Below are 144,179 nucleotides of genomic sequence, written 5' to 3'. Positions count from 1 at the left end.
CGGTTGGGTTATTTTGAGACGCATAGTTGTATCGTGTAAATGTGCCAGACAGCGAGAGCTCGGGCTCTAAAAAAGCTAAAGCTAAAGCCCCTTTTCATGAAGGCATTCAAAATAAACAACATGTTCCCAGAGCAAATTGCATCTGACATCTGGGAGCAACAGACCTTTGTGCATATTCAAGTATTCCCCGTCTGCGGTGATGGAGTGCACAAAGAAGCGTTATCCGCTGCATGTTTTGTGAGGGGAGAAGCAAGCGAGGAGGGGGGATGAGAAGGACTGGACACAGATGTGTAATCCCTCAAATGACTGCAAACACCGTCGCGGTTGTTTTACAGCAGCTGGGCATCGTGTCTATCAATTGTGATAGTTTCTGAATGTTTATCGAGCTCCTTTCAGACGTGAAACGGAGTGAGAAGGGTAACGATATGTTATCAGCCGTCACACCGAACTCAGTAACCCTCATTAGGAATGTGACGTCTGATATGATGTGGCGGCCTGCGGAGGGGCTGCAAACGGAGGGCTCAGTGTTAATGCAAGGAGAGAGAAACAGTCACTTCCTGCAGTGGCGGTCAAAGAGCTGCCTGTGTCCCGGAGGCTGCAGCGTGTTTGTGTGTGCGTGTGCGTGTGCATGTGTGTGCAAAGAAAACATGCCCTCTATCCTCTCACGTCTCCGGTTGCAGTCTGAAGCACGGTCCTACGTTCTGCTCTCAGCTGAAGTCTGATGGAAAGCGGCACTGAATTTATGAAATACTTGTGGCGCACCCCTGGTTAGCTGGAATTTGGAGATTTGGAGGAAGAAAAAAAAAAACTCTCAGGGAAGATGAAGAAGGCGAAAAGTCAGTTACCTGTGGGAAATCCTACAGCACATTATTGGCATGCCTGCATATCTTTAAAATAATGTTGCTACAAAAATATGAATGACGGGGTGACTGTGAACAAAAGACACGAGGAGATATTTGGGGGGGTTTGGAGGTCATCTCATGAAAAACTGCAATTCCACATCATTTTGAACCAGGTGAATACACCTTCGTCTGAAACATTCAATTCTTCTGGAAATGTTTGTCCTGTAAAAATCACACATTTAAGAGGTTGGAACCGGGATTTTTTTTGGGCATTTTGGCAATTTATTGCTTATGAAAACAGTCAAAAGACAAACTGATACATTGTTCAGCTCTACAACGGACATTTTCATACTTTCTGTCGGCGCTAAAAATATGTCACCATTGAACTCTTTTGTGGTGTAATTGGACCAAAGCCACAGTGGTGGTCTCTGTGACAGACAGAAGGTTCAGCCACCACGTTCCAGCATTCCACTTAATATTACCGCATCCATGTGTGTGTGTGTGTGGTGCTCCTTTTTGTCTGGCTTTTTAAACAAGCAAATATGTCAAATGACAGAGTGCTTTGTGCATTAATTTCAGAGAGGTTGGGGCCGGACGAATGTACCATAGCATGCAGCCCCTCCCTGACCCTGGGAAGGAACGCACAATATGACTGTACGACTTTAAACGGGCGCTCTGACAGCAGAACAATATCACCGAAAAAAACACTCCAGCTAATTACACAGTGGGCTGTGGGGTAAGATTACCGTTCGGTCACAGGCTCAGGCGAGGTTGTGCGCGTGCGTGTGTGTGTGTGTGTGTGTGTGTGTGTGTGTGTGTGTGTGTGTGTGTGTGTGTGTGTGTGTGTGTGTGTGTGTGTGTGTGTGTGTGTGTGTGTGTGTGTGTGTGTGTGTCTGAAAAACAGAAGAAAATAAAACAGACGCGTTGCATTCAAACTCAGTCCAAGGTCACATTGTACCAAAATGAAGGGCTGGTTTGTTTGGACTTATCTCCTCTTTCAGGGGAGCTTTAAAATGATTCTGGTAAAAAACACACACACACACACACACACACACACACACACACACACACACTTCTTTTTTTGTAACTTGGGTGGAGAGAATCCTGCACATTTGCAGCCGACTATTATTATTTCAGTCCCTCAAAAGCTTCAAACTGCACCTCAGCAACGCACTCGCTGCCAGACAAAGAGATGGAAACAGAAGTGATGCCTTCAATGAGACAGTAAGAAGAACCACAAAAACAACCCGAGCAGAGAAACCCTCTAAGTAAGCCCTGCGAAGCCTCCGGAGTGACAGCGGCTTCTGTAAACAACGGGAGAGTCAGCGAGCAACCAGACTGCTGACGAGGCACAAGTTTCATATTTTTCCACAGTAGACGGGACAACATTTAGTTTAAAAACAAAATCAGTTCCTGGTTCTCATTTCCCCAAACAGAGACGGATCTTTAGGTTCACTTGAGGCGGAGGACACGGTCAAAGTTTAAAACACCGCCGGTCACGTTCTCTGTGATTCGTGAGGAGAGATTACTAATCCTCCCTCAGGGCTGGGATACATACACTCTGACAAGATAAGAGGGAGACACAACACACAGAGGCTCTTGTGTCTGCCTGGAGCTTTGCTACCCGGGAGGCAAAATAAGCAAAACTTTAAAACGGAATTATCAAACGCTTTAAAGTGATATATAGCCAATAGATTATGAGGATTTGAGTTCGATGTTGTGAGATTAGAGGCCCATGATTCATCAGCAACATCCTGCTCATCCAGTACTAACAGCAGCAGCTATAGGAGCAGGGATCTGATCCAGTTTATCAACACTGACAGTTCTTTGTTTTATTTACTGGACTGGAACCTTATTATGTCCTCTGAGGAACGAGCAGACTCTTGAGTTAATATGCACAAATCTATGGTTGATGGAGAAACATGCTTCTTGCTATCAGCACAAAGGGAATCGTTTATCATTTTTGGGAAACGCAATCATTAGCTTTTATTTCCTGGACCGTTCTCATGCCTGTGTGCTATGGAGCTAATGCCACTGTGTGATTATCTTAGCTTAGCATTCAGACTGGAAGCAGGAGGAAAGAGTTAGGCTGGCGAACTCCAAAGTCAAGAGGTATGCAGGACGGGCACCGCTACAGCTTAGCCCCTGTTTCCAGCTTTGATGCTAAGCTAAGCTAAGCTAAGCTAAGCCCCGCCTGGCTAAAGCTCTATACACACACACACACACACACACGAGAGTGTTGAGGATCATCCAACGCTCAGAAAGAAAGAAGAGCGTATTTCTCTGAACGTCAAACTATTTCTTTAAACCATTAAAATGAGCTTTAAAAGCCTGAGGCAGAGGAATGTGGTGAAACCCACTCACGCATCTAATACATCTTTTGAAAACAATTCCAATGCGCTACACTTCAACTCAACTTTTAGCTGATGTGTTCCTTTTTAACAGGGCTGTTAAAACAATATTACTAGCCTGTCTTTGTGTGTGTGTGTGTGTGTGTGTGTGTCTGTCGGAGTAAAACAGCTAAAAAATGTGGCCTATTAAAATGTGCAGGCCGAGACACGCTGAGCCGAGCTGTTCGTCATCAGAAATAAAGAGAGACACGATATCTGGTCCGTGAGAGACGACTTCTTCTTTCTTTAGGTTTCTGTTCGTGTGCCAGTGAAAGAAGAATAATGCCACCGTCAACATAAGCGGCCCTGCAGAGCTCACTAAACCTAAATGGCCGTGCGGCGGGATCAGATCGGGTGCAATTACAGGTGTCAGCAGCTCCGACTTGAGATTTCTACGTGGATAACATCACGTGCTTGACGGACAACAGTCATTACCGGCCCGTGAAAACGGTGTTTACTTGTAGATTCAGCTCCGTCTCCGAGTCAGAGGACGCCTCAGCATCCACTGACATTACTCACAGTAAGCAGGAGACAAAAGCCTATAAAAAAACAGAGGGAGACACAAACTCTGTGACCTGAGTTCTACCAGCTGTTTGTTAAATGCTGAGCAAGCATTTTATTTGCTGTCACTCCATGCAGTGGTGAGGGAAAATGACGTCTTTATGTGTTATGTCTTATAGGTAAAATGCAAACTAAGCTTGATAATTGTTTCAGAATGCGTACAGCGATTTAAAGGTCTTTGGTGTTGGATGGCACTGCAGAAATGACAAAGGAATAAAGCAAAGCCACAAGAAAAGGTACAGGTAAAGCAGGCTGCCACTGCAGTTCTCGTGTCCACAGGATCCGTCGTTTCTCTGCTTCCCATTCATTGCCTTCGTAAGCAGCCGTGCAATGCATTCTGGTAGCGCGGTGTCGCGCTTTCGAGAGACGGACCTCCACGTTGGCATCAACTCCTGAGGGACATAATCTGTCTCTAGCTGCTAAAAGTTCCACATGTTCAGCAGTTAGCAAACAGCAGACACACACAGTTAAGAGACTGTTTAACTGGTGTACAGTGAGTGTTTAGGAGCTTTTTCCTCTGTAAACAGCTGCCGGCTGCAGCCGGAAACAATGCTGGTGATAACTGTGAGATTAGAACTACAACAATGACCGAAAAGACACCGAAAAGTTCCAGAAGGGTGATTATTTAGTAATAAACAAAGTCATTTGATCCATTGTTAGCATATAAGAACATTGCGTATAAGCGCTTTAGGTAAAACAATAGCGGAGTAATAACACTTCCACTTATATCGGACATCCTAGCTCTTCCTCTAGAAACTATGTAGGTTTCACTGAAACCTCCTTTACAAGAAAGCTGAATTCGGGAGCTCTCCTTTATTTATTTCCTCACCAGCATCCCGCTTCAACACACACTGTGCACAGCATGCATCTACCGTGGAGCGAGCAGCTGTGATGTGAATCAATTACGGTCAGCTGTTGAGCTTTAAGGATCTAAATCCTGGGGACCTCGGAGGCTCTTAATGCTGCAGAGCCACCCAAGAAGCAGAGCTGGCCAAAAGACTTCAAAAATAAGCCCCCTGAAAACAGCTGTTCAGCCCACAAACTGAAAACCCAAGCGCTTCCACCACTTTACACTTGATATGGGTTGTTTTTCGTGGCTCCGGGGTCAAACTGGGGACGGCCGTGCACGTGAACTGCATGTGAATATTTGAGCCACAACTCGAGTGTAAAGAAAACCACCTGCAAGCTTCTAAAGGAACTCCAGTAGTCCACGTGCAGCGATAGGACCGGGGTGTGGCCTCGCGTCTGCACTGTTTTCACCAGAGAAACCGGAGGTCTTTGTCTGCGGCGCTCAAGTTCAGTCAAGTCTCAAAGAAGAGAGGAGAGGGAGGAGTCGCCCGGTGTTTGTTTAACCTCGGGGGTCTGAGGACTGAGCGGCAGGTGCTGCTCAGGTAGCTTTGTTCAGTCGGTCACAGTGTGTTTGAATTAAATAACATCTAAAAGGCTGATTCCCATTAAAGTTGGAACTATAATTAGCACAGCATTGTAAATGTAATCCTTGCCCACAAGGCAACAGGTGAACATATTTGTGAATAACAACACTCCTTACTTGGGCAGAGCGGATTGCAACAAAAAAACACGTAGTTATAGTTTAGGAAAACCATCACAAATGAGCCGCTTCACAACAATCTGGGACGCGCGGTCTCGAACACGTTCTCTCGATTGAAAGTCTATAGACTATAAAGTTCTACTCATGTGGAGAGAGAAAGTAAAAAGCTACAGGTGATAATTAACGACCCCGGTCGTCCCCCACAGGTGAAGTCAATTTGTTCACTAATTAGACCTCCAGCTGTGCTCGGTTGATATCGACCTCAGTCCCCCGTTGGTTTCACGCTGCCTTTAAGGGCGGGATCAATGCACCTTTCAGGTCAATCTAAAAAACACTGTGCGGGGCCTTTACACGAGTAGAATGAGTGGCACAAAAGAAATGAAGGAACTCTGCCAGTGAATGCTCCAATAAAGTAAAAGCAGTATTTTTTCCCATTGTGTGTATTATTTCTCTGGTGTTGCTGCCGGCCAAACGTTAACGAAGACCAGACTCACTAATTGCTGTGTGTTCAAGTAACGACGCGTAAAACACGAACCCAACGCTCTTTACAGACTCCACGTAGCAGGAGAGAGACCCGAGCACCTTTACAGGAAAACAGCAGCGCGCGTACAACCAAGTCACTTATTTTATGTCCAACGCATCATCGATTGAAAAACTAATGCCGTATTTCAAACAGACAAAGCTACAAAAAAAGCAGAGCCGCCAGAGGAACAAATCTCCGACACATTATCTCACTCGAGGACAAAACCCGATTCTTTTCTCCAACGTTCAGATGACAATGGGATCTCAGAGAGCTGAACAATGGTGACGGAACAAGACTCCCAAACAGGAATAATGCAACATGTTGAATGTGACTTTGGTGAAGTGAAGCGCAGAATCTTCTCTCTTCATTCGTTCTCCAGGGACAGTCCAACGTGTTAACGCTTCACAAAACCGCTTAGTTCACTAAAAAAGCTCATTTCTGCAGCTCAGCGGTGGCTATGGGCTGCACAACAACAACACTTCTAGTTGTAACGAAGAACTTATGTGTTTTCTGGAATGCTGTTTGCTCTAACTAACATCAGTATTTGTTTTATACCGACACAGATATGAGAATATCTTTTAATGACGGGACTTCTGGGCTGAAGCTGCACATATTTTCTGAATGGTGAAAGTGACTTTCAGGTGCACGAGCTGTGTTTCAACATGTCTTTGCTGCCGCTAGGATAACACACCGAGCCACCTCGTGTCACCTGCGCCGTGCCTTCTGTCAGACGGGGCCGTTTGAAATCTGAAGCGAAGGAACGTCTGTCTCTTGTTTTTGAACCGACGAGTCCTGAAGAGAACCGTTGCCCTCAGTGAACGCTCGGCACGAACACGAATAAACACACATGTTCCCATTTACCCTATAAGGAGACGCTGACGCGTATGCGTACACATGGTGTACATGCATGAACACACACACACACACACACACACACACACACACAGGACACCAGCAGTTATATTTATGGGGGTAAAAGAGGGTTTGCGCAAGTCTGGAAATAAAGCTGCTCTATTTCTGGCAACTGCAGGGCACTTAGATCATTATTTAGAACCAGCTGCAGAGTCTGCAGAGGGGATGTGGGTCAGGGGGGCAGCGGGGCGAGGAAGTCAGGAGAGAGGAGCTCGAACAACACAGGGTCTTTAAGATCCATACTTTTAGAGTTAATTCAAAACAAAACTATTTTAAACTAGATAATATACAATGTGGTCGTTACGTCGTGCAACGCTTAAGACATTATCTGCTGTCACTGGCTCTTTACAGATGCATCAGTATCAGCGTATGTCTGTAAATAAATCAGTCGGGCTCCTAAAGACAGCTAGTGACTCATCCTTCCATGAGTGAGAGAAACAAAACACAAACAAATCAATGAGTAAATCAGCCCGTCGACCCACAGACACGACGCTCACAACAATCACCGGGGGTTTGAATCAGCTCCTTCCCCGACTACGTTAATCAAACCTTGACAGAGTCCGTGCAGCGCACGTCTGTCTGCACGTCCTTCCCCCTGAAGGTACTCCTCAGAGAGCCAGGAGCAGACATAAACACAAAGACAGATGGCCGTGTGGATGCTGAGGATAAGATTACCGGGACATTCAGAGGCAGACAGTCGTCCAACACAGGTCATCTGACCCCAGATACAGCACGTCCTGCAGCCACCTCTTCTACAGCCACCTACCTCTGTTAATGGTTTATAAACGCATGTTATTACAGTGACATTGAGGATTAAAGAGCCTGGTTCAGGACGCTAACACGTCTTTCCAAAACTAATTTGATGCATTAAGCTGTTTCACTAAAAACATTTTGAATACAGAGTGAACTCTATTCATCTACAGACACAAACGGCTCGGTGACGTCTTCATTATAATGAGCCAGGAAAGTGAGTTTAACTGAGCCGAGCGTCACAAAAACAAGCTTCGGTACGATGGAGTCGCTTATGATAAGCAGATACTGTAGTGAACTTTTAATATGTCACATTTCACTGGGAAGAGAATAAAAAAACAAACAAGCAAATATAAAATGTCGCCATCATTTTCTGGCTGTTTAGTTTTTTTCCACCCGACCAGCATTTGCCGAGTCTTGCAGTAGAGCTCCCAGCGCACCAGAATAAAACTCTAAATAAAAGCACACTGGGGAGCAGCGTGTTCTGGTGGTTTTGGTTGGTTCCGGCTGCCTCGTGTCACCGCAGCGCGCACACACGCCCATTTAATGTGTGTACAGTACACACAGAATTACAGCTCGACCCAGCAGGTGTGAGCCACAGCTGGGTGTGGAGAGCAGCCGGCGTCCTCGGGCTCAACTCTGACTGGACATCCAGCAGATCTGAAGCGGGAGAAGGACTCAATGCAGAAGCACCGTTGGTTTACCACAACTTATAGAGCAGAAGAGACTCGACTCAAGGTCAGCTTGTTAGGTTCTTTTCCTCAAGCATGACTGACCAAGACTCCGGAAGAAGCTAGTGAGTGAGCTTTGAGCCGGGTCGGTATGAGATCTTGATTTCACGATTGTCGGAGGAAATATCACAGTTTCACAACTATCAATCAAAATATTTCTAATATAGCTACTGAACTGAAATATTTACTGTCATCATCAACTATAGCTAGTTTTTTACCTTGACTTGGGCACAAAGGTTTGGGTGATTATCTCAAAGATGATGGAACGTATTCAGAATGTTTGACCCTTCTGCGGTCACCTTTCGACGGCACGCATTGCATCGCTTCTACAACAACTCCCTGGTCATTTGGTAGATATTCAAAATGCTTCCACACTATCGATGTCTGGACTGTCAGTTCTCTCGGACACGTTTTCTTCTTCTTCTCAACATTTCAGGTGAGTGGTACGACTCTCTACTCTTCTACAAACCGTGACGTTATGGAAGAAATGTGGTTAATCCCGACATCCAACACGGACGAGAATCTTTACAGTTACAGATCGATGGAACTGAGAAAAGTCAATCCACTGATGAAGATCACATGACACAGATGAGTTCTTTTGATATTTATTTTTCTTCTTAGTCAAACTAGATTCTTTGATTAAGACAACCTATTACATGTGGCCATGTTTCCATCTCATCTCTCCACAAAGGATGACATTTAAACTGAAGCAAAGCCAAATGCAGTACTGCTGAGGAAGACGAGGGGGGAGGAGGAGGAGGAGGAGGAGGAGCAGGAGGAGAGATAAGAGAGGAGCTCAAAGTGCTGACAGAATGACAACATGAGAGAACACTGAAAAACATAAACAAGGTTGATATGAACTGAAGGGAAGAAGATAAGATGACGAGATAACGATTATTTAGGTGAACATTTTACACACACACACACACACACACACACACACGAAAAAGGATGCCATGCCAGCTGATTTCCTCTTTATTGAAACCTGCTGCTCCTTTAGGCAGTGCATCAGTGTGAACACTCCAGACACAAGACTACATCTCAGCAGAGTGTGACCGATCCAGGTGGAGCACAACACCCTTTACAAGATATGTTTGCTCGCTCAGGGGGCCTCGAAATAGACCGTACTAGTATTTCCTGTGGGGGTTTTTTTTAGAAACGTGCTGGCACAGAGTAGTTTTTGTACAAGCATGTCTTACAGAGGGGGCACCACACGATAATTAACCGAGATATTCGGAGGAAAAGTGTGGAGGAGGCGTCCCGCTCGGTATCCATTAGGAGCTCATTACGGCTCCACGCCGGGAAAACCAAGCCCGAGAGCGGCAGGGGGTAGTGGACTGTTAAGATTTAATGACTGCTTATGGGTGATCGGCACAAACAAACAGCCATTCTGTGTCCGGCGTTGCCGCTGACTAAACGAAAAGACTTCAGTTTCTACTGGGTTCAGACAAATATAGAGGCCGGCATTGTGTTACGGGATCGCGCCAAAGCCGGCCCCGACTGTCACAAAGCGCTCTCTGTGGTTTCACAGAAACAGCCGTTGGCTTGGGGATGAGCCAACGGCCCGGCCCCCCCCCCCCCCTCTTGCGTTCAGGAGGTCTCGCACCAGAGTCTTGGACCCGATGTTCTGGGAACACAACAGCCTCGGCCTGTTCGGTGTAGCTGGGTACAGATACTCTGAGCCAAACCTGGTTTTTCATGCCGGGGGCCTCTTTGGGGCATCAGAGTGAAGCGGGGACGGCTCAGTTGAGAGGAAGAGCACTTTAAGTTGGCATCGGCACACGAACCGCTGATTAACAGAGTATATTCATGTCTCAGGGATGGAGATAATTAAAAGGCTCAAAGCTTATACATCTTTTACTTTTCTCCATTCACGCAAACACGAACAAACTAAAAAGGTACTTCCACCTCTCTCAGGTCCTCGGATCATTCCAGCATCACACCGAAACAAGCCCTCTGAGGCAACACGCCAAACAACAAACGAGCTGAACATCTGAACAACTACTATCACAGCTGCTCCTCCCAGCTTCCTATGGGAGCGAAGCCAGCAGCCCTGCAGGTGATCGTTTCAGCTCATTCTGAAAATAAAAGCAGAGTTTTGGTTTGCAGTGGAGCCGGGAGCGGGGCCAAACCACGGGGGACACACCCAGAGCAGGTACGGGAAGGTGACTCAGCACCATGAACGTGCATTATTGTTGATTATAACCCACGACGAGCTGCGGAGCTAAAGAGTTCACCGCGTTGTTTGATGTCAGCTTGTATTCTCATTAAGTTCAATACCCAGGGAGGTGCGGTTCCCTCAACAGCTGTAGTTCAAACCACCACCGCACTACGAGCGCAGCAGCAGGATTCAAAAACACACAACTCAGGACAACTGGGCTTCAGTGGAAAATGCAGACAGTAAATATGCGATATTTAGAGACGTTCCGACACCAGTTCTTCTCTTTACGATACAGATTCACACACTTCCAACTTGCGTATCGGCCGTTACAGAGTACTGATGCAATACCTGAGAGTTAAAAACTAAAAAAACTACATTCTACAAGATGACATTTGAACACACCATGATAACGTTATAATTGACCTTCACTCAATACTAATTTTACTGAATGGAGCATGAACGCAGCATAAAGTTTGACCTCTGAGGATATAGATCAGTCGTAGACATCCATGGGCTTACTGTGATTGACAGGTCTTTACCAGAGCCGTATACGGCGTCTCTACGTCACTACTCTGCATTCCAAATATGGTAACTTCCGTTCATTGGTTGCCAAAAAAAACAAAATGGTGACGGCCGTAATCCAAGATGGCGACGGCGAAATAGCCGAACTCGAGGCGGCAGAACAGCAGTCCACAAACCAACGGGTGACGTCATGATGACTACGTCCACTCCTCATATACGGTTTACGGTTTAACCACAGGTGAGTAGTTCTAGTTCGCACATGTGCAGAAGCAAATCAGGCAGGATGTACTTGGATGGATCGGTAGCAAGTGACACGTGTCGTTGAGCCTTTTAGGTTGTATCGGAGGCATTTCTGATGCACCTCTAGTGATACTCCTACCTGAGCAGAGGATGCCTTTGTGCCGGGCGCAGGAGAAGTCGTCACACTCGCAGTAGCTGCCGTAAATCTTGCCGAACTCCGACTCGTAGCACAGACACTGGTTGCAGCTGCACTCTCCTCGCCCGCTGCAGATCTGCTTCCCGTCGGCTTCCCGGCAGGCGCTGAGGTACATGCTGCTGGCCTCGCCCTCCTGGCACTCACAGCGGGCGCCCAGGTAGCCCGGCTCACAGTGACAAATCCCGCAGTTATAAGTACCTGCAAGAGGCAAGAGTTACTTCATAGCTGCTGTGAGAGAGTAGGAGTTCCTAAATCTGAGATGTGTCCTGTTGGATTACAGTGTTTTAAACTTGACCATTTACAGTTGTTTTGACTTTCCCAGTTAGTGATTTAAAACACTCACGACATCTTAACTGTGCACGGGATAATTGAATGTGTTGATGATAACTCATATCTCAATATAAAGCCCAAGTTCAACATTACGGGTTAGAGCATAATTTTGGCTTTTATGGACATCATTATCTCATCAACAATAACCACAAGGGAGACAGCCTCTCCCATAATCACGCCACAGAAAGTAGCTAATTTATGGGGTAAAAGTAGGAGTTTTACCCAGTTCCTGAAGTCAAAATACCAGGTCTGACATCGCTGATTGAGGTGTTCAACCTACAGGAAGCTGAGCAGCAGCAGTTCTCTGTCCCGTGTGATTAACCACGCTCGTGTTTCTTGTTATAGTATTTTTTTTTAACAGAAGCATGTTTCCACATAGATCTTTATGTCCCCTTGCTTTAAAAAATGTTTGCGTTTCCTGCTGCAAGAAGACATTGACCTCCGCAGTTTAAAACGGCCACGAGAAACCAGAGAAAGGATGACGTGAAAAAACTAATCAGCTTCTAATTATATACCCGAGGGTTTAAGTTTGTCAAAAATGACCACCTCCCAGTTGTATGTCTCTGCCAACCAGTCATGTTGAAGATTATATCCATGACTGCCAAAAAATGTCACCACTTTATCATTTTATCTTATTGGACATTTGTGTGAATTTGTCATAATGAAGCCAAAAATGTGTTTTGTGAGGTCACAGTGACCTCCGTACATCCTTGAGTCCAAGTGGACATTTTGTGCCAAATGTGAAGAAACTCCCCCGAGGCGTGACTGAGATATCGCATATTCAAAATCAAACAGATGCTATTCTTGTTTTTGTCTTATTATGCATCTCCCAGTAAAACCAGTAGTAACGGGGGAACGTGTAGACGAACTACCTATGGAGCTGCAGATGCTGCTGTTGGTTTGCGCTGTCCGGCTGCAGCCGCAGTCACACTGATACTCCACAGAAACCTCCAGGCGGTCTTTGAACCCCACCGGCTTGATGGTGAAGCTCTGGTCGGCGCCGCGGGGAGGGCAGCTCCTCGCCTCCACACTCACGTTGAACGACACCTACAGAAGACGGCGCAGTTAGAAAATAGAATAAATACTGACACGCTGATGGAGAATAGATAGTGACTTCCTGTTTGTGGAGTGAGGAGGGTGCACGTCGAGTTCAGATGATTTGAGGGATAAAAGTTTCAAACGTCTTTTTCGTGTGAACAAAACATACACATTCTTGGCAGCTGGCAGCTAGCCTGTGGACGTGACCTACACACGACCCTGTGTTGTCATGTTTACACAGAGAGTTTACGGCGTGCAGCTGATGTGGCTTCACATGTGCAGAAAAGTGGGACATGACACAAGACCTACACCCATTTGATTGCTCCGAGGAAGGAAGTCTTAAGAAGAGAAACCCAACCCCGGCTGTTATTTTTTTTACTGTTCCAAAATGAGCTCGTTCGTCTGGTATTTACCTCATATTTACACAATGACGGCAACGCTGTCGGCTCCACGGAGAGCTCAGAGTTTCTCTTTGATGTTGTCCTCGACTGATGACATAATGCTGCTATACGTTTGGATAATTGACTGCTGGAATAATTTAAGTTTTCACCCAAACACCACATACAAAAATATGTCAAAGTGCTAAAAAGCAAAGCACACATGTTCTACTGGTTTGGCTCTGCACAAACAATGATTGTGAGGTTTATGTGCCGCATTTCAACGTGACAAAGCTTGCAGAGAGAGTGAGGTAAGGTTGCATATTCTCATCCATTTTGTTTTAGATGTCAAAACTGCTCCAGAAGGGAAGCGATTCTCTCTGCTTTGAAGCTCCGACTAGAAGCACTTGACCTCCAAAAAGACAAACGGAAGTCTTGCACCAAAAGCAAATATTCCACCCCTGCAGCACCTGCTGTTCTTGGCCGGAGGATGTAAGTGATCTCCTGAATAAAGGGCACGATGAGACCAAATAAGTCACAGCCCGTGCAAGGCCTCTCCCGTTCTGAATGTGTTGGGTAAATACAGCTTCCTCCGATTAGTTTCCGGGTGAGACTTTTATTTGTTTTATTCATTCAGGAAGTATCACACGGGAAATGGACCAGTGAAAAGTCAAAAGGTGTAAATAATGGAAGCCAGGAATAATCTCCATTATTACAGGCTGTTTAAAGTGACAGTAACACGGATTATCACAGAGAAACAGAAGTTAACTAAACACAACTCGTATCGTAAACTCTGGTTTCATGAACCTCGTTAAATGCACCGATAGTTTGTCAACGCAAGAACCATCAGCAACATCCCCAACGCAAGAACCTCAATGGTTCCTCTTGTTTTCTTAAAACGGCACATACTTCTGATTATGTTAACTGGATATTTCATCATGCAAGAATGCTCACCAGTACAAATGAGCAGTTCAGGCATCAGCATGTGTCTTTTTACTTCAGTCCAGCACACAACATAAGCCGATTCAGGATACAGGAAGAGCCTATACGCCACATGTTCCCCGGATTCCGCCTCCACTTCAGGGGCGGGAAAGCTTAACGAGTTAACGAAGGAGGCAATTAGATTTACTGTAAATGGGAGTCGCGAGGAGCCCAGTTCACCCAATCATGTGGCCGATGAGGCTGTGGAGGAGCACAGGGGGGCGATAACTTGGGAGGAAGTAGTAGTAGTAGTGAGGAAAGAGTGAGGAGTTGACGCATTGAGACTGAACTCATTGAGAAAAGGCCTCGACACATACAGTTGGGTGAGTAATGTCATTCAAGGAGCGACGTACAGGGAATGAGATCAGAGACCGCGTGTTAGGTTGTACTACGGCAAGAGGTAGACGGGACAAAAACATGGTTCACGGTGTTAACAGTGAAACATTGAACATTTAATCTCAAAAAGATGGTAAAAATAAATTAAAAAAAATCTTTGCCTGAAATTAAATGAACTGGGAGAAAACCCACGAAGAAGATCAAACAAAACACATTTTATTTGGACTAAAAACTTTCTTATTTCTAAAAAAAGGACCTGTGGTACATTAAGCGCAGACTTGTTCTCATTCATATGCATGAGGCCTATTCAGTGGTCATACATTCCTGCAGCGGATGCCGGCTTAACTACGTACACTCCAGCTAGCATTTCTCCTCCTGCCAGTTCCCTTCTTTCATGGCGTGCAGTTTTCACAGGCCTCCTCCTGCCCACGTTTTGTTTGGAGGCCATTGAGATGCAGCATCAGGCTCTCACACAGACACAGTGACTGACACCGGCGACGTTTGGCAGCCGGCCGCACTGAGCCGCTACCCTCCATCCCTTCCTTTCACTGCCGAAGGATAAAAGACATGAGCAAGGCCCATCACCCGAGAGCCCCCCCCCCCCCCCAACCCCCCCAACCCCCTCTCCCATTCACTGCTGTTATTCCGCCTCGATCACCCTCAGCTCCTCCGCCACCCGTTCCCATCCCGAAACCGTCCCAGGGAAATGAAGTAGCCGGAGAGAAGAGCACGGGGGGGGGGGGGGGGGGGTTTCCCACCACACTGAAGCTCGCTGTGTGACAGCATGTATGAAGCTGCCCCTCGCTAGCATTTTCAATAGATCCAGGACTCAATACAGATCTTAATTGAGGCCAGTGTAGAATATAAAGTGAACACCAGAGAGAGGCCTTGTGCAAAACTCAAAGCAATTAAGATGTACCATCATCCCGGGTCACCTGACCTCTGCCTTTTGTTCAGCGCGTCAGCAGCGTGATAAAGCATCCTGGCTCACAGCCATGGAAAACACAGCAGTCGTCAACCATTCAATGTATTATTCCCATGTCGAAGACTCTCACTGCTGCTGCTGCCGTCACATCCATCAGAGCTGGATAACTGGTTCCACAAAGAACTTCAACTACGAGCGCAATCACATAAAACAGCCAATTAAAAGCCAATTACATGCAACATCAAGAGCTTCAAGAGTGGAGTATTTATTGTGAGGTACGAGGAAATGGTTAAATAATATTCCTTTAGTCGGAAAACAAGCAGCAAACTGTTCAAAACTGCGATTGTGCCGGGTAAAACATGCACATCCGATTGGTCGGTGGAGAAGCCGTTTACATGTTGTGGTCAAATCCTCTGTCAGGGTGCTACCTTGGTTAAAAGCGAGCTCTGGTCTTTAATCTAGATTCTCGACAGCTCTCTATGGCTTTGACCTTGCTTCTCTTATTGGCCAGGATCTCAACAACAACAACACAAGCACAAGAGAGACTGAATCTGTGCTAATGCAGGCAAGTTGCTACAGGTGTCAGCGAGCAGATCCGGAAAGTCCAGTTTGAGTAAAAAGATCCGAGAGCTTGAAGGTCTTCCAGACACCACAACACTACACAGCTGTTTACCATAACATGAGACGATCACAGGAGTAACGGACTTCATCTACGGTCTTGATGATTGTGAGGCAGAAGGTCAGCCAGGGTCGGTCTGAACGCAGCCTAAGGACAGCGAGAGCGAGAGCGTTTCCCAGAGCCGTTTGCACTGGTGATTGAATCCAGCTGAGAAGGCAACGGAGCAAATGTTCTTTAAGGAATGAACCGTCTCTGCCAAAAGAGCTGTGTGATGAAAGAAGGGTCTTTCCTTCGTTTAGATATAGTAGATAAGCCTCAAAGCAGCAGATAAAATACAATTAGTTAATGATTAAGACAGTAGAGAGCCACACCTACAGGGAAACGGGAACATTGTTCAGGTGGACGGTTACAAGACGTGCGTCTCAGAAACTCAGTCAGTCAACGTGACTTTCATTACTGTGGCTCCTTTTCCTCACTGGTGCCAACAATGTCTATTTAGTTACAGTAAGGGGGAATACAAGCCCCCTCCACCTCCACCTCCATCTTTATCTCAGTTTGATTCGGTCAGACAGGAAGTCAGACAGGAAGTCCCCTTTAAGAGGATTCAAAGGTCACACAGTGTTTGCCCAAGACTGCCAAGTCACAACCTGCGTTCTTTAGTCATAGACTGTGATTATTAATAGCACTTTGAGCGGCGCAGAAAGATTAGGGCTGGACAACATCATATAATATATATATATATATATATATATATATATATATATATATATGTCACATTGTAACATTGATTATTTTTAAATGCATCAGTGGAAAAAGAAATCGCGTGTTGTTGAATTCTGGACTGGACATCAGACTAAACGCTACCAGTTGTTGTAGTTATTCTCCATGTAAGAAGGAGCTCGATCTGTCATTCAGGGCGTGATTATTCGCTCCACAAGGCTCTGAACAGGAAGACGGCTGAGCCGGCGCCCTGCAGCTAACAGCGCAAACAAACCGCAGCAGTGCTGACAGAGCGAACAGTGTTTACATCCGGGAGAACCGACGGTCGATTCCTTTTTAAAAATATGAAACTCTTAAATGTGGTCCAATAAGTTTGATGATTAATGTGGTGCGTTGTCCAGCCCTAAGAACAAGTATAGCTTTCCAAAGCACACATGAGATATACCTCTATAAATAAAATACAGCGACCTTTGGCTGCATCTTTAGACCTTTAAGCCTTCGCCAAGCAGAAAGAACCAGTGAAGCCTGGAAACAAACTCTCCTGCAACAACAGTTGGATCATTTAGTGCCCTGTCCTCTCATATGTACCGTCTTCACCCGCATAATGAAGGTCTTCTACTGGAACAAATGAAGATATTGGAGATCGTATCTATAGCGAAACATCTCAGCGTGCAAACAAAACATTAACGTGAATCGGAAAAATTTAAAGCCACAGAGAAAATTGTTTCCTCTCATTCAATTACAACTCAACAGTTACACTTCCCGGAGCCCATTACCTCAACCTCTCAGATCCTATAAAACATGCTGCAAGCTATGGAATTCACTCACACACACACACACACACACACACACACACACACACACACACACACACACACACACACACACACACACACACACACACACACACACACACACACACACACACACACACACACACACACACACACACACACCTTTTTTCATACATCTGCTGCTGTAAACACGGGGAACAATATACTGGGAATGCCTGCAATGAGGCCACCAACTAAAAAGAATGAATTATTACGGTAATAAATGAAAAAACATGTTTCTAGCATAAAGGTACGTCAATACTTGCAACTGCTTGAATCTGCAACCTCTCAAATGTTTTGAAATCTCAAACAACGATTTCCGTTCGCTCTCAGTTTTGCTACAAGTGTCGCTCTGAATGTGCTGGAAATAAATTTGAACTCTGGCAGAACCAGCCGGGGACTTTTCCGTCCTGTATCGTGGTTAATTTTCAATTCACCGACACAAACTAGTACTTTGTTAGTTGAAAAAAGCTCCATAGAAAGGCGCCTATGTATTTGTACGTGTTGATAATACTACTACAGGCAAAGTTATGAACCTACAGCAGTGACGTTATTCACATAAAATAAAGAACAGAACTGTATATTTTTCCAGGACTACGCTGTAGCCTGAACAGCCCACAGGTCAGAATTATAAACGCAGTGCGTCTGACAGGCCGCTGCTCTCAAAAGATCATTTAGTAAAATGATGTCATGGAAAATCTGGTTCATTCAAAAAACAGTCATCCTGAAGATGACAAACACAGTTAATCACCTCTTAAAGGGATAGTTCGGAAGTGCGGTTGTATGAGGTAGCCGCAGCAAAACAGATTTAAGACACCTAAAAAAACAATGTATCCGTTTGTTTACGCTATATTTAGAATATATTCACAGCTTTACCGTGCCGTCAAATAGCCCTTTCCACCTGGGAACTGAAGCCGACACCAGACTCCTTTGACAAAAACAGTAGTTTTCCCTCGTAGAACACAGGAGGGACCGGTCTACCACTTATAGGTGTCTAAAACACGTTTTGTTGCAGCACTACTTTTTCCGAGGCTACAAGATGCATAACACTTTGACGATGTGGAGGTGAGTTGGAGAGGGGAGCGTGGACGGGGGGAGGACTCACCGTGTCGCCAATCTTCAAGTCGGCGCACTTCCTGAGGCCCGGCAGCGGGTTTCCATCCTGGCAGGTGGCGGTGAAGGACAGGCTGATGTCCTCTGGGTGATCCCACACTGACAGCTCCACTTTAGAGCGGATGTTCTGAGGAGGACACACCCGGGAACACACGGAGGTTGTTGGTACAAGTTAGTGACTCAAGGTTTTAAAAAAAAAAGTTCTAGCAGTTGCCATCGTGCACCGTAACATTTTCCAACGAGGCCTTCCACGCAGACATGGATAATGAAACCACCTCAAGTTTATCTTTTCAGGCCTGTAACTCTGGTTGAGCAACAGCGCGGAAAAGAGTGAAACATGGGGAATGCGTTGCCTCGGTTAGGCACATTTTTATAGTTAATCTTACTAAAACCACAAGCGCCGTGCAGGGAGGCAGGTCGTACGTGTGTGGGTGTGAAACAACACGGATGTTTGTGATGCCAGCTGCATGTGGCTCTGCGCAACATGTGCAGACCCAATCTGGAGTCCCTCGTGTGCATTTACTGCAACGTAACTGTGCCGAGGATAAATCAGGATCGTACTCTGTGCACATGGATGAGCACGCCCCCTAATTGGCTCTGGCTCTCTTAACAATTACAGTTGTTCTGACCCTTAACACAATCACAGCGAGGAGCAGCTTTGTGCCACACAGTCAAAACCGGAGGAGAAATGAGGTGGCTACACAACGCAACATCGCAGTGTTTGACAAAGCCCATCTAGCTAACAACCGCAGAGCGGTGGATATAATGTGGCAGCTGGAATGTTAATAAGGCCGTGAGTCAAAGCGCTTGATTCAAAGCTCACTCCCACGCGCCGAGCGTGTCAAGTCTGCGTCTTCACACAAGTTTGTGTCACGGAGGACACATCGCAAACGGGTCAAAACAAGACGCAGCTCCTCTTGACTGAGGCAGGAAAACAGTCTGTACACCCACACGGGGAAACATTTGGGGAAAGGTCGACTCCGTGCAGCTCAGTTCAAGTTTCAAAAAAACATACAAAACCAAATTGTACAAGGCAATAGGGCTGCCCCCTCTAAGTGGATTAGTGGACGAATCAATTGTTTTGGTCTGAGTCGACTAAGATTTCTTAGGTCCATTATTCATCTTTAGAAATGTTTACCAGAGATGTCTGCATAAGTGTCATTCAGCATGAAAAAACACAAGATTTAAAGTGGTGCTTTTGTGTTATTTGTGGAGAAATCCAGTGCTTCACAACCTTTGTGTTGTGACCTGTTAAAGCAAAGCTATATGGACTTCCTCTCATCCACTAATCTTTTTCTTCATTCCATCTTTAGAGGCACGGGAAGGTAGAATCACAGAAAGATGGAACGGAGGAAAGTCTGAGAAGTAAACATATGTTTGTGAAGCAGAAATGTGTTTTTTCTGGCTCCTATCCTGTCTCGCCTCAGACTCATCCTGCGACCCCTCGAGAGGGCCACGAGCCCTACATTGGGAACCACTGGTATATTCTAAATATTAGTATAATACACTAATATAGTGTGATTAAATATCACAATTTCTCAGAGCCGACATCTTAAAAAGTGCGTTGTGTTTTCTGACCAACAGCCCAAAACCCAAAGATGTTCAACGTCCAACGCATTTGAGAGCCTGATACAAAAGTGCACGGCATTTTTATTTGTTAAGTGATGAATACATGTTGATTACCTTTCTGTAATCCACTAATAATGTCTGAGAAATCTCTCAATGAAAGGAAAGTGTGCACCCATGTTCTCACGAACGATGTCACAGCAGTGGGAAGACTTTTAAGAATGTCCCTCCCTTTTCCTCCCCCTCCTCTTATCTTTCTTCTGTGTCGTTACTTGACTCTCTCTCTCTCTTTCTCTCAACACACACAAACAGGAAACCAGACACACTGACAGCTTCTCTTTACTCACATTGTAAGCTGCGATGATCAGCTGAATTACATTCTTAGAGTCCTGGTCCAGGATCTCTACTGTCGTTCCCGGTATGAGTGCTGTGAAATTCTTTGTTAGGGAAGAAATAAAGAGACAACATTAGTTACCTAATTATATGATTGATAGGAAAAGTATATATGTGTATCTTCCGGCAGGTTTTCTTTAAAAATGTGATTTTAAAAGTTTTCGACGGTCCTTGAAAGGTTCATGTGTGACGAACGAAACCAAATCAAAGAGTAATCTTCTCTCTCATTTACAATTCCGTGAACAATATCCCGTTGCACTAACCAGATACTGTAAAAAATAATAGATTCTGCGACCATCAGCGCAACTCAGAAGCCATTATTGACGAAGAGCTCAATAAAAGTTGGACTGAACTGCCGGCTGTCTACACAGAGCAGAGGACAGAGCGAGTAAGGAGAGGTTGTAAACATGTTCATATACAAGTTCATATGTTTTCTTCAATATAGGCAAGGCACTTGGAAAAATGTTGGTTGTATAGAATATATTATATCTTTTTTTTATTAGACAACAAAATTCAACTTGAGTTTATTTTCCCACGACATACGGAACAAAATACATTTCTGAGTTTTCTCTACTTCGAGCCATGATGGCTCTGGTTCCATAGAGGTGTTACGTAAGGAAAACAGAGACCAGAGTGAGTAAAATGCAACAGCAGCAAAGAAAAACACCCTGAAACCACCTGGGGTCCAGAGGGTTAACGATAAAATGGTTAAAAACAAAGTACCTTGTAAATAACGTACAGCCGTTTCGTGACCGCGAAGATGAGGAAGATGTTATTTTCAGCCAGTTTCTCCCCGAGGAGAGCCAGAGAGGGATAGTCCTGTGAAAAGAGACGACAACATACAGTTGAGTTCCCGGTCAGGAAGCTGACGGATGTTGATGCTCTTTGACCCTCAGAGTTGTGTTTACGTTGCTCTGCTGGCCCTCCGCCACCACAGTAAAGCTTGATGTGGACAAGAGCTCATCTGTATCATGTTTCAGCCTGAGAGCATTCCAGATTAAACTATGAAACGTGCTTATTTTCATTGGAGGCAATTCAGTTCCGACTGACATTTTGATTTACTCCCAGTGAATTGTATCAATTGCCAATCCAACACTCGTACCCAAAAACAGCAACGTGGAACAATGTGTCCCACGACGTGAAAGAGAAATCACTGCAACTTATTTAAGGCCGAGTTGAATGCGGTAACTTCTGCTTTCAGTGGAAAATAAACCAGAAAAACAACTTAAAAAGCTGCCCTCAGAAGCGTCTCTGCAACAAACACTGTGTGGGCAGTAAAAAGGTGTTTTGATAAAGAGTGAGTCATCGCAACCACGAGAGGTCCTCGAGCACGCAGCCATGACTGGGCACCCAAAATATTTCGCAGTTTGCTGCGGCAGAATGTCGGATGAGCCGTGGACAGACACGGAGGTGCACCCTCACTCACTCACGCACGCAGGCACGAGGAGATAATAATAAAAATGTCCTATTAAATTGGAGCACAGTGCCGTCCACATGATATGGATCCCTCTTTATAGCATTAGTCCTCTGGCATCTTCATAACTTATCATGTGAGTAAAAACCTTATTTGTATAAAAAAAACCCGCTGGCTCCTGATTAGCAGGTCTTAAAGATGGTCTTAGTGAATATGTTGGACATTAAATGTTAAATCCAGTAACATCGGCTTGGATAAGAGCCAGATTATCCATAACAGGTTCATCAGACGTACATTTTAGTCATTCTTTGGGTAAACACTGGAAATTCCAACGTCCATTCACAGCTGGGTTTTGTACGAGAAAGTACCTGAGATTGAACAACGGGAACGTGTGTTACGGTAAAAGGACATTTCAAGCTGAAGCTGCTGCTGTAAGAAATCGATATAAAATAATTCAAAATCTAACAATAGTAGCTACAAATCAATAGCACTGCTCCTCTTTATTCTCTAAAGGCTACTGTGATGCTTTATTTCTAATTTGTTGATCAAATGATCGTCTGATATACTTTGTTCGTGAGGCGAACAACAGAAAGAGCAGCTCCTCTCACCATCTTGGTGGAAGCGCTGTACTCGTGCTTGTCGTCGAGGTGACACTGTCCGTCGTGGGGCTGGACGAGGCCTCCCAGCCGGCCGTCCAGAGCCAGGTGAGGCACGTCGTCTGTGGCGAACACCAGCAGGTGGTAGGCCTCCTTCCTCCAGCCGATCTCCTCCTGTTCACAGGGTACAAACACAAGATGTGGTTTTTGTATCCTTGTTAATGTTGCAGCTATGATCTGATTCGGTAGTTAGGATTACATCAGAGGATGATTTTGGTTAGTTATTAGAGCCGGTGTGTGTGTGGAGGCATTTCAATGACAGCTGACAGAAAACAACACTTTAAGTTAACACGCGAGTAAATGGCTTTACAGTCTGGGTTCTACGGGCGTCGTAATTTAACTAAAAGCTCATTATCACTTTCCACAAAGTTGAGAGCCGCTGATCCAAACACACACACAAAACAGTGAGTGTGCAACTACAACAGCCAGAGCTTTCTACCGCAGCCTGTAATCAAAAGGAAACAACAGGCAAAAGGCAGAGTGAGCATTTGACAAACTGCTGACTCATGCATGGCACAAAAGAAACGTAACATTTCAGCAGCTGAAGAGAGGCGTTTCTGTTCATTATGCAGCCCGTACAGCACACAACAGAGCTGTGGGTGCCCCGAATCAAGAGGCCTCTCTGAAGAGAACCTACACAGAAAATAATGATGTGTGAGAACGAGCTTTGCACACAAACCGAAGAACCATTTCCTGTTGTTGAGCGAGGAAATTTATGGACAAATCATGTGTATTAAACAAGTGTTTCCCAAACTTTTCCTCTTCTGGTCTTATCTATGAATTGTGAGAAGAGAGAATTTGTGTGTAAATAAAGAACTAATTTTAAAACAATCACAATATAATAAAGGAGGATAAATCATCATTGAGTTTACCATAATAAGATCCACATATGCACACATGACAGCTAATCAACAATTTAACTCAATTCATCAATATCATGTGATGACCTTCCCGTTAAAAAGCTGACCTGACTTGCCCTCTATTTAGAAAACAGAGTCCTCCGGACGGACCCGGGCCGGCCGGGCTCACCAGCGAGGGTTTGAAACAGTGCAGCACGAGTTAATTACAAGGCAGGAGTCATTCTCTTCCTGTAGAAAACAATTAAATTGGGAGGGGGGGGGGGGGGGGGAGCAGGGATAAGACTGAGCCTGCGAGTGACTCGTCCTCATGTTTAACCAGCTGCACCAGACTGCACTTCCTGTCTATCCCCCCTGGTGCTTTTCATTAACAAGCAAATAGGCCAGACGCTTGTCACGGGGGCATCTCAGTAGCTTCCCCCCTTCCATCTGACCCAAAACGTGCACCGTCACTCAATGCAGCCAAGTCATGAGCCAAGTCCACAGAGGTAGAATGAATGAGACGCTGGTCACCTTACAAACAGCAGCCTGCAGGATGGCGTCGAATCCGCCCTCCGGCGCGTCCCGGTTGCGAGACACCATCTGCTTCTGCACCTCCTCGTTAAAGCGGTCCACTTTGTCCGTCAGCGAGAGGATGTGGCGGAAACCGAAGGTGGGGACACAGTTGGGGAACAGTTTGTATCTGTGCAGAGGGGGGGGGGGCAGGTAGGAAGAGATCCAGATAATCAGGACAATATCAAGCAAAAAGGTTTGTTTCATCTGTTTATCTATGGCATTTATTTCATATCATTCATGGGACATTTGCATCAAACCTGGGAGCATTATTTCAGACTGTTCATTTGGCTTTGAGGAACAGCTTCAAATGTGAAATCAAACATTGATCCGGTTGATCTAAATGTAGGCCGCGCTCTTGTCAGGATGAGCAATGGCAGACGTAAGCTTAGGGGTCAAAAAGCTGTCATCTATCCCTTTAAATACACACACACACACACACACACACACACACACACACACACACACCCGACCAACGCCATAACCTAGATGTGAAGTGATGCGCGATGGTGGGCGCTGAGTTAGTGCAGTGCAGTCTCACCTCCGGGGCAAACGTGGCGTGCCACAGCTTTCTAACCCTCTATCTGTTCTGCTGCTTCCAGCTCGCCCTCATCAACGAGCGGCAGGAGAGCGGTCGCTCGGCTCGCTCGCTCCGCTTTATCAAATGTGGACAATCTGTCATCCTAACTGCAGATAACTGCAGAGGATGTCTGATCATACATGATTCACGAGTGTGCAGAAATAGAACGCGTGGGTTCAGAGTAAAGTATTATTTCAGGATTTGCCTTTTTCGTCTACTGTGGCCCGTCAGAGAGCAGCTCAACCTCAGTGCAAGAAGACTTTTAATATTACTCTCAATATCATGCACAATATTACTCTATTAGGTACTGGTGTTAGTACAACTTCTTGTACACGTTTTACTTTTGTTTTTTTAATCTTCGGTTGTTGGAATTTACTTTTTCTGCTTTAGTTGATTTTTATTTATTTATTATATTTACTTCACTCTTATTGCTCTTCTATTTTGCACTGGTGTCAGTATTACTTCCTGTAAACGTAACAGTTATTACTCTACTGTTCATATATGTTTATATTTTAGTTTTTTCTTATTGTTCTGCTGCAATCTTTGATAAATCTCTGGCACAAGAATTTCCTTCTGGATTAATAATATTCGATCTTATCTCACACACAGTCTTCTTGTTGGTGGAGATACATTTAAACTGGGCTGATATATATATATATATATATATATATATATATATATATATATATATATATATATATATATAATATTAATATATTTGAATCCAAACGTCATCAAAGCAGCGCGGCACTTGACCATGCTTTACATCACCCACCCGTTGCATGGATTCTCCTGGTACTTGGGCGCTGTGTAGGAGAAGGGGGACATGTTTTTGTCCACGAAGGAGCCGAAGCCCAGCCTGAAGTTGCTGGTGAGCTTGCCCATCTCCAGGGCCAGCTTGGTGCCCAAGTTGCGGATGGTGTCCAGGTCGTCTTTCATGGAAAGCGAGAGGTCCATCAGGTAGTAGAGGTCCACCGGGTAGTCCTCCACCTGCCGCACCTGCAGCCCAAACCACGTCTGGTCTCCTGGAGGGACGGGTGGAAAGAATCCGTTCGCTGGTTTACTCACAAAAACATTTGGAAGGAAGCGTTGTATTATTTATCAGGAAACTTGGTTATCTGACGGCGTATACTGACCTGGCCGCAGGCTGACGGAGATCTTCTGAGGCATGATCTGGACTACATCGTACTGGGTCGAGCCGGACCCTTTAGAGCTCAGAGGCATGTTCTGCAGGACCGAGATGCTGCTGGTGGGGTACTCGATGAACCGCGCGTCGCAGCCTTTCCTCTGCAGGTTTTGTTTGAAGTCGCACCGCAACGTCAGAGACCGCCCCTTCCCAAACTCCTGTTCAACAAGTTTGAGTTGGTGGAACAAAACCAGACATTTGAGGACATCTTCTTTGGGCTTTGAGAGACACTTATTGACACATTCTTCACCACTTTCTAACATGCAATAGACCAAAAATAACCAACAGATTCATCAACACTAAAATGAATCTCTACCTGCAGCCCTTGTTGAAATATAATGACACATTACGTCCCCTCTGTGTGGCCGGTTCACTGTACCTGCACAGTGTATAAACCCCGACAGTAAAGCAGGTGAGTTGTACCTCTTGTGCGCACCAGGCGCAACTGGGATGAATCAGGAGGCATTCTTCACAGGACGTAGCGCTGCCACTCATACACATGTTTAGACCTGAGAAGGGAGAAGATCAGAGACAGGGTGGGACGGTCCCAGGTCTGAGGCTGAACTGGGAAAACACAACTACTAATGTATCTCCATAAGGAAAAAACAGCAATAACAAGTTATCCCATCTAACACCCACTCTGTGGAAGGTATTGATGTAGTTTTTGTTGGCGGTGTGACTGAGAGGTGTTTGTTCAGCTCAATGGAAATGAAAGCTGTATTTTGTGTTGCATTCGAGTGCACTATTATGGGATGTTTCTAGTATTTCTATTTATCTGTAAATGAGTGGGCACCTCGCAACGCACACGCAGGTCACTAAGATCAACCTCAGCCAGAGACACACTGATCTGACACAGTGAAAGTAAGAATATATCGTTTCCTCTCAGAGCCATCAAACTGCCTGTAAACAAAACAACCAAATGTTGATTCTCTCGCCTCCATGTGGCTCCAGTTTACAGTAGCTCTACACTCCTCGTGTGCGTGTGTGTGTGTGTGTATTTATGCACCAAACACTGAGCCGCTGTGTGTTGCTGTTGTTGCAAAAAATAATAATAATAAACAGTCTGAGAGCAGATAATAAAGAGAATTCATTGCAAAGCACACAAGCCTTCCTCTCGTACCTCTCGCAGTCTCCAGGAGCACGCAGCACAGAGCCGCGCGCCACATCAGCGTCCCGGGGCTCCACATGGTGCCACTCGGCGTGTTTTCACCGACGCTTTGAGAAATCCCAGATTTGTACGTGTAATCGCAGTTGACACCGGGTTTACTACTTCACCGACCAGACCTCTCATTGGATTTAGTCCCGCTGACTCGGATCACCCTCTCGGCTGCAACAGGAACAGCGCTTCTTCTCGGCTTACGCTCCGCGTGAAGGCATGTTGGTGTTTTTTAAAGTATGCAGAAGGCTCCGCGCGGTGCCGTGGATCCGCTCCTTGAGTTCCTCTGCTCGGACGCCTCTACAGACTTCCACGTCCTGACTACTTCACCCATAGCTGACACCAACTCCAAAACTTCTCCATGGATTTCATGGCACCTCTCTGTGCCGATGCGCATACAAAACCGAATCTATGGCGGGGCAAAGCGGGAGAGGAATCACCAAAAATATATATAGAATAACAGATTAATGAGTGACTTCAGCAGCGATTTTCTTTATCCAGATTTGAGTGTTGCCTTCTCGGTTTGTCCGGTTTGCGTCCCAGCTGGAATCTCCGCCCATTCCCAACGAGGGATTACGCTTAACCCTTTCGCTGCTCGGTTGAACGCTTGACGGCCGCGCAGCGCTGCGTGGCCTGCGGACACCTAGTGGTGGCTCCCAGGGGCTGGTCCAGGATCTGGCAGGGGACACGGATAGGTTTGCTGGGGGTCGACGGCAACATGACTAGCAGTTTAATTCCCTCTTTGGTTGTTAAACTGGCTGGAAATAAATAAATCAAAATCAATAAAGGCGTTACAGAGCAGTAGAGCTGAATGGTGATATGGGGGCTGGAACAGAAGGCCCCACCACCTCTACATAGAGGCACACTCATTATTTACACTCTTTGGTTTTCTTTTGTGTGTCCTGGTTTTGTCTCTTTGTAGCTCTTTTGTCTCTCTGTAGGGTTTGGCTGAAGTCACACTGTGATGTCAGAGTCCACCCCTTCACACAATTCCTGAAGGAGGGAAAACAAAAAAACACGTGCATTACTGAAATATGAGAGGTTGAAATTAGAGCTGCAATGATTAATCAATAAATTGTCGGATGTTTTGATTAATCTGTTTGAGTCATTTATGAAATAAAAAGTCCAAATGTTCAGCTCTTTCCTCCTACTCTGAAAGCAAAGTGCATTAGAGTGCACTACATTATAGGATTATAGGAAGCAGATTTGTCTCTTTGTAGCAGATTTGTGATTTATTGAAATTATTTTGGTCTTTTTATAGGCTTGTTATTCTTCGTCCGTGGGAGTTTTGACCCCTTTTTGTAGTGATTTTGTGTCTCTTGGTAGTCGTTGAAAGTCTCTTTGTTTCATTGCAGCTGTTTTGCATCTCTTGTGCCGGGAGGCCCCCTCTTGGGAGGCTGGCTCGTCTTCTTCTTTGATGGTTTTAAAACGCAGTTTGCATCCAAAAAGTTGCATTACCACCTTCTACTGCATCTAAATAAGACTTAATTCTCCCAATCTAACTAAAATTAAGAAAAAATAGTTATATAAAAGTCACAATAAGTAGCCCAAGTTATTTTCCATCCCTCGTCCCATCCTCTAATGAAACTCAACAGCTCCTGCACTTCCTCTCAGTAAGATATCCAGAAACCTTCCAGCAGCATCAGCAGGTAATGCTGCCGTGTCTTCAGACACGTTAACAATTCTTTGTGTCAAGGAAAGCCACCGAACCACGTCGAGCACAACAAAGCTGAAGGCAGGAACATATTTTGATGAGTCCACTCCATTTTATTGATTGAGGACATAAAATAAAACAAAGCTGCTGCATATACAACTGTATGCAACCATTTTCTTTAGAAAAATAATTAAACTGCCGAATAACTGGCAGAGGAGGCACTCAAACGTTCAAATATCCAACAAAAACAAATATAATAATCAAAAACAATCCAAACTGCTTGGAAAGAACACATAGAACAGTAACAAGGTAATCTAGTTATAGATTCATTTGCTTCCCCCTTCTTTGGAATATCATGGTTGTGACTTCAACCCAATAACATGTAACAACAAAAAGACTGGCAGCACTGAACAAAGCTTCCTTTATGACGCCGGGTCTCTGGCGGCGGGCCGGGTCAGAAGCTCGGACGTCATCTCCCTGATGGTCCTGAGCGGCAGCCCGCTGAGGACGCCGTGGTGCTTCACCTTCAGCTCCATCAGAGCGTCCACGATCCTCTGCCTGCCGACGTCCGGGTGGCGCTGGCTCAGCTCGGCCATCAGGGTGTCGAAGCTGCCCATGGTGCCGTAGTGCTGGGGCACGCAGGTTCCCTTTGCTGTGGGGGAGATGCAGACCACCTTCCTGTTCTTCATGCTGGAGCTGAGCAGTGGCTGACTTATCAGCTACACAGAGGACGGAGCAATCAATCCCAAAGCATTCAAAACATTTACAGTAGTTTTTAGGTTCTCTATATGGTATTCAGAGCATTAATATAGCAGCAAACAACCATTCTCTGTGTAAATATATAGTGGAGTAATGGCTACCTCAGCAGAGAATGAAGTCGCTCTCCCTCTGTGTGTCGTTATCAGAGATTGTTAGCATTAGCTGCTAGCACCGCTAGCTGCTAGCACCGTTGAGAGAGCCGTGTTGGGTCAATAGATATGCTATGAATTCTGCATAAAGAACCTTTACATGTTCAGGATTATGTACAATGAATACTAATCTACAAGGCCACTGAGTCCAATGGGACGTCTTTGTTTTGTCCAAAACCCAAAAAGATTAATAAGCAGAAAATCCTCACATTTGAGAAGCTGGAATTGGTGAACATTGGACATTGAAAACTGCAGATTTATTTTCTATAGATTGACTCTTGATCTATTGTACTTAATCATCACATAGTAGTCAGGGGACCTGGCTTCACTAAAAACACATGGCTAGTAACGTCCTGCAAATTGGGACGGATTTGCTGAAACTACAGCATAAGACAATTTCAAGAGGCGTAATCAGAGATGCCAGAATATTTACTTCATTGCTTCTTCCAAACATGTTCTACTCATTGCCGCCCTCTCTACTTGGGAGACAGCATCACTACACCTTTCCTCTTTAGATTCTCACCTTTCTTTCGGTCTTGGAGGTTTGTGGTCCGGTGGAATCCTCTGAAGACTCCGGCCCCCCGATGGAGGCTGAGGCCGGTCTCTGGCTCCCACCACTGGCTCTGTTGATGTGCTCCACATGTAAAGCGTGGCCTTGCATGCGGCAGCCACTCAGCTCTCTGACCGCAGCCTCGGCAGATTGGGGTCCGCTCACCATCACGATGGCAACTCTGGAAACGGCAGTCAGCAAGACAGGCATTTGTTTCACTGACCAATGGCTGCTCTGACATCACAACTTGCAGCATGAAGAGTTCGACTATGTTGAATAAGGACTTAAGCGTACACCAGTAGTATTATTATGTTCATAAACGGACTGATGTTCGACAGGCTGTGTGAAACTTACTGAGGCCGGTAATAAATCTACTTTTAGACGAGGTGGGAGGGGGATAATGCGCACGCCACGTGTTGCGTTTGTTCACGAGAATGTTTTTTGGGGTGACGAGATGAGACATGGCAGAGATAGTCTCACAGAAAACTAAAAGTGTGCCAACATGGCAGCATAGAAAAGGAGTGAGCTGAGAGAGAGAACTCACTCTCTACTTCTTCTTCTTTAGTGTTTAATGGCGAACAAGCTCAGAGGTGAATTAGCACATTAACAACAAGTGGACTGGACTCGCTACGCTCCAATTCATCAGCAGTCTCATTATGTTCCCGTCCGGATCAGCTGCTCAGTCAAGTGAAACAGCGAGTGGTGAAACCAGTCCGATCCGGTTTTTGTATTAATAGCAAACCAGTGTGACTCCGTTCACACCGGCCCAGCCCTCGGAATGTCACCGGTGATGCGTGTTGCTCACCTCACATCATTCTTTAACGCAGAGATGCTGACTTCAGAGGCGTAGTACTTCTCAAACCACAACATCACATCACTCTGGAAAAGACAAACGTTATAGATAAAGTCTGCACTGCCCTCTGCTGGAGATCATGGTGTCATACAATGCACTCACACTACACTTATACCAATACTGTATTACATTTGATAACTGCAATAGCGCTCATTCTCATGAGCGCAACTTTAATAAGGTATTGTTTGAGCAGCAGAAACTCACCTCGGTCACGTTACCGGGCAGATTAGAAACACAGAGCACTGAGCTCTTCACCTCCTCGCTGGCTGATTCTGTGGTGAAAACAAATTCCACATGAAGGATTTGATCCAAAATAAACTCTCTACATGTAGAGCTGCAGAGCTGCAGCTTCGTTCACTGACCACTGACCATTAGTCTCATCTTTCACGGTGGGCTCCTGTCCCGTCTTGGCTGCTGCTGGCGGTCTTGCGTGCTGCAGGTTTTCCTCAGCGTCGTACCACGCCTCACACGTGTTGAGCTCTTGCCGTTCCGCTGCTGTCCACACAGAGAATGGCACAGCTTTGATTGAATCAACTACTTCCTTGGTAATAGTTTAAAATGTGAGAGTGATGCTTCTGCTTACTTGTCTGCTTTTCTTCTGGCTTGTGAGCATTATGGGTAGCATCTCCATCTTGGGGGACACCAGCGACCGCTCTTCTTGCTTTGCCGTTCTCCATCTTTCTCTGGCTGAGCTGTGAAAGAAATGAGCCGAACACCAAAGGCTGTTCAAACTTATGAGGAACAAAAGGCCACATTGGGTTCAATTAGCGGCAATAAAAGCAACACCGAGCTGCTCAAAAGGTTTGTTTTTTTACTCTTCTTGGACGTCTCCGTGTGTAAGCATACCTGGGAGCCATTTGTGCTTTGATCAGCAAGACATCCACTTTCTTCTCCTGATGTTTTATGTTTCTGGGGCTCCTGGGAGCTCCTTGGGATCAGCAAAGACAACATTACAGCATCTGGAGAGTCTACGCTGCTAAACCAGTGAAATTGCATTACTGCACGTCTGTGCTAACATACCGAGATGGAAAATTTCCCAGCACATCACTTGTGATCTAAACAGGGAACAAGGAGAAGTTAGACTGTTGGTATTACAGCTCCGGTGGAAATACAAGATAACAATGAAGAGTTTTCCCTTATTGGAGTAGGAGGCGGAGTCTTACCTTTGCAGGGATGAAAGTTGCACGTGTGGTGACCGTCTCAGAGTCAACAGACAGAGGCTGAAGCTGCTCCAGAGGAACTCCTGCCAGGATCTCATCCCTCATCCGATTATACTCAGATTCCAGCTGTTGCAGAACACTTGTGATGTTTGCAGAAGGGTTCTTTGGCCTACAGAGAGAGGTAAATACTAGTTGACCTTAATCCATCTGGATGAACCAGTAGGCAGGTGAAGTGTTCTTACGTTACTCCCTCAGAAGAGGTGTAGTAGAGTCTCCAGCAGTACTGTCTGCACATGCTGTGCTGCAGGGCCAGGAGGCTCAGCTCTGCTCGCTGAGCACGCTGGACACAGTCGCATTCCTTTCTCAATTTACCACCGCAACTGGAACACATATAAATAAATCTATTAGTCCTACTGTAGAAGAAATTCTTTGGAGCCAAGTAGCACGGTGGGATTAGAAGTCCGTCACTAAAGCAGCCGTTTTCTTAGACGGTTAAGTAGCCAAATAAAGTAGCATTTTTAGTTTTGACCGAAAAATCTGCTATTTTATTTTGAGATTATATTCTCAACATTCAAGTTTATAAAAGAAGTGTTTTGCCACACCTGGTGGTTTAGTACTGTAGTAGTACATAGTACTGAAAGGGGGATTTAATTGTGACATGTTAAATTAGCATTTAACCTTTTAGTTTTGTACAATCACATCCGATGTGTGTCGGCATGAGGAAAGGGAAAACATCACGCTACCGGAGGAATTAAATCTAAAGAAATGGATTAATGGTTAAGTTCCAGTTCGGAACTCATTGAAAGTTCACAATTATTCCATAAATGGAACTTTAACAGCTGCACAGAAAGCCTTCACGGTCTATACAGGTCAACTAGTAGATTGTGATTTATTTTCATGAATAAAAAGTCTATTTCTGTGAGCATCTGATACACGTTACCTTTTCCTTTCCTCTTTTTGCCCTCGTAGTTTCTCTTGAACCTTCTTCAGTTTGATAAACTCCTGAAATATTAAAGAGGGATTGTGTTATGTTTTGCGGGAGCCGTTCTTCAGACTGCTCTTTGGATTCAGCCTTACCTCAGTGAGATAGTCTAGATCCACCATGTGGACTTCAGTGATGACGTGCTTGTCAGCCGTTTCCGGACGCTCGGTTTGAGTGACGGCTGACGTGCACGGCGGCAGCTCAGTGCCAACCGTAATGTCACGGGTAGCAACTCTGGGCATAAGGGAGCTGCGGTGTTCTGCAGCGTTCATCTTGGCGACAGACTGATAAGACTTCGAGGTCTCACTGTTGGCTGCCAGCGCCTCACCATCAGTGTGGACTGGACCTGAGTGAACCCCACTGTTTAGTGCTTTCACATCGTCGCTGGTCAGGTAGGCCAGTATGCTCTTATCGTTCTCCATGATGCTGTGGAAGTTGTCACTCTGATCTCCAAAGCTCAAGCTAGCTTCCTCCTCACCTTCAGTGTACTCATTACCACAGGCCCTGTGATCCTGAAGCCCCTCCTCCGGGCTGTTCTCCTCCACTGGGTCCAGAGGTGCGCCGGCCGCTTCGAGCTCCACTGGCTGGAGAACGCTCCTGTCGCTGTGCTCTGTACCGTCCATTTGAACACTGTCAAAGCTGTAGTACTCCGGAGACAAGCCTTTTTCAATCGTTGGCCATTCTGACCTGTAACATGAAACGATGTGGCTTATATCCAGAACAATTCATATTGCACTCTGGACGGCTCCACCCGGTATCGGGAATTGTGTTACTGCCTTAGGAGCAGAGAAAACAACACCTACCTTCACCTGGATCTTAGACAAGTTCTCAAACTGATGAATTACAATCTTTAACTTCCAGATGTGTTTGACTAAAATGTAAATCATAGGCATGGTTGAGCTGCGAGAAACTACATACTGTGTCAGCCATAAGACGCAAGACTCACTGTAATAGACTGACTCCAGCGTATGTGGAGATGGGACTCTGGCCTTGGCTCCTGAGCTCAGGCTGCCCCCCCCACCGGTGCCGTTCCAGATCCACGTCCAGAGAGAAGCTCGTCAGAGCTGCCGGATCCTTGCTGGACGTCTGCCACGATGGCCTTTGTTCGTTCAGATGGGATGAAGCCTTCAGAAAAATACCCAAAAAAGGGAAACTTAACTTAGAGACTACACCAGTGTTATAACGGTTTCATATAACAGAACACTGTTTATACACCCACTGTGCAGACGTTCTGCTGGTGTGGTTCCAGCGTGGTGAAGCTGTCGAAGGCTGCCGGAGGTTTCTGGGATCCATCCCCGCTGTTGCTGCAGCCGAGCAGGTTTAAAGTCTCCCTCACAGTATTGGGAAGTCTCTCCAAGTCTAGACAAGGACCAGAGGAGCAAACAGACAGACATGCAAGTTAAAGCTTTTTCTAGTATGAGAGTTGAGTTTTATTGTTCAATGTAATTCTAGTAAATCTCGTGATATCAGGCTCAATCACAGCTATTATTCTAATGTGTTCAACATGTTACAGTACTACTGTGCCCTGCAATAGTGTGGCCATCTGTCCCTGGTGGACAATGTCAGCTGGAATTACCAGATCCGCACTTGGTTGCTCCGGACCATGTAGATCTGAGAATAAAAAACAGGTTTCAACAATAAAATCCCCGTAAAATGACAAAGAATCTGATGTAATGCGTTATAAATGTACTGTATTTACTGTGAGACATGCGTCGGCCTGTTGGACATCACGGCTGGCTGGGCGGGTATGACGCCTGAAACGTGACCTGCATTGTGAATAAATTATAATTTAATCTGTGCTGCTATAACCAGAGAATATCATCATTTTAACAGACTTACACTTCACATAAACATGATAGCGAGACAGCTCTAGGGCGGGATGTCTTAGCAGGAACTGCTGAAACCCTCCTTCATCTAGGAGAAAAGAAAACAAGAGAAATTTGCATGTCGAATTAAGTGACCTCCTCACAAGGTCTTGTTTAGTCCGACCAAACAGCCCAGATCCTGAACACATTTGTTTTATAATCATACATAAATCACACAAACAGACCTTGTATGATCGTTCTGTCCTCTGCAGACAAACAGAGGTACCAACCCAGCAGCTTTGGGTCGGTCAAGGAGAGGAATTTGTGATAATCCACCAAATCAAATACAGACCTGGACAGAAGAACAACACAGCTCCTGGTTATTATCGGACATTTTAATAAGTGTATATAAATATATGATACAGAGACAGAGACAGACAGACTCGATATAGTTAGCTGCATACCTCTCCAGCAAGAATGTCCTGATCTCCTCTGTTGATGAAGAAACCACATTTAGATTAATTCTTTGAAAACGTGTCATTGATAACAAGACATGTATTTCTAAGATTGTTATGTAACGTTAACTTATTAAATATACAGTATTTTACATTTAAAGTCCCCTAAAGTAGCAAAACAGGGTGTGTTATAAGTCTCTTTGTAGGTACATCTTTGACGTTAATATGTATATTTACTTTACCACAGACAACATCTTCTTCTTACAACAGTATAACTTACTTGGACCTGGCTTTTCAACCACTATATTGTAAAGACAGGGCATCACGTGATGCCACGGCACCGCCGCGTGCGCATACTCACTAGCCACGTAACTGTATGGTGGCCAACCAGGCCACGCGGTCTGAAACACAGCCATGGGTTCAGTGTCCGACACAACGTCCGAAAAATGAGTCGAATGAGCGGCCGTTTGGGTCGACAAAGCGTTAGTGTGACTCCGTTACGAGTGGGGGAAAAAAAAATCAACGAAAACGGCTAATGTTAGCTAGCTAGCTAGCTAAGATTTAACTGACACAAATATCAAAGCGCAAAGTGAAACTGAAAATAACTCTTTTAACCTAAACGTTAAACTACTTACTGTCTTGTCACTTTCGCCGGCTTTGCAAACATGAATAATAAGCAATGAACGGGTTTCATTTGCAATGATAGTTGCCTGTTTTGGAGATGGTGGCAATTGCTTCTGGTTTGCAAGGCTAGGTTAGCCAATTAAGCTAATTTGTAGTTAACTACAGTGTGATGCGGCGTAGGGTCAGTCCGCCCATGAGTCAGTCAGTCATGAAGTCCAAGTTTGGGGACAGGCAAACAAAGGACCCATTATACAAACAACTAGTATATGTAGAATTAACTCACAAAAATATAAAATGACATTTGAAAAACCAACTCTTTTAAGAAACAGTGGCTTGTTGTTCATAGGGACTATTTCTTCAATGAAAGTAGTTCCAACATTATTCTGTATTCATTTAATATATATATATTTGTTTCAGTTCCAGGAGAGAAATGTAAAACTATCTTCATGATTAGCTTTTAGGTACACAATAAATAAGAGTAATTTGGGTGGAAATACCTTTAAATAGTAACGTCGTTTCCTGCCAGGCGGTGGCGCTACAACTAGCAGTTAGCAGTGGAGCTCCTGTCCTTCTGCTTGTTAATGGCGGTTGGAAACGCGACTGCTCACTTCCCTTTAATTTTCATCTCTTCCTCACATCTTATCAGCTCAATTTAATTAAGTAAATATGCTGAAATTCACCTCAGTACTCTTTATTTTGTATAGCTTACTGTTCGAAATGAAGGCACAGCAATCACACTCTAATGTTGTCAAGGCTACTGATTAAAAAACTTTAAATAGAACATTTAACATATTAAAAATATTTTATTTCCTGATATTTGGTAAAGGGCTTTTTGAAAAACATGTTTATATTTACCAAAGTAGTAGTAGGCCTATCTATAGTACGTTTCTTTAGTAAATATACTTGCTGTTGTTTTAGTATCATGTTTTGGTATCATACTGAAACTCAGGTATTGTATTGAATTTATAAACCATGCAACCATAACTAAACACAACTATTATATTATCATAGTAGTCTACAATATTACTGTAACCTCCACTGTTGTATATAATAAGCATTTGAACTCAAAGCTCTAAAGTGAGCTTTATTCTGAGACTGAACATTTGATTTTGCTGAATGTAGCGACGCCATTTTGTGTCTAGAAGAAAGAATAAAGTAAAGCTGTTTGACTCTTTGAATAAATAATTTTTCACATGAAAAGCAAAAGCCAAATGGTTTTGATAAACACCCTGCTGAATTAATAACAGACGTGCAGAGCAGTTCATAAACACACCTGCTGCTATTCAGTGGAGGATGCACAACATATCAAAATCAATAACTATAGGTTGACTTAAACTCCTTGTCCTGAATATTTTCATCCTCTCTTCTGTTGTTTACTCTGGCTCACACAGAGAAGAACCGTGTACTGAAGAGGAAATTATTCAATATGTTAAGCGCTCTCTCTTTACAGGAACGCACAGGCCTACTGTTTTTGTTTGCTCTTGTGTAGCATAAAGAAAAATGCAATGGCAATAAACGTGAAGAAAGTGATTTTTGAATAAACAGTTTGAGTCTGCATTCGCTGTTTGTTAGTGGTCAACACCCCGGCGCTCCATTCAATCACGCTGCTGCTGAGGTTCTCTCCAAACAGCCACAAGGAAGACAATTATATAAGTTTGACGTCAGCATGTTTAAAATCCAGAGGATTAAATGTAGCGACTGTGTTGTTGCGCCTCCAGGACATACTCATGTCCCGATCTGATAAGTGCTACATTTCGGTTCAGCACCTTTATTGTCAACGGTGGAGCTGAGAGTGAAAAAAACACATATTACAAAAGCTTCAAATCTCAACTCCCACACTACACCCACGAGTTACAGGGAATACAAAAAATAAAAGGCAGAAAGCTGCAGCCTGTGAAGAATTTGGCTGCAGTAGGGAACCGTTTGTCCTTCTATTGCGATGTGTCATTTCAAATTGTGAAAGTCTTACAGGGCAGATGTAGTGGTGTCGCCATAGTCTGATGGTTTGCTTCTGGTGAGCATCAACATCATGTCACAAAGTCCCAAACTTGTACCTCAAAATATTTTGTCTGGCTTGTGTATCATAAATATCATCAGTACGGAGAAGTTAAAGTGTTGTTTTCTATGCAGCATCCATCACAACACGTGCTGCGTTGCTGCAAAGTTGAATTAAGTGTCAGAACTCATTTTAAGTTGTGACAACGAACTTTGACAATGATGCACTTATGAAATGATTCAGCGTTTATAGACCGTTGCAGTATGTCCACTCATGCATCAGTTACATTTTGTGGGAAATAATCTATTTCATGATATTCATCCAATCCCAAAAACCCAGGCGCTGGTTAAAGGTATAGCATGCAGGAAACAGTGTATAGACTCATATAAAAGTAATTCCTCTCAATCATCACATATGACCCAATAGAAGCGTGTGGTGGGGTTAGTATCTGCAGAGAACCTGCCCGCTGTCCTTTTTTCTCCTTATTTTGTCGTCTTCGGTACATTTCCGGGCGTCAGCCTTTGGACGGTGGGCGTGTAGCATCCAAGAGGAAGACAAAGCACCAGAAACAAAAAAAACGCAAATAAAGCGAGATAGGTGGACAAAGCTTGTGTTTACAAGCGTACTATGCCTTTAACTGTACTGAAACACTTCACATGTTTGTCCACTATTCTGTCACCTCCTACAATAGGAAGACAGTGTGATTAGGGAGTCATTTTAAGCACTTGCATGCATTAGAAGTCCTTTTATGTGCTCAGGAAAAATATGATGCTTGAACTTCTACAATCCCATGATAGCTGGACAAACTGGGATTGTGGACAATCGAAAGCTCCAACACGTCTACCAAATGGACTTTGTGGCGAGATTGTTTTGTCAACTATTGTCTCCAACATTAGCATCACTATTACAATGCCCCTTGCTTCCATATCTCAGCCTTTCACAAGCTGTTCTTCTAGCCCTGCTGCTTGATCAGCATGTTAAACAGCAAACACTTCCCTGGCTCTGGTATCACCGCTCACTTGAAAAGCAGACACGTAATGCTCAACAGCAGACCGGCTCAGTAACAAACTGTTTCCATGAGTAACGCTCAGCAGTGCTCATGAAACATTTCGGCATAGCTGTCACCTCAGATGTAAATGAGCTTAAAAAAAAAAAGAGAAGAAGAGAGCTGAGCTCAGTATTAGATAGTTATGCTGACAATGCAGTGTTTGTGTCCTACTCATGACAATTCAACAGGAGGACATGAAGAGCCAATGAGATGAATGGCCCATCCATTCAACATATACAAACAATAGTCTAATATTGTATACTTAACACTAATGCTGCACGTTGTTCATTAAGATATTGTTTCCTGACATACAGTACAGTCTTCTACAAAGGATTCACTGTTGATATGTGAATGTGTGAATGCAGGACATTTCACACTTCACCTCAAGGTCTCAGGCTTCTTAAAAGACACGTCTTAGTGGATACAAATACTTTTTGGACTGGATTTTCCCATTGGACCACCCAGAACACGTCCTTCTTGTCAATGTGTGTCTTTCATGTTGTAGGCTCAATTGGGCTGTGTAAGTCAATTTACATGTTTCTTTGAAGTTGCTTTGTGCCTCTTTATATTCTCTTTGCAGCTGCTTTGCATCTCTTTGTAGTTGTTATGTGCCTCTTTGTAGTAATTTTATGTTTCTTTGTGGTCATTTTGAGTCTCTTTGTGATTGATATGTGTCTCTTTAAATAACATTTAGCAGGTGAAGCCACTTTGGGCCCCTGGGCCTTTGCCCACTAGGCCTGATCAGTAATCCATGCAGGACTCTAGAGCTCATGTTCCAACAGGACAGGTACCCATCCACCAGAGGGCAGCCATGGTCAATGAAAAAACAACTATGAGCTCTCATGAAAATCTGAAATAAGTACTGACTTGTGGGTGGTGTGTGTATGTGTGTATGTGTGTGTGTGTGTGTGTGTGTGTGTGTGTGTGTTTGTGAGAAATCCGTTATGTAACATAGTTTTAGGAGAAGGGTCTCACCATGGTAATTAGCATTGTGCGAACACAGCGTGTTGGCCAAATAATGTGAAAGATTTGTGCTGTTCCCTTCCCGGCAGCATGACCCATATTTCTCAGTATTCGTAGCCAGAACAGAGTGGTTCGCTTTCTCAAACTGCAGTAGATGCAGGCTGTGTGTTTGTGTGTGTGTCTGTGTGTGTGTGTGTGTGTGTGTGTGTATTGACACACTGAGTGCCTGCCATGGTCTGAAGACTCAAAGCTCAAACCACATTATGCTTGAGCTGCCTTGTCTTGTGTCAGGATCAATAATTTACTTGGAAGCAGCTAGTGGTCATAATGTATGTTGAAGGACTACCCATTTGATACGTCCACTCTCCTCCCTGCCCAAGCCCAGGGCCATGTATCAGGCACTCTGTAATAGTGTATGTATTGATTTAGTATGTTTATGATGCAGCCTCAGTTGTTTCATGTGTGGAGCCTTAGGTCATCCCTCCAACATGCATATATATTGTACCTTACCGCCGGCCTTTGGCAGGTCGATTAGTGGCAAGGAAGTGGCCTTCTGTATTGGTGATGGAGCGTCTACGTACAAGGTGATGGGACCTTTCCAAAGCGTCACTTGCTCCCGTTAAATGGATCAGGATCATTATGTTCGGCTCACGGCTTAATCTAGATTGTGGATAAAAGAACGAGGGCCAGTCGGTTCACCAAAAAGAAATACCTCTGAAACAATTGGATGGATTACCGGGTAAAATGTGTTCAAACTTCTGTGTAACCCCCAGAGGATGAAGCCTGTTGACTCATCATCTTCAGCATGATGTGTGGGTTTGAGTGAAATATTGTGATGGATTGCCAGGAAATTCAGTTCCCCACAGGATGAATTTGTTATAACAACTTTGGTGACCCCCTGAATGTTGATCTATAGTGCCCCCATAATCATTCCCATTAACTTAGTACTAATGTAGAGATTAGATTAATATACCAATATTGACGATACAACAAAAGGTCCATAGTTGGGATGCTAACACGCTTAAAAAAGATGAACATGGTTAACTGTATGAGTGCTAAACATCTCCACGTTAGCACCGTCATTGTTAGCATGTGACATTAGCATGTAGCTCAAAGTACAGCCTCACAGAACCGCCAGCCTGGCTGTTGACAGAGTCCTTTTCAGACAAGAATGAAAAATCAAAACATATGAATTCTGTGTTAAAAAAGTTGGAATAGCTTGCAAGTGGATTTTTGCGTCAAACTTCTTGTTCCCAAGGTCTCAAATGAACTTTCACGCTCAGAATACTGGACCGTCTCACGGTGTGTTCGTGACAGTGATGCTCTGCTCCATCTGAATCTGACAAGAGGAACGTGGGCGTCTGTTTGAGAATTCACAGCTAAGGTGTGAATGTTCATATTTCAATTTTTGCAATAATATGCATTTTTTTTATTGTTGTTTTAGTACTCAGGCACTACTACACTGAGGGATGAACGATTTGTTCCATCGATGTGTTATAAAACAGTGGATTATGGACATAAAATGCTTGCATTTCTCCCACACTGTTGCAGTGCTATAAACTAACATTGCACATTATCCCCACTATTCATAGACGTCAATCTGAAGAGGACTTTTCTAAATTCTTACACCTCCATCAACTGAAACAAAGAGCAGAGAGGAGTAAAGTATATTAAATATATATATGTTATGAGCGCTGGCAGCTACTATGCTCACACATACACACATTATCAGGGCAGAGCAGCTCCCATGAGCGCACTAAAAGGTCTTTCATGGCATTCAAAGGCTCTCTGCTCCCTCAATCAATGGAAAGTTGCCTGCCAGGCAGACTGTGTTGTTAGAGACCAGAGCTCAGCTTCTGTGCTCTCAGAACTGCTGTACTGCGAGTCTAAAGCTTCACAGATTTACCACATATCAGATATACCGTCATTTCAGTTCAAGACACATTTAACAGCACGGCGATATTACGAAGCAGAGCCTGTAAACATGAGTACAGGAGCCTCGAGGGGGGACGCTGTTCAGACCATCAACGAGATGTTAATATGAAACAAACATCACAAGATGGCTGTGAAAGCATCAGACGGCTCACAAGTCAATTCGAACAATGCACACTCAGATCCATGCTAAGTACAAGGTACAATGCACTTGTACTTACTTTATACTTCTACACCACATTTCAGAGGGATATGTTGTACTTTTATTTGAAAGCTTTACTTTTCAGGATTAAGGTTTTACGCACAAAATATCTCATCAGTTTGTAAAATATAATGCACTGATTACAGAAATACCCAAAGTAGCTCCTCCTCGACAAACTACAGGATTTAAGAACCACTTACATGTTGATGCATTAACAATAATAGTGATCCAATAATATAATATGACTGATGGGCAGTTTAGTATTATGACTTTAAGTACATTTTGTTGCTAATTCTTCTGTATTTAAGTTTGTGTTTGTTTGTTTGAATGCAGGACTTTTACTTGGATGCAATGGAGTATTTTTCTAGTGTATATTACTTACCAGATGATCTGAATATCTTTTGTCTACACACACACCTGCAGATTAGATTAGACCAACAAAAGAGACGCTGAGTCCCAATTTAACCCCTATCATCCCTATGTAGTAGTACTTTCATTTAAAAATGTAATATCTTTAATGTACGCTCTACAATAAGACTTATTTCATAATTTTATTTTGAAATGATGTCTTATACTATTACAGTGTTTACTGTCATGCACCAGTCGAAGCCAAATGTCTGTCAGGGGTAACATTCATTTAGCTTACATCCAACATATAACTACATGTATTGTAAAACTATATCATCAATGTACCAGGACTAACCTGGTGCTCTTGGCACCACAGGTATTGCATCAGATATCATTATATATTCGGTTAGACGTTAGTCCATTAAAGGAAGGAAACGTGAGATTGTTGAACAGATCTTTTGATTCTTCAAAGTCTTTTCCCTCCCTGGTGTTATCTCGGCTGACAGACTGCACTTTAACCTCACAGTCATTGTACAGGGACGCATGTATGTGAGATATTTTAATATTTATGGCTTACTCTGTGCTCTCAGTCAAGTCTTATACTTGCACTCATGAATAATTCCTCTCAAATAAGCACATGACGGCCGTACTTTTGGGGCTCGCTGAAGGTTTCACAGCATCAAACTGAATTATTCACTGATGAATCACTCGTGAGCACAAGAACATTCTTCTTTTTTTCATATAATGGATAAAGTGTAACTAATCCATAAATATTAAAATACTCTCTGGTGCCATATGCGTCAACATTGTTGTTTCAAAAACCTCGGAAACCAAACAGACATGATAGTGAAAACTCAAAGAGTTAAGAGAACGTCTAAACGTTAAGAAAACGTTTGGTTTTTCCTTCGTGTACACAGCTTACAGTCACCGCGGGTTAAAAAAGAGAGTAATCATTTACCCAGAAAGGAATCAGGGGGAAGCATGTGACTCAGCCAGGTCAAGCGCAGTGACTGCCAGACCACAACAGCCAGTCAGCTGACCGACTGAGTGCGAGCAGGAGGAGGGGGCGCAAATTATGAAACACACCAGGACTTCAGGCAGTGAAGCATAAAGGAGCGTTTATTGTACCCAGTACAGATTATCATAAACTCAGCAGTGTAAGAAACACATTGTGAGGGGAGGGAAACTGAAGCCTATACAAGTGCAGACGATCCCTGTTGCTCGGAGTGGATCCCATGATTTAATGTGTGTGTCGTCACTGTGGCCTTTGGTGGAACTTCGGCCTTTAAAAACACACAAACACACTCACTCTCTCTCAGACACACACACGCACGCACGCACACACACTTTACAGGCAAGGTAATATCTTCTCATCCATTCTCCAACCTTAAAGAAACAGTCTGCAGTAGTAGCATCATAAGGATTGTTAAAAAAAAAAAAAAGGTACATGTCTATTAGAGCCTAAACTAAACAGCTTATACATTAAAATCAAAACAAATGCAGCCTTATAGCAAAAATATATACTTTATATACGTTTGTCTTCGCCCCCACCCCCTCCCCATTCAGAAACATAGATAATAAACACAACAAAAAATGTTTAAAAAAATGCAGAGAATATCACAAATATCTTCTTTGTCCAAAGACGGTTAAAGCGATATGTTAGTGGACACACAGTCTTGACTGATTACACCATGCAAAGAGAAGCAGAAGTCTCCCGTTGACGACGCGTGACTGGCAGAGAGGCGTCCAGAAGAAGGTCACCCTTCTTTATTTAGTTTATTTTTTTACTTGCATGCAACATCCTGATGCTCCGGCCATACTGGTGCATCAGAGGAACTAGTACACGGCCAAGAAAACATCAAGCACCCAGACTGAAACACTAAATAAAATAAAGAGCAACGGGACCATTTATCATAGAGAACTTCTTTTCTTAATGAATTCACGCCTCTGGGAGAATATGTACTTGGTGTATGCGTCCCTTTTGGAGTGGAGGAGATGGAGTGCTAATCATCTCTGAACTTGAGGACCCAGCAGTGATGAGCAGTCATGAGAGGAGTCGCACTGTATCGACTGTGGGCGTCTGAAGGGAAGCGGATACAATCTCGTGCACGGGCAGAACGATTAAAGTTTTACACATTTACAACGAGAGCAGCCCAACCGACGGGACCGACGAGCCTGAAATACAGCAACGCCCCAGAAACCTGAGAGCTCTGGGTCTCACACTAAATTGTAAAACAGCTGGCATTTAAAAAAACAAACTAACTAAAAGGTAGTCTATCTACAGAAAACAAATCTGTGGTTTTAGAATATGTTGTGTGTTTGTTTGTCAATCCGTTTTTGCAAATTAAAGCCCTTTCACGGATCTTATAGTTCTGATGTGGCGACATAAAAATGGTGGGGAACCAAAAAGGCAACGATAGAATAGTGCTGCATTTAGAGTATCTCAGTTTTTTTTAATGTTTTTACTCGGTTTGGTTACTTGATTGTTTTTAAGAAAAGCAGATTGTCACAAAATCAGAAATGCAACAACTGTTGCAGTCTCACACAAAAGAGGGGGCTCTGTCTTTTAAAGATGGCGGCGTGTGGCCTCGCAGCCCCTTTTTTGCAGTCCAGTTCACCCTCACGGGTTTCACAACCCGCTCTCTCGCTCTCATACGATGGCCCTGGAGTAGATCAGTCGCAGGCTTTTCCCCTCATTCATTCTTAGCTTGGGAGCTTAACAGAGTTTGATGAAGGTTTTCCATTGGAGCCGGAGAGCAAACCATGAAGGAGCGAGAGCGCGATGGCGTTCCTTCTAGGCGGCTCAGCAAGTTCCAGCTCTGGATTTTTGAGAGTGGGCATAGAGAGACCTTTGGGGAGTGTTTGCGTGTGCATGTGTGTCGTGCGTCAGGTACCACCCCCCCCCACCCCTCCCCCTTTCCCGCTGCTTGTTAGTAGCCGTAGCCGTCTGGGAAGGACAGGCCTGCCACACACTGCTCCCCGCCGTCCAGCAGGTAGGGGGCCGTTTCCTCGTAGTGGGTGAGGGGCACGGTGTCTTCGTCCAGCCCCGGCAGGCTGTCCGGGTCCACCTTCAGGTTGGGCCTCTGGTTGTCGGGGAAAGCCATGGAGAAGAGAGCCTCGGGGTCGCACACAAACTTGTACACGTACCTCTCACCGGCCACCTGAGAAAGGAGACGAAAAGACATTTATTAACTCACATCGTAAAAACATCCTGATTGCAAGCATTACGTCACACTTGTAAATGTGTCATTTCCTGTACAGACTGTTGACTTAAGAGCATAGCGGTCTGAATTCGAGACATCTCGTCATTTTAATCTGGTTGAAATCTGAGGCAACAAACACTACACGTAAAAACCTTTACATTTAATAGACGAGGAAAAGCGGCCTGCAGGCTAGTACTCACTAATGAGTCCTATGGTTGTAATCTAATATCACTATCTCCACTAGTTTAGCCCGGCTTGCGGCAGAAAAGTTGCCGAGGCGAGCGGGCGGACAGAGGGAGAGAAAGGAAAAGGGGTGGACGTGCCTTTACCTTCTGCATGATGCCCTTCTCGTAGTAGTAGCGGAGCGAGCGGCTCAGCTTGTCGTAGTTCATGGCCGGTCTGTTCTTCTGGATGCCCCAGCGACGAGCCACCTGAGGCGAGACACACAGGCACAAAGAATTGCAATAATCTATATCGATATTTTTGTAAAGGAGTAGAGGTGGAATGTGAGAAGAGTCCAGCATGTGGACAGTATAGGGGACTGACCTCCTCGGGCTCAATGAGTTTGAACTCCATGCCGCGGCCGGTCCACGCTATGAAGTGGCCGTTGGCCGGGTCGTCCAGTAGCGTGACCAGGAACTGCCAGAGCTGCAGGGAGCCCCGGCGCTGGTAGGGAGGGCCGTCCCGATAGACAGAGGGTTCCTGTTTCACTTTGCCTGTGAGCGGGATGAGAAGAAGAGGGAAGATAAAAGTCAACACTGGACTCCACCGCCACCACAGTGTGGTGAGACATTCCTGCCAGATGGGGACTGTGAAGTGGACTTGCTGTTCATTATGCACCATGAGAAGTCTGGACTTCATGTGAATACAAGATCTCGTACTTTTGTGCTAATCTTTTAAGAGTTTTATTTTCTTACCTTCTAATCTTTCAGGGACCACACAGGTATCGTCAAAGTACAGCTGATGATCTCTGTCGAAGGAGAAGCCTGCAATAAGACAAAGAAAAGCATGCAGCATAAACGGGATGAAAGTGGAGCAGCAGAATGGAGCGTGGGAAACGTGGCTTTTTGTTTCCGACACGATAGGCCAGCGGCCGTCGTTCAACCCGGAGATTCAAAACCGTACGGGGAAAGCAGCACAGCCGGGCAGCTTCCCAAGAGCGGAAGCTCATATTGTGCAGAGCTTCTGCCAGCTGCTGACGTGAGAAATGCGATGTATGTGTGGAGCAGCTACTCCGATTCATTGACCCGCCCCCCCCCTGAGCGAACGTTTCAATGCTGCTGACCCGTTTTGATTTCGCCAATGCGAGAGCGTTCGGCAGCTCGATAAGTCGCCGGGGTTCTGGGTTTACAAACGATGAACTTCACGAGTGAAACAGTTTAAACAGATGAGACAAAAAAAAAAAAAAAAAAAAAGACAATAACTTACTTTCATGGTTATTTTGGTAGAAGCTCCCCGCTCTCCCAAACGATGACTGACAGTTAGGCACTTCTGTAAACAAAAGAGGACGGGTGTGTAAATTTAGACCAGAGACATCCTCACTGTTCATATCAAATGTGGAACGCATCAAAATCCACCTCGCAGCTGACAGATTATATTTGGACCGCTGCCACTGTGCACAGAGACGCAGCTTTGCTCGATGTTTACAGAGGAGACGCTCGGTCCGAGCTCTATCAGCGCGTTAAGTCACAAGTATACAGTACAAGTATAAAGACACAGTTGTCATGTTCATCTGCAGCTCCAACAGCTGGGCTTAAAAAATGCCCAAAATCAAGCACACACACACACACAGTGGACTAAAGCCCGGCTCAGAGAACACTGCACAGCACACAACATCCCCCGCATGTCCACCAAGCCTTTAAACGAGATTAGCACCATGGTTGCTGTATTAAATCTCAATGACAATCGAGTTAGGCCAGTCCTCCCCCCTGAGGGGTCAAGGCCTGTCTTCCGTTCGCAGCAGTGTCTCTACAGCGCGTACCGACCCGTCTCCCCCCCCCCCCCCCCCCCGCCCTACATCCATTATTCTGTTTCCTGTCTACTGATAAGGCAACCAGAGATCAATCTTGAGCAAGTGTTTCCTCAAGTCTCTGTCTCCTCTTGTCCTCACTTAAGGAAAAGAGTCTGCAGGAAGTCATAGTTATTGCCGAGTCTTAGAGAAAAGAAACAGGGAACCAAAGAATCATTCTAGCAGCACCCTCTGTCAAATGCTAATAATGATAATGCATGGACTTAAATCACGGCGTTGTATCTACACAAATTGCTTTGTCACCATCTGCAGACCGCCAACGCAGAGGCAACAGTATGTCCCACATTGGTAACATGCACTTCTTGCATCCAGCCAGAGATACTAGCCTCTGTGACGTAGGTATTTAAAAGGCCATAAGAAGCTAAGAGGATTTGTCATTACATCACTGCCCGAGCCAGCCGGTCACCCACCAGGCAGAAAAGGAATGACAGTACACGAGTGAGCGCGAAAAGATTAAAGAAATAAAAATAAATAGAAAAGTTGCAGAGTTTCAGGAAAAAGAGTTAATGCATCAGAGCCGGGGACAACAGCTGGGCGTGTGGGCGTTGGGATCAAACAATGCACCGCCAAGTCGCTCTGGCTTGTTTGATTTGAACCGGCGCGAGTAAACAGCATCTCCACCATGACTGTTTGACGAGGACCGGCACCACTGTACTGTGTGTACTCGCTAAAACCCCCCCGAAATGAGAATTTCCAGGCTCTTACGACCGACTTGCTGTGCCGCACGTCACTAAGTCCTATGAGGGCTTCTGGCCCGAGATCTATTCCAGGTAGGCTCAGTGAAGAGGTTCGCTGCACCTGGCTGGGTGACCCATTTACTTTCTGCCCTTGGAGGCTTAGGCTGAGCTAAAAGACACACTTTCACTTTATTGCCATGACTCTGGAGGAACGATGCAGATTAGGCTTTGAGGGTGTGTGTGTGAAATGAGCACCTGTGCGCTCAGGCCTCTGCTGCATGCTAAAACTCGCGGGCGTGTGTTAGTGCCCAGAACAAACACGGCCACATTCCTCACCCTCTGGCCGCTCTACTTTCACACAGCCCCGGACAATTACTTTCACGCAGCAGAAGCTACGGACTTCCTCGCTCTGCAAGCGCAGGGAAACAGATATGCAGAGAGCCCCCCACGGGGACGCCTTGAGAGGTAATGGACTCTCCTCGGCTTATTTCACGAACAGCTAGTCGTCTCTCTCTCTCTCTGCTCACCAGAGTCGAAGCAGAAGTCACGCGGCTCCGGCTTGATGGCCATGAGGTGGAAAGCAGCCTGTCGCGGAGGGCCCGGGGGGCCCATGGTGGGGACGCCCTGCTCCGTGTATCGTGGGTCGATGAGCTCTTGCTTGAAGCCCTGGGGCGGCACAGCTACCAGCGGCTCTGACATCTGGCGGTGGTACGGCGGCCGGCCGTCACGTGGCAGACTGGTGTTGCTGCTGCTGCTGCTGCTGGGAGGCTGGGGCAAGAACTGGGGGCGCCCTTGCCTCTCTGACGGGGGGAAAGGTAGACATGGCTCTGACATCTGCCGCTGGAACCTAAAGATGGAGGAGAAAGTGTGAGGTTGTGATCAGAAACACTGCGAGGAAAAACCCCCACGTACACCCAGATTGTGAAGTCGATCTCACCTGTGCTCAGGTGTGAAGTTGTTGGCATCCTGGGGCGCGCAGGGCACGGCGAAGGGGGGGCTGTGGCTGTGGACCGGGAGTGCTTGCTGGTTGGGAGAGCCCGTGGTCTGGTTGGAGACGTGGGGGTGAGGAGGAGGGGGGGTGTGCGTTCCTGCCGTGCTGGTGGGGGCCGCATGGAGAGACTGGCGTCGAGGGGGGAGTTAATGGCTTGAACCCGGGAGAGGGCTTCCTGTCACAGGCACTGTGGATGAGGAGACGGGGCAACACACAGTCAGACCTTCAGCCGTGGGAGAGTTAATCAACATCCAGCGTCGTGCTTGTGACTAGCCGGCCACATACCTGTAGCTGTAAAGGCACTTCTCTCCGTAGGGCATGGGACTCCGGTCCTGGCGACAGGGAGAGAACTCTTTGGAGGGAGTCAGCTCTCGTTTGATCTTGGCTGGCGGCGGGCCATGAAACATCACTGGACACGAGGAGACATACAGAGAAGCAACACAAGTTGAGTGCATTAGATCAACTCCAGATATCGCCCTAATTGAAGCCATAAACAGAAGTGCAGCAGTTATCTTAACCACATTTTGGGACTGATGGATAAATGGACGTATGGACAACATCTGTGTATTCCCTCGACTGACAGAGCCACTTAGCAGCAATTTATCATCCGGCCTAATGACGGGCCGACTCCGTGCTCTGGAAGAACAACAATCCGTCCACCACCGCTAGGCAGCAACTGCACTGCACACACTCCAAAAGGCTATCAAACTTCACGTGTGACTCCCATTAGGGCAGGCCAATAACAATACCCATGAATCAGCGTGGCTGTAATCTAATGGCGGTGAATGATTTTCTTCTCCCGCGCTGTAACCATTAGACACTGGCTGCAGCTTTCTGCGCATCGGCTGCAGTTTCCGGGGCGCCACATAATAGCCAGGCAGAAACTAGATCCCTTGGCACAGAGGAGCGGGGGGGCTGATGGACCTAAGCAGATTTACAATGGGAAAACCTGATGGCTCGTGACTCGAGAGAAAAGTAAATAAATTAAGAGATTAGGCATTTTTTTCTGGATTAACCGACGAGAACTCTACACACGCAAACTCCGCCTCCTGCACCATCTGAGCAACAACGTGAGCTCCACACATCGCCTATGAACTGACAGAGAGGACGGTCTGCAGCCTGGCAACCGGCAAACTCACTTCTCAGTATCACACACACACACACACACACACACACACACACTCTCTGACAGCACAAGGTCAAGGACTACGCCACAGCAGCACCTCACAGTGAGCTGACCGTATACAGTAGAAACCGACCTTGGACGGGGCCCCTCTTATAAAAATACATACATGTCAATGCATCGACCTCAATTATGTGTTAGAGCACCAGAGGCTAGTGGTCAGTTTACAGCTCGCCTGTGCCACAAAGATTTAACAGGCAGCCCAGGCAAACGACACGCAGCCACCACACCCTGTCTCCACCTCCTACGCATCAGACGAAAACATAAACTCAGAGAGGCCGGGAGGGGGGATACAATGCTCCACTGGTCGTAATTCAAACATATCCTCTCAGCTGCAGAAACAAAACAGGAGGCCGTATGGAGAAGTGTGAGGGACGGGGGCGCAGACAGTTTATTTGGAGGAGGAGGGGGGGGGGGGGGGGGGGGGGGGGGGTTATGCTAGTTCAGCACTGAAACAGTGAAGCTGCCCCCGTCCACTGGAATCTAGCCCACTTCAGCAGCAGGGCCCGAGTGCGGGAAAGTGTGAAATCAGATTAGGGGCTTGGCTCATGTGGTGCCCCATGCCAATCGGCTGATTAAACTCAAAATGGAGGAGAGAGAGGGAGGGAGGATGGGGGAGAGAGCTGCCTTTTAGCAGAGCTGTGTTTTGAAGAACGGTGCTCTTCCTCCGCAGGATGGAGAAAAAAAAATAATGTAAAAGAAGATATAAAAAGAGAGGTGACCTGGACATCTGGTCAGGGACAAGCAACTCAAAGCACTTTCCTCAAAGCCAAAAGAAGAAGTCTGAGTGTCGATGCGGTGCTGCTGAAGAATGAGACTGAATGTCTGCCCAAAGCAGACAAGAACCAGGCCGGGCTAACACATCCAAACCGTGACCAGGTTTGACTGATAGAATGCTAATAACACACACAGACACACACACACACACACACATCAGAGAGGAACTATGATAATCAGGTACTCACAGCTATCCGACTGGAAATCCGGGACAAACTGTTCGTCATCGGGCACCTGGGCTGTGAAGATAGATGTGGAGAACGGAGCACGTGAGAAAAATAAGAGCACAAAACCATTTTAATCTCTCATGGAAAAGGTGAAACGAGGGGAGAGGAAACTAATCCGCTGTAAACTGGTTTATTGGAAGGCTTAAATAAAAAAAAAGAGTAACAAAGTAATTTAACAGAAAAAAAAAGGAGAGAAAGCGACTGTAGGGCAAATATGAGTCTCTGTCAGCAGTTTCTCATGCACAGGACTTTGCTCTGCGAACACAAAAACAACAATATTTCACATTCTCTCCAAGTTAATCTTTAATCTTATAACTTGAAAACACTTTAGAAAACAAAGGACTTAAAAGGAGAAGAGATGTGTCCTAAGCGGAACATTATTTTGCATAAAAGCAAATAATAATCCCACTGAAGTGATTTTGCGGTGTTTAATAGATGAAGGGCTTTCTATGCCAAGAGGCAGAAAACAGTGGCAAAAATGTACAAACAATAAGATTTACCTTCTGCAATCCAGATCTCTTGCAGCTGACTGAGGTCTTGGAAGAGATCTGAAAGTGACGAAATAGAAAGACATTGAGTATTGGTTTCCACCACTTATCACTGAAACATCACCGTTGACCTCCAGCAGCGTTACCTTCCGTGTCCTGGGCCAGTTCTGTGTCCACAAACTTCCTTTTCCTGTCGATCAGAGGCCTGCTGTGTGACAGTTCCTCCACGTGAGACTTGTGCTGTAGGGAGGGAGAAGAAGAAGAAGAAGAAGAAGAGTCAACAGGAGACGTCACAAGTGTTTTAGAAATGTACAGTGATCTATGGCGACCGCAAGGAGGTCCATCCACGGCACAGAGGCGTGGGGTGGACAGTGTGAGGATGGGATGTGTCCACTTACACTGGGTGGGACCATAAATGGGACCTGCTGGTCATAGAATCCGTCCATGTTATCTCTGTGATTTGGGGGGTGGGGGTGGGGGGGGGGGGTGGGGGGGGGAGGCTCCGATATTGGGGGGGGGAGGGGGAGGTATTCGCTTTAAAGCGACAGCGCACGGGGTCACGTTGTGGGTCACTGGAAAAAAAAAACACAAGATTGGAAACAAGTCAATAAAACTGAAGACATGTGGGCACATTTCTATTGTTTTTCTCCACTTGACTCGATTGGGATTCACTTCATTTTTTTGGAGGCCATACTGGGTGGTGTTATTATTTTGTCACATCCTCCTGCGTCCGATACAAGGCCACCATCTTGTTATTTAACCAACAAACATCCCTCTGAACCGAGCCATGCAGCGTGCGAGGAAACTGCAGCACAATGTAAACACAAGTCATTATATAAGCCACCACGCTCACTGGCCATCTGTAGGGCACTACTCTCCACTATGACCAGTAGAAAAAAGCAGCCTAAAAACAGCGTCCCACTCTTTAGAGTATACGTCTAATGGTCTGTGCAGAACGTCTTAGAGCTGACCAGCGTCTTACAGAGGCTCGGACCTGCTGCTATGAAGTCAGACACACTCCTGTAACAAATAAAAGTTCCCTTTAATGCGACGACAACAAAAGGGCTAAGCCGCTGCCCTCTATTCTCACATCTCCCTCAGCAGAGTGATGTGAGTCACTCCTCCATCTCCAGTTAATGGATGACGAATGCAGAGCGCTGCAGGGCAATCATTACGTTCGTGCCAAGCACATATTACACATATTACATTAGAACTGACTGTACACGCGTATGGTTACAAAGCACATCAATCAAGAGTCACAAGGAAGTTGGTAATATATTATTTTCTGTGTGGTTAAAATAAGGAAAACAGTAAAACATGTAGCTGCATAATTGGAGACTTTACATGCATTTAAAAGAGAAAAAAGTTGTTTGATTAACTTTTTACAAAAGGGGAAAACAACTATAGAGACATACAAACAGAATGGGTGGTACAGTCCCTAAACGCACCACAAACTAGGCAAAGTTTACCACCACAGTGGTTGTTGTGAAAAAAAGAAAGAAAAGTAAACAGACAAACTTGTTTACTGCGTAATTCACACCAACTCTCATCAGTGAGCAAACGTGATAAAATCGGCTGATTTTCGGCCGAAGTTCTGCGTTTCAGCGGCGGGTTGGATGGGGGGGGGGGGGGGGGGGGGGGGGGGACACGGACACCCCCACCCTCTACTCCTCCTCCCCGCCCGCCCTTCCCCCACCCATCCCTCCCTTGTTTTTCTCAATGAAGTGTAACTCGACCCGTGTGGAAACAGAGGAGAAAAAAAAAGAAAAGGAAAATCTCGTCCATTCACAAAAAAAAAAAAAAATTCACAGACTCCTGACCGCATTAAAGCTAAAGCCAAAATACACGCAGATAAACACAAATATCTTTACTATCTTTAAATAAAATAAGCTCGTTTGCGTGGTCTAAAAGAGCGTCAGAACATCTAGCCATAACAGCGCTGCATAAAGGCAAGTTTTTTTTTACAGAAATAAATATTGCACCTTACCTTGTATGTGTGTGTATACGTCCTCGATATCGAGAGAATACGGTATTAATATCCACAAATAGCCAAAAAACAACGTGTCGACAGTGGTGTAGTCGTGTGCGCACTGATACACTGTATCCGTGCAACTGCCCTCCTCGACTCACAGAACTTGACTGAGCTCTCTGTTAATGGCCCGGTCGGTTTTTTCCCCCTGGGCTCGAGCGGCAACGGCAGAGACGCGCGCTGATTGGCGGAGCGACGCTGTCAGTTAACGCGAGCAGCCAATGGCGTCTCAGGAGCTGATTAACTATGCATGAGGATCCGCTTTGGCCAATCACAGCGCGGCAGAAGACTATTTTTATGAATGGCTGGATTTCATTCACATTTTTTTCACCCCCTCAGTGCCGTGACAGAGTTTGTTAAAGGGCCAGCTGCGGGGAAAACATACTAAAGATCGACACAGAGCTGCACAGTGGGCTGCTGGGGCAAACGTCAGTGTCACGTTGACTTTCCCTGGACTCTAAAATTAGATTATTACACTGTGAGAACAAATTGGATTTAAACTGTGCCACTGGCATTGAAACAGTGCATAATTAATACAAAGATAAAGTTCATTTTAGCAGCATAGTAATGGAACCGATTTGTGTTTCAGGAGAGTGATGATGAAGAAGAAAAGTATCTTAAGGAAATTAATATGATCATAGAAATTACAGAAGTTAAATACCTAAAATCTTATATAGCACCAGCATCTAAAATACCAATTATCAAGCATTACTGGTAATCTTTAAATGCTTACATTTTAGTTGTTTGTTCACTCTCTTTTAATATTTAAGTATTACATAAATAACAATAATTAACTTCCATAAGCAATTATATTTGCACACAACCTGATCAGGTTTAGGAGACTTATTCACTGAAGAGGAAAAGAGGTGACGATGAGGTTAGTTAATCAGTTTATCCCCTTTGTTCAGAGCCAGAAGTCTTCAGACAAGCACTGGTTCAATCAGCACATGATATGTACATTTATTGACCCAGAGGATAATGATTCACTTTGATGAAAAGTCTCTATTTCCTTTTTATGATTTGGATTTTTCACACTGTATTAATTCATTAAAATGTGTATTCACTGCATGTATTTTATTTTACAACATCAAAGTCTAAATCTTTGTAGGAAAATCGCAAATATTCCTTTGTGGAGGGCTAGAAGTACACATAATTATTTATATTGTGTCTAAAAATAGTGGAATTAGCATATAAAATTACATTTAAAATGTGTGTAATTTAAGTTAATACTCAGAGCACGACCTCTTCAATAGCTACCTATCACCACCTCTTTGGTCCATTATAAAGTATGTGGTTTTTTTTACCACTCTAACATCTAAAAATTAAATTGAGATATTTTTCATGGCAGTTTGCTGAGAGGTAGCTCCACCGAAGATGAACCATTTTAACCATAAACTTCCCTTTCCGCTTCAAACGGTCAATGTAAGACCTGAGGAGGCTCAAAGTAAAGCAACATGGTCACTATGTTGTTCATCTTATCAAACAATGTTGGCGATCTGTGAAACTAAAACGACGGTTCTTCAATTGTAATAATTTTCCTTTACCTCCCAAAGTTAAAGTTTTAAAATAGCAAACCCAAAAAGTTTCCAAGTTGACCATAAAAAAAAAGACAAAGACATGTATGAGTGTGTGTGTGTGTGTGTGTGTGTGTGTGTGTGTGTGAAGGAACGGCTGTTGGAGCCCCAAAGGTTAGAGGTCATGAATAAATAACCTTTGTAATTATCACCTCGAGTCCCCAAATTAGGAATCCCTTCATATAAACTCGGTGTCACTGCGCACACAGATTCCAGCAGCTGGTACGAAAAACTATAATCCCCGGCAAATCCCTGCAGCCGTGACGTGGATATTATGAGCCCGCTGCGGAGAAAAGACAAACACACATGTAGCTGTGACATCGGTCGTACAGAGCTATCTTTGTTGGTCGTCCCACAGGTCAAGGGGCCAAAGGCAAACGGCTTGTCTTTCAGGATATAAACTCCGCTTGGAGATGTAAAGGCGCTGAAAAATGCGGAGGTGAAAGAGGGCTTAAAAATATCCCCTGTCAAATTCAATCGCACATGTGCGTGAAGCATTAAATAGCAGAGGACATATCTCAAAAAGCAGCAGCCTGCAGGTCCACCGTACGGCTTGCACCTCTGCGTTGGTGCGGATGTGGTGGGTGGTCACTTGGAGGCGTGTGGAGAGTGAGCACATTGTGTTGCTGTTCTTACTCTTTCCTTAAATAAATGTGCCATATGCAAAAGGGGTGACATGCTGCTTGTGTACATACCTCTCTCTCTCTCTCTCTCTCTGGATGAGTGTGGGCGTTTGTGAAGGCAGGGCGAGATTTACAGCGCTAATCTTACTTGTTCCCTAGAAGACTATACACTACTTGTAGGTTAGTGTGACACTGCCATTAAAAGCCGGGTCAGCGGTGCTGCTGCCAGTGGGCGCAATGTGAGCTAATCCTGATCCTGAGAAACCTTCAGTCAACCAGGATCCTTCGTGTGCGCGGCGCACTTTACTGGGCCGACAATCGGACACAGATTTGAGGTTCAAAGTTAAGTTTTGACCTCGGAAACGTCCAGGGTGTAGTTCCCCTGATTTCCTTTTTTTTAAAGTATTTTGTTGATACGAGTGACAGCAGAACAACTACAAGGCCCATGTAGGGAATCTCAATCATGCAATACGGTCATAAAACTCCTACTAAACAAACCTTGTGGTTAGACTGTTTTCTAAACACTGTTTTTGTTAAACTACAATACACAAACTAAAACATGTAAATATGAACACGGAGCCTTTTTTTCTATAAAGAATTCAAACTCATTTGTATTCGTAGTCCTCAGTCCCATCAGTGAGCCCGACCTTTAGTCCCATCACAGCCGAAAATACCCGCGGCTGCGATGAAGCTCAAGTGGGTGAGAGCATTGTAATCAAGAGTCTTGGCAGTCTGTCCTAGCTTGTCTGTCAAAATGCACATTTCCAAAAGAGTTAAAATGGGGGAAGTAGTGCCTCTGGGCGCAGGATGCTCTCTCACTGAGGGACAAGATGTGACTTGCCTGCTATTAATAGCACTTTGGGAGATAATTCCTGCCTTGTTATCTTTGCAGCCGTACTCAAGAAGCCTAGCCAAAGGCAGGCTCTTCTGAGGCTCCGAGTTGTATAACCACGCTTTCTTTTATTATCTCTCCCTCTTGTCTCTCTCTCCCATTCTCAATTCAATGCCTCCATCTTCTTTTGACATTTTTCTCTTTTCATCTTTCGTTCCCTCGCTCTGCTTTTACTGCCATCTGTGAGAAGCTACCGGGCCCGCAGATCAAAGGGCAAAAAGATAACGAGGAGCTACAAAACCTTCAATTTGTTCTTTTGGAATTAAGGGATTTCTCCGACTATTTCCTTTTGAGGTTCAAGATTTGAACTCGACGAGACAAAAACACACCTGAAACCACGCTAGCAGCTCTGTGTGGCTAAATGCTAACCATGACAATGCTTGTATTTTGGTGTTTAGCTGCTCCGATGTTTGCCGTCACCATTTAGTGTAGTGTGCTAGCATGCTAACATTCTTTACGTAGTGTTAGTACATCTGAACATTATCATTAGTTTTGCAGGTTTTTGGTCACAAACCAAAGTATTGGACACATTTTAAGCTGATAACGCCGCTAGAGGAAAAGTTCATTCATCCTGCGGCAAAAACTACTGAGCTATCTTAAATAGTAGTAAAAAGCACACAAACAACAGTACAGCTACACATTATTCTAGAGCTTATTCTATTTTTAATAGAGGACTTGCGTTGTTGTTATTTTTAACAATAACTTCAGCATTTTTCAATCTGGACCCTATTTTCCCACGTTTTTGTGTCTCAGTGACTAATGGAAACAATGTGATTAACAACGTGATCGCTCGGGCAACTCCTCACCGTCAATGCCCCGACAGGCTCAGATTGTTATTATAAGTGTCTGACTACATCCTGGAAAGAACCCTACAGAGCTTTTCTTTACCCTTTGCTTTCTGTTTGCTGTTCTGTCTGTTTGTTTGTTGTGTTAGAGCACAGAAAGCGTAGCTTAGCGTTATATCTAAAAAGATTTCCAACGTCATGCTGAATATTTAGCAGACCGGATCAAGTGAAAGGTAAAAAACAAAGGTGATATTTCTCCCACAATGTTGTCACACACATATAATAACAATCTGCGCCCGTCAGTGGCAGAAACGAGCACTTTTAGTGGACGTACATTGACGGTGAGTGATAACATTGCAGCCTCGTTAGCGTCTGTAGCGCTCTCAATCAACACTGGAACAATTCTATTCATTGCTGTGACACAATGAGGAAATAGGGCCTCCTCCACCACTGACCTTTCTAAAGTTTGAAATGTTGTGTTTTTCTTAACACTGCATTAGAAAAGAGTTGCTCCTGTGTTTGTGTCACAGGATTGCATTACCTGATATAGTTGGATGTTGTTTTGGTTTACCTAAACTCTGGAGAGTTCCTTCTTCAATCCATTATCTCATAGTTTGTTCAATCTCCATCAGACTGTTTAATGTCATCAGTGGCTCACAGTTGTTGTTGTTGTTGGATGTATTTGTCTTTAAATGATTCATGAAGATAAATAAATCAGGTTCCTGTGTTTATCAGGCACCATGTAACACATTCTAATTAACTCACCAGTGAGTTTGTATATGTTTGTAAAAGCAGAAGCACTGTATGGAGTTCAAAAGGCCAACTCCAATCACCTGAAGTAGAAATCCACGAGTGGCATTTGTTTAAAGTGAATTTGGAAAAGAAAAAGTGACAACATTCATTTTTCTATCACCTTGTTTATTTGGTAAAATGTTTCGTCCACGAAAATGCCAACAAACCGTGAGGGAGACGTACTGTACAGACAGACACGGGGCAGACTGCAGAGGCTGGATATATTGATTTTTCAACCCCTTTCATCTAATCAGGTCCTGGACTACGCAGGGGGGGGGGGGGGGCGGTCTGTCCTTGACCCCCTGTGGGCTGAAAGTCCCCCACCACCACACTGACCCCCGAGGGGGAACAGAAGGCTCACATCACAGACGTAGAATTCATAAATTTGATAACTTGATTAAATGTCATCTTGGTTATATACAGGAGGTTAGGGTTTTTCTTTTTTTCTACTCTGTAATAATCCCCTAATGCTGTATGGGATCTGTGCGCCGCTCTGTAAACTCTATTTCTATGATCTGATGACTTGAACGTACATGTAGAGCAGCAACACGCTGCAGGGGCTCTGCTGTTTCTGTGCTTCTGATGTCACTCAGTGCTGCTAATCTGTCCCAGGACGAGATCTGGATCACACTAGTTAGGACTGTAGAGCCATTTCTGCCTCGGAGGACTGAGGGGGGGGGGGGGGGGGGGGGGGCTGTGATAGTTCCACACTGGGGAAGCAGATGAAAACACATGACTGTGACTCGGTTGACGAATGACAGTGCTGCTAATTAATAACACGGCGTTGTGTGGTGGTTGTAATAATCACCCCCAGATATTAAATATCATACAGTAACGTGTCACGACTTAAAAGACTGGTTTAACATTAGATAGGAGAGAATCCCATGTTAAGCATTCAAGTCATTAAATAACTTAAGTATGTGAAGTCAGAGCGTCTTTAGCTTCTGTACTGCGACATATTCCCCAGTGAAACAGAATATTCAGTGTACAGTTACAAGTAGGCAGTAACCTGCGGGTCTAAGTCTGGTTGTATAGAAGTCTATGAGAAAATGACTCTACTTCTCTCTTGATTTATTACCTCAGTAAACATTGTAAACATGAGTTTATGGTCTCAATCTCTAGTTTCAAGTCTTCTTCTATACAGCATGATGTTCATTTAGAGTCAAACAGACCATAAAGCAGGGAACGCTACTGTGATTGACAGGTGGCTACCGCTACCAGAGCCGTATACGACGTCTGTACGTTACTTCTCTTCAGTCTAAATATGTTCCCTCTGTTGTCCCTAAAGGTTGCAGATTGATTGGTTGATTGATGGATGTCATGATATTATTGGTTGAAATATGTTGGTAATGGCTTCAGTAAGCACACTCCATATTTTATTTTACAGACAGAAAAGATTATTTGATTTTAATAAATGCCAAGGTATTGATTTCTTGTCATTTCTCGTTGGGTGCACAATATGACCGGGGATGTGATCTAAAAGGGTTTTATGTTTCATCTCGACTTGAAGATAATTGTCTGACATTATATCCATTGAACTTGTGTTTAATTGCGTTGCACGACAACTTAAGCTTCCCGCTGCTTCCAGTCTTTATGCTAAGCTAAGCTAATTGCCTCCTAGCTTCAGGTCTGTGTACGCACTGACGTGACAAATGAATTCATTAATTTGTTAAAATATTTCCCAGAATGTCAAACTATTCCTTTTCGGGAGAAATCTAACAGAAGTTCATTAGATCTGGTGTATGTATGGCATTTCTGGTTATTTTTTCTTGAGTTTTTTTTTTTCTTCTAATGAATAACATGACTGCTGAGATATTTCCAGTGTGACTACAATACTTGTCATTTGACAGAGACTAAAACCTCACGGTGAGGCAGGTTTTAGTCGGACTGCTCTCCTGAGTCATTCAATTTGAGCTTTAAGAGTCACACGAGGAGGAATCACAGATGCAGAGAAACCAACAGTAGCTTGAGTAGACGGGAGAGTCGTGTGTTTAATAAAAGGTTTGCTTTTTTTTCTTCAACAGGAAACCTGCCTGGTAACTAAGCATAGAGCCGGTGGCTGAATGTGACACGCTTGTTGTCCCTTTACTGAGAGTTGCTAAACATCTTTCTCAAAACCAAACCAACAACAAAAGTTTGACCATGGCTGGACTTTTCTTTAAAATGTATTGAACCTGGTGAACTACATGGGCCTTTTGACAACTGATCGGTTATCAAATATCTAAAATGTAGTCAAATAGAACAAAGGATAAGGCTGGTAATATTCTATATTTTTATTATTGCGAACAAATCCCATGAAACCACCAAAACCAACAAGTATTGCATGTGTAGCAGAGCCTTATACGGATTAATCTTTACTACTTTTTGTCCAATGAGCTATAAAAACCACGAGTGAGCCACAGCGTTGCACGGGGTGACATGTTGCTGCATTTCAATGGACAGGCGCGCTGCAGTCAACCCCGCTTACACCTTTCTGCGGACACGTGTACTCGATAGAAGACCAAATGTGTATCAAATTCACCCTTTACTCCAATTTTAACACTTTTTGAGAAAAAATCTGCAGTGCCCTTCTGTTTAAGGACATCACAGAGCCTTAAGAAAATAAATAAACATGTGACCTATTTTATCTTTAGATGTAAGTATTCAGAACAAACAGACCGGGTAACGCATTGTTGGCTTTCATGGGATTTGTCGCTTTCTCTTTAAAGAGAACTTGCTCCAGGAAACTGAGCCTGCAGATAAAGATGGACACAGATATCATCCCTCCCCTGTTTGATAATATAGGTCAGTAGCAGCAAATCACACCATTACTACGATGGTAACCAACCTCTGCTGCTAACTGAAGGTTAGGATGACACAGAAAGCACCACGCTGGGTTGCCAAATATTGACAGAATAGTCTACGTTTTGCTCGTGGGCCAGCTGTCATTTCTAGGGCAATGTGTTGCAACAAATAATCCTCCTTTCTTTTGCGATTGAATGATTTACTTTTCATCCCGTGTGAGCACTGTGCAGAGCTGTGAGCACAGAGCGGATCCATTTATTTGTTAAGGCAATTGATTACTTCAAAAGGACAGGAATAGACATGAATGGTGACACATATTGGAAATTCACTCAGACGGGCTCCGCGTGGGCATTCGTGTCGCTGCCCTTTCCTTCCACAATAAATCCCGAGTGGATGTTGTAATGGTGGAAACTTCTTCTGGGAATTCTACTTTCGGTTCTTTTCAATGTAACGAGACGGCTTCTTCCGTGCCGTTTCTTGCACATGATTTCTAAACATGCTGCTGTCAAAAAAACAAAAAAATAAAATAAAACCACAACATATAAATAGAATCGGATAAATGGAATTTTTAAGCAAAGAAATAAAGTTTGAATAGTCTGATCCACACTCTCCTCTTTGTTCACTCTCCTTTTGTTTCAGCAGGCATGCGGTGATGTAAGTTAACCTCAACTAAAATATTAAAAACAAATATATACACTTGGTAATATAGCTGTCTAAAACAATTCTCTCAATAAATGTAAAGTTACTGTAAACATGCACTCTTTTCCCACTGAGTTCTCTCGGCACCCAGGCTCCATTATGCACAACTACAAATTAAAGGAGAACATGATGTGCTGTGTTTCTTGTCTTGTGGCGTTCCCACAGTGCTGCAATGCCAGTTGTGTCCAATGGCTTTTAATTGGTGTATATTCAAACATAAACCATTGAGAGGGATGACAGGGACACATGGCTAACCTGATCTAGTTGATGATTGGAGGAACCCAAACTCACACCTGAGTGGGGGTAAATATCTACAGTGTACGAGGACACATCCTGTCTGTTTTCATGGGGCCTGGGTGCAAGAGTAACGACTCAGTGCATTTTAAAGGGAGATAGGGTATAAAGGCTTGAAAAGCCTGACCCTACAGCGGAGCTCAGGTTGTACCATCAGGACGTCCCAGCAGTCTCCCTCCGCCCTGCACTCTTTAACACTTACATTTCAGCAGGGAGCAAGGCAGCTTTCCACTCACGTCTAACTCGCATCACATGCGGATCGCTCGAGTGTTAACATTCACATTCTCTTTGAGAATCTTCTCAGTAATCCTCTTGAGCATTAAAAGTTCATCCTTGACTTCGCAGTAAACCGCGTGTGACGAAATATTCTCATTACCTTTACCTACAACCTTTTTCTGAGGCCGATATTGATGTTTGAGAGTTTAAAAAAAGGTTACGATGTATCACATTCTGAGCACAAACGTGTTAACCTCGTCACCGCGAACACATTAGCAATCTGACATTAGCATCTAGCTCGACGCATAGCTATACTTTAGCACAGCCCAATAGTTAGCATGACTGTAGATTATTTTTGTTAAATTCCCTCAAACACAAAGTATCAGTACATTCTTTACTGCAACTTGTTGTTGGCTGACATGTATATATATATATATATATATATATATATATATATATATATATATATATATATATATAATAAGCTTCATCAGTGGTCTAGTTTGACTTTCAAGCGTTTGCTAACCAAGACTATGTAGCTCCATGTGAACCATGAGATTATTTTGTCACACACGTTGTAATTTTGATGCTTTGATGATTTGTTGCTCCCGTTTCTTCTACAAGCGAGCAAGAAGCCAAGCCGGGGAGAGAAGATGATGCAACACTCAACCGAAACCTCAAACAATGTGAATGAGACAAAAGTGGAAAAACTGCCTTCAGAGAGCGACTGCAGCAACTCTGCACGGCGAAGAATACTGATCTGAACTCCTCTAAGCTAAGATTTCCACATTAATAACAATGATATATTCAAACACATTTGTGTGTACAGTATTTGTGAGCTACTCTGCTACTTTCCAGAAATATACATATACTCTTTCAGCACACACTACGATACGTAATTTGCCATATTGTGGGGACAGTAATATGGATACATTCTTTATAAACACTGAACTATAAGCTCTCTGGCCAACAGTTTCTGACTGTCATATCTGTCTTCCATCAAACACAATCGCATCTTTATTTGGTGTCGATAAACAAACCATGAATGCATTAAAGCAGTCGGGGCAGGCTCTGGGATTTGCACTCTTGACAGCACAGTTGACATTGTGAGTTGATGTTTGACGCAGTAATTAGGCGTAGGGTTTCACTGGAGGATAGACCCTCCCTGAAATAGAGGGATAAATTTAGTTTCCCTGTCAATGCTCTGGTAAATAAAAACCCTGAGGGCCCTGCTGTTATACCCTTGAGCGGACTTATTTCAATCCTTGACCCACTAAAAGTGTCCAATGGCACACGGTACACAGGAGCTGCTGGATGGTAGTGTCGATCCTTCGGTTGTGCTGCCAAACGGACGCGTGCACGGTGCGGACATCTTGGACACGGCAGTAGTTCTGTTCGCTTGGGAGACGCACTCCACACATGCTCAGTAGCCTGCTTGGACAAGTCCGGACAGGTTCCGCGCAGTCGCAACAAATTGCCGATACGAGGTCGTCCACACAACACGTACACCCCTCTGATGACGGAATTAGTTTCTTAAACTTACTACAAGGAACTTTCATTCTGTGTTCATTCTGGCGGCCCCTGTGGACAAAAGCAGAAGCGCTTCCATGAGCACCCGCCGCTTTGTGTCGAAAAGATGCAGCTGCCGGACCTCATTTTACTGCAGCAGGGGTCTGACAGTATGCCCCCCCCCGCGCAGTCCTGGTTCTTGTTCTCCCGTGCCTCCCTTCCCTCCAGCGGACTCAGCAGTACGGCCTTGGCCTCGGCCTCCAGCAGCGAGGTCGTCAACGTTGGCTCCCAGGAAGCTAGCGGTGAACTCCAGGTGCCTCCCGCTGTCCCCAGTGTTGAGCGAAGCCGGATTTGGGTCTGGTCGCTGGAGTCTGAGCTGAAGATATTTCTGGCGAACCTGCATGCTGTAAAACATTTTGTCTCATGTCGTGAGGATTTGGACCTGACGACAGGCGTCAAGAATAACGATGTAGAAAGGGCCAGTCCTCTGGCTGATGGTCTCGTTTGCTTATGTAGGTCATATAGGGGCATCAGTATTACACCGAGTCTGTTAAAAGTTCCTTGTAGTAACTTAAAGAAAGCTCCACTCTCTACTTTCTACCTAGACTCAATTCACACAGTGATGACTGTGCACAGCTGGACAGGAACTTCCTCTGCCTGAAGTCTACCGCCAGATCATCTACACGGTTTGTAAATATGGTTTAAAGGATGTGTTTTTGTAGGCCAGTGATGCTAAGGGACCCAAATAAATCCCTGCATGTTTCAAACCATTCCAGGCCACTGTTACGCCCCACTGCCGTCAACCCACAAAGAAAATAAGTCAATAATGGATGAGGCTTCTCCTCTACCGTGCTGTCAGTCTGTGGGGAGGCCCCCGGAGCTTGTGCTCTTACAAGCAACCGCTGTTTAATTATTCATACAGGTGTTTTAACGAAGAGGCAGATCTTACTCTCTATTTACTCACCGGCCTTGTAAACAACCACGATTACTGCCACACGCTCTCTCTTTTTTAAATTTTTTTTACCTCCTTCTCTTTCTCACTGTAGTGCGTTTGGAGCTCTTTCGTTCTCATAAGGACAACACTTTAACTTTCCTTCCCCTCACGATCGCTTGCTGTACTTTGTTCAAGGGCTGCGAGGGAATCCCGGCAGCCATAGTTGAGTTTCGCGGGCAGTGCGGTACTTGCACATGGACGATGGTTACACAGGAATAGGTCGGTACTGTTTACTGAGAGTCTTTTCATTTTGGGTGCCATCACTGCTGGTTCCTTTGGGGAAAAATTGTAGGCATCCACGATGTGATCCTGTTGATGATCTTCCCACTTTCACTGGTACTACCTAAACAGTGGGTGGCATGTGTGTGTGTGTGTGCATATATATATATATATATATATATATATATGTGTGTGTACTGTGTCTGTGTGTGTCTTTGCGTGCATGCATGTGTCCTAGTCGCGGCTCCGGTTACGTCTCTTGAAGAAAAAGAACGGTGTCTTCTGAGGCGGACCCAGTAAAATGGGGACCTGGTTCATGTGTGTGATCCTGATCTGTAAGAATCAGACAGAGAAGGACAAAGTGAGGATTCAAGGTTTGTGCAGCAAAGTGTTCTCAATATCTCTTTTTTGACGAATTCACCAAGTTGATAAGTCATCACGCCTTGGCTCTTCACAACAGACTGTTATAAAATCACTCACTCAACCTTGAAAATGGCCTACATTACAGAACAAAAAGTGTTCTATCTTCCGCCTCCGTGAAGGCCGACTGTGACTCAATGAAAAGTGGTTGAAAATGGCGTGAGGATGAATAGATAATGGTTGATTTCCTCCTTTTCTATGAAGAGTAAAGTCGGACTGAGATATTTGATGGCATGATTGTGTTGGAGGTTGAGGCTGGGGGTGTGTGCAGAGGAGGAAGATGAACAAAAGATCAAGGACGAGAGCCAAGACAAAAGCTGAATGACACTCAATCTAGGTCCGGCCTACAGCTGTCATGGATAAGAAGCTGGGATGCTTGTGCCGCATTTCCACCGCATGGTGCGTCGCTAGACAACACAACTCGCTCGTCTCTCTTCAGTTTTCCAGGCTACAAGCAAAGCTGAGTAGATTCTACAACGCGGAGTTAAAATACTGCAGACCTCTGATTGGTCAGAGAGACGTCAGCTCACAAAACTACACTGCACAATTGACAAAGTTCCTCTGGTTTGGTTGCCGATGAAAGGATTCAAGAATCTCGTCTACACCGAAGGGGTGCTATCAACAGTGGAACACAAAACTGAAAACCGTGCAATCATGCAGTGGAAATGAAACATTGCAAAATAGTAGAAATGGGTGTCTCTGGAAGAAAATACCTATACATATGGGACCTCTTGGGACTAAAGGGGTCTTTGAATTTGATGACATGCTGTCAGCCCCATGAGAATCCCTATCTTAGCCCAATTTCCAATGATTCTCATTTAACTCTCACCGTGCAGGGGGGCTGCATCCAGGGCTCCCCATCGATCTGCATCGGCAGCCGCCGGGACGTCCTATGAAGAGAGAGAGCAGAAGGATGAGCAAGAGAGGCGGGAGGAGGGCAAGAAAGAGAGGGAGAGAGAGAGAGAGAGAGAGAGAGAGAGAGAGAGAAGGGGAGGACAGGGTGGGGTTGGAGGTTGTGAAGGTCAGATCACACACACCTCTGAGGCACGAGATGCCTGTTCACATTGCCCCAGGACAGGGTCAAACACTGCACCCTTTGTTCCCATGAGAGCCATTCCCAGACTGGCCCCCACTCTTTAAACTCACAGACCCACTGTATATGTACACACACACACACACACACACAAGCACACACACACATTCAAAGTTGGTTTAAGACTTCCATGCATGCCTCTCCGGCTACAGAAACACAGCATGGGAGAATGACTGTGATGAATGCTCTTTTTAATCTGGTCTAGGAAAGTATTCGGGGCAGAACAACTTGTAAATGTCACTTCTTTGGTACAGTAACTGGCTCACTGGATGATGGGCTCAAATGGGCTGAAACAACAAACACTTTGTATGGAAAAAGAGTGCATTTGAATGTTTGAATTCACATTTTTTTCTCCATATATGTGTCAGCTTTCAACATTTATACGTAGATCTGTTAACGTATAAGAGAGTCTTTAGTGTCCTGGAACCAAATCCAAACGCACGATAAAACTATAGTGTACATATAGTGTATACAGACATTTCTTATCCTGTGATTGTGTGACTCACTTAGTAAAGTATGCATTTATAAAATATATAATTGATGTTATTGGTTGGGATGCTGCAGGGATTGTAGACTTCAAAAACACTCAAGAGGAATACATTTTTGATCATACATGCTTTGAATGGAGATGGATGCGTTCTGTGAAAGAAAGTACAGCTTCCAGTTGGTTGACCAGAAGGAAGATGAAGGAAGGGGAGGGTGTCGTGACACAAGGCAGACAAAGGGAAAGATGGAGAACAGAGATCAGAAGACGAGGAGGATGGAGTCACATGGAGGAAGACGGGAGGTTCTGACCTGATGGTGACGTTGGCACACTGAGCCAGTCTGCGTCCGGCACTCTTCAGTCCAGTGTAGATCTGTCCCATCTCTATCGCCCCTTCTAGGCCAACCACCTCCACCAGCTGGTCACTGAAGTCTGGATGGAGAGAGACAGTGAAACAGAGATATGTTACGTTATGTTAAGTTATAGGCTCTTTGCTTAACCCAACTCAAAAATAGAGACACAAGAGAAGTTCATTATTTACACTGAAAACACATTTTTTCACAGAAGTCTGCCGTTTTACAGCCTTTTCTTCTGAAACTCAGGAAGTGTACTAGTGGTGCCGAGGCGAACGCAGAGGCGAACGCCTTCCCAAGCCGTCAAACGTGGCAGACCGGTCATTGGCCTTTATGCGTCAAACTATGAAGCTCTGCGTGGCCGTCGTACACACAGGACCGTCACCCAGTATACCGATGTTCATGTGAAACCACGAGTCACCTTTGACTCATTTCAAGTCACGTGCGTAAGTTAACTTAATGTAACATTAGCGGTGACAGTGAACTGAAACGGTAAACGATAAATAATGAGCTGAAACTCAAAATATAGCTCCGTGAAGCTGAGCGGAGCCGCTTGATCAGCTGATAATTCTCTTTCGCCTCATCACTACGAGCAACCTTGTTTCACAGTGTCACATATTCACATTACCATGAAAAATATAGATTACAGCCACTGCACAGGGCAGTAGAGTGGGATGTTGACCGTGTTAAACGGAGAACAATACAAGTTCACTGTGACGATGAGATCACCAAACCTATTAATAGCCTCCCTGTAATCTTTTAATCTATGAATTCCCCTTTGTGTTCTCTCTCTGTTTGAACAGCGCGATGCCCACTAGTCCGTATTTACAGACGTGATCTTAAAGGTCAGCGATGATGTTATTTGACATTTCTCCTTCAACACACGTTAGCTCATAAGAAACCTAATGTGATTGAGGAGTTTATGTGTGCTGCATTGGCTCCGGCAGCTTCACAGGTTTTTTACAAATGAAATCTTGAGAAATGTTTCGTCTTCGCAGCCGGTGTGATAATTTGTGAGGTGCTGCAGCAGAATCAAATCTCATGCAGGCTCAGCTACAGTAATTAACTGTGGTCGTGTCCGAACATCGTAACAGGAACCAAGCTGACATTTTAAGCTTTTATTGTTGTTTTAATGTCTATATGTTCTCTTCATTCTCATTGTGTTCATTCTGATTATTGGACAATATGTTCTGGTGTTACACACAAACACAGACTCGGACTTGAGTCAAACCTCTGCCTCTGTGACCCGTTGTCCGTGGCTGATCATTCAGGTAAGCGCAGCGCTCTGAGAGTTGATTACCTTGATTCAGGCCGGCGAGCCGCCAGCTGATTCCAGTTCTTTTATCAAGCTCGCAAAAAAAACCCCAACTGGGTTTCCCCCAATCATAGGAGTCTTAAAATGTCAAAGAAAAGACTCAGCAACTCTGAAAGCTGCCGTCCATTAAATCCCCAATGTGTGACCACTTTTCTCATGATTACGTGTTCCTAATGTTAATGCCAGACAGAAAATATCAGAAAGAATAACAGTCTACTAAAGGCTCGAGCAGAGTTCACTTTAGTGCAAGAAGAGAAAAAAGAAAGAGTTTGTGAGAGGCACCCAAAGGAACCGGTCAAACCGTTCCCCGAGGGTCTCAATCCTCAGACAAGCTCCGACCGGCGGCGCTGCCTGCTGGGACTGTGTCCGTCTGTTACAGCGTAAACAACGTTAATCATTTCCCAACGTCGTCGGTCTTCGCTGGCCCTGTTTGGCTTCGTTTCAAGCTACAAACAGGAAACAGTTGCATACTTCCGTTTTTTTTTGCTCCGGAGAGGAAATTTGTTCTGCAAAAGAACTGATGCAACACGGGGCCCCGGGGCAAGTCTGACTCATGACTTTTCACGCTCTGAAGGATTTAAGAAAAAAAAAAAAAGGTAAACATTGTGACACAAGTACAGAGAATTCGTTTCGTCTATTCCTTCAATAAACTCCTGTCTGCACTGTATCTGTTGGAAAAGGTATCTCTCGGTTAATTTCCATCTCTCCGTCAGTTGTTCTCGCTGTGGCCTTTAGGAAGTGCTGATATTTCCGTTGCATATAGCTTCAAAAGAAGGATTGAGGTTTATATGGGAATGAGTTTGCCGCAGCTGAGTCACTGGCACTCTCTTTAATATTTCAAGATGACAATTCAAAAGAAAATGTCAGAGCAGAGTAAGGAACAAACATTTTAAAGTCATACTTCAGTCCGTCAGTAGGAATGAGACGCTCGGGGCTCACGCGTCGGTGCAGACGTGCTCGTTAGGACGAGAAATACACTGCAGCAACTAGAGATGCATTACATGGAAATATGTGCATCAATATCAAAAGGTTCAGTTCTGGTTATTTATTTAGCAATATTAGAGTTCTAGTTGGTATTGTGATGAATGTTGATTTAAGATTAAAGATCTAAATGCAGTTTCAAAGCTTTTTTTTTAACACATTTTAGATCATTTATTCTATAAATTAAAGTTCTGAATCTGTAATAACTGTCTATTTGGGCAAAACAAAAGCTGTGAATACAACAATCACACCTTTTATGTTTAAGGGAAACTACCTGATGAATGTAAGTGTAAGATTCACTCTCTTTAAGCTCTGCTTCTAGATATCTGACTCTTCAGAGGATGAATTATAACAGAGGAGTTCCGGGCTGTTGAACCTAAAAACACTGAGCTGAGATGAGCTGCAGAGTTAAAGGGATAGTTCAGGTCTTTTGAAGGGGGGGGGGGGGGTGTGTGGGTGAGTGCATTACTTTCAGTAGACGGTGGTCCAGTTTCATGAAGCAGACCCGGGAGCACGGGAGCAAAGTAATGTACTGCTGTGGAGTAGGGCAGCAGCACAAAAGAAAGCACCACACAAAAACCTCACTACCAGCCGGAGTGAATGCTACATTTAGACACGAAACTCATCTATAGTGTCTTTGTCAACAGAGTCTAGTGACTTCGCAGAGAGCATAGATACGTTTCTCTTATTACTTCTATTTCTCTTTCGGCCGGCCTTCCTGTCAGGTGGCTAAAATTCGTTTTGCTGCTGCCCCCCCGTCCACAGCAGTACATTGTTTTGCTCTTGTGTCCGTACTCCAAACTGGGGGAGAGCCGACTAGAGAGCCGCCATCTACTGTAGAAAACACACTGATTATTGCCTTTCACATTACACAGTCATTTCATCTATTGTTAAAGTTACGGTGAGGAACTTTTGACAGGTCTCCGTTCTACTAATGCCTCTTTACGACCTACGTAACAACGCTCCACGTGGCTGGAGGCCCAGGCTGTATTGTTGGGCCCGCTGGAGGGACGAGAGGCCCGGGAGAACCAGAACCAGGACTGAGCGGAGCAGACTGTCAGAGCAGTTCTGTAGAGGGAGTCCGGTGTTTGGAAACACCACCACTTTTGTCCACAGGGACCGCCAAAACCATTACAAAATGAAAGTTCTCATAGTAGCTTTAATATAATATTATAGACAAGTGCAGCTTTAACTATATGCATCCCATCATAAGTATCTAAATGCTGTTTCAAAGCTTGCTCCACATTGTCAAGAATACAACTTCACACGGAATCATTTATTTATTAAGAACAAAAGAAAAGTCAAATGTTTATCAGAGTCTACAAAACACTGGAATCCGGACATAAAATGTATCTTTTACTTGTGAAATTAACTCCCCCAAGGTTTGTAAAAAACCTAAATTCCCATAAAAAATACTCTCGACATGATCGGAGTGTCTTATATGGCAGCCACAGTCCTGTATCACATCTTCATCATCCTCATCAAAAGCAGAAAGTATGCCTCATCTTTACGCAGCGTGCTACAGGCACCGACACATGTTCACCATATGAACCCCGCCGTCTCTGCGGGGCTTTCCAGGAAATAATTATAATAGGATTGGGCATCCATTAAGAAAAACGCTGGACAGTTGGGAGACTGAGGGATCAACAAGACCAGTGACACAATGGCTGCACACGACAGATGGGAATTAAAAAGGGGAAAGCTGGATGTGAAGATGGAGTCCTTTTTGTCTGTGTAAGTAAAAATGAAATCCAGTGTGTGTTGACATGTCCTATTTTAGGATTTTAAAACCGTTCTATTCATATATCCTTTTCCTCTTGTACTATGAAATTTATAAATCCCCCCTCCTTCGCACACCCACCCGTACACCTCTACTTCCTCCAAACACCAAAAATGGGCATGCCATCCTGCCAGAGTCCCAGTGTGAGAGCCCGATGGCAGAGGAGCCCACTGTGCTGGTTCTCACCTCACTGACGATTCCCGCCTCATCAGATCGCTGCGCTTTTTGACTCTCGGGCAACCGGCACTGTTACTTCTCAGCGAGGTAGAGCTAAGAATAGACCAGAACAGCCTCTTACATAACGCACACGGCCACAGTGCATTCTGGGACGGGATGGCAGTGCTTTGCCAAGCAGCGGGCAGCGAGAGCCGTCACTGCTGTGCTGCACTATTTTTCTCTGCCGTGCGGCAAAATCTGAAGTAAAATTCAGTTTCATTGTTTGAAAAAAACCAAAAACACGCTTTATATGGTGACACGCAAGAATATTTCTATACATATTATTCCACAATAGCTTTCGAGTGTTAAACTCATATTCATGATTAAAACCTAAAATATAAATATATAGAAGTATGGAAACTAGAAAGAGAAAGATGAAAATATGAATTAAAGGAGAATGGTGACTATATTCTATCTTTGAGTAATTTTCAACAAATCCCATGAAAAGACCAAAATAAACAATGCCCATCTGCTCTTCAACTAAATTGTCGTTTTTTGTCAGCTACAGCTATATCTGCTATGGAAAATCACGTCTCCTGTGAAAAATAACATCTTAAACCATTTTGCATTAATTCAACAGCACCCTGGCAGCCCGCCAGCTGCTGTTAATCTAACACAGACACCGACAGGTCGACCTTCTTCCATTCAGAAATACAAAACTATGAGCAAACACCTTTCAAAAACACGCCGGCAGAAAGAGATGATAAAATGTGATTTCAGTTGGGCTTTAAGATGTCCAGTTAAACCGAGAGGAGTTTCTTGTGGCTCTATATCAGAAAGAAGGGTCCCAGAAAGGCGAAGGTCTCTCTTCTCCCTAAACTAACAGTATTTCTGTAAAACAACCCCAACGGTCTGAAGGTTATTAGTATCTTTATGAAGCCTTGACGGTGTGTGTGTGGAATCAAAAAGAAATAAACTACAGCGCCCACGTTCATCGCAATGAAGGAACATGTCACTCAACAACAATGGAGCTCTGTGGCACAGAGGAACAAGCCATACCAGGCTTGGTATTAGCAGCATTTATTGCTGGTTTTAGTCTTTTCACGAGATTCATTGACATTCAGAAGAATGTAGAAGATCTCCAGACTTGTCCCCGCACGTTTTTTGAATGTAGTGGTTGAGCTATTTATAACAAGCCTTCAATTAGAAACTGAAAGACGAATTATAAATCCCCCCCAGAGGAGTAGCTGCAGCTTTCATTGTTCATCAGCTTGAGGTGTTAGGCTATAATTATTAGCAGGCATATTTGTGTATCCTTCCTCCGCCCACATGCCCCCCGCCCCCTCCCTCACCGGCCTGTTATTGTCTCAGGGTGGCCAGAGTCATGGCAGATGGTCAAGAGGAACGGCAGCTCACCTCGCCAACACCAACGGAGGTAAAGGTACGGGGGAGAGCACTTGGCCATTTGACAAAGAACACTATGTTACTATGAGACAGTGCAAAAATACACACACACACACACACACACACACACACCATGCCACTGAATCCTTACATGGCCTGTAAGCACCCAGATGGTGAAATTTCTGTTTTGTCCAGAAACCAAACCGTCATGAGAATTTTTCCAGAAGGGAGAAAGAAAAAAAAAAAAAAAAAACAATCATGGGAAAGAACAGATTGTAGAAGAATCTTTAAAAAATGTAATCTTTTCCCTTTCCCATCCTGTTTGAAAGTGATCGGCCTCTTTTAAGGATCATTTGTCATTCATTAACTTTGAGTAAATGTATCACTGGAAGGTCATCCACTCTCCCAGCATCCACTGAGAGCAACTCAGCGGAGCTTCATACAGGAACTATTTCCAGCCACGCAGACTGGTGGGGGTGAATCAAAGTAATTATAGTGTGCTTTTCTTTTCCTGCTGTGTGAGAAGAGCACAATACGCAGCCTCTGGATGCGATCGGCCCAATATAGCCTCATCATAGTGTGTCACAGCTTGACTGTTAGCGGGGAGGGTGGGCTGGTGATTTGTGGACCTTGGGAGGCAGGGAAGCAAGAGAAGGAAAGGTGAGGGGAGGGAGAGAGACGTGAAGGGGGGGAAGAGGAGGGGGGAGGAAAGAGTCGGACAAGCATGGAGAGAAAACAAATGAGTCACGGAGGGTAGAGACGCAACGTGAACCTGGTCAGGACATCCCTAAAATAGCAGGTTTCTAAAAAACAGAACACCAAGGTTGTGTCAAGTGTTGGGCAACTTATTTGACTCATTAACTCATTGCTTTACTAGTCAATCATCGGAAGAAGTAGTCAGTCAGCACGTCCCCGTCAAAGTTAAGCCAGATTTTCTGTGACATTGGGGGTGATATCTTAATTAAATAATTAATAATTTTTATTTTCTAGATAATAAAACAAAAACACCACATTCTGGTTTAACAAGGTCAGTCCACAGTTTGGAGATATTTACTATGGGCCGAACCTCCGGTTCTGAAAAGCGAAGCCGATGCGGAAGTGTCTAAAAGCTGCATTCTCTCTAGTGACCACCAGGGGGCGACTCCTCTGGTTGTATAGAAGTCTATGAGAAAATGACTCTACTTCTCTCTTGATTTATTACCTCAGTAAACATTGTAAACATGAGTTTATGGTCTCAATCTCTAGTTTCAAGTATTCTTCAATACAGCGTGATGTTCATTTAGTAAATGATGGTCCATTTAGAGTCAAACAGACCATAAAGCTGAGCATGCTTTAGGTCGTGGCGATCTGTCAATCAGGACAGAAAAAAAACACTCTAAGGAGTGTTTTTTACAGCATGTTTTTCACTAGCTGAAATTAGCATTAACAACTAGCTCTGATATGCTAACAGTAGGCTTCCTTGCCACACCCCTCTCGAGTTTCCACCCTCTCGTCCAAATATGGTCAAAACTTTTGTATTCCACAAACTAATCGGTGGCGTTACGGTGACAATGTCCACTAGTAGCGTAATTGAGTAAATGTACTTAGTTACTTTCCACTATTGTTCGTATAAGACAGAAAATAAGCAGACGTCCCATAAGTATTGAAGTGACTGAGCATTGCTGGGTTTAGTAACTGTATCGTAAATACTACATTTCACTGCACCATCCTAGTGAGCACTGCCGTCCCAGCACGGCGTATACAGCACACTCACAACTCCCCCCGGTTCAGCCCCTGGACTACTTGCGTGCTACATCCACTTTATTTATGTGCATCCTTTCCAGCTCAATCCACAGCAGGAAATTGAGGAAATCTGATCTTGGAGCAGGCAGGAAATAAACAGGGGAGGGGAGAGGTGGCGCAGAGATAAAAAGTTGAGGAGGGGCACGGTGACGGGACCGGGGCCGTCGTAGTACGTGAGTCCTGTTCCTGTCAGCGGCAGCTGTTATCTATCTCCATCCAGCTGACAACAACTGACTTTTGAACTCATTTCACTCAAAAAACAATCAGACAGGTCGACTCTCTCTCGCTCCACCACAGCACATTTGGGAACCTTAAGCTTATTAACGTCCCATCCACTGAGTGTAATTTACACCTTGACGTCAGAACAGTAGCCCCACTGAAAGATGAATGCTTGTTCAAAACGCATAGATATTAAGAGTTCAGGTGTGATTTCACCTCACTCGATATGTAAACCAGGTGTTTTGCTCCCCGGATAAAACTGAAATAAACAACCTTTTTGCTGAAAAAATTAATTTAGAGCGAAAATGGAAAGCTGTTTTCAATAGTTAACAGTGGAGCTCACAGTCTGCAGACTTTAACGGTTTTATAGGATAACTTCAGTGTTGGTTTGTAAGAAGTTTATGTTTAAAAAGAATATAGATTTACTCGGTCCTTATTGTATTGGTTAACTCGGACTAATATCGCCGCAGGGACTAACGCTAGTGTGGTGATCCAAATGAACATATTTCTTGGTTTTAGCAGGACACTTAATTCAGCTGCTGATAAAAACTTTTAAAACAAGCTGTTAAAACAAGCTGTTAAAAACAATAGACTTTCCTTCATGGATCTCCGAAAGCAGGACTTCTAACGTAGGACATATGGCGCAGGACGTGTAGCCATATATGGTATTATTGGGACATTACTCATTTACATTTCTCATGAACGCTCATTTACGCACAGGTGGCATTGGTCACGTGTATGCTGGTCACTTACACAGTAATCTGAATATGTCGTCGCCCACAGGACGAAAAAACGAAAGAGAGAGAATACAAAAATGTTCGTGCATGAGGTCCATTTGAACCTGACTCATCAGTTCTTACAGTACATGGGTACCTGACCTGTGATTGCATTTCTATGGCTGTTCAGATAATTTGGAGGACTGCTGTTTAAGCCGGGCAATTGCTGCAATGTTTCAATTTCAATGGAGCGTGCGACTGTGTTACAGTTATGTGTCACTACAGGCCGTCTCTGTGTGTCCGTCTCAGTTGTTGTTTCTGTCCATGCAGAACAAAAACCAGAGCTACACGGGGTGACTCAGAGGACCGAAGTTTCATCACTGAGGTCAGAAGCGCCCCGGGCGTTTTTCAGTCACTCTGGGTAACCCTGGCTGATTGCATTAACTGCGGCAAATGGATTTAAAAGCTTTAGTTTATTGCGCCAGAGAAAGCAACTGCCATAAACAATTAGTGGTATGATAAACATGCAGGCACGCATACACACGGACAGAGGCACGCTAGCGCGAAAAAACACACACACACGCACTGTACGGCACGCAGAAACCCGAGGCACAACAATGCATACCTCTCTGAAACTAGAGCACTCGTCTCCGAGTCCCGTTTCCAAATAGCATTAGCAAGAGAAGCTAATTTGATAAAAGGGTAGATCCTGGGGGAAAACTCTGGAGACCAAAACAATTCCATCACACACGTTCAAACGTGCACAAAGTGAACGAATTCACACAGAAATGTTCACGTGTTCGACTAAAACTGTCCCGACAAGTGAAGCGAGTGGTTCTGACTTCATACTGTTCCTTCATTAAATGCACATAAACATGTGGCTGCAGAGTCAAATTGGCTTAACGGGTCTTTTAGTCTCATATTGAGGAGAGGGAAACATGGGAATGTTGCAATAATAATCAGGGTATTTCTTTATTTTGTAACATTATCTAACCGAGACCACCATGAAATATAAACCCCTGGAAATTGTGATGCAGTCCAATAAAAACGCAAAGTTGTCGATAAACTTATAGAACATAACATTTGTAAATATAGTCGCCACTTGTGTCAGAGAAGAGACTATTCGACTCATTTTGGGGAGTGTTGGTTTTTGAGTAGTTTTATTGGCGGGGTTTGCTCAAATAATTTGGCAATGTTTTTCATTATCAATTAAGAAGTTGATTGTTCTTTGATTAATGTTTTCAAAATAAACTTCGACGCTCACAGGAAACAATTTTAGGTAAAGGCAAAATCTTCTTGGTCAGATTCAGGTAAAGATTGTGGTTTGGGTTAAAATACGTGCGTTTATTACTTAGTTAAGTACATTATGTGCGTGATGTAAATTAAGTTTTTAACATAACTTCAAACATCCTGGTCTTTGGTTTCACACAGGACACCAACAGTGGTCTCCTGGGTGAAAGTCCCGGGTCTTTGGACCCATCCACCCACCATGACATCCTCTCTACACTGACTCTTTATATATGTCACCTGACTTCCACTTTCTTTTGCTAGCTAAAATGTATTTAAGAAAACATAGGTCAATTAATAAAATAATAATAATAATAATTCTAAATAAGGTATCATCGGTCCATAAACTATTTATCAAACACATACTTAGTTTTAATTATTCTTTTTTTTTTTTTTATCATGGTGACATATTGATGCAGTTAAAAAGAAAGAAGTTTGTCCGTCTTTTCTTGTGAGTGTTGAACTTCCCTAAAAATATGATTAACTGCACCTCTTCCTCCGTTACGGCCGCCATAACTCCGGCCCCGTTGAGTGACGTAGTCTGAAGCGCAGGGCCGACGAACAAGCTGCCGTACGTGACGACTTGGGAGAACGGGTTTGTTATGGTCTGCATTCGATTGGTCGAATCAATTATCAAAATGTATCCACTCGTGAATTGATTAACCCTTTTCAAAACACGCATTCCAGTACAGCAGCAGCACAAACGAAGGCCTCAAAGGTTTCCTCAAAGTTGGATCAACACCTTTCTGACACCAACAGCAATTAAAACGTAGACGTCACGAAGCGATGAAAGACGACAGAGCTGTTGGATTGTATTACACTGTACGGGGGTTTATCTCTTTTCCTGGTCAGTCTGTGTAATGAGATAATGGAAATCCCTTCAAGTGAGGACAGTTTGTTGGTCGTCACTTCTTTAAGAGGCTGCTTTGGGATTAAGGCTCGGATTTAGGTCAAGAGTTAAAACCAAGCTGAAGCTTTACAACGTGAACGGAGTTAATGGCGCCAAACGCTCTCACACAAACACCGACACAAACTTGTGTGTCTGCTGGTGTGCACAGTGTAGAAGACGTCTGCTGCGGCTATAAACCCTATAAATCCTGCTTCTTATGGACTGAACGGTGCTGTGGAGCCAGAGCCTTTGGACTGAGCTAACAGAGGTCAGGGGCAGCAGCTAATGGGGCCCCAGAGGTCACCACATGGTGAGTTTGTGCTTTCAAAGGACGCCGTGTCTTAAAAAGGAGGCACTCCAGCCTAAAACGCCCATATTTTACAAACTCCACGTCCCAAGTTTGACTTTTTAAGTCAAAAGTATCAAGCCTGGACCAAAGTACTCCTTCCTGATCTCAGACTTTAGGAAGCTTCTTTCAGAGCCACAGAGGATTATATTATATAATAGTCGTAAGACTTGGGACTCCAGAGCTAAACTTCATGTGTACAATTGGTGTATTTAACCTTTAAGTTTATCAAACTCCTACTAAGACCAGACGCCCCCAACGTATTTTCCCAATGGACACATAGTTTTTTAGTCACTCTCCCCCTACAGTTGCATGCACGACTCCTTCGTCTAGAGACAAAATGTTGAATTTATTTTATTGTATAAATGTAAATAATCAGCTTTAATACGTTATATTGTGGATTTTACAAGAACTCATTTGAATTTTTCTGTTGAAACGGGTTTTTTTTACACATTGGTGCTGCTGGTGGTCGATAGTTTTACTTTCTTATTTTGCCTCAACGGGACAAAACGCTTCGTAGAACGCAAAAAAGAAGCCAGAGAGAGAAATGGAGATGTGAGAAAAAGTCCTTTCCTGCATGAACATTCTCTGGCTGTTTTTATGGGAATGTGGATCTTTCAGATCATTTTGAGGAACGTCAACGGTTTGCATGTTCCACTTGTTATCCGTAAGTGCAGTGTGGGACTCGCCCTGGTCATGACTTGGTCCCTTTTTCACAAATGTGTGCCTGTTCCTCTACTCAAACAGTTTGTCTTGCTAATTCATGATGTTTCTGTTCGCACAGAAATGGTAAAGAAATCTGAGGAACAGTTCAGTATTTAAATGAACTCTGCAAAGAGACATGGAGACAGAACGTCAGAGTATCGGTGCGTTCATGCATGCACAACAGGTGGAATACGTTTCCCCACTTCACTTAAAATGCAGTCAAAGTGCAAAGAGTGCAGCTACAAAGAGGTAAAGTTCATTTAGTTGAAAACACACAACTAAAGGTGAGTCATATGAGTCAGCCTGTTCCTTCCTTCTCTTTTGCTCTTCCTCTCCTCCGATCTTTACTTCAGTGTAGCCCTGAGATCTCCATGGAAACAAGGTTTGGGTCAGTCGGCAGAGAGATGCAGAAACAAAGTGAAGTGAAGGAGACGGACGTGGGATGAGTCGAGAAAACCTTGGCGAAAGCACAGAGTGGGTTATTTTCTAACGTTTGAGGACATCAAATGCAAACTCAACCAGCAGCTGCACGTAACTCATCCCGGAGATTAGCTGAATGTTATAGAAATGTTTAAGGAAAACAGAGAGCATACGGCAATTTGATGAAAAACATTTCCATCCGTCAAACAAAACTAAAAGAAGCTGAAACTTTATTCGGTCCTCATTTCTTTCAGGGTTTCACCAGCCGTTTAGCATCGACCTCGATTTTTGGTCCGATGCCTGAAACAAGCGTCAGAGATTTTAACGTTCTGTTGTACGACATAAGTACACATCCGTCTCGTGAATTTTTAAAATGTTGTGCGTCTCAAAAAGAAAAGGTTGGTTGTGGCTAAATGAGACGACTAAACGTCACCATTAGCTTAGCGGTGGTGACGTGACGTCATGTGACGGTGGTGCGGTTCGTTTATTGCTTTTGCATTCGAGCCTCAAAATTTTTTTTTTCCGTTTGTGAATATTATCTTGTTGCATAAAATGTTTAAGTATCATAAATGTGTTTTTTGTCAGCCACAGAGCAATAACTCAAAATCCAACGGAAATATCCCATCGGCTTTCTGACGATGTAACCAGTGCGATGTCATCCCTGCAACACATTTTGAAAGCGTAACGACCAATGGTGTTACTCGCTCTGACCAACGGTGTTACTTTACCACTCACTCACTCACTCACTCGGGATAGACTTTCCCGTTTACAGGTTCAGCCAAAATCGTGTCGTCCCCGAAGCCAAATGTGAGCTATCTGAGACTGAGGCTGAGTGGTACTCCTTGTGATGAGTAAACGTACCTTTATGTGTACAATAGCAGCAGATAAACCCAACACTCAGAGGTAGTGAGTATACACAGTGTTTTGTCACACACTGCTGAGATATCGTTGTCCGGAGAGAGACACAATTGTTAAAACAGTTTTGATACAGACTTGACTTTCTTAAGAAGCGGCTGTGGCGTTTCGAAGGAACAGCAGGAGCCAAATATGTGTATTCTCAATTCACATCTGTAATTTGTCTGTTAATGAGCGCCACATACAGTGATGTAACACTAAAGCATTAAGAATCAAAAGCCCAGCTGTGATCGAGTGAAAGTTTTTGTCGTTCACTAAATAATAAGCAGCAGCGAACTGACATAGTAGAACCAAATAAATTGATGTCTGATTCCATAAAGACACAATCAGATGAACATAATTGGACATTTTTACACAGCTACACATGTTAATGTGGGGAAATGTAACTATAACTGCCACATGGTTGCTCTCTGCAGGAGAAAACAACCATTGATTATCAAGAACCTATAATCATATCCAAAAGTCCAAAGTACATTTTATGTCAATTATTGCTGTGGAGAAAAATGAATAGAAGCTAATAATTCTCGCTCTATTTTCGTTATGAACAAGCGGCCACCGCGCGCCAGGCGACCATTAAAGGGCCGGACACCCTGGAGCGGCCATTTGGAATCACGTCAATGGAAGTACAGGGGCAGGGTTTCCCACAGTGTTATTGTAGCGGAGATCCGCCGCCTGACCCTTCTGAAAAAAATACATACTGTGCTTTTATGAACGTAAACAGAGAAAAATGTCTCAGTCAGTCCCTCTAAAGCACTGCAAGTCCAAACACCGTGCAGCCAGAGTTTATAAAATCACGAGCTGGACAAGTGCTTTAATAGAGTCAGCATTGAGTTGAAGTTAGTTAGTCAGAGAGTGACCACCGACCAGTTGCACTTGTATTAATGTCAGAAAGTCCGTCTTGATTGCACAAATGTTTCTCATCAGAGACAAAGAAGAGCTCAGAATCACAGCTTTCTGTTTGCTCCTTCAAAACATTCACGTCATAGTCGCCATTTATTTACACTATGGTCTCCTTTAATCAAAAACAGATGTTTGGTGGTTAAAGAGCATCTGCACACTGAAACTTGTTTTTCACGCTATGATGAAACACATCAACGCTGGTGTTCATTTTGACATTTCTTACCAACTTCATAAAAATCAGCATTTCATTTCATGGTTGAAAATGGCTCAAAACATCTTCTACTGTTTTAAATCATCTCTAATCTTGCAAGATGTGAGATGTGAGAGTCAACCGTTTGGGTCTAATGTTACCGCCCTCTAATCGGGACTCATTCATCCGCTTTTGACTCACCTTGCATGCAAAATTTGAGCTCTTTAGCGTCCGTGACGGTGCTGGCCGGCATCCTGTCGGGAACCTTCTTGCTCATGCGGTTGTAGTTCCTCCTCTTCTTCGTCTCGCCCCACAGGTTGGAGCCGCCGTGCATGCTGGGAATGTTGAGTACAGCGATGCCCTCCAAGGAGGTGTTGCTGAGGTCCATGATGATCCCGTCGCACTGAGGGGGAATCGAGAAACAGATTTTCCATTTAACTCTGCTTATCTTTGACATAAACTCTCACACAATCGTTTCATAGGTTCTTCATTTTCAGGCTGGTTTAGTGGATTTGGAGCTAGTCAGGTTTAACATTATATAATAGTCATGTAATAGCGATACTCGTTACCTGGAAAATGTTTCTAAAACCAGTGGAGCTAACATTAGCAAAGAGTTTTTTCTGGATTTGAAACAGATGTTTGGAACTAAAGTAATAAACTGTGATGCCTCTGCAGCTTCTTCTCTACGCTTCCAAAATAGTGTCTGTGGCGCGTGCATGTATGTGGATGTACAGCAACCAGCCGACTACAGTGTACGTAAATGATTTACAGCGTTGACTGATTTCTCTGAGTAACATAGCTTCTTGTGTTACTATTTGAGAGAAAGCTAATGCTAACATCTAGGCTAATGGGTATCACAGATATTTCAACTGCAGTGTATGATTTACTGGATCACGGAGTAAGATGGACATCCATGCTTGTACCCACTTTGCGCACCAGTGGCTTGTTTAGGACGGACAGATTTATTTTGTCTTGATGCATTACCTGGACAGAAGCCAAGTGTGAAGCAGCAAAAACAGACCGCAATAAAATAGGCTGGCCCAATATCAATACAGATATTAAGCAACTCCCATTTGGCACTCTTGGTCTGACTCTTGAGTTATATTGTGCCTCATCTGAATTCATCAAATTCAACAACACATTGCTGTGACTCAGCGTGCATGGGTTGATGGACTTTGCCATCAAATTGAAGTTTGGTGAATTACACAACACATACCGGTACCGTACCAGCTGGACACGCTCAGTAAGCTACGCTGCAGTGGTCTGAACCCAATCTGAACAATAATCCAATGAAAGAGACCCTTTTTATTTGAATGCCATAATTATTCTGGACCCCTCACATCATTTCGTTCTGCTTTTACAAACATATGTTTTCCCATGCATTTATATACACATTTATATACATTTTCACTTTTGCATTTTGTCCCTAAAACAACTTTTCTTTTGTGTAATTTCCAGAAAAAACCCCACTAAAAACTTGGGCCATCGAGATGGAAGATAGAAGACGGATGACATGACAGCTCCTAAAAACATTTCGATCGACCCCTGGTGGCTGGCTGCAGTACAGCTCATAACCCCCCCCCCCACGCATGGGACATGGGCCAAACTAAAAAAAAAAATAAGTTTTTATGTAGTTGTTATCACACCATATGTTCAACTGCTCATTTTCTCTTTTTGAGTAGTTATTTCATGCTATAAAAAGCAGGTGAGACGTCGTGATTGACAGCTGTGATTGACAGCTGCTCTGTGTGAAGTAGGCCTACTCGCTCAGGACTCGTACGAGGGAGTGGATGTAGCTTTCACTTTCCATAACCATCATGGAGTCTGTGTAAACAAATCTTGTGTTCATTTGATCGTGACAATGGTTAGTTTTAGCCAAACAAGCTACTATGGTGCTAGCGTAGCAGCTAGGTGGCTCACGCTAACGAGCTGCTGCAGTGCTCGGCTCGTGATTGGTTCGGGCAGGTGTGTGTGTGTGTGTGTGTGTGTGTGCGGGAACGCTACTGGCAGAAATGGTATATAATATTCATACATGGTCACATTGGGTTCTTTAGAATGAATTAAACATACGGAAAACAGTTGTGCTTGAACCCTTTTAGACGGTAGCAGCTTGTTTGCATTTCCCCCCCGATGGTTTCTGAAGCCGCGCGTGTCTCGAGTCCTGCCGTGCTATATAAGCACCCAGGTGACAGATTATGCGGCGCCGTATGACAGAATGAGGCAATCAGTGACTTTATGGAGTATTAATTTGATGGCGTGCTATGAATAGCCCGCCTCATTAATACGAGAAAATCACTTTGTTGTATATCTCTGCAACACACAAAAGAATAAACGCATCTAAAAGTCTGTCAGCGACAAAGGCAGAAAAACAAATGTGTTGACGTGTAAGTGTACACAAGATGTTTCATATTTTACAGTTTGTTTTTTAATCAAATACGGTATATTGTCGGGTATTTAAAGATATTTCTCCTAATTTCTGTCAGTCATTTCTGTCAGTAGATGACAGCTTTGACCCGACGGTGATCTCACCTCCACTTCTATGCATTCGTTGAGTTTCTTGCAGGTGGCAGATATGGTCTCAGTGGTGCCGAACTCAAAGTACCAAAGCTTGTTCTTCATTCTGAGGAGCAGAAAGGGGGAAAACAGAACACATTAAAATAAATAATATTCCCCCAGTCTCAACTTGCACATGAGTACACTGTTGGGGAGCCCGCAGCGCGATTTGTTTCGGGTGCACTGGGCACATATTGAAGCTGTCCGGGGCCTCGAGTCGTGTCACATTTTTGAATCTGACAGCTCAGTGCTGGCTGGCGGCCGCGTGACCACAGAAGCCAAAGCTCCACCCGATGCACCCTGAAGCCTTAAAGTGGACACGCTGGCCCCCCCCCCCCCCGGCCAGCATCGATCGCTTGATACTGAAGCACAGAAAGTTAACCTCGCCATCTGTCAAACAGGGCGTTCTGCTCGCTGTCCTCTCTTTCATCATCGCCGAGAGTTAAAGCGTCAACATTGGCCGCCTCAGGAGGGGACGCAGGGGTGAAACATTGCTGGTGGAGGCTGTACGATCAGGGTAAATATTATTGTGATTCACGACATAAAAGCGACCCACAGGCCTGACTCGTTTCTGCCCTGCAGAGGATGGATTTGTCAGAGGTGACCTGGTGGATGTGGGTCCTGTTTGTATCCTGTTGTCATTTGTTGCAGTTTTTAAGGAAACTGGACAGTGGCTGAATAACACAGTCAAGGGGAAAAATCTCTGCTTGACCTCCTCCTCCCGAAGTGGACTTCCCGGTTGGGTTTACATTGAAGTTACCTGAACATCCGGTGCGTCTCATACAGACACTAAAGGGTGCCGTCGGTACGTCTGTCAATCATCAAGAGTGACCACAAAGGTCCAACCTCAAGTCTACTTCATTGATTCCCTTCGTCTTTTTCTAAAGGTTGTGTTCATGAACAAAAAAAACTCTGACCAACAGCAAATCTGATGTCTCTGCATCACTGACACATCATTTCATAACAGCACAGTAAGGCTCACCGGCTCGTGGACATGCTTGCTGATACTGACAACACCAGCTATTGACACAACCGCTCAGTAATATGTGGGCATGCCGGTGCCGAGGTGCCACCTGGGCACCGAGAACAAGAGCACATTTATTAAACAGAACACAAATTAAAGAAGTCGTCACACAGTTTGAAAGGTTCAAAAATATTTTGTCCCCCCTCCTCGTGCGCACGAAAATAATACAGGAGATAAAACTCAAACCTAAACTGCCCAGCAGACTTCAAACAAAGCATGAAAAGAATTCACAACTGTTTATTTGACTTGAAACGTAACCTAAATGCCTTAAGCCGCTGCGCTTGTTCACATGTTTTTCTCCCTGCTAATTGTCTTTCTGTCCCTTGTTCTCTCTCTTTCACCTTAATGCCTCCCCAGAAACCTCCGCCGCTGTCAAATCAGGGGATTATGAGCATATTTGAGATCACAATTAGGAACAGTTGCGATTCTCAATGAGGCGAGCTGCCTAACCTCATTAAGCCGCTTCCACTTGAGAGACGGTCTGTAAAAAAAAAATGCAATTAACTCGTAGTTTTTCCCTCTCGTATGGACGAGTGCAACAGGGAGACAGACTACTTCCATAAGCCTTCTCTCTATTATTCCCATGTTTATGCACCAAAACTGGTGAAATGCCGGAACAAAAAGGATGTTAAATTATCTTCAAAAGGGAGGGGGGGGAGGGAGGGGGGGGGGTATTTTTCCTATTATGACGACGTGTTTTTCTCCCATTTTTATTCTCCTGTTCAGTTTGCACAACGAACAAAGCACTTATTCATTCTATTCATCTTCAGTGAATACAGTCGGTTCTTAAAGATAACTTTCAAACTGTAACATTTTAAAGAGAATTCAAAGACCTGTTGGAATCACAGTGAGAGAGAGAGTACAGATTGGCTTTAATAAGGGGGAACCATGATGTTATGAAAACACTGTTCTGCAAAGCTCGGGGGCTCCAAAGCTCTGTGGACTGTATCCAGTTATCTCTCGCCCCATTGTGCCCCATGCTACCCCTCCCTGCAGATAAGCATCTCCTTAATCCCCAATGTGAGCACTGACCTTATGACCCAGCCACCTCTCTCTCTCTCTCTCTCTCTCTCTCTCTCTCTCTCTCTCTCTCTCTCTCTCTCATAGAGGGTGAGTTGTGACATGTGATACAACCTCCCTCACCACATCTACAAAAAATAATGAGCCTTAATCATAGACTGTATATAAGAAGTGAATGTAGTCATCGTGACGCCTCCCACTGCTGTTTTGAAGCCTAGAGTTCGGATGTTTTGCTGTCGTAATCTTGTTTTTTCGTAACTAATGAACAGAAGTTATATTTGGAATGCGGAGGAGTGACGTAAAGACGCCGTATACGTCGCTGGTAACGACCTGTCAATCACAGTAAGCCCGCCCTAAAGCATCCCCTGCTTTATGGTCTGTTTGACTCTAAATGGACCATCATTTACTAAATGAACATCATGCTGTATTGAAGAAGACTTGAAACTAGAGATTGAGACCATAAACTCATGTTTACAATGTTTACTGAGGTAATAAATCAAGAGAGAAGTAGAGACATTTTCTCATAGACTTCTATTCAACCAGAGGAGTCGCCCCCTGGTGGACACTAGAGAGAATGCAGCTTTTTTGTAGTGTTGGTCCTCATTTAAAGATTACACTTTGGAGATTATGGGCGCAGTTTTTCATTCCCAACTGCAAGATAATTTGTATCTGCCAAAGCTCCGATTCATGTCTTTGACCAGCTTTTTCTCCATTCAATGTTTTTTTATCAAATATATGAAATATTGATATATATATGAAATATTGATATATATATATATAGAGCCCCATCTATGCCTTTACTGTAGATGGTGTATAGGCACCTGAACTCATGATTTATTGATCAGATGCAGTCTGGAAGAATGCACCTTCAAGACACATGTTGTTGTTAGTGGCATAAAACAAGAGAACTGAGTTCTTATGGCCTTTTAGCCTATTTTCAATGTTCATGAATTTTACAGAACATCTTAAGGGAAGGAGCCGTTTTATCCACCAACAACAGCAATGATCGCTTGTGTAGACTGACGTTTGTCTAGTTCACTTGTGATAAGATATGCAGCACATGTAAAAAACAGATTGTCTTTACATTCCCAAATATTTTTGAACAATTGGGAATTGTATTACATCTGAGATTTAACAGTAGTCTAAATCATTTAAATGAATTTTGAATTATATAGTATTATTACTTTTATTATGAGCTTGATTACCACCATCACAATTATTATATTGTGATCACTACAGATGCTATTGATTCATTTAATATTTATTTAATAGGTTTCTGCAAATGATTGAAGTCAGAGGTCATGATTCAGTGTATTAAATATGATATATATATATATATATATATATATATATATACTGTATAGATATATATAGATAGATATATGAATCTCAGCAGTCAAATAATCTTTGAACAAGGTCTTTTCAACAAAGTCTTTAAAAAAGGTCAAGTTGATGTGTTTGCATCACGACATGAGTCGGTTGTTTGTATGCACACATGTTTTTATGACAAGTCCTGAAATGTGTGTTGTGAACGTTTGCTCGTATGTCCTTGTCTGTCAAACAGGAAGTAGAGAGAGCGCGGACGGATTTTCCCCTCGAGACACATCATCATTTCAAAATGTTCTGTTTGGGAGGATCCAGGCAGAAATGGAGGATCTACGTGCTCTTTAAGTTCAGATTTATTTATATATATCTTGTAATATGGTGCTATTTTCATGATGTATCTTTAGACACAACGTGCCTAATGCAAGAACAATGTCACGTTAACACTATCTTACTGTTTTTAGTGCGGGTGTCAGATTCAGCAAACTAAATGAGCGCACGTTCGTGAGAGTTGTAAATTAGTATAATTAACACCCCAATAAAACCATTTAAGGCTACATGTCCCGCCCCATAAGTCCTATGTTGAAGTCCGGCCTCCAGAGATCCATAAAGGAAAGTCTGTCATTTTTGTTGTATCGGCCGCAATTAAGAGACCAGCTGAAACCAAAGAACGGGGACAAAATAGATGGTGCCGTTAATGACGCGTCACCCGAGGGTCTTACTGTCACTGAAATAAAGAAGAAATGGTTCCATGTAAAAAACGTCAAATCATTTAAGATGTTCAAATTGATATTGTAGCATCAATAGACAATTTAAATTAACGGTGACATCGTTAATATAATATAATTCAAACTGGATAATGTCAACACAACTATGAAGTGTAACACACACACACACACACAGGGTTTGCAAACTCAAAACTGCTTAAAATGAATCTATCAGTGAAAAACTTGGATAGCTGCAGACCCGTTGCTGCTGCCAGGCTCGTCTCATCCAGCACTTGCAGCTATACCTACGATAAATAATGCGCCGTAATTCTTAAGATATCCCGCAGATAATTGTGTATGTTACGCCCGTAATCATGAACGAGGAAGTATAAAGAGAGCAAAAGTAACAAACGCTGTTCAGTCCCCGCGTGCAACGAGAAGTCAATGTTCATGTATTTGTCGACGGCACTTCTGCGGTTATTTTAACCCAAAACGACCAACTTTTCCTGAACTTAACTTCGTAGGTTTGGTGCCTAAGTTTCTTGTGAAGATAAAAGCTTATTTTGTCAAACCGTGTGTGTGTAAACAAGTGTAAAGTGACACGTGTTGCTGGTGTGTAAGTGTAGATTTGAAGACAAAACCGGTAGAGAAACATGGATTTCTAAAATGATTCCTTTTCTCTCCTCTACCAACACTTCCAAAATCCAGTTCTTGTTCTCTTCCTCACTTAGGACGACACACACAGACACACACACACACACACAAACAGAAAGACAGCATTGTCCCCACTGTGAGAAGTCATTAGCACCTGGGCTTTGGGCTCCTGGAGGTCTGGCTACTGTGACCACTAGATGCTGGTGGGTTGAGGTGTCAGGAGTCGCACATCCCCTCTGTCCCAACAGGCCCGGGGATGGGGAGGGTGACACTGAGGGGGTGGGTATGTGCTAGTCGACAAGCGGGGGAGTGTGTTAGAGACACACACACACACATCACTCACACATGCAGACGGAGTGTGAGTGGCAGGGAGGACAATAAAGCAGTGAGCTAAGTGCTACACGTGGCTACAGGGCCTCTCTCTCACCAGGTCAAAGGTGATGTATCATCTGCTGCACCCGTGGAGTGAGAGAACGGCTTGTTCTCCCACACTGAATCCTTTCAATTGAAATAGCTGTAAAGAAAGGACGGATACCTACTCTGCCAAAACATCAGTCAGACAACAACAGAACAGTTGCGGTTGTCCATCAAGCTGTCTGTCACTCTGTGGAAGTACCAGAGAGGAAAGCTGGAGGAGAACAAAACAACAAACCTGCAGTGTTGGCCAACTGTAAATAGTGTACATTAAACTGTTGGTGGTTTTTGTTGGACTGGAGCCATGAGGCGCTCCACGCAGCGATGCAGCAGAATAGAAATAGACTGAAGCATGAAAAAGCAACAGTGAAGCACGGAGAAGAAAGAGCTCTGTAGCTCGCTGGGTTTTGCCTCTCGAGTTTTTGTATGCTGAATATGACTCTCCATATAAAGAGGGAGAGAGAGAGAGAGAGAGAGAGAGACTGAGTCCTGAGAGACGAGCGGTATCTTTCTTTTATCTTATATTACCCTCTCTTCCTCTTGCCTGTGGTGATGGAAAATTCACGGGGCTCAGGATGGATGGACGGCATTAATTATTGAATTTCGAAGTGTCTTTCCCTCTCTTACCCTCCCTCCGCTCCTTCTTCTTTTCCTTTGCTTCATACAGTATGTAGAGTAATTAACGGTGGAGGGAAGCAGTCAAGTTGTTGTCATCATGCAAACAACTTGAAACACCAGCTAATCATACAAAGAGCTGCACAGAGACTCCGTTCCCCGGTGAATCAGTGGCATTCAAAAGACGCTTTTATACTTCACAGAGAAGCGCAATGCAGTAGAAGTACACATTTAGTCCGTTTTTTTTTTGGCCACTTTTAATTGTGATGTCAAACCTTCAGAGCCCTCAGTGATTTGTGCTCATGCGTACTTAAGCATGAACACAAACAGTGGACGGCTTTGCATAGAGGTCGAGACCTGAGAGGATTATTCTCTCACACACACACACACATCAAATGTTGGTTAACACACACACACCTCAGCCTCGAGCTACGGCAAAGACAACAAGCAGCAACGTACACTCATCAGCAGCAGTGGTTGGCCTCAGGGCTACAGTGTCTGTCTACAGAGGCCGTGTGCACACTGCTGCTGTTTGTTCTCTGCTGTGCATCTGAATGAGTCGTCAGAGAGATGTGTGGCCACAGCAAAGGCTGCTGGAAATGAAAGCGCCAAACATCAAACGGTGGCGTTTCCCCCGCAACTTCGGATATTTGTGGGCGGGTATTGGCTTTGGGGGCTGAGGGTTGTTTGCTTTTAAAAGACACGGCCGTCGATATTCTTTATTTCTCCATGTTGTCAACAAATCTAATGAAAAAGGCCCAAACTAACAATTGTTAGCTTGTCTGTCAATAGTTCCCTGAAGACAAAAAGGGTTCAGAAAGGAACTATGAGCACTGACCATGTTTATGTTTATGAAGGAAAATGTCAAGCAGTGCAACAGGGTGGCTCATTAATGTGTTTTATTAGTTTCTAGCATAGACTGTACATAAGAAGTGGACGTAATCACCGTGACCACTTGTTTGTGGTTTGTTTTTAAAGCCTTGAGCTCAGCATTTTAACCGTCGCCATCTTTTCTCTTTTTTGCACACAGAAGTGACATGAGAGGGAGGAGCTAAGTACAACACGGACGACTCCCAGACCGGACAACACCGCGGTAGTGACCTGTCAATCACAAGGTTTATGGTCTGTTTGACTCTAAATGGACCATCGTTTACTAAATGAACATCATGCTGTATTGAAGAAGACTTGAAACTAGAGATTGAGACCATAAACTCATGTTTACAATGTTTACTGAGGTAATAAATCAAGAGAGAAGTAGAGTCATTTTCTCATAGACTTCTATACAACCAGAGGAGTCGCCCCCTGGTGGTCACTAGAGAGAATGCAGCTTTAAGACACTTCAGCATCGGCTTCACATTTCAGAACCGGAGGTTTGCCTCGTGGCTCTCGTAATGTCTGTTGATTGGTCGACCACTTTGGTCCAGACTGAAATCTTTGGGCGCGAAGACAATATGTCCAGACATTCACGGTGCCCTGTGTGTATACCACCACCCACTGGTAGGAGTATGTTTAGACCCCCCCTCCCCGTCTCGTAATGGGCCAAGTTCTAGGTGTCTAAAGGGGGCAATTTTGTTCACCAAGTGTGCAATTATTTCTGTTGAGTCATCCTCAAATTTAAGACCAGCTTTGGCTGCTAGCCTGGCCATAGAGTGTCATTCTTGTTCAACAAGGATGGAGATCTATGGCGCAGAAGGACGGAGGAATAACCAGGCTTGGATACACAGACAGTACTCTTTATATAAGATTTGTTGACAATAAGAAGATTATAGATGATCACTAATCTTATCCTTTACTCGTATACTGTATATATAATATATGTTTGGAATGGAGCATTCCACTGATTTTGTGCCAGTAGATCAGTTTACTCATCTCGGAGAGTAAAACTCATGTATGCTGTGGGCCCCTGATGATGTTATTATAGAAATGATCTCAGATTACATTTGCGATGTCAAACTTATAACAGAAAGCCGTTTTTTAACTGGCAAATAATGAAGCCAGCAAAGGTATTGATTTCCATGCCTGAAAAGGTCTCTTGCTGATGTGACGAGGTTGGATTTAATATTCTGGTCATCACCGCCGGAGGTATTTCTTCTCATCTCTGGATCGCTTGTTACTCTCTCTGCTGAACTCTCTCACCGTCTCGTCAGACCGAGGCAGCTTCCACTGTTATGCAACAATTAATTAGACGTCTATGCACTCGTCTGCCATTTGAAAGATACCTTCTCTGCTATGTGGATGACGTGAATCTCCATTTACGTCATCGAATGTCTTCACCAACCTTTATTCAGCTCACAATGATTTCCTCATTTGACATTTTTAGCATTATCTGAGAACCTTAACTGAACCAACAAACCAAAAAAACAACTAATAATTGCCATTCCAAACATTTCTCTCTGGATTTTTGGAAACCAAGGCTTTGACTTCACGCCCTCTCACGTCACGGCTAAGTGCAGTTTACTGCCAATACATTGATTCTACTACGCAGGCGGGTTTTTGTTCTGTTATTGATTTCTGACGATTGCAGCTCAGTGTGATATTGGGTTTATACATTAAAAGGTCACCAGTTGATTATGAGATTGCTCGTCAGCTAATGATGTTAAGACGTTGGAACACGAGGATCCGCCTCATCGACTGCTCAGTGCATTTCACTCCTCGTAGCCGTTTCCTCTCACCTGCTGTTGAACTTCTCAGGGTGCTTTTCCCGCATCAGATGAAAGCGATGGGCGATGGAGGCGTCCTGCGGGAGCAAACAGAAGAGACGACGTTACCTACAGGACATCTGTAAAAACATACACATTATCACAGCTTGCTAAAAGTGAAATGTCAAAAATATGTCACATTCCAGTTCTGCCATCTCTTCCTTTTAGAAAGTTAGAAAGCCTTAGGTCACGTTCACACCGGCCTTATTTAGTGCAATTGATCCGAAACCGGGCGAGCGTTCGCCCCCTTGGTGCGGTTTCTGGTCCGCCTATAAACCGCTGTAAAGGGAACTTTGCTAAGCTCGGTGTAGTTATTTGGTTTCTGCAACGCGACCACTGAACCAAACTCTTGGTGATGTACTGCCTTAATTCAGTCTGAAGTTGTATGACTTATATTTGAAGAGAACTCTGACTTGATGGCACAAAGCAGCGTTGAGCGAAAGGTCACAAGTTGATTGGCCTCAGGCTGGACCCGGCCCTCCTCTCCCCCATGTGTTTAACCCCTGACCTTCTGGGGCAGAGGTGAATGTAACCCTGATCACTCACAAGGGTAGCCTCGGTATGACCTCACTTACAGACAAACACAAACACCACCGGGGAATCACGCTGTCACAACAGCATTAATCGATGCTCTAGATCGTTAACCATGCAAGGAATTTTGTTGTCTCATTTTTCATTCAGAACAGAGATGCTTGATAAGAGCCTCACATAAGGTTCAAGAGGTTTCACCATTTAGATTTAGAGCTCTGTTATTGCAAAGTAACTCCGCTACTTAAAAGTGTTTGTAGGCCAACCTGGAGGCCGGCATCGCACTGGTTCCCTCGACAAAAAGCCAAATCGGATTTTGGAATATTGCAGAAAATACACCCTGGGGCAATCAAACGTTTATGAAACATAAACACACTTTGTTCAACAAGATAATCTTCACATATGAAAACCACTTTTTGATTTTTTTAAAAATGACGACCCATTTCCAGGTGTTAGGATTCATTCTTGCAGCACTCTATATGTCTCGAATGTATGCCGTCATATTAACATAAAGACAACGGCAGCACAAGAACATCCTCATGCGAAAGGCTTCACAGCATGTAGGCAAACAAGCACACAGCTGCTCTGGACACTTGAGCTTTCAGTGGATGTGATCAATTAAAAAAGAGCGGCCTTAAATTTGACTGCACGCTGAGTTTGACCAGAGCTGCTGCTTCTCCACTCGGAGCCCCGAGGATGTGATCTGTCTTTCCCAGATAAACAGCCACTATATATATATATATAAAATAATTTCAAGATACATGCGCTCATAGATTACATTGATTATATGTCAGGAGGAAGCAATACAGCTAACGTAGACGTATATGTGGCTCATGTCATGGAGACGATGCACCGGAGCTCGGTGGACGGAAAGCGTCACGCTGATGGTGGAGTCAGTAATGACGTTAACGTATGAAGACAGAGTTGAGGACTGTGTAATAACACCATCTGGTTCTGCTTAAAGTGCTTAACAGAGACAAGACACATGACACAACCCGACTTACTGCCACCAGTTCAAGACGATAAACACAGGACTATAAAATACCAACGAAAAAATGAATTAACTTATAATATAAAACTTAATATATATATATAACTGGAAGCTAAAATCTATTTACTGTATTACATGTGGAGACGACCATGTTGAAGGAGTCTTGCAAAACAAATACAATCTGATACAGAAAGTTCAAGAACTCACATCAGGGGATAAATTAGCCTTCATGCAACTAATTGGGCCTCAATCAAGTAATGTCGTTTTCATTTTTCATGCATCTTTTCGAGATGTGAAGTGTTCATTGTGTTATTTTTGTACGGTAGCTGACACGATGTTTTGCACAGCACGCAGAATATCAGTGGCTCATCCACTAAGGGTGTCATTTTGTAATTTTCTTCTTATTCAGTTACAACATTTAGATAAATGGAAAATGGTGACTGTGCATGTGTCATTTTAGGGAAATTGGAGGCTTTATAATTAGAGATAAATAAGTACGGTTCAAACTGCACTTTGAACAGTCACGGTGACTCTTAATTCTACACCAATGGGCCCTGGGTCACTAGATGGCCTCTGAGGCCCAACAGTTTGCCCACTGCCAAACGGTTAATACATAAAAAATAAGAAATGTTTGGTAATATACAAAGCTACAAAGACCAGTAACGCTCGTCAATCAGGTGGAAACACGTCCTCGGATGCAGTGACACAAAATGTTCTCAAAACGTCAATAAATGACACAATCTTTAAACTCAACACTGTATGCTCGTATCACTAACCTGGTTCGTCATAAGCTGCTGAGCTGCTAACAGGACATAACAGGAAAAATGAGAAAGCTTCTGCTCAGGAGGCAACAAGTGTTTCATTTCTTACGTTTCTGTGTGAAACCTTCAGGTGATGTATCTGTTAAACACACATTTTTGAGTGATTTGGGTTAGCAAAAGAGGTGCATATTTACATCGTGCATCTCTGACAGGTGAAGGCATGTGTGATGGCGTTCTGGCACCGCGCCTGCCTCTGCAGGTGTTTCAACGCAACAAGGAGAACGGATGGTTGTGACAAGACAGGTGGGACAGGGGCAATTATACGCATCCGCTACTTGTCAACTTCAAAACCATCCGCCGGTGCCATCGGCCCGCCGCGACGCACCTCCTCCACCAGGACACTACGGCGATGTGCCCGAGATCTCACAGCATCGGCTAATGCAGCCGACCTTAAAATAGAGCTGCATCTGTCGCTTTAACTGGCGGAGAGTTTGATACTGGAACCAGGGGAGTGAGGAGACATCACAGGTGAACTACTTTTCCAGACCCGCGAGAGACCAGGACAATGTTGCAGAGCTCAAACTGAAAAAGCAGATTCTCCACACAAGCACGCATGAAAGAAGAAAAACTTTGTTCATAATTCGCCGGAGGAGTCTTTTTTTGAAAAGAGGCGGTTATTAGTTCACTGATTTTTGTAACAATGTAGCCAGCGAGTCCAGCACAGCATGGGGATCGGGCCCAGACAATGACACAAAAAGGCCGTAACAGCTTTCCAAAACATGTCGGCTGTTTCATGTTTCCCTGCTGCAGGCAATCACTGACCGGCCCCCAAATTTTAGTGCACTCCCCCCCCCTGAAAAATCTGTCTGTAACAAAATGTGACATTTGCCGTCGCCCATAGTTGCCTGTGTGATGAAGGTTGTTTTGATCTTGCCGTTTGAAGTTTTGCACACGGTGCGTGGGGGCAAGAGGAGGTGCTGTTGGATGGGGTGATGTGAAAAAAAGTAGGAAGGGGAAATCAACAAAAAAACAACAACAGTAAAAAAAAAACGCTGGCTGGAAAATGTCACCTCAGTGGGACCCACGGCAGAGAAATCGGGCGTCAGTCCACCCCTATTGTGTTTCACTGGCCTCTGGTAAGGGGCTTGGTTAGCTTAATGTCAAAGAGAAATGTCACAGTCAGCCTCTAATCTCCCGTATCCTATGATTCTCTTATACTGGGGAGTGCGGGTTAGCGGAGCCAGATAAACATACACTGTCCATGATTTAAGAGTCTTAATTTGTTTTTCTATTCCAAAAGAAACTACGCTCCTGTGGTTCTCTTTTAAGAGTGAGATGGAGCAAGGTTGCATCTATAAGTAGTTGTGAAAATTTGCAAAAACTTTGCAAATTTGCAAAAAAGTTTCACAACTTATGGATTACCTACTAGACACCACCGTTGAGCAGAGGTGATGCATGTTTAGGTTGCATTTGCAATCTTTAGTGGTTAATGCCCTCGCATAGCGTGACAAGCTATTCTGCGGTACTTCCGTTACCAAACTACTTGCGCACACTTACGTATGTCATCACTGTCGGCTCTATAGAGACATACTTATGGTCCTTATGGAGCTTTAAAGACCAGTCCAGGTGTTTGTGAATGTGCTTGTGTGTGTGCATGTGTTTCACCGTGTGTGTGTGTGTGTGTGTGTGTGTGTGTTGGAGCGCCGGTCCTCCCATCTTTAAGACCAGCCAGGTGTCACTCAGCACGGTCATTCATTACCGCGGTAACCTGGCCTGAACCTGGCAGGCACTCACTTCCTGTCACTGATACTTCCACTGACCTTCAGTCTGTTCCAGCGCTACTCCGTCTCTCTCCCTCACACACACACACACACACAGATCATTTTGTATGCACACTTTCTGTTCCCTGTTCCCCTGTTTTCCTGAGCAAACGCTAACACACTCCTGTTTAACAGCGTTTAATTTATTCGGGCCTCGGTCTCAGTACACTGACCGCAATGTCAGGGAGTCACTGTAACTGATGCGACTCTCAAATTATGAAGTATCCCGGTGGTGCAGAGAAAAAAAACACTCTCCAAACACTCGCACCAGATCAGAGTTCAGCTCCCCTCAGCAGTGCCTCCAGTTCGGCTGAGTGATGGCAACGTGACGTGTTTGGTGTAACATGTCTGAAGAAGCGGACGGACCTTTTAACGTTTCTTTATGCTTTCAAATGTAAATGTACAAGAAATAATCTTTGTGGTTTCAATTTCCATTCATTCCAGCTGCAGGATGAATAAATGAATATCCAACAAAACACTTAACATACAGCACGTGAGCAAATTAAACAAGAGTCCCAACTTTGACGCCCTGTCAGCCAAAGCTCTCTGTTGGACTGGCAGCAGTGGACTCACTGCGAGAAGCTGGAGCGAACGTCGCTCACGTTAACAATAATTAGGTCACCTATGTCTGAATAGTAAAAAGCCATCACTTTAACGGATAGATGAAGCTGAGCGAAGACATCCTCTGCATCTTGAAAGACGCAGGCCGTCTCTCTAGCCTCTGACTGAATCCGTGGCTTTTGGGAATATTTGATTGGGCTGTTGCTTTCTGATATTGCTGTGAATTTATTTTCTGTGCCAATATACTCAAGTGATATTGTTTCGTTGACTTGTTACTCCTTGAGGGGTTTAACTCCTCCTTAGTTTGCTTTGTATAGCAAACTCTTAAATGACATGGCGTTCTGCATCCTGTTGCAAAAACAAGTCAGATTGTATAGAAGTCTATGAGAAAATGACTCTACTTCTCTCTTGATTTATTACCTCAGTAAACATTGTAAACATGAGTTTATGGTCTCAATCTCTAGTTTCAAGTCTTCTTCAATACAGCATGATGTTCATTTAGTAAATGATGGTCCATTTAGAGTCACACAGACCATAAAGCAGGGGATCATTCCTCCTCAGTCCAAACACGGGCACTTCCACTCACTGGTTTCAAAAAGCCAAGATGGCGACGGCCTAGCGCTTCAAAACCACAGTCCACAAACCAAACAGCTGTGTCCACTTCTTAGATACGTGCATAATTACTTTTAGAGTGAATAATAGAAATGAAGATTAAAAGTGTTTAGACCTTACATTTTAAGAATGAGAAGGCCTTAAAATGCTCATTTTTAGGCAAACCATCTAAAAAGGAAGAAAGGTTGTGTGACAAGACTGAAAGTTCCAGAACACCTACATAATGGACGTCGTGGCGAGTGTGTATTTTTCAAGAACAAGTCGCCTACTTTAATTCTATCTGCACTAGGATTCAAGAGGGCTGCAGTGAACTGTGTGAGCCCCTTCATGTCCGTCGTCCTGCTGCAGCTTCTGCCAATCAGGTGAAAGAAGCAGCTCGCGACATATATGTCCATCGGAAGAGGCACAGGATCGTCTTCACCCTCCTGGCTAATGGCACGGTCAGGGGTTGCGGTGAAACATTAGGAATTGGCCATTAACACTGGGAATCATCTTGCAACCACACAGTCAAGTGCATGCACATACATACACATTTACACCTGCACACCCATCCACAGAAACTCCTGCACGGAGGCACGCGCTGCAGAGGGATCAGCTTCCTCACTGCAACATGAGGCGGCAGCTTTAATGGCTGCTGACATGGTGTGATTTCCTTCTCTCAAATTCCTCTCACGAGATTCTTTCCAGGCTGCAGGTCAAGTGAAAGCGCTTTAGAAACCGACCGGCATGTGTACACAAATGCTTAACTCCACTGATGTTTCTCGTTGTGGAGTGTTTATTTAATGTGTAAGTGTGTATTCATTTATCAGAAAGCATAGTTCTAAGAACATAGTTCTAAGAGCTCCTATATTCATGAACTCGGAACGAACACAGTTCTTAGAATGCCGTTTTTAGGAACTTTTTAAGCTCCTATTTCAGAGGAACCATAAGTGACCTAAGTGTACACGATTGGTCGAACACATGAGCTGATGCAACACAAGCAACAGCGTCTTTTGAAAAAACAACACAAAAAACAACTTGGAACGAAAAAAACAGACAAATGGAAGAACAGTGAAGTCCAGAAGTTAACTCGTTCATGAGCACACACACAAGGAACCTAAAAACGGGTGACAGACACCGTACAGCAAGCTAACCCTGTAGCACGAAGGCTAACCCAGTAACGTTAGTACAAAGGGTAATACAGAAACGTATCCTCATAAAAAGGTTCGTACCATATCTTACAAAAACATAATCCTCAATTTTCGTGCTTTTTCCTACGAATGTTTAGCAACACGTTTCAATTTCTGTTCGCTACAAACTCCGGTTCTGCCGAGTGAAGCTGATACGTAAGTATCTTAAAACTTCAGCATTCTGTCTACTGACCATCAGGGGGCGACTCTTCCGGTTGCAAAAAGAAGTCAAGATTGTATAGAAGTCTATGAGAACATCACTACTTGATTTATTACCTCAGTAAATATTGTAAACATTTATGCTCTCAATCTCTAGTCTTCTTTAATACAGCATGATGTTCAGTTAGCTGCCGCTACCAGAGCCGTATCCGGCGTCACTACGTCGCTCCTCCGTATTCCAAATATGAAAACTCGAAGCTTCATAACGGCGGTCCACAAACCAACGGGTGACGTCACTATGACTGCGTCCACTTCTCCGATACAGTCTGTGGTTACATGCATACAGTATTTTCAAAAATAAACTTCCATCACAGGAAACAACTTGGTACTGAAGTACTTAGGTTTAGGAAAAGATCGTGGTTTGGGTTTAAATAGCTACGGAAGATACATGACAAATAAATCAACGTTGTGACTTCTGGTTACACACTGGACACGAATATCTGTCGTTTTATGCAAAGTTTGCCGCTCTTTATACTTCCTTGTTCATGGTGGAATAACGTATGTAGTTCTCGGTGGTGCTCCCAGGGGAAGCAGTCCTTCTCAGGTTTTCCTCTTCACTGTTTGATCCAAAAATAATCCTAACACTGATATACGAGGGAAATATCTGTAGCTGTATCTGTGCCTATCTTGTAACTGGAGGAGCTATAAAATGTGACAGTATAGAATTATATGAAGCCACATGCAGCTGAAAAAACGAGGCAGAGCCTCCACACACACACATATAATGGTGAGTCTATTACCAGCCCCCACAGTAAACCCGCTGCTCAATGCACCTTTAGACAGCCAGCTGTTCCCGTCAGAGGCTAAACCTTCTAAACCGCCATCTTCTAAAGACGACACATTTAACTTTAGGTATGTTTCAAGACATTTTCCAACTATAAAAGTATTTGCAAACTTGTTTTTGCCCCCGGGGATCCATACAATCTTATTAGATCTACAATATGGGAATAGATTGAAGCAGAAATCACATAATACACCTTCTGATTTACTGTAAATCAGAAGATACCATTTATGCGGCTTCTGTTTCAGAACTGTAAATCATTTACAGTTCCGAGTGCCTTGGCTGAGCCGACCACACGCTCCACACCATGTCATCCACAATTAAGTCAGCGAGATAAAGGACAGATGACTGTGCAAGCTTTCAGATTCGGCCTTGCCAGCCTCCCGTCTCCACAGCAACCAAAACCCTGAGAGCAGCATGGTCTGCGATTGGGACGGCAGGAAATGCAAACCCTGTATGGTCGGGTAAACCAGATTTGAGGGTTACTAATGGCTACCTCATTTGGTGTGAGTCAGAGATTGGTTTGCTCAGGTGTCGTGTGCTCCCAGATACTCGGCCATCTGCCGCCGCGGCTCTGGGAGGCGCAGAGATCTGCCGCTTTGTTTAACGGCCGTGAAACGCCGCCGTGTTTTCAGAACCCGACGACATTAAAAGATAACGCTGGTGTAACTCTATAGTTTTACCTTTTGTCAACAAATCCCACGAAAAGATCAACAATGTGTTAGCCGACCCTGTCTGTGACTCTCACCACCAGGTGTATTCATCCCTACTGAAGACGTACATCTTTACGAATAAGAAGACTACAGTACTGTGGACTACTTTTTGGCTACAGATGAATTTGCATTTCGAGTGTTAAGTGAGTTTTTAAAATGTAAAAAATGATGTAAAAAAATACAATACAAAAAAAAAAAAAAAAAAACTTTGAAAATGCTTTATGAGGATTGAAATGATTCAATAAGTTTTGGTGAAAACAACAACAACAGAACCCGGCGCCTAAGGCTGAAAAGCATTGTTTTTCTACACTAGCCTTGTTTACCTTTAACCACACCCATCAGTGATGTAACAGCGTCATTGAGTACACCTGTACATCGCTGCAGTGAGGTGAGAAAATACTGGCGACTGGCAATATGAGTATTTTGTTGATAAAATCTGTAAGTAGTACACAATTACATTTCTTTTAAAACCATCACTTTCTAAAAATCACAACCGAGACAACCGGTTCAAACACGACCCGTCTGTACCTCCAGTGCTGCAGCTTTGACGAAAAAGTGTTTGGCCAGGAAAAGGTGCAAACGTACATATGGCAGTGACACATTAGTGTGTCATTGGCTTCCTCTGTGTGATGGTGTGACACATATGCAGATATCAGTGGGGGTGCAGTTACATAACGTCACCGTGGTTCATCCTCTTCTTGCCAGAAACTCATTTATTCCTACCTGCGCACATATGTCTTCTTCACACTTGTGTCACTTCTGCTTATTTATAGTCATATGTACTATATGTCTAATGAGTGTCACTGTTATTTTTAATCCTCAGCTTAATGGTGCTTGAACGAAAAGAAAAAAAAAATCAGATGGCACCTACTTACTGATACGGTGATGACTCAGCTCTGAGTTTGTCAAAACCACAACAAACAGTCTGGTTTCCGCAGCGACACTGACATACACACTAAGCTTGTTATTGAAAGTTTGGCATTAGAGTGTTTAAAAATTAAAGTCCTCATACAATGAAATGCATTATCAGTTAGGTTTCTAATGGAGGGAGCGTATATTCTCCCTGATTATGTTTGTTTTTGACAAATACATTTATTCAAAGTCAGCTGAAGTCTGCGTAGGAAGGAGGATGGGGTGAGTCAAATTCATTATTATTCTTTGTTTTAATTATCTTACAACGGTAACGTTGTTGCCTTAATCTAAACCTAATCGACGGCAAAAGCAGCACAAGCAGTTAACACACTATAGCGTTGATATACGATGTAAACATGTTGAAATGAATTGTACTTTTGGTTCAATAATGTTGACATTCAACGTAATCGTGGTTTGCAGAAATGTGCGACGTGAAGACTTTTATTCTGGCGACCAGGTTGTTATTTGCTGTGCTGGTACATGAATGAAGGCTTTCCTCCCACTGACCAGTTCTTAATGTGAGTTATTATGAAGGGTATTTATAGGATTACTGCAACGCCAGTAAGCTGATGACAGAGGAACTCATTTAAATGATACGTGTATAACTGGTCGTCTACGTGAATCCCTCCATTGTGCCATAAAGAAAATACTGAAGCGACACATTTCACCGACGTGCAGTGCAAACACATCCACTATCCGACTCCACCGATAGCTTCACGAAGCCCTTGTTTTTGTCACCTCTGTAAAAAAAAAAAAAAAAAAAAAACGTCCCTGAGCTTTCACACAAGTATCTCCATCAGGATAAGGTAAAAAGGTTGCTAAGCAACTGGGACCTGGCAGCGGGCTTCTTTTCCTCCAATTAAAAGAGGAAACCTGCCCGAGAGGGAAACAAGACATCCACTGATGAATCCGCTAATTGCTCGCGTCCACAAAGACCAGGTAATCTCTCACACCGTGGTGTTGGTGTGACAGTGCAGTCAGACAGTTTGGCGGCAAAAGATTTATGACACATTGTTTATTTTATCTCGCATGTTATATATAATTGTATCGTTACTTTAGTCATGGTCTCACAGATGCACCGGTTACTGGTTCCAATGAACATTTAAATGTTTTATTGAGATTACCTCGTTAGATGAATGAATCAGAAACTTAAATTGTATAAGAATAAACATGTTGAGCATCTTTATATAACATCTTATATGTTACCTCTTAGTATCTTTGTACAGACCATAACACACTGAATGGATGATTATTAAACGTTATTATGTTTTTCAAAATGTCACGTAGTGTCATATTATAGTGGTTGAAAAATAATTGCCTTTCAATGCCCTTTTCAGGTTCTGTAAGAAGTAAATCTAGTAGCAAAATGTGTTTTTCCCCCCCAAGTAGTATCCACCATGTTCCATCCACACAGGAAATAGATAATGGACTCAGTCACATGTAATGCGTTGGGTTTGCTTACCACTCCGATAGAGAAGTAGTTGTTGACGATGCTGTAGGGGACGGGGTCTCCCTTCTCCTCCTTGTCATCGGGGACGATGTCGATGTTCCAGCGGTCGAGCACCACCTCGTTGCTGTGCTCGATGTCCCGAAGGAACTTCAGCAGGCTGCCGCCCTCGTAACCTGCGGAGAACAGCCGGAGAGGAACGTGCAGTGAGTAGAAACACGAGCAAATGCAATGAGTAGAAACAACAGAGAGGACGCAAGATATGTCCAAAAGTAGATCCCTGTCCATTGTTGTGTACAAGTGACTACGAGTGTGACATCAGTGCTCTGCAAAGCTTCATTTAAAGGGAAATCTTACGGCTGACACATTCATTAATACTTTAGACAATACTCTTGCTTCCAACTTTGCGGAAGCATTTTGGGAGCCTTGACCTCGACCCCATCCATCACCTGTGGGATGAACACAGAAGCCGGGCTTTATCGCCCAACATCAGCGTCTAACCTCACTGATGATTTTGCAGCAGAATGGGAGTAAATCGCTGCAGTGTTCACATACTTATAAGGACAAAATTCTCTTCAGCTCTTTTGATAAAATGATGTACTATTAAACTCAAGGACATAATTATTGTGGAATAGTTTAAATTTAGAAAAATGAAATGAAAATGAAATAAATAATTGAATCAGTAGTCCCCTGACTATTTATCTATATGTATTATTTCACCCAATCTATATTTAAAGCCTTACATTTAACTGGTGGAAAGGTGGATTAAATGGGTTGAAACTTGCAACACACCGGCACTGATCGGGCTGCCTCTTTACAGAGACCGCCGCCCTCACCACCTCCGAACCCAGAGGGCGCCCGGGGCCTCACAGCACCCCGGGGAGCCCTCTGGTTTTGCTCCGCAGCTACACGGCCTGCTTCAAGCAGCCAAGGCATCTTAATAGCGATCAGAGACGGTAGTAAGTTCCAACGGTGTCACGAGGCATCAGTGAGTACCATCACACTGGGATCGTCATGTGTGACACATGAGTGTGTTTGCATATTCTGACAGAGTAGTAGTCTTAAAATATAACATCAATTTTAGAGGGAACAATTTCCTTTTCATGTCAAAATAATTGTCTCTTTCCCCCATGGATGCTTCACCACATTTTACCCTGAGCGTGTGCACACACACACACACACGTCATCATAAAAACATGCATCACACACCGAGGGGCTCTCGAATAGTTTACGACAGTCTCAGAAAGACAGATGACAACATAAGACATGACAGGAAAAGCCTTTGTCACAGGCATAAACTTAAACATAAACTCCTTTGTGTCTTGACAGGACTAATGCCTCGTTTCCACCTCATGGTTCGTCTCAACTCTTTTTCGACTTTCACTGCTGACGGTGGAGGAGGAATTCGCCAAAACTGCCATGACATCTCAAGAGCGACACTCGCTGAATCGGTTCATCGGAAAACCAAACAGATCCGTTAAACTGTTCGCCATAGTTTAGCTGCTATTTTAAAGAATTCCACGGTAGCTTGGATATTCAAAAATGGCGAGTGATTCTCTCTGACCAATCAGTGGTCTGCACTGTTTAACTCCGCCTTCTAGTATCGACTCAGCTCGTTTGGAACCTCGACCAATGTGGTACCACAAAAACCCCAAAAGGTGTGAATGTGAACCTAAATGTATGTCAATCCATTTGAAAAGTTGTCAAGATATTTCCCGAAGAGCCAAAAATGTTCACCCTCTCTGGGATGTCGGGATATCAAGGCTAAAGTGACCAGTTTGACCTGCTGGTGACACAAGATGAAACGTCAGGGGATCACCAAAGTCATAACAATGCATCCCCTGAGCACCATGGAGATCTGTACCAAACCTCTTGGAAATCCCTCCAATTGTTATCAAGATATTTAAAAAATCCCTCCATCCATCCTTCCATTCTTCCTTCCTTCTTTCCTTTTGAGGAATATGTATATCTGTACAGAATGTTATGGCAATCCATCCAACAGTTGTTGAGATTTTTCAGTCTGGACTAAAGTGCTGGACCAATATTGCCGTCCCCAGAGCCATGCCATTAGCAATGGCTGCAGAGACTCCAGCTCATACTTCAATGTTTACTTCTGCAAAAGATGATCTATTGAACAAGTCCCAAAGCCGCCCTACTGAACCTGGCTGCTTATTGACAAAAAGTCATTCATAAGCCTGGGTAAGTGCTCCGCTGGTCCTCCAAGCAGCAACAATCAAGCCTTTCTAATTACTGGCCCAAAGTGCTGCAACAAATCAATGGTGCTTTGCATATTAACAGTTTTTAATTTGACACGTAAGAGCTCCCACTTTCCCCTTCTCCCATCTTTCATTTCCCAAAATCATGCACACACACGCCTGCCTTTCCCGTTGTATTCTAGTGTGCAACCGAGACCCTTCCTGAATCCACAGTCATCCTCTAAACATTCAAATGAACCCTGGCAGAGAGTTTAGACTGCTGCCAAGTCAATCAAATACACATTCTAAGCCTGTTCTTTCTTTACTGAAGCAAGTTAAGCCGTTACAGATAATCTACTATCTTTTACTTTTTCCCGAAATATTCGGAGGACAGCTAGAAATCTATACGGAAATTAATGTTTTATCCCCTTAAGTAGCTTTACTTACTCTGTCAGTCAGTATCGTTTATATTCTGTATCAGCTTTTTCCAAATCTTTCCTTGAACCAATGTTTTGTTTTCCCTGCATGAAATAGTCGACCAATAGTTTAACTTTTTTAAGTTTCATAAATGTCTACGCAAGGATGGATGTACTGCGATAGATTAAACAAAACACACACACACACACACACACACACACAGATGATTGAGTGAGTGCCTCACCTCCTCCCCAGCGTAAGCAGCGAGCCAGGTCGTTCCCTGTGCCCAGAGGGAGGATGGCCACCGGAGGGTGCTTGGCAAAGTTGGCCTTATCTGCAAAGGCAAAGACGAACAGATCTCTCTTACATTGGGTTAGTTAAACAGTCCTTGAAACTTACAATGACCAGTTGGAGCTACATTCACATTAGTTTTCTCTGTCAAAAAGGTTTGGCTAGTTGGAGGGATTCCGACATTAAAGCTGGGGTAGGCTGTTTATCTTTGGCGTCAAAAATACAATAACCTTTCAGCATATTGTGATTCAAGTGGTTTGAGTTAAAACTAAACTTCTGCATCTCCTCATTACTCCGTTTTCAGGCGTTTGGAAAACCTGGCCAGTATTAGGAGACTATTGCCAACCACAGGTCGTTGCAGAAAGAGGGCGTTCTTATTGGCTGTCCTACAAATACAGATGTGCTTGCACAAACCAAGATTCAATGGTAGATTGTCCAGCAGGAGAAGTTGCTATTCTGGCAAACAGCTGCCCATAATGCAAAGCAACCGAAAAAGAGGGACGAAAATGTTGCTAAGAGTTTAGCCTTCTGCTAACGGCTGCGGCTAGCTAACTATTATCGACCTTTTCCCTCCATCTTTTTCTTGACAACATCGTTATCACAATCGTGATCAGGATGATGTTTGGAATGAAGGATTCGTCTGGTGGGAGGGGCTTAGGACAGAGAGGGGAGATCTGCAGGATGAGGGCTGTATTTTCAAAATGTTTTTTTGGGGGGGCTTTTCTAGAAAACTGCCTACGCTGGGATACCACTTGAATTACAGTGTGCTGAAAGGTTATTAGCAAAATGTTGCTGCAACTTGGTGAGTACAATGTTACCATAACCGCTAGAAACCATGGCCCAAACTATGAAAACAAGATCCACGTTGTAAGTATTAGGTCATCTTCTATACAATCATTAGAATGTGTGTACCTATGCAGTCGAGGATCCAGCCCACAGTGCCGTCGCCTCCACAAGCAAGCACCCGGAAATCAGGGACATCGTGGAAAAAGTTGAGCCTAAGACGACAAAAGATCCGATCGATTTAACTAAAACATGCTGGAACAAAAACAAGTCTTTTATAAATGCATTGTCTGGCCTTTTTTCTACACAAGACTCCTCAATCTCAGTGTCAGCTCGCATTAAAAGGCGATAAATCGGTTGGTTGGATTTCGGAACGGTTCAGACGGGGATTTTCTAAACTCTGAATGATTTAATGAACTGAGCTGCCAGGCTGACGGGCAGAGAGACACAGAGAAAGACAGAGGGAGGGAGAGAGAGTTTAATCAATGTGTGCCCTCTCCAGCTGTGTTCACTCCGCTCCTTTCCCTCGATACCACAGTCACAGAGTGCGCGCCCTTCAAAGGGACCTTTAATGTGCGTCGGGACAAAGGTGTCGACAGTAGCTTTCATCTCTCTCCATCATGAGACAGCTGCTTACGGGGCACAGACCCCTTTCACACCGACCACCTGGTCCCAGCACAGTGACGGACCCACGGACCCTCTAAACCATGTCTACATCTTAAAATAAATAGTACGTGGTGTCGTACATCGGATACACGGTTCAGTGTCATCGGTGGTGATGTGGTGGCACTAACAAGACGACAGGCTCGCTCAATATTTAACAAATATGGTGATATTAGTTTAGTTCTCTTGCTGGAAACAAATCCCCCCAAAAGACCAAAAAAACAACAATGAATTGAACCTTTCTGTGTAGCTGAGGCCTGATATATCTCATTCCCATTTGCCATCGAGCTGCATTGTATTCCAAACTATTAAAAACACATCAACGAGCCGCACGGGAGACATGTTCCTTTCATTACGATGAACAAAGACACAACCAGTAAATCTATAGCTCACTGTGTCGGTGGGTCAGTCCACAAAACAAATGTTTGCACAGCTTTTGCTTTAAGAAGGCTGGAATTCGGCATGGAGGTCAAGTGTGTGGGTGTAAAGGTGCGTGCTTGTGTTCATGCCATTTGGCCAAAAAAGGGGGGGGAGTGACTATGCAGAGGCCACGAAGCAAACAGCCCTCTCCAACGGCCATGCAGAAAAACTACACCGACATGCACGTGCTGTGTGGACATTACACCCCCATGTCCGCATAACATGTGAACTAAACCAGCTAATTCTGACTGCTTTTGTGTCTCTGCTTTATGTACGACAGGTTTAGGAGAAACAAAAGAGCCAACTGGAGGTTTGACGTTAAATGGAAGGAGCTGAAACAATGTTTGTGATGACTGAAAACACAGCGAGGAGTCGCATCCCCTAAACAAATTACTCAGCGTTCGCTGCCTCTCACCTCAAAGCCTGCTGAGGCGGTTGCTAAGGAGCCCATGGTAACAGTTGTGGAGAGCTCAGCTGAGAGCAGGTTAACCCTCGACGTGTCAACAGACCTTCATTAAGCCGTTCGTGTTTATTTGTGCGCGTGTGTTAATATTCACTTGTGTATTACTGTGGAGCCTCTCTCTCCTCCTCTCAGCAGCAGCAGCACAACTCAGCAATAACAGCTCGATATATTACTATATATACTCGAATATATTAGAATAAAGACTCATAATAACTACTGTTGGTCACAATCTAAATGAAATGTTCTTTGACTAATACACTGTGGAAGGCTACAGCACTGAACATAGTTAGAGAGAGACGTGATGAAGAGGAGGATGAACAAAAGCGACAAATAGTGTTGACCTAAAAATCCTAGCGGTGATAATTCATGGATTCCTGTTTATGCCGGTGTGTTTTGTTTATACTCTGGTCAGTTCAGGGAAGTTGTATCGCTGAGCTGTCCAGTATCACATAAGGGTAAACACGGCGTTTGTGTCATCTGCAATAAGACCCGAGTGCGTCATAGAGAGAGAGAGAGAGAGAGAGAGAGAGAGAGAGAGGTGAACAGAGGAGCAGAGAGAGTCACATAAAGTGAAAGGGTGGTGAAGGGAGTGCTTCACCTTCAAGGTAAAGCATTTACAGCCCTTGAGCTGCGTCGGGCATTTTTTTTCTGCCCTTAATGGACAAAAGGTGCAGCAGCATTCATTTCAAAGTACAAGCTGTGCTCAGCTCTGACACATGAGTGTGTGTGTGTGTGTGTGTGTGTGTGTCAAGAGGTCAAATGCACAGCGCGGCAGTAATGCCGTGTTCCCGTTCCCCCTTCAACGACCTCCACAGGTTAGTTTGACATGCGGTGAAGACGTGGTGGTCTGACAGCACAGCTCCCCGACTGAACAATAATTAACTGTTCTTTATATTCACGATGTTCGTTTCATTCTCAACACAAACTCCCGACGCAGCTTAAAGTCACGGTAAAGTGAATCCCGAGCACACCTGCATTTTGATCTTTGTGTGTGTGGCTCCGTTTATTCATTATTTAAAGGATCGACTGAAGTTGTTTGAAGGCTCCAACAGTCTGGTGCAGGCCTGTATATTAAAACAAAACTAATGGATTTTAAGTCTGTCGTCTCTTCCATGTGAAAATGTTTTTATGTTGTTTTGAACTTTTTGCTGTTTGGTTTTGGGGCCTTTTATCTGTGTTTCTATGTGGGGAGACTTTTACGCTGCCATCTTAGCCAGGAGCCTTTTTTAAAAGACATTCAATATCTTGAATAAAGATTTCTAAAGTCCCAAGCAGACGTGACTCAACTCTGGTCAGAATGAACCTCTAAATACGGCGGTTACAGCTGATAACAATGTTTAGGCCCCGCCCTCCGGTCCCCCTCAGGTAAACGCCGTTAGCGCTGTTAGCACCGTTAGCATCCTAGCCGCCGGCTCAGCCGTCACCATGTTGAGATCCCCGTGGAGGCAACAGATAAGCTCCGAATTCCGTATTGATCACCTTTGAAGTTAAAAAAATATGTATATTCATTTACACTTTCCACCATGTTCTCAAGGATAAAAAGCAAAAAGCACGATATTCTCATATTAACACGTCAACCCTGACAACCCACATTAACCGCGTTCTGTGAAATAAATGGGTGTTCTATCCATTCACCGACATATAAATAGCAACAAAGAGATGAATGCGGCAGACTTACCCTACCATTGGTCCCCCTTGATCCAAACTGTACACCTGCCTGGGGTTCAGGAGGTACCTGAACTTCCTCAGCACCCTGGAGGAGGAGACCAAAGACAGGACGCAAGTTAGAAATACACTGAGCAGCTATGGATTGACCTGCACACGCAATACGCTACATATTACATCAGACTTATACAAAGTTGAATGTTCCAGGTTATGAAAGAGCGCTCATCTATTTGCTAGAAGAATGAAAAGTATGTCAGCCTTTCAAGGCCCCGACGCGCTGCGAACGAACGGTGATCTTGCAGGTTTTCCTGCGTCTCGTCCAACAAAAGTATGTCGACGGGCCCGTAGAGCTCCATCGAAGGCGTGTGAAGTGACTTCTGTACAACCTCCACACACGCATCTTCAAACAATCTGTTCTGCAGAAATAATCGTCCCCGAGAAAATAATCATTTCAGAGATCAGGGAGAGGATAATATGAAAGAGATGAAGAAGTGGAGAGTTCTAGTTTGCATGCTCTTTCTATCTCCTCCATCTCTTCGCTCTCACAAACTGTCAGAGTTTCAGCGAGCTGCGCGTCGACGCAGCAGTTTCCTGTAACCTTGCGAGGGTTACGGCAAAATGCCCATTGAAGCCTGCACGAGCCTCCGATTGCACTTCTCATGCAGGCAACTTAGCTGGCTGCTGAAAAGCTTCTCCTACCCACTGTGTTTGAATACATTCATATTAATAAGCTAATCAATGCCTCAGCCTTGGTATTAGAAACCTAAACTGCACAAAGATATGAGTTCATGTCAGTCAGTGGATGATAACGTGCATGTAGTGCTGACGCATATTCAACTTCTGATTGACTTCATCAATCAGATTAAACAAACGGAAAACATTTTCACACAAACAAAAATAGCCTCTGGTTTCCTGTTCGTATTTATTTATTTACTTTTTCGTGTAATGTCTATTAATAGAGTGCAATTTCCTTTCTAATGGCAATAAAGAGCAGGTTGCTATGGCAGCGTGTCAGGCTGATGCGGACCGGCGGGCTGCGATTGGACTCTGTCGTGTGAACAGAAACAATAAAGACATGTATTTAAAGCTTGAAGAGCCCTCGTCATCTTTATATTACAGCATTCAGAGAACGAGAAGTGTGCTGAATGGAAACAGATCGGCCCGTTAGTCCTGTAATGACGCTACGCGTGTGTCCTACAGGTGATTTCCTCACTACTTCCACCACAGGTAGATGCTGTGCTTGATTTAACTTAAACATTGTATTTAAAGCTCACAACCCAAAGTCAATAGATGCATGGCTAATGTAAGCGTTTGTAGGAAGGAAAAAAGAAAGCGGCGAATAAACTATTATTATATATCGTACCAAATCAACCATAATTAAAACGGTAAAACAAAAAAGGATACTGAAAATTCTAATTAGATTGATGCTGAAATGACAGATGGATATTGTGAAATCTAAACTCTTCAAATGTAACAAAAGAAAGACTTAAATGAAAAACTAAAAGCTGAAATATAGAAGCTTAGAGGAATGGACGTGGGACACAAAAAGATTAAAGAAAATCAGAAAATGAAAATAAACTATTAACATATAAAGTTAATGGTGATAAATCTTAATTTAAATTTTTGACCACGAAAAATCTAATTAAAAAAAAAAATCATAAACCCACAAATAACTACATTAAATTCCCAGATTTCATCTAGAAAAATAATAAAGAATAAAGAGCGCGTTATGATATTTGATGAATGAAGCCAAATGTCTGTCATCAGTATCTATAACCTGTATGCATGCGTCTCCGTACACGACATTGCAGTGAATGTAACAGACGGCCCACCTGACCAGATGGTCTGTGGGTGGTGGGAACTTACCGCTCCCCCTGTCTCCCTCCACTCTTGGGATTGACCAGGACCAGGAGCGGGTGAGTCCCTGGGAGAGGGGTGATCTGGAGACAGGAAGGAAAAAAACAGCCTCAGGCATCTGCTCACCAGCTTTTGTGTGGTCACCTCAACAATGGACAGGATGGGGCGGGCCGCTGGACGCTGGACATACCTGCAGTGGTTGTCCGTCTCCAGGGGAGAATTTGAAAGTCTGATTGATGTCGTCGGGGCTGGTGTTGGGTGGCGACTCCCCCTCCCCACGCTTCACCACAGAATGACGGTCCTGAGGAAGGAGGAAGACCGTTATTCTGCAGGTGCATGGGCCTTGTATTAATGTATGAAATGCCCACTACGAACATGGATAATATGCATATAAATCGGCTTGTCAAGGAGGTGTTTGTGGGGAAAATTGAGAAGTCAGACCAGAGAACTGTAAATAGAATCATCACTGAGTGTGAAATTGAGGCAGGTGTTTGGTAAAAAAAATGGGTACGACATGACATGATGGAGGAAATCTGTTGAATTGAGACTATTTATAGCAACTTTCCACTTGTCAACATATTTTAACGTTGATCAGAATATGGCAAACACTTTATTAACTGGTGGTGTTATTTTGTGTACAGTCCGGATCGTACTGAGCTGCAGACCAAACAGCTGAAAAGTGGATGGAACTCATGTGGAGAGCAGAGATGAAAAAAAAGCAACCTCACCAAGACGACGGGGCAGATGTACGAGGGCAACAGAGTGTGGTCCCTCAAGGCTCCTCCATCGCACTCCGGCTTCACATTAGATGCACATTTATTATGGAGCTACGGAGGAGAGCAGAGGCAGAAACATAAGAACTGTGGGCGTGAATCCATCTGTGAGACTCGGTGTATCATAACACTACCAGTAGGAAAACGCTTCACTTCTGGAGGTCGTTTATTCTCAAGGTACACGCCGATTATTGGACAGACCATATGGTAGCAATCGAAAAAAGTTAGTATTTCTACGCAGAATCGTTTTCATGCTGAAATGACCACAACTGCTGTGTGCATGTGAGAGTTTTGGCAGCAGGGTTGACGTCGAGCAAACTCCCAAGTCAGCGGTGACATCTAGTGGATTTAAAGAGCAACGCAGAGTACAACGTATAGAGCTGTGTTCACACACACTGAATTATGGGGACAAAAGGGTTATCCATATACAGTAAACCAATAGAGTTTAAGGGGTTTGGCTTATTTTAAGTTATAGGTCAAACTAGAGTGAATTAATGGACACTCAGATGCCACTTTATTAGGTACACCTGACTAAAACAGTGCTGTAATATATCCTCCCGTCATGTTCAGTTTTTATTGGAACTGTTTCAAAGGTGTTGATTAAACAGTCTGATCATTTTGGAGTCTGTAGTTTGTTTTTAGAGGTGTTTCTGTTGGACAAAATAATAGAAACACGTGTCAGTAACACCTCTCTAGAACAGCTTTAAAAATAATAAAAAAAAACGTTATAAAATGTTTTTATTAGACTGCAGTAGTTTTGAGCTACGCATACCTAATAAACTGACATGGTAGTGTAAACACGAGACTTTATAATGGCCGTAACTCATCGTGTTAACCTTCATAAACGCTTGTAAAACATGATGCACTTAAAGAAGGATAAACCATAAAAATGACTCCAATAAATCACAGAGACTACGGCGCACTTACAATGTTTTTCTAGGGTTAATGCACAGAATACGTCCGCTGCAGATTAAAGTGTGACCTGGTCAGATGTGTCTGTGTCTACATAAAGCAGCGACTCACAGTGATCTGACACCAGACGCAGTGCAGGCCCGTCAGGCCCTGGTAACACTTGATGCTTCTGTGACAGCGGTCGCACTTGGTAGGAGAGTTACCCTCCATCCAAACATGCTGCATAGCCTGAAAAAGGAGTCAAATAAAAAAAATCTGTGTTCAAAGTTATTTAGCATTTATGATACAGAAAAATATGTATGAACAGCATGTGCATTCAGTTCAATAGAAACAAAGTCAATTAGCTCAATCAATAGAGAAACAAAACAACTCTAACAGAGCCGAATCACATCAAAGCTACAACACAGAGGATATCGACTTGATTAGAAGCCTCGCACGACCTCACAGACCATCCCATGATCCTCGGCGCCCAATTAAGCGGGACCGTGAGCCGGTGGGAATCTGCTAAACAGACGGGTCAGTTGTTCGCGACTCGGTACCCCCGCAGCATCACTTCCTGTTATCCCCGCCGCGGCGTTTCATGTAGCAGAATGAACCCTTTCATTGCCTCCGTACTCACGTTGGTGTGTCTTCGTGACTTGGCGTAGGTGCTGATGCAGGCGGCGATGTCTTTGGACACACAGCGTTCGTGCACCGTGTACTTGCATACTGTTGGAAAAAACAACAGAGACAAACAGTTTGCGAACCACAGTCAATATTCAACGTTACATTAAACGTCTTACACGTATCGGTCCCGTCTCATCTTAACTACAAAACAAGGCTTGCAGGGGATTTAATAAAGGAATGTTTACCACATTAGAGATAATTTCAATACGCGATGTTCGACAGTGCGTTCTACTGTGACAACAACATCAGCCTTTGGAGAACCGCTCCCCTGCAGAACTCAATCACGAGCGAAATGACACGCGATAACATTGTTAATGTTCTTTTAATGATGACTGTGAGGACTTTTTAATTGAAAAAAAAACCCAGCATTGACTCAGAGGAACTCGGGCACAACACATTTGAGTCAGACGCAGGTGGGAGTAAAGGGGGAGGAAGAAAGAACAGCTGGAGAAGGAGGAGGAACAGACTAAGAGATCATGACGGAGATAGAGAAGGACAGGAAGTCAAGACAAAAAGAGATGTGAGCAGACAGAGGGACTCACGTGAGCAGCAGAGGCCCTGCTTGCGAACTCCCAGCAGCATGGTATGGCAGTAGTTACAGTAGGCTGGTTTGTTGAAGTGCTTCAGACGCCACACATGCTGCCCGTCTTCCTGTACATTCTAGGAGGAGACAAAACAAGAGATGGATGAAGAAGACAAAACTGTCCTTTCGGTGGGCTCGTCTATTGCGGACTCTCAAATGAACAATAACCCCGACCCGGCATGCACTTCATCCGTGCACACTATAAACACTCAAGTAAACATTAACTCAAGTTATGAGATTAGACTCAACTCGCCGTTACAGAGAGGTGCAAGAAGCAGCAGAGTGCAGAGTGATGTAGACATGTGTCGTGGTAATACCTCGAATGAACAGTAAGGGGTGTGAAGATGCACACGGGGCATCAACAGTTCAAAACAGTGTGATATGAATATGCTATATAAAATATACTAAAATATTAATTAAAAAAAAGCCCTGAATTATGGTTATTACTACTTCACGTGTTTCCAGGTAGTTAAAACTATTATTTGTAAAGTATTACCGTGAAACAAAGGGGAACATTTGGAGCATAAATGAGGAAACATTTCAGCATTATAAAACAGTATTCATCAATTGACTTCCAAGGATTGTCATGAGATTTTTGAAGGTCTTACGCATTTGTTGTTCTTGCTACATGTAACCATATTTTTAAAGACGTCACATGACACAAAGGAAACATTGTGTTGTTTGTGTAATGTTTAAATTCCCAGCAGTTGTAACACAATTAGGTCCATTGAACGGCCTCACAGCAGCCAGAAAGAGCTGTAGCAGGTGAAATAGTTGTCAAAGCGTACGGTTAATACTTGCTGCGTACCGTTTCCATGCCCAGCAGCACCAGTAAAGGGATGGTGGTGAGGCCTCCTCTGATCCACTCCTCCAGCGTGACTGTCCCGTCTCTGTCGTAATCGATCTCTTCCATCATTTCCTTCAGTATCTAAAGCGACAGAGACAGATATCGTCCAGTTACCGGCCTACGACTTACCATGGATGGAAATAGGACTCTTAAGATCATTAAAGATGGTTTTAAACAATGTTCCATGAGGCTTTTTAGCAGGTAGAAACCAACAGACTCGATACAAGGAGACAGGTAGAAATGATCTTTAGGTTTTATCCGGTGCAATAATAATAATAACTTTCTGAGAGTTCTCTTGGTCGCTGCGGCAGCTCTATTGCATTTTCACAAGAACAGTTTTATGAATTCTTTAAAAAAGGGGATGAACAGGATCAGACACAGATCTGGCATTTTGTTTTAACCAACGTTTTATAAATACATCCGAGTTATTTCTGCTCTTTCCCAATAATATTATTGGGCATATTGGTCTATTTTTGTGTTGGGAATTGTCCAGCTGCTACAGAGAGAGATACACAAACAAATATTTTAACTAACGTTGACTCTGTTTTATGGTGATGTAATCAGCTCAGGGTTCGCTATGAGAGTATAACATTCTTTATTTATGAAATGTGTAAAAAGTGTTTTCGTTGCCAAATGCCAATAATAGACTTTTCAACGTATTGATCATTTTTCAAGAGCGAGCTGTCCTCTAACAAGCTGGTTGTGTTTTCTTTGTCACACTTTGCTTTCTTCTTCTTCTTCTTGTTTTTCGACCTTCTAACTGAAATCCACGAGCTGGATGCCGCTCTAGGTTTCAGTCGGCATTAAGTTTGAGTAAGTAACGATCAAACCTTCACAGCGGGGCCTGTTTACGTTTCTCTTGCTGTTTTTTGCCTCAGACTTTAGAGAACTGGAGAGTGTGTTTGCTCACCGGTCGCAGTTCTGTTGAATCCCACTCCAGATACTCCGCCACATGCACCATCTGATTGATGATGCGATCCAGCTCCTATGAAAAGAGAGACGCACAAAGAGAACCTAGTCTTACCTCCTGCTAAAAATACTCTCATACATTTCAAACATACAGTAGACGGCAGGCAAAAGAAAGGTTCTAAGTCAACATTAAAGCCAGCGTTCGGTAAAGTAACGTCTGAGACTTTGGATCAGGCAGCAACCATCGGGTCTGAAAAGTTAACCTGCATTCTCTCTAGTGTCCACCAGGGGGCGACTCCTCTGGTTGTATGGAAGTCTATGAGAAAATGACTCTACTTCTCTCTTGATTTATTACCTCAGTAAACATTGTAAACATGAGTTTATGGTCTCAATCTCTAGTTTCAAGTCTTCTTCAATACAGCATGATGTTCATTTAGTAAATGATGGTCCATTTAGAGTCAATCAGACCATAAAGCAGGGGATGCTTTAGGGTGAGGCTACCTTGTGCTATCACGGTGTTGTCCAGTCTGGGACTTGTCCGTGTTTTCATCTTACAACTTTAACAGTGCATTTTCCCTTCATGAAAGTTAATTGTAACATTCTGGTCATCTATAAATGTCTTATTTAGCATTCGGTTGTATTTAGCTCGTCCCTCTCGAGTCACTTCTGGTGGCAAAAAAACCCAGAACAACTACAAAGAGATGCAAAACAATCACATAAGCGACTACAAAGAGACTCTAAATGACTACAAATTGACCAAAACTACAAAAAGACATGAAACAACTACAAAACAGATGCAAAAACACAACAGAAAGAGACTAAACAGCTATAAAGTCTGGGGGGCCCATTGTCTCATAATACGCCCATGTCCATGCATTTCCCTATACACTGTATAACATATTCACAGAAGAAATGTCCGCTCATGTGAGCACTTCAGCACGTGGCTGAATATTAAACTGAACAGCCCGGTTACAAATGATCTCATGTAAACACGACTGCTGTCACCGAGTGCTCAGGTGTCTATTCTTAGAGCTGCTGTGTGCAAAGGGCAAAGAGAGAGACAAGACACCGAGAGAAAGATGAAGAGAGGAGGGGGAGAGAGAGAGAGAGAGAGAGAGAGAGAGAGAGAGAGAGAGGAGACACTCACCGAGCTGTCCAGAACCCCGTTGCCGTCTGTGTCGTACAGCCGGAACATGACTAGAGGGAATCAAGAGAACAGAGGTCCCATGATGACTCAGATGCCGTCGGATAACTGGTGACTGTGACATTCGTTCTTGGACTCTCTCCAAATGGCCACAGGGTTAAAGAAGTGGAGCATGGGTACCAGTTAACAGAGATTAGCCTCGTCACTGTGCACCAATATAGCATTAGACGGTAAAGAAGGCAATTGGGCACGGAAGGGCTTAAGCATGCCACTGTGCCCTGGCCCTGTGTGGGTACCTAAGGACCCGGGGAAGGAGGGAACAGCCTTGTTCGTCTTGCTGATAACCTGAGCTGACATGAAACCAGCGGTATAAAGTGGCCTGGGCAGACAGCTCGACATCCCCCCCCCCCCCCAGAGGAGCTGACCCTCCATCTGCGTCCCCCCCCGTCCCCGTCACTTACACTCCAGCTTGTCCTCCGGCGTCCCCCTCTCCAGCAGGGAAAGGTAGCAGACGATGTCCTTGAGAAAAACCACCTGGGGCGACGGCAGGGGGGGGCCTTTCTGGGGCGACGGGCTCCTCCGCAGTGACAAATGCTTCTCAGAGTGGCTCCTCTCTGTTGACGCACAACACAAAGTGTTCAACGCTACTACTCACGTCGCTCCTTCTACTCCGTTCTGTGGTGAAAAATGAATGGATGAATGAATGAAGCAGAAGCGCCAGTAAAACACACACGAAAGTATTAGTTTGAGAGGTTTTAGAGAACTCTGATCCCAGAGCAGCAGGTAGAGACAAAGCAGAGCAGCGGAGAGCAGCTCCACAAAAGCACCATTCACACAGCGCAGACACGTACTGCCGAGCAAAATAACACGGCATCATGTGACGGGTATCAACAATCTGGAAAGTCATCACAGGATCAGCAGCATCCCAGAAATAACTGTTGAAGTCCAATAAACACAGTTTTAATACTTTTTTGCACGCTGTTATCGGCACTCGTGCTGCTTTTAAAAAGGGATCAAACATGAGGATCATTGGCAGAAAGCCCGATGAGTAAATGTTGACTGGGGGACAGCAGGAGTCCACATGATATGTTTCTTCATTTAAGATTGTCGTAGGTTTGAATGTAACAGGATTTTTCGGGCACATCATACAGAAATGTGACGACGTCACAGAGTTTAATGTTCTCTATTATTAGCTAAATCAGATCAGTTATGACAGATGTCACCATGAAACATCCCGAGTGTCTTACTTACATTAAGATCATTTTCTTTTTGTCTCACAAGTTTTCTCAAATGTGATGTTTAAATATGCAAATGAGGCATTATCTTGTTAAATATGTGCTGATTTGCATATGTTTCCAAAACAGAAATCTGAACTTTGCATGAAGTCCGGTTTAAAATCCTTGTTTCATTTATTTGACGTATTAGAGTCAAAGGTTTTTACAGACGGAGTTTTGGATTAGTTTCTGAATCACTCCATAAATCAGGAAATACTGTCACAGCCGTTGCAAACAAATCTATTGTCAACATTATTTTAGTAATAAAATATTCTCTAAATGAGACTATGAATGCTGTCTGAACAAACCCCTCAGCACTTTCATTTTTTAAAATAACATCACACGTACGTATCATTCCATCCGCCACTTTACACCGACCACTCTTGCAGTCAATCTCACCTGGGGAAAGTTTGGGGGACACTGGCGACCTGGCGGGACCAGCGTTGGGGGTCAGGGCGTTGCTGCTCCCCTCTGAGGTTTTGACCTGGGTGCAGGGGGATCGGTGGGGCCCCCCAGGCGTATGGGCCCCCGTCCCTGAGCGCTGCGAGGAGGAGCGAGAGGAGCAAGGGGAGGTGGCGGCTGCCGAGCCCGCCGTGCCGGAGAGCTCCGGCGTGTGCCGGCCCATTGCAGACAGGATGCTTTTCCCATTCATCCCTGGGGGGGACAACATGAGAGAGGCAGAGGGAGACAAAGACAAGGACAGATGAGTTGAGGATGCTACATGCACAGAGAGTGCAGGTGGAAGTAGCAACATTGAGAAATACTGTATATCGTAAAACATGACGACAACAATCCAAAACAGACTCGGGATGCAGACAGGGAGCAGATACAATGATGACACTGTGTAAAACCTTCCACAAACACCATTCACAAAGTCTTCCACTGACCCACAGGCAAAATACCATGAACTCACATCGACACAACCAGAGCACAACACGGAAAAAAAAAAAAAAAGGAGGGGAGCAGGAGGTCATGGCCAGCAGGGCCCTTGTCCCATTAAGATGACATCACCCTGATGATACGGGCTACTCGGCCTGCTCCAGTACCTGTAATGGGGGCACAGACCACTTCGGTCTGAATAGAGATGCCTGCGTCAATGGAGCGGGCTTCTGCGGTCAGTCATTGTTTCGAGGGGGGGAGGGGGGGGGAGAAAGACAGCAGCAGACGCAGCAAGAATGAGTACAGAAAGAAAAACGCAAAATACCACCAAGTATATTTGTCTTAATACCTCAGAACACTTAATATAAGACTCAATCACATAACAAGTAACATCTATATGATGTGTAGAGACTTGTGAAGTAAAGCTCAAAATGAGTTTTCCCAGCTAATTTCTATTTATCTTGAATATTTATTCTCATTTCAAAAATTTTACAAAGCAAATTTTCCTTTTTTTTTTACTTATTACAAGCAAAAACACCTTTGCTTTTTTTTCTCTTGTACTCTTTATGTTCTGTGTATACAGACTGGATTGCACCAACAAGGATTAATATAATTAATATAATATTAATATAATCTAAGAGGTTATTTTTAAGAGAATCTAAAAAGGGGGGGAAGCGTTTACTTTCGTCTGCTCTGCATTTCCCCAAAAAAACAAAGCGTCACATTGTTTACTATAGTTAGCTAAAACGTAATTTAGTTATCCTAACGTTACTCATGATGACTCAGCAGAAAAACCACAAATATCTCTTTTGACAAAAAACGTTTTGCTCGAATTAATGAAGCAATATGGCAAAATAATAGAAGATTTTAAAAAAAAAGGTTTAAATGGACTCTTTTCTAAATTTTAAGCGAGTATTAAAGTTTGGTTAAACATGATTTAAATCAATTAAAACATCCTTTTTGGTGCAACCCATCCATAGTATCTGAGCAGACAATGGCTGTTTAGAGAAACGGCTGGGTTCAAAATAAAAAAAGGAAGTTATTTCACAGCCCTATTTTGGATCTTTTGTCCGGAGCAGAAAGCTAATGTCTCAATGCACCATCAGTGGACATAATCGATGCATCTATTATGCATTAGGGAGCAGGACACAGAACGCACCACATTATAGTGAAACATTAAGGCAGCATCATTGGTGTCAATATTGTTCATTTTATCTCCTTCGTCTGACTTCAGACACAAAGGCCCACTGGGGGGGGGGAAATAAGTCTACAAGTCTACATTGCAACGGTTATTAAAAACAGTCATCTGAAGATACTGAAGGATTCAATCAGTCCAGAATCCAGCTCCATCCAGACTGACTCATGTCATGTTATGTTAAGACTGCCACCAGGTGGCAGTGCAGGCTGTGTGAGTACTGCCGCAGCAGCAGAATCCACACCAAGTCCTTCATTCATTTTTTTGTCCTTGTCAGATATGATGATGGTACACAGCATGTCACATCTCATGAAATACTTGCTTTTCATCATTACTTATGCACCGACAAGCAGCTTGCGACGTGAGCGGCACTGTTCGTTTACCTGCCCTCCGTGAACTTTGGTTACACCTGCAGGATCAAAAGAGGAAATCCACTGGGAGCACAGCTGAGCAGAATAAGCCCTGACTGCCATGAGAATATCTCGATGTATAATTATAGGATTAGGTCTTCAGATTTTAGGCACAATTTGTAGATAACTTAAAGGAATATTCCACCCACAAAAATGACCATTTGCATATCAGTAACTCACCCAGTGTCTCAGGTCTCAACGGTGAACAGAGAATCCAGAAACTATATCAAAACATCAATTTACCAAATGCTCACATTACTTCAGTGTAATTCAAGTCCAAATTTATGGGATTATGCTGCATGTTTTGGCCATTTTATGATTCTCTTCCCACGGTGGAGTTTGGCGAGACATCAAGGTGAGTAATTGATAAACAAATGGTCATTTTAAGGGTGAAATATTCCTTTAACATGGACACAAACAACTAATTAGATTAACATGGTAATAAGTAATCGTCGCAGTATTAGAACTGACTGGATTTTGGGGAATAACACTGAATGTAACTTTTGTTTGCGTTCGAGGAAACACCACAGGGCACCGTTCATTTCTGAAGACGCTCTGGAGAATTGTAGGATACACGAGGCAGCAGGAAGGGAAAGATGCATTTGCTGCCATTTCTGCAATTATCAGATAAACCTCACTGAAGACAGAGAAGAACGGCACAGAGAGTGAAAGCCGGGACGTCACAAACTTCGCTCTGCGAGGTCTCTGAACATGTAGCCCCTCTCCACTTGCTGCCTCTTGCTTTTTACGAGCATTTTACCACAGAAATAGATTTCTAATTCAACAGTCCATCTGCCGCCTCAGCTGCTCTGCAGTGAAGCAGCAGCCTGGACGGGCCGACTCCGGCCCACGATGCGCTCACATGGACGGGTGGAGGCGGACGCGGTTTACACCTGGAGCAAATGATCGGACGGTTTCCGTCCTCTGCTCCGGTCAGTGAAGTCAGTATTTTGTGAATACTTGGGTCTATGCGTTTCTGTTTATCTGTGTGTGTTTTTTTTACATTTTTGCTGCAAAGAAATGCATGAAATGTCCACTCATTTGGAAAGAGACGATGTGACATGATCAAAGTCCATGTGATCATCTCTTGTGTTAAGAAGTAAATACTAAGAAAACCTAAAAAACACAAACGCAGAAGGCTCAACTGTTCAAATGCTTTCATGTCTTTTTGTTGCTGAACTCCACAGCTGCGGCTGCCAACGTTACCGCTGTGATCATGACACACATCTGATCTGCGCCGGCATAAGTAGGTAATCTTTGTTCTTCACCCAAAAAAAGATGGCAGAAATACTCGTTAGTGTCTTTTCATAAACAAACGTACAACGTAGACTTCCTTAGTTTTTATGTTGTCTTAGGCAACAAAACTACTCGGTTAGGTTTAGAAAAAGATCGAAGTTGGGGTTAAAATAAGTATGTTTGCTCCGTAAAATGAGTTTGGAAGTCACGTAATTGGTGCTTGTAAAAGGAAGTCACGTAATAAAACAGCTGTAAAAGAAGTCAATGTTAAACCTGGTTTAATGCGAGACACGAAGCGCGGTCTCCTGAGTGATGGTCCTGCGTTTGTTTAACAAAACCATTCGCCTCGACCTCCATAGTGGACCGTCTCGCTCTTTGTGCTACATCAGTTGTTCTGCCCGTCTGATGGGTTTACGTTAAGAGTTAGATGAAAGCCTGGTGCATCTCATACAGATGCTAAACGGTGCGTCGGCATCAGACGTCAAATAAGTACGGAGCGAGAGCGTGTTTTTAAGATGTCCTACATTGAGCTGCTGTCTTTGTGGAAGCCTGACTTTTTTAGAACAGACCGTCCAATGAGTCTGTGAACGATGTCATCAGCGGTGTTTAAAGATTGCATGAAAACAAAAGCCTTACCCAGTAAGCTCGTTCCTGCACGGGACGGGTCGGGAGAGCATCCTCCCGTCTTGCTCTTGAAGGAGGTGAAGAGGTGCTGACACAGCTCCTCTGGGATGTCATTCTCCAGGTAAGTGGCCATGAAGAGCTGGAAGCCCTCATAATCAATGGGCTGCATGGGGGGGGGGGGGGGGGTGGAAAGAACAAACAGGTTAAACACAATTACTGAGGTATGCTTATGAGTGAAGTTTACACCATCCACGGACAGACGCATTCATTTGTTACAACGAAGACAAAATGTGATGGACTTTGATTGAAGTTGCCCTGAGATGAAGGTCTGCAGCCTTGATGTGGGATGATGTGTGAGTACCAGCTGAGACAATATGGTTTCAAAGCCATTAAAGAGAAACACTTTCAACAGCAATTTATTTTAAAGGTCTTTACACACCGGGGGGGGGGGGGCGTGACGAATAAACAACACGAAAATACACATCTGTGAATATTTCGCATCAAAACTACAGTAACCTGCTGTACCGTCGTTTATTGAGTCAGTGATTTGAGTTCCCTCTGGTAAACAGTTACCCAGTGTTATTATGTCGCGGGCTTTTATTGTGAAAGGTGAGAACTGAAGGAGTGGATCTGGTCTGAGCTCATATATATATATATATATATATATATATATATATATATATATATATATATATATGAGAACAACGGCTTGTTAAGGCCTTGACGTTGACCTTAAAACTGAAAAGGCCGGACCAGTCGACTGACCACCACAGACAAAAATCACGTTAAGGGTTAACAAGGGCAGACTGGAGGTGCTGGAAGCTGCATCCAGATAAAACCTCTGGCGGTCTGATGGCTTAAAAAAAAGAAAACCGTGAACAGAAAGCACGATAGACAGCAAAACAAGTCATATCAACATTCTCCCCCCCTCAGCCATGTGGTGGGTATAGTAGCACTCCACCCAACTCAACGACCTCTGGCCTTTCCCGACAGGGTAACAGACCATCTGCAGCGGGTAAGGCGAGGTTATGTCGTGTTAGTGGACAGGATGTGCATGCAGTCTGCCGACACAGACACCACACAGCATGCAGAGCCCGCGCGGCTGAGGCTTACTTGGTTGAGAACGTCTTGCTTCTGTTTTTTTACGGTTGGGACGAGGGAGGAAAGGAAATGAGGAAAGAGTGAGGGTAGAAGAAAGAGAAGGGGTTAGCTATACAGTGCGTCCCTGGTGGTGGTTAGGTTTTGCAGACCATGACTGACTGCTCCTCACTCCTCTCACTGTGCTGCAGTCACTCAGACACAGTCTGCAGATATCCGGTTGTACAAATCAACCGCTTTAAAAAGGTCTTCCGAGGCGATCTTGACCACATGCTGAAGTCAAATGAAAGGTGATTAATGAAACAAGTTTAAGTGCAATCATGGGATTATTATGAGACGCTGGCCCCACCACCCATCCTACATAGGAGACACGCAGACTATATGGTCGTTTAGCCTCTTTCTGTTGCTGTTTTGTGTCTGTTTGCAGTTTTGTATCTTTCTGAAGTTGTTCTGTGTTTCATTTTGGTAATTTTGTGTCTCTATGTGGTTGTTTATCCCCGTTTCATAGTCTCTTTGCAGTTCTTTGTGTCTCTTTGCAGCTGTTTTGTGTCTCTTTGTGGTCTTTTTGTGTTACTTTGTGGTCATTTTTGAGTCTCTCCCTCATTGGCACATGTCTCTTTGAATACAATTTTGTAGGTAAAGGCCGGGGGGGGGCCTGTGCCCAAAATGTTTAATTCAAATCATCAATCAAACAGCATCCGCCTGCTTTGTCAAACGTCACTAATGACATTAATGTCGGGCTGGATTGAATTTAGCTGAAGCAGATCCAGGGTCCAGATCCAGATCCTGGTATTGTGCACGTTGGCCCGCTGACGTCACTTATTCATTGTTAAAGCTCAAAAGCAGCACGTCGGGACAGAAGATCGGAATCAGCGAGCGTTCTGTTGCACTTTCGCTAGACAATAAAAAAAGAAGTGAAGTCAATGCTGCCTGGTGCTTGCTTATCATGGTGGACGGAGAAACACAGAGAAAAGTACAGTCACAATATTGTTTCATCCTTTCTGTTCATTATATTAAAATGAATCGCTTCTTGTGCACCAGAATACTATCAAGATCACTGATTCATATTTTAGTTCTTATCTGTTTAAACTTTATTTAGTCTAACTAACCCGAACATCTGGTAGGAGTCAACCGCAACACGAATATATTTTCTCTCTATAATCACATAGAGATATTTATACATTTATTATTATTAGGGTCCACCAGGGATTCTCATATCACAAGTCAAAGATTCTGTATTTTCACTACCATCAGCATCTAGGGCCTCGACCGGCTCAGCCCGTCTCATCTCCTCAACCCTAAAGCAAACATAATAAGACCGCAGTGTGAGCAAACTAAACCACTCGTCCTCCTCAGGGATCACTTGGTTCACACCAAAATAGGACAAAGTAAAGCTGATCCCTTTTGCACGTCAAGACTTGGGTGGAAATATGCTTCTAACATGCTTCTGTAACCGAGGCCCATCGCAGAGGAGCACACCGTGACGAGGATCCTCCCTCAGTGTTGACCTAAACCCCCCCGACAGCTCCCAAAGCCGGCCAGGCATCGTTCACATCGCTCTCGTCTCCTTATTTGGCCAAACAAACCACGAGGCTTTCATTTTCTGTGCATCGAGAAGCACGGCAGCTTCAGAGAAATATGCTTTTTCGCATACTACACTACACATATGTGTACTATTTGTGGAAAACCACAGAGTCCAACCCACGATCATTTCCCCCGTCAACGCTGCCAATCTGGAACTACCTCCCTATGGGCAGCTATGACACATTTACATGGTTCATTTAATCCTTCTTTCATTTTGGCAGGGCTGTCACAGAGGCGTTAAAAAGGTAGGACCATGGGGGGGGGGGGGTTACAGTCCGGTCTAGATCCCAGATCATCCAGGAGACTGATTTGAATCAAGTCGTTTTGTTGCCGTGACATAACAAAGTGCTTTTATTGCAGTTTTTGTTTTTGAATTTCGTTTGAGTTTTTATCCAAACCATGAGTTTTTTTGTTGTATTTGTTCCTAGTTTGCAACATTAACCACATGTTTCAAACTGCGACTGTAATCCTGCGGAAAATACTTTTCCCCTCGAAATGTAATTGAGAGTGCAGTTCAGTTGACTGGGAACGTAATAACGACAACATTGAAAATGTTAAAAATAAATAAAGAGATGGTCGGTAAATGTAATCACAAAATAATGCTTGTGCTGCAAAGAGCTTTTTTATAATTAGATTTTTACATTGATTTTTGTATTATTGATTTTTCATTTTATTTCATTTTTTTTAAATTGTAAATATACTCACAATAGCAAACGCTTACTACTTCACATATCCGTGCTTGTTTTTGAGTTTATCTTAGTTTAATAGTATTTATATATTTGACCTTTGAACGGCGCGTTTCTCCCCTCGTGATAAACGTTTACGGCTCACAGTAAAACACAAAGCAACTATTTAAACATGCTTTTAAACCGCCTTATATTGAACGTTTTTTTTTAAGTGACAATAAATTAAGACGTTTTTTTTATGTGACATCATAAATTATGCAGCAAAAACAAAGTGCAGCAAATAGGCAGAGATAACTCGTCGTGTCTGACGGAGTCGTTAACCGCTGTGGAGGGAAACCCTGTGGGTGTAATGTACAGCCGCTGTCACTCATCAGTCATCGTGCTGCTGCTGTTTCTTTGCTGGTCTGTTCAATAAAGAAAAAACCCAACACGACCGACAGCTAAAAGTGTCAATCATTGCTCTTTTTGTTGCTTTTTTTAAATCCTTCAGAAAAGGCAGAGCCACACATTGGCAAAAAAAAAAGAAGCTAAATGAAGCGTGAAATAGAGTTCATACTCTTCTTCTGTCTCGAGTAGATTCCACTACAGCTGGCACAAGGGACTGATGAGTCACTAGAGCCACACACACACACACACTCACACACACACACACTGATGGATGGCACAGGGCCACAGTGGTCATCGTGGCGCCAGGTGATAGTCTCAGTAAGACCACATGAACATTAAGTCTGGTTCATATGGCGCCCGAAGTCCAGGCGGGCTGTTAGTCACGTCATCACAAACAAGGTGGTGAAGAAGAATGAAGAGGAAGAGAGGGGGGAAAATATAATACATAGATGAAAAGGAGACCGAGATGCCAGGAGAAGGAAGAAATTAATCATGGGATATGATGACAGTCATTATTATAAAATGCATATGCATGTGTAGGCACGGTGCCAATACTGTGGGGGAGGAGTCGGATGTGAAAGCAGAGATGTCTGGGCTGAACACAGTCGATAATCTGATACATGAAATTAGCCTATGTAAATGTGAAGACATCCTCAAAACACTCTGCTCTTGTCCTACGTTCATGTGAGAGTTATTTGAAATCAACGAACTTGCAACACATCTCGCTTTGTACTCGGATCAAACACGTTATTTCAGAAAAATGAAGAGAAATGTGTCAGCCTGCAGTCTGAAACTATACGGCATGTCAACGGTGGGTTTGTTGGAGATTCTATATACAGTTAGAATGATTGTAGAATGTGAGGATTTAATAGAATCTAATTAATTAACAAAGAAACACGATAAACCGATAAACGGCCACAGTGGTAAAAAAAAGCATCCCCTGCTTTATGGTCTGTTTGACTCTAAATGGACCATCATGTACTAAATGAACATCATGCTGTATTGAAGAAGACTTGAAACTAGAGATTGAGACCATAAACTCATGTTTACAATGTTTACTGAGGTAATAAATCAAGAGAGAAGTAGAGTCATTTTCTCATAGACTTCTATACAACCAGAGGAGTCGCCCCCTGGTGGACACTAGAGAGAATGCAGGTTTTAAGAAACATCCGCATTGGCTTCATTTGGCAGAACCGGAAGTTGCCGTCTGGTTATAACAAGTACAACAAGCGGTAAGTCCACTAAGGGTGGATATTATTTATTTGCATTAGTTACCCTGTCACACTTATTACGTATCATTGTACACGTTTTTGTATTGCAGAAAGTAGTGCAAGGACTGCTACATGCACATAATTGTTTTTTACGAATCAAAACAAAAACACATGATATTTTACTAAACCTAACCAAGTAGTTTTGTTGCCTAATGCTGAAAGTTTTTGGTTCAGAATTGTCGAGATTCAACGTATCCGTAGTTTGCAGAAATGTACATAACCAAAAAGAGAAAATATACAATATATGTAACTGAATGTAAAGCTCAAAGTCTCAAAATTACTGTCAATCAAAATCCAAAACAATGGTAAAGTTGGTCTTTGGATGTAAAGTATTTTCGTCAAGTATCAAAACTTCCCCACAGGCCGCTGCCAAAGTGTCAAACTGCTCCTGGCTGGCTGGCTGACAGACATACCTTTACACTACGAGACGACAAAGACAAAAAAAAACTAAAGTGAGTCTGCAAAGTTGATTAATCTGCTCTCAATGCATCCCTTGAATATTTCACGCTGGATCAGATCGTGCACAGAAGAAAAAATAGCACAGAAAATGGGTCAACTGGCAGTTAATCATTTCGTCTGCAAGCGCTCGGCAGAAACATCCCGAACGAGATCATGTGATGGAGACGGAGAACGAGGAAAGAGTTCAGAGTGAAAACTGGAAAATTAGAATTAGGGACACACCGTCGAAAGTCCAGATGACGGCATTAAAAAATAAATAAGTCTAACAGCACAGCTGGGAGATGATCTGCTGATGTCAGGCGCCAAAGTTGATGCTGAGGGTCTCTAGCACAGCTTCTCTCCAGGGGGAGGAAGATGACTGAGCGTTTCTGGGGATTGATATCACACCGAATCAGAGGAACCTAAACAACCATCCGATAACGTCACACCGTGTGTGTTTGTGTGTGCAGAGAGACACAATATCAAAGCGATCGAAAAGATAAAAGCATGTGAAGGATAATGGAGAAGGGGTGTGTGTGTGTGTGTGTGGGGGGGGGGGGGGTTGTGGTGCAGACACACCTGCTCTGGGTTGTATTTGGAAAGGACTCCTTCACCGTGAAACTCCTCCAGCACATCCTTCAGCTTCTTGGTGGAGTCTGAGTGAGGAGAGAGAAAAAACAGAACTGTGTCATCACATTTACTGCATTGCTTTCTGCTTTGATCCACTCCTGACAAACCTCGCAGCAGAGTCCACGCCGTCTTTATAACCATAGTGGAAATGTTCCTCTGGATAAAAAAGAAAAACATGCTGCATCTCATTAACCAATGTCCTGATAAATACTCATCTGTACCAGGAAGTGCTGCATCAGTGGAGATGAGCCTGTGAGTCACCCCGTTAGCGAAAAGTAAAAAGGGGACAAGGTGTCTTTCTCACTTGCTAACATGCTAATCCCATATCCATGCATATCCACACACACACACACACACACACACACACACACACACAGAACACAAACTGTACCGTCCTCCTCCTACGATCATCTGTCAAACAATTACTGGGGACAAACTGTGCACCTGTGTACGGAGAATATCTCAACGCACACTTAAGCAGGCGAACACTCAAAGACCTGATTTCACCAATCACGTTAGCTCTCATAATCAACGAGGGGACGAGCCTGCACTTCATTATTTTTAGTGCTCGGGCAGCTTTGAAAGCCTGTAATGCTTTCCTATTCATGTCCTGCATTAGATGTCCACAGTGATGGAGGGAGAGAGAAAGAGAGAGAGAGAGAGCGAGAGAGAAAGAGAGAGAGAGAGAGAGAGAGAGAGAAGAGTCCAATCACAGGTCAGATGAGGGACATGTGATCGGGGACATCTGCTGAGACGTCCAGTCTGCTGAGTTAGAGATTCACGAGCATGAAGAGCATGAATCACCGTCAGATCGAGCCATCAGCACTACTATGCAGGAAAGCTGAAATGATTATAATGATAATAATTATAATGATGAACTAAACAGAAAATTAATCGACTATAAATATAAATCAATTTAAATTTGCTGGTTCCAGCTTCTCAAAAGTGTGTATTTGTTGCTTTCTGTTTATATCATTGTACATTTAATATATTTGAGTTTTTTTATTGTATCTTTCACTATTTTGAATTATTCAATGTATGACATCTTAAGAAAGTTAATTTTATAAATGTTTTTGTGTGATTACCTGCAAATGTCCAGCAAATACTTGAAAATATCGCGGTTTGGGTTAAAAGAATCGATGGAAATGTAGAAACAAATAAGTCAATGTTAACTTCTGGTTTCACTTGGGAGATGAGATTCATATTTCAACCTTCCCGACTACGTGGATTATATATGAAAACAGAAATCACAGCTTCAGCCAGTGTGACAATGTGTGGTTTTTAGTTTATCAAAAAGCTAAAACATTATTTGTAACCATCAAAGGTCCTTTGACAATTTCCTTGATTAATCATTAATCTATAAAATGTCAGAAAAGTGCTCATCACATGTTCCCGATGTCCAAGTTAATGTTTTATCTGACGAAACAGTCAAAACGATATTTAGATCAATTTGATAAAACAAAGAAAAGCAGAAAACCAGAGACTGTGATTGATAAATTCACTCAAATGATTAAGCAATGATGTAAATTAATGTTGATTAATTTCTGTTGATCAACTAATCAATTCATCAACAAATAGTTTCTGTTTATATTGGAGCTTCAACTAATGTTCATTTTCATTACTGATTAATCTCTTACTTTTTCTATTGATATATCAAAATGTTGGAGAAAAGTACAAAAACTATTTCCCAGAGCCCCAATTCTGTTCCGTTTATTTTGTCCCACCAACAGTTCAAAACACAAAAACATGAAGTTTACTCTCATCTATCACAAAGAAAACCATCAACATGCCGACATTTGAGAAGAAAAAAAAGATCTTGAAATGATAAATGAATTACAGAAATGGTTGTGATCGATGGCTGAACTAATTGTTTCAGTTCTTTTTGATTATATGGCTTATTAATGACACCAGGCCTTTGGCTGGATCCTACTGCTCCCTCGCATATTTCTATCTCCAGAGACCAACACAGCCGGTGTCCTTCGTTAAGCCCTTGATTGATTGGCTGGTGATACGCGAGCCTTCCCGTCTTTCCACTCCTCACCATCAGTAAAAATGAGACCTTCCCGGCCTGCAGGGGCCTTCCCAGTGTGCACATTTATCATGTTTCCATTATAGTCTCCACTGCAACCTGGCTCATAAACCAAAGACCCTGCTCCACCACGGCGACAGCAACATGGATGAGGAGAGGATTTGGGACCAGAATATTTCTGTGTCCTCTCCTGTGCAGGGGACTCCTGGAGAAGCCTCACTGGAAGCTACCAAATCGCTTTTTGAGAGCTCCGGCACTGCATTTCAAAGCGCAACATCCATCCAATTTTAATGTTTTGTGTAAATGTCATGCCTTTGGTTTCATTTTCTGTTGGCTTTGCTGAAGTTTATTGTCACATTTGTTTCAGCTCAGGGGTGCTCTGAGCGACAGGCCACCGTCTAGACTGAGCAGGTGAATTTATCAAATTAACACATTGACTGAATGCATAACCGGTCAAAATTGTCCTCTGCTGTTAACCGTTGACATCCCAAACCCTCCGTCAAGGAGGTATCGTTTCCAGTTAGGCTTGTTTGTCTGTTTTGTCAGCATGATCACAGAAAAACTACCGAACCCAGTTTTCATAAAGCTTGCTGACAGGGTGAAGTATGGGCCAAAAAAAGACCCATTAGACTTCAGAGCGGATCGGCCCGGGCTGAGCTCCCTGAAGGCCCTTTTTAGTTTGTAATCTTGGAGGCAAAGGTCGAACAAAAGAGTGATTCCAGAAACTACAACAAAGATCTTCTCTTCCACAGACATTCATTCACTCTTAACTAGAGGAAAACTCTTAACTTCCTGTCCCACCACTACGTCATTTTCTCTTTTTCCAAATTTCGAGTTTGGCTCATTGTTGCTGTTGGAGGGAAAAAATAGCTCGAGCCTTCTTTCCTAAACAATATGAATTAATGCACGAGGCAGCAACATCATTTGCATAATGCAACATCCTGCATGCTTAAAATGAGTATAGATCCATAAACACTCATACATAAAGATGTATGAAGACAAAGTCAGGATTAATCATTTTGGTAACCACTTTTGTTACAATCTTGTGTGACCTGTTGTGGTTTTATCTCATCCGGGTCCATAAACAATGATTTCACGTGATCGTGTAATGCCTCCACTGAATAGCTCGCGTGAGAGAGTAATACTCTACTATTCATCCCCAGGAACGAGAGGACAGACGCTCCTTTGACTAACAAATGTGGTTGTTCGAGGGCAGAGGTTCATCCGGGAGGCTAATAAATGCCATTCTAAAAAAATAAAACATGAAAGAACGATATGATGCCAAACATCCCGCCTGAAATCCTGCTGCTGTAGTTGTTTTACAATGCTATCATAAATGCATATAGAAAATGGGGAATTATACGCTTATAATGTAGAGGACTAAAGACACATTTGGCACAAGACATTTCAACAATGAGGAAGTAAAAAAAGAAAGTCTGACAAAGAAAAATGGGAAAGCTAAATATTCGCAATTTGAATTTATTGGATTTAAATCTAAATGAATGCAATATCAATATATGTGTTCAGTAGTGCTTCATATGTGTTATCAGTGCCATTTGTGGCTTCTGAGACCTCAAACCTACTTAAAGTCTTTTGAATTTGAGTTGCATAATGACTTTGGCAGGCTATAGCATGAATACCACAATATTTGGTTTTGCAAACAGCTTTGCAGCAGCATCAGCTGCACCCACCCACACACACACTGTGTATGCATGTACCCACACACACACACACACACACACACACACTCACAGAAGGAACCCCCCCCCCCCAGATTCAGAAACGTGGGTACTCACACTCGCTGTATTTCTGCAGCTGGGTGAACTCAGCTGGGCTCAGACAAACCCAGCTCTCGTCTCCCATGCTGCCTGGAGCCGTTGGGGGGGGGGGCTCTGCGTCTCTGGAAGTGCGTCGGTCTTATGAGTGCCGCTCGGGGGGATTGATGGTTATCCTTGGGTCAGGTTGCGTAACAAGGCTGAGGCGAAGAGGTTTCGGGGTGTCATCTCTGCCTCTGTAGAACAGGCACCTTGCGAGCACTCAGCAGGTGGAGAGTTGAACCGACTGAGGCCGCTTGAGAAGAGGAGGCGGCAGAAAAAATGACGACGTTCAATCGATCGCCAAATATACAAAAAAAAAAGGATGTGTTGCAATTGTCTGTCACAGTCAAGAACTACTCCTCGTTTCTCAGCAGGTCTGCAACAAAAGACGCCTTCTCTGACCTGCAGAGAGAGAGGGAGACGCAGAACAGGGGAGAGAAAACCGACAGAAATTATTATTTTCTGGACTGAACATAAAATATGAAATGTACTATAAGCAATAAATCTAACATCTCCAAGTAATTTTAAAGACAGGGACAGAGGTAGGAGAGGGTGGACGTGCTGGAAGATGGAGGACGGAAAGAAGCAGCGAGGATGACAGCAAAATATGAACAAAAAGAGATTTACAGCAGAACGGGAGGAGGAGAGAGATGAAGCATGGGAGCTCTGGAGCAGCTTGGACAGATTTTATAGTTTTCAATCCAGAGCACTATATTTGTATCGTAACGTCAAAACACATTTAATTTCTGCTGCTGATAGAGACATGAAAACTGAAACAACACACATCGAAGTGGAAAACAGGGATTTATTATCAGCACAGAGGGCATCCTCCCTCTCTCTTTGTTTTTCAAACACATTTGCCATCTTTTATTCCATAAAATGTAAATAGCAACGTAGATTTTGTTTACAATCATTTGTACATCAATGAGCCTGTTAAATCTTGTTTTTATTGCCACACGTGCACAGCACAGCGCACAGTGAGATTTGGCCTCTGCATTTAACTCGTCTCAGTATTAGGAGCAGTGGGCAGCCACCTGGGGAGCGGTTTGAGGGTTCGGTGCCTTGCTCAAGAGCACCTCGGTAGTGACCAGGAGGCAAACCGACACCTCTCCAGCTACTAGTCCACGCTCCGTGCTTGGGCCATGCAGCGACCCCGATTTGAGCTACTGCCGCCCCCCCCCCCCCCCACCCCCGTTCTCTCGCAAAATGAACGACAGATACGTTGACTCTCTACGTGTTTGCATTCGGTCAGAGAAAGTGACATAGCACATCTACCATTGGGCGGAGAAAATGACGTAGTATGTTGAGCGAGTGTTATTGAAAAGTTAGCAATATAATGAGTATGAAAAGCGAGAAAGTCCACCAAAGGCAGGTGGGAGTTGTGGTGGATACGTCAAACATACATAAGACTTTCACCCAGGAGACCACTGTCCGTGTCCCGTGTGAAATTAAAAAGAACTATTGACTTAACGTTGCGTAACAAAGTCCACTAAGGGCAGTTGTTATTTCTTTACGGTAGATACATTGTAACATTTCGTCACATTATTATTTTAACTCAAGATCTTTGTTCTCACCTTAGCCAAGTAGTTGTGTTGCCTAAACACGAGCAATCATTTCACGATGTGAACCACATGGCATTGTGCGTTTCTGCAAACGTACAATAGTAGTAGATCTTTTTCATGGCAGATATTTTGATGCATCAATAAGAATGGCACAGGTGTAACTAGCAGCATTGTTAAGAGCTGCATTTCAGTCCGTTGCTGCTTTGGCTTTCATGCTGGTTCACTGGGACATTTGAATGAAACAGAGCCAATATCTGTGCTAGAAGTTGCACCTGTGCTCTTCTTAAAAAGAGACTTAATTTCGCCATTCTTATAGAGCCGCGGCAGTATTGGCTTAAAGTCACTTCTGACTTATGCCAGAGTGCACACCGCTCCCAGAGAGAAAAGATAAAAGCATGGGTGACTAACTCAAATTCACCAAGGGAATAAAAAACAGCTATTTTTCAGAAAATGGGTCTCCATTGAAAGAACAACTGTTTTAATTGACTCTTCAGAGTTCAGACTACCATGAAGCACTTTGTGCTTTACAGATGAGTCAATAGGAGTAAACATTTATTTGGCGACATTTAGTTATTGGGAATGCACTTTTGGAAGAACTCACGTTTGGTTCTTTCTGCAGTAAACAAAAAGGAAAATGCTTCTTTTAGCGGATATCGACTGCTCAGGAGAAATTAAAATGCTGATGATAAAGTTTACTTACAATATTCAAAATTAAAAGTATGTGCACAAATAGCCCCAAAACAAACAAAGAACAAACCTCACCTAACCATCAGCTATATATGTTGCATTGAAGAGACACATAAAGGATGATCCGGTAGACATGCACACCACAACTGGGATGAACTGGCGTCACAAAACAAATCTCGATGGAATAAAACATCTTCAAACAAGCTTTTTTTATTATTTTACTACATTTCTTATTGTAAAGAAACCAATAGCAAACAGCAGTGTTTTCAAGCGCTCTGTCGATACTTCCTGACTTCCCGACTCCGTCTGTGGTTTCAGTTGAACATGCGGTTGCGATAGCAACCTGCTGGCACGGTTCCACAACAGTTTAACTGACAGTCAGGCTTTTCCATCCCAATGTGGTGCAGATCTGATGTGTTCGTCTGCCGGCATTTCTTTTGTTTCCGTCTTTTCAGTGGTTGTTTCTGGTCACGAGCTTCATTTGCATCATGATATAAACTTTATTTTCTTTTTATTTTCAGCATTTTCAGAACTTATAACAACAAGATGTAAAGATTTGAATCATCTGGTTAATTGATAAATTATATTGTGGGTACATAATATTCCCCAACATAAAATGGTAAAATGCTGTTTCAAAGCCTCATGGAGTAAAATTCTTTGCTGAAATAATCATTTAATAATTAATTTGTTTATTTATTTAGTGGCCTACAAGTAGTCACATTTATATATTTAGCATTTGAAAAAAAAGTGATATGGTTACAACGTTTTTATTTGTCATTGTACGACAGCGTTGCAGAACGAAATTTAGTTTGTAGTCCAAACTTGCTACATAGAAAAGAAAAGAAACAAAAACTATATTACAAATGGAGGGTGGAAGATGAATTAAGGACTCTCACAACCAGAGGAAAGAAGCAGTTTTGATTTGATCTTTTTTGATTTCGATCTTGATTCTTTTCCCCGATCAATTATTCTTAAGTAAGGTCACACACACACACACACACACACACACACACACACACACACACACACACACACACACACACACACACACACACACACACACACACACACACACACACACACACACACACACACACACACACACACAATCATTTCAGCTGTAACAACAAGATCAAAAATATAGAAACAAAGAAATTAACAAAGAAAACAATAAAACTAACCCTTTATAATTTAAGCCACAAAATGCTAGTTTTAAGCTGTACAGTACGTTACCTCCCCCAAATATTCACAACATATACAGAGCATGTGACCTCTGTGTCCTCAACAGTACCTATGCCCCTGGACTTATTTATATGTTTTTAACCTGTAACAATGGAGGTCTATGGCACAGAGGATTGAGCTACATCAGGCTTTGTCTGCAGAGGCAACACTTCCCTTTACATTAGAATCAACTCACATTGTATTCGTTGATAGAAACAAAAAATAAGGAATATCCCCACCCATTTGTCCTTTTACAACATCAACCAGGCTTTCAAAGTGAAGCAGTGTTCTTACGTTCCCTGCTCTCTTCACTCCTGAACTACATGGTAGACAGCCGGTGGCATGTGCTAATGCACTGCACATGTTTAGTGATGCTACCAACGGGAACAAAAGGGGGAGATCTATATGTATATACTGAGAGTACGTGACAGGGAAACGGAGAACGGAGCACATGCCAATCAAGCGTACGGGGCCTCCCCTCTGTGCAGAGAGGGATTCTGTTTTGCTCACCACGTTGCCCGGCAACTATGACGTTACTGGAGTGCACGACAAAGAGATGCACCGAGACGGAGACGGAGAGATCACTACGGTTACTATGAACAGATGTGACTACATGGCCTGTTTTTTTTTGTTTTTACCACAAACCACATTCTTATTGAAACACAGAATGGCAGCAGAGCTTCTCAAAGGTTCTCTGTACGATATTCAAGCATCAATATGGCAGCAGACAGCTATTTGTAATGTAAAGTGGATTAATGTCTACCTGAGCACAGAATGAAGCTCCTTGCTTCTCTGTGCTTTGCTTACAAAAACGGCCAAGTTTACCATTCAGTGCATATCGTGTTAGCACTGTTAGCTTCTAGCACCCAGTTCAGCCGTCTCCATGTTGAGAGCCATGTGGAGGCAATGGATATGTTCTGTTTTTCGAAGTTAGCACCTTTATAGCGATTGTTAAGACAGTTTGGGAAACATGCAAATTAGTTGGTTAGCTTAGCTTCTCACAAAGAAACAGTTTGCCTGGTTCGTGTTAGAGAAGTAAGGTGACCCTCCGGTAGTCGGTATCAGTCATTCCTCCTGTGCTCAGTCCTCCTGGCTGCTTTGTCTCAGCCAGCAGAGAAGTTCACCAAAAAAAAAAGCTTTTGGTCGATCGTGCCTGCTGTGCTTGTGTAAACATAGTGGAGGTGGCCAATGGAATTAGGTTTCACTTTTGTTTACCTGTTCACAGATGTATCGATGAAGTATTGGCTTTTCACTTGCATTTGATTGCACGTATAGTAACAAGCGTAGTTGCCATCAACTCGTGTATCCTTCACTTGACTACAGTGGTCAATCTGCCGGCACTTCGTGCGTGTGTTTGTGTGTGTGTTTGTCTATGTGTGTGTGTTTGTGTCTATGTGTGTGTGTAGTTGGAGGAGCTCAGTCCGACAGAGAGAGCAGAGCAGATACGTGATGCAGCTTGATAATAAAGGACATCAAAACATTAAAAAGTACCAATATAAACATCAGTAACGTCAGAGCTTGTCAATACTCCTGTTTAATACCAGGTTTCTGAACGCATTACTACTTTCAGATAACGAAAACACGAAAGTCTCGTCAGAGCCAGTGTCCGTTTTGGACTGCTGGAAAAAGGTGGCGATGCAAGATGACGGACTCCGTGGAAGACAACCCGCTGCCGAGGAAGATGTTAATGGATTTTTCTAAGCTGAGGAAAATCGCTACGATTCTTAGTTTCAGGTGATTATACACTGATTAAAACATAGTTATGAATATTAAACGGACAATCAGTTGTACGAAAATACTTCAAATCTGCTGCTTCAGTTTTGTGGTGTCAGTGACTCTGAGCCTCTCGGTGTGAAGAAAGAAAGCGACGGAGCCAACGAGGGGGGTTATTTACACCTTCACGGCACATTATGTTCATTATAGCACTCCGTCTGTTTCATTCTGAATGCTTGAAAAAGCAGTGGCAATTTAAGAAACCAGAAGCGACAAGACATTGTTCAAACGGCAGTCAATTGACAAAACAATGCACTAATAAAAGAGAAACACGTCATATTTTAATGAATTTGCAGCATGCGTGTTAGTGTATCTTCATTATATGATAATTTCTCTGATTATATTATAAAGATTATGCCTAACGGGGAAAGATAGCTAAAAAGTATTGAATATATTTTCGACTTCCTCTTCCATTGTAGAAGAAACACATCACCATTAAATGGGATATTTTATCAGCATGAAAACCAACAAGCCTTCCAATCTTAATGACAAGATGCGTCCAAGAAGAGTTGAGATTGGGTAGGTTTAAGCACAAGTTAAAGCTTCCTTAAGGAACTTTAATTTTGTGTTGAGTTTGGCGGTCCCTGTGGACAAAGGTGGTAGTGTTACAGACCACTAGACTCCCTTTAGAAAACCTCTCACTTTACTGCAGCAGAGTCTGACAGCTCTGCTTTTAGCCAATTTTGTCTGATTTTGCTCAGAATCTGACCTAGTATATGCAACTATATAGAAACAGCCAATCTTCTTGCTGATGGTCTCGATTGCTTAAGTAGGTCATATAGAAGCATTAGTAGTAAATTGAGACCAGTTTCATCACCAGTTAAAAGTTCCTCACACGAACTTTAAGCTACAAAAAAATCATGGTTTGAGGCAAGAAGAAATACTAGGCTACTTGGTTAAGGCCAGAGAAACAGCTTAGTTTAGGTTAAGAGATTTATTCTAATAACAGCGTAAACAAGTTGTGAACACACAGACACATCACCACATTTTAAGTTGATATGTCAAACGTCTTAACAAACAGTCACTTATTTAGAAACCCAGCAGTTACAGAGCAACATGATCATTCATTTGGAGTGGTGTTTGTGTCCACCTGATGAATGTAAATCCAATATCTAATCCCTTTTATGTATGTTTTTGTTCTCTACCGAAGTTCAATTATAGCCACTTTGAAGTCTACTATTTTGTTTATCCAACTGTCCACATACTGACCTTCTCAATACCAGACAACAGTCATAATTTGCATGGTCACACAAGCCAGACGTCCTTTTTAGGTAAACATAAACGTTTCTTGTTTAAGGCAATTGAACATATGGCAATTTTGTTAATACGACAAAAATATATGTCATCTCCTCACAAAAATCCCTTTGATTAAGAAAGCAGGAAGCCGAGGGTGGATCATTTTAACGCACCACTCCAGCCTGCTGCTGTTGTGTCTCCACATTCAACACCAAGAGGTGTTCCTAGACATAAAGCATGTGGAGAGAGCATCACAGCCAAATTAGGCTACTGATGATGAGGATTACAGTGTTAACACTGAAGAGGAGGGAACGTAAACAGAAACCGGAGCTCTGACATAATTCTCGAAAAACTAGAGGACTGATCCAGCGTCCGTCCACCGATCAGCATCAGAAGGGCGTAGGCGCAACGTTGATGCTTTAGTGTAAAAAAACTTGAAATGCCAAACAGGATGCTTCTAAAAGACATTCCCCCGAGTAGCGTGTCGAGCAGGATGCTGCGGGCTAGGCAGGCCCCTTGCTACAGGAAGAGAGTGTCGAAGTCCTGATAGCAGCAGCGAAGCTCTCGACACAGACTCACTTCTCTCACTCAGTGTGGCCACGTCTGCTGCAGGAAGCCATAAGTCTGTGTGACCATATGATTAAATGAACACCAGCGGCAGCTGTTCTGCGTCAATGAAATCTGTCATTTTCAGCAACGAGATGATCTTCATGATCCATGCACTTGCTAAATTTAGACCTGCCACCGTAGCTGGGCCAGTAGCTTACCCAGCAACTCTCGAAACCCAAGATTCAAGCTCCAATTTTCACCTGCATCGTGTGGCGGCTCCAACTGAAACATTGTATTGGTTGATTATGTTTATGGTAAACTGAAGCTAAAATCTATTAATAATAATAATAATAATAATAATAATAATAATAATAATAACTTTATTTATATAGCACCTTTAACTTAGTTATTATACCTCCAAGAGCTCAGATGCACACTACACTTCATGAGGCCCTTGTGCTTTAATTGTGCCTCAAAGTAAGAGTAATCGTGTCTCAAATGTGAAAGTTTAAATTGGGGAAGTGTACCCGAATCACACCCATAACAGAAAGTGCTACCATTTCACAGCCTTTCGATACCGCCTGGTGAAAGACGACAAGTTGAAGGTTGAGTCAACTGAAATGTGATAAAGTCAGAAAATTAACGTGCATCTCACAAAGGACTGGGGTACACGAATAGTCTCATGGGAAACCCAGAGGAAGCATACTCTCTGAGTGATCAACAGCTACAACTGCAGCCCCCTGGGTGCTTCACAAAGACCTGAACACTGCGACAGGAGAGCTTTCCACTCAAAACAAAGTGTGTTTGTTTGGCATGGCATTGCAGGATCTGCATTTCAGCAATTTGTATACATTAACATGCAAATCACACCTGCAGGATTCTTACTTTCAAGCATTATGTGTCCTATACATTCAACATGAAACTTTTTCAGTGCTTGTGCAAATATCTTTGGGTATCTGGAGTACCTACCCACCTACAAACTGTGAAACAAGACAACCCCGTCAGTTTTTTTTGTGGCCCAGCTACATCAGAAAACATGATATTCAACAGGCCATTCAAAGGTGCACCCATAGACTGTCTATAAGAAGTGGGCGTAGTCATCGTGATGTGAACGTCATGGTTTGTGGACGTTTCAAAGCCTCGAGTTCAGTGATTTTGCCGTCGCCGTCTTGGATTACCGCCGTCATCATGTCTTTTTTTTGCAGCCAATAAACGGAAGTGACCATATTTGGAATGCGGAGGAGTGACGTGTACAGCGTATACGTCTCTGGTAGTGGTAGCGACCTGTCAATCACAGTAGCCCCGCCCTAGAGCATACTCTGCTTTATGGTCTATTTGACTCTAAATGGACCTCAACTTACTAAATGAACATCATGCTGTGTTGAAGAAGACTTGAAACTAGAGATTGAGACCATAAACTCATGTTTACAATGTTTACTGAGGAAATAAATCAAGAGAGAAGTAGAGTCATTTTCTCATAGACTTCTATACAATCAGAGGAGTCGCCCCCTGATGGCCAGGAAAGAGAATGCACGTTTTAAGACAATTCCGCATCGGCTTCACATGGTAGAACCGGAGGTTGCCGCCTGGGTGCACCCTATTTTTCTAACAAGCCAATCAGAGCAGACTGGGCTTTTTCGGGAGGGGGGGCTTAAAGAGACAGGCGCTAAAAACGGAGCATTTCAGACAGACTGAAAACAGGTATATTCAGACAGACAGTGTGAGTAAAATAATGTGTTTTATGAACATTAAAGCATGTAAACATGTTCTAGTAGAAACCCAAACTACAAACTGAAAATGAGCATAACACAGCATGTTCCCTTTAAGTGTCTGTGCATGCAGTATCAATGTGGTGTTGCACACCAGTAGCTTGTTTCTGCTTTGCATTTTCCTGTGACCTATATGTGTAGATGTGTGTGTGTGTGTCTGTGTTTGCCTGAAATCCTCACTTTTGCACTCATCACATTCAGAGCTTTCTGTAGAATGAGAAAATGAAAGAGCTCAAGTGCCTTAGAGCCCCGAGGTTTTAAGTCTTCCACCCTTTGAGACCAAAAGAGCGCCAGTTCTTCAGTATTCTACTCACCAGAGCACTTCAATCACATGAATCCTATGGCAGGTTTCCTCTGCTTTGTTCAGACGAATTAGCGCCTGTAATAGCTCGTTAGGTCCTCTGTAGCGTTCTAGGGTGCTTAAGGAAATAAAAAAGGCCATTAAGAGTTGTGATATGATGAATAATGTTAAACCATTCTCAATGGCAAGTAAACGTGAGACAGAATTTGTTCATGTTTCTTTTTATACCTATAAATCGGCATAAACTGTGGGTTATTTGGTTGAGTTGGCTCGGTCTGCAGGAGTTGCAGATTGAAGGAGAGTGTGAATAATGGGCTCCGAAATTCAACCGGAGAGTCCCTCAAACACTGATTTCCCAGTGGGAGAGCCCTGAGCTCTCATAGACTTAGTGGATCAAAGTCTGCGAGTGCAACTGGGTCCATCTTAACTAACTCCTGCATCCAAAACACCCGCTACACTGCTCCCTTTAAAACTTTCCATTATATTAGAAAAAGTACAGCATTCGGAGCCCAAATTGGCTCTTCATCAAGTATTAATTACTGTGCAGTTTGTTTTTTAAGCCTCAGCAGCTGAACAAAAAAAAAATGTGAGTATGTTTTGCACACTGGGGGATTAGGAGACTGTCCTCCCAGGATCAGTCATTACAACAAGTGCCCCGAAATGACATGTGTTTATGTGACAAAGCCCCTCGAGTTATTATGATGGGAGGAAGGAAAAACAAAAGGAAAGTCAGGTGATGCTGTTATAAATCTGTACAGAGACGAGGCCAGAAGGGACGAGTGGGTCAACAAAACACTGGACTTAGAGACGGGAGTCTGTGTTGTTGAGCATGACAGCCACAGATACTCGCCCGTCCTTACCTCGACTAAGCAGTAGTTTTAACCAAAATGACGACGCGTCCCTAAACCAGAGCCAAGTTGTTTCTGTGCTCAGTTGCTCTGTCTAATATTGACGCGCATGGGTTCGCATAGTTGAAAGCCTGGTGCGTCTCATACAGACACTAAAGGGTGCCTCAGTACTGACCAAGCGTCGGCATTTGACGAGTTGCATGAAACAGATTTCTTTTTCCAACAGTGATTTGTAGCAGTTTTTGAATGCACGGAAAACATAATAGGAGGAGGGCATTGACAATAACCTTGTTGGGGTTTAGCTTTAACCTCTGCACTTTGTACACCCTCCCTCTCTGCACTTAATGTAAATCTACCGTAAACGGCCTCGTCGGTACCGCGACGGCTTTGCAAGTTGTCTCATTCTCTGTCTTGTATTATCCTACTGCTTTTAGTACTTCCTTGCTACAAATATATGTCCTCTTCTTGCTGACAAATAAGAAACCGGTCAATTCAATGGCTGGGACTTCTCATCGACGACCACAATACAGGGGAAGTGCCCTCTCCAAATTAAGAGCGTATTTAGTCCCAAAACAAACTATGCCTCATTCAGTGGAAAACATTTCTCAAAGTGGAGTTCTTTTTGAGGTTTTGCTTTCCTTCTGTGTGGGTTTTTTCGGTGGGGGGGGGGCATCAAAGAGTATCCCAGGCCAAAGATATGGCTCAAGATTAATTTAGTGGCTCATAGTGTTGAAG

The 144,179-nt window shown here is 43.6% G+C and overlaps 4 protein-coding genes across 4 annotated transcripts in view; all 4 read right to left on the bottom strand.

The window, feature by feature from the left end:
* Nucleotides 1-27,519, bottom strand: part of itgb5 (integrin, beta 5) — a 39,822-nt gene extending 12,303 nt beyond the window's left edge. The window contains exons 1-11 of the mRNA XM_079170487.1: nt 26,974-27,519; nt 26,277-26,362; nt 25,804-26,011; nt 25,443-25,692; nt 24,049-24,217; nt 22,631-22,792; nt 21,332-21,427; nt 20,563-20,652; nt 18,642-18,776; nt 12,580-12,754; nt 11,321-11,575 (exon numbers count right to left, since the gene is read on the bottom strand). Coding sequence (XP_079026613.1) covers nt 11,321-11,575; nt 12,580-12,754; nt 18,642-18,776; nt 20,563-20,652; nt 21,332-21,427; nt 22,631-22,792; nt 24,049-24,217; nt 25,443-25,692; nt 25,804-26,011; nt 26,277-26,362; nt 26,974-27,040 — 1,693 coding nt within the window. The 5' untranslated portion in view covers nt 27,041-27,519. The remainder of the gene's footprint in view (nt 1-11,320; nt 11,576-12,579; nt 12,755-18,641; nt 18,777-20,562; nt 20,653-21,331; nt 21,428-22,630; nt 22,793-24,048; nt 24,218-25,442; nt 25,693-25,803; nt 26,012-26,276; nt 26,363-26,973) is intronic.
* A 1,566-nt stretch (nt 27,520-29,085) lies between these two features.
* On the bottom strand, nt 29,086-35,792 carry rbm44 (RNA binding motif protein 44; the record flags this gene model as incomplete). The annotated part of the gene is made up of 18 exons (XM_079170295.1): nt 29,086-29,382; nt 30,095-30,302; nt 30,927-31,000; nt 31,179-31,246; nt 31,344-31,469; nt 31,558-31,666; nt 31,821-31,902; nt 31,995-32,029; nt 32,138-32,303; nt 32,377-32,514; nt 33,075-33,136; nt 33,212-33,803; nt 34,138-34,241; nt 34,336-34,475; nt 34,956-35,030; nt 35,167-35,297; nt 35,386-35,413; nt 35,657-35,792. The coding sequence occupies 18 exons, from the start codon at nt 35,790-35,792 to the stop codon at nt 29,086-29,088; spliced, it is 2,571 nt and encodes an 856-aa protein (XP_079026421.1).
* A 7,797-nt stretch (nt 35,793-43,589) lies between these two features.
* Nucleotides 43,590-54,191, bottom strand: etv5a (ETS variant transcription factor 5a). Its single transcript, XM_079169561.1, is given in 14 exon segments — nt 43,590-45,650; nt 46,022-46,123; nt 46,239-46,408; nt 46,610-46,678; nt 47,121-47,183; nt 48,926-49,245; nt 49,336-49,482; nt 49,484-49,576; nt 49,675-49,798; nt 51,538-51,588; nt 52,077-52,124; nt 52,211-52,304; nt 52,463-52,636; nt 54,052-54,191. Coding segments are annotated over 13 exon segments (1,560 nt in total). The 5' UTR covers nt 52,511-52,636; nt 54,052-54,191; the 3' UTR covers nt 43,590-45,419.
* Nucleotides 54,192-65,699: 11,508 nt separating this feature from the next.
* On the bottom strand, nt 65,700-133,544 carry dgkg (diacylglycerol kinase, gamma; the record flags this gene model as incomplete). Its single annotated transcript, XM_079170677.1, has 26 exons — nt 65,700-65,807; nt 66,724-66,784; nt 67,783-67,903; nt 82,031-82,232; nt 84,359-84,449; nt 92,812-92,876; nt 103,368-103,528; nt 106,209-106,298; nt 107,168-107,253; nt 110,263-110,337; nt 112,116-112,189; nt 112,297-112,407; nt 112,835-112,933; nt 113,903-114,019; nt 114,411-114,499; nt 115,000-115,117; nt 115,849-115,968; nt 116,798-116,872; nt 117,944-117,993; nt 118,402-118,554; nt 119,614-119,868; nt 120,261-120,323; nt 123,571-123,721; nt 124,672-124,692; nt 129,602-129,678; nt 133,478-133,544. 26 exons carry the CDS (start codon nt 133,542-133,544, stop codon nt 65,709-65,711), a joined length of 2,691 nt encoding a protein of 896 aa, XP_079026803.1. The 3' UTR covers nt 65,700-65,708.
* Between the last annotated feature and the right edge of the window lie 10,635 nt (nt 133,545-144,179).

Source organism: Pholis gunnellus (assembly GCF_910591455.1).
Source record: "Pholis gunnellus genome assembly, chromosome: 12".
NCBI classification, from domain to species: domain Eukaryota; kingdom Metazoa; phylum Chordata; class Actinopteri; order Perciformes; family Pholidae; genus Pholis; species Pholis gunnellus.
Note: the sequence above shows the minus strand (reverse complement) of the source record. Positions and strands in the feature narration are given on the sequence as shown.